The following is a 143,060-nucleotide window of genomic DNA, read 5'->3' as shown; positions in this document are numbered from 1 at the left end:
GCCCAAGAGCTTGAAAAATTTATCTCCACAGCATCTCCACCTGAGGAGTGAGGACATGAAACTTACCTTTAGGTAAGCTGCCACGGAGGATGAAGGGCTGATTGACGTGAAGTGTGCAGTGGTGATGCATTTTGTGTTTAGAACAGTAATCCTTGTGTTGGGCTTTGCACATGGAAACGTGCTTTCTGGGGAAATGCGCACAGGCTCCCAAAGACACTTTTGATCACTTTACATGAACTCTCTCCTCCACTTCCCAGCCGTGATGCACACCATCCTCTTCCATCTAAATGACGCCACTACTTCAGGGACTAGATTGAGATGGTCACAGTTCTTTACTAGATTCTTCACGTTGTTTACACCAACCTGTCCAAACCTCATGTCTGGCAGAAAGCTCAATCCAAAGTGGCTCTCCAGCAAAAGCGGAACAGTAAGTTCAACCTTTCTCAACAATGAAGATTTTTTTCTTAGAAAAAGAGTGCGTCCAGAATATGTACCTTTTTTGGGGGGACCTCCTAGTGACTGCATATAGAGAAAAGAAAACACTGAGTGTCAGACCGTGCTGTGTCCAGTGTGCACAGGTCTTTTGTTTACATGATGACATTAAAAACCCAGACAGGAAATAGTGCTTAAGGCAATGGCCCCAAAATAAAGCCTAAAGGACACTTGTGGAAAGACACAAGAGTTTTGTGTAAGATTTTCAAAATGATTTTGGATGCAAAGTCACCATCATTTTCAAGAATACATTTCCCATGAGGAAAATGCTCTGCCATGCTGTTTGTCACTAAAGCTGTCATCTGTGGGTGCCGTCTTGAATCAGTTCTTCGTTGGTAATGGACTCTTACTTACATTTGCCCACCAAGAAATTCTGCAATTCATCTATAATTTCCATGGTGAGATTTGCATATCATAATTGAAATGAAATGGAAAGACCAAGAGAAATAAAATTTCCATATCAGACAAAGATAAAGAATTTACCCTGTGAAGAAACTGGCTGGATTCTGGGGATGTCTCAATGGTCACCATTCCTGACAAATCTATGTTGAAATCTAGGAAACACAGAGTGACTGTCAGCCATGGGAGCTGCTGAAGGCCTTCTGGCAGCCCTGGGTGCTGAGGACACAGGGCTGATGTACGGAGGAGGTGGGGTAAGAGCAGGGGCTGAGCTGCCGCTGGGCCACCCTCCTTGGTGGTGAAGGAAGGCAAAGGACACCATCAGGAGAGCCCTGGGGGTCAGAGCCTCAGGTCTCTGGCTAAGCCACCCTCATCACTGTGACATAGGCAGTGTTCACAGAGGCAGCACACAAGTGCACGGCATGACTCCAGGACAGGGTCTCCGCACAGAAAAAGGCCTGGTAAATAGCCTATTTTGAAAAAAAGTTACAATGTTTAATGTTCCTGAATCTACATGTGTTCCTCCTGCACTTATCATCTATATTATTGGATTTTAAATCATTATTGTGGTGAAAAATACACAATATGCATTATTTTAATTATTAAATGGAACACTTCAGTTCCATTCAGAATGCTGTGTAGAAAACTAAAAACAGGCTGGGCGCAGTGGCTCATGCATGTAATCCTAGCACTTTGAGAGGCCGAGGTTGGTAAATCACCTGAGGTCAGGAGATTGAAGCCAACCTGACCAACATGGTGAAACTCCATCTCTACTAAAAACACAAAAATTAGCCAGGTGTGTTGGTGGTCACCTGTAATCCCAGATTCTCAGGAGGCTGAGAGAGGAGAATTGCTTGAACCCAGGAGGCAGAGGTTACAGTGAGCCGAGATCATGCCACTGCACTCCACTCTTGGAGACACAGCAAGACTCAGTCAAAAGAAAGAAAGAAAGAGAGAAAGAGAGAGAGAGAGAGAGAAAGAAAGAAAGAAAGAAAGAAAGAAAGAAAGAAAGAAAGAAAGAGAAAGAAAGGAAAGGAAAGGGAAAAGAAAAGAAAAGAAACAAACTAAAAACCTTAATTCAGTTTTCTTACCTTCCACCTTAGGAAACTAGAGAAAAGTATGGTGTAATGTAAACCAGCTATAAAAATAGAACCAATAAAATTTCAGAAATCATTATAATAGAAATAATTAAATAAACAAAGCCAAGAGCTGCTTCATAGGAAAAATTAATAGAATTGAAAATCCTCCAGCCAGGCTAATCACAAAAGCTAGAAAACACAATTTACAAATGATATAAATAAAAAGAGGAATTATTTCTGTTGATCCCATTAATATCAAGCAGATAATAGAATACTCAGAATAAATCTATGCTGGCAAATTTGATGGCTTAGATGAAAATGACAAATTTCTCCAAAGGCAGAAACTATATCATAACTACCCAAAGGAGATTCAGATAATCTGAGTAGGCTTATATCTATTACAGAAATTGAATCAATAACAACTTTTAACAAGATACCCATGTGACTTTACTGAATCCTACCTAATTCTTAACAAAGAAAAACATAGTCTTATTATATGAACAACTGATTAAAATTCTAAACATTTGCCCAGTTAAATTATGCCCATTACAAAATCCACCCAAGAATGAGGGCACATGTATTTATAATTGTCTGAACTGGAAGCAGCTGAGATGCTCTTCAGGAGGTGCGTGCACCAACCCACACCGTTACATGGACCCAAGGGAATATGACACACTGGTAAAAATGAGTAAGCCATTAAGCTACTAAAAGACATGAAAAATCTTCCATGTATATTGTGAAGTAAAATCAGTTAGTCCTAAGTGGCTGCATGCTTTATGATTCCAATTCTATAAAATTTGGGGGAAAATGTATAGAGGCAGTAAAATAAATGATCTATAGCAGTCAGGGGTCCTGAGAAAAGAGGAAAGGGATTAAGAGGTACAGCACAGGTCATGTTTTGGGTGCAAAACTCTTCTGTCTGGGTGATGAATCACATGAGTCTGTCAAAATCCACAGGCTGCACAACACAGGGTGAGCCTTAATGTGAACTCCAGACTTTCACTAATAAGAAGATATCACTATCGGTTCAGCCACTGTAACAAATGCACCACATTCGTGTAAGCTGTGATCACAAAAAGGGTACTGAGTGGGGAGGGCGTCTGGGAACTTTCTGTAGTACTTCAAATTTATGTTCATTTACAAGTTTCACGTGATGTCCATTTGTTTGAAAATGGGCCCACACTATCTCAGGAAGAGTTCCATTTTAGCTACTGTCTAACAATCAGCTAAATATCTAAACCTTGCATTGAGATGTTCTTTACTATTAAAAGTGAACCAAGCTGGAAGTGGAAATACATCTTCACTTCTGCATTTGTATCACTAGCGATTGACTTGATACATTTCAATTTGAACACCTGAAATAAAGAGGAATAAAGTGCAGCAGTTGTAGAGTTGTCTGCAGTGTGGGACACGGAAGAATCTGGAATCCTTATGCTTGCAAGAGTGAGAAACTGAGTTTCCACAGTACCTCCAGGTGGCAGACTGGCAGTGTGAGGACGAACATATGGTATGGGATGGTACATTCGCTGTGGCCATTTTTGCTGCTGAAATCTTGGAGGACTCTCTTCTGCCTCTTAGGGGCAACATTCTGGGAACTGTATTAAAATAAAGACAGCTGTTGGCATCTTGCTGCAGAAGACCATAGAGAAATGAGTAATCATTTGTTCACAGTTTAACCCATTTCCTGTGTCCCCAAGAACACCGTGCTGCCAGCAAGCTGCACTTTTATTTTCTAAATGGGAAATAGGTTAAATCAGGGGTCCCCGACCTCTGGGCCACAGATAGTTGTGGCCTGTTAGGAACCGGGCTGTATAGCAGGAGGTGAGCATCTGGCTAGAGCAAAGCTGCATATGTGTTTACAGCCACTCCTCATCACTCCCGTCACCGCCTGAGCTCCGCCTCCTGTCACAGTAGCCATAACATTAGAGTCTCAGAGGCACGCAAACCCTACTGTGAGCTGCACAGAGATCTGGGCTGCATGCGCTGTGTGAAAATCTAACCGCTGATGATGTGTCACTGTCTCCCAGCACCCCCAGATGGGACTGTCTAGTTGCAGGACAATAAGCTCAGGGCTCCCACTGACTCTACATTATGGCAAGTTGCATAATTATTTCATTAACTAAAATGTAATAATAAAAATAAAGTGTCCAATAAATGTACTAGAATCATCCTGAAAGCATCCTTCCACCCCATCCCACCCAACTGAAAAATTGTCTTCCATGAAGCTGATCCCTCCTGGTGTCAAAAAGACTGGGGACCACTGGGCTCCATGTTTGATCCATGGCCCACTGTCCACCACCTGCAGGGATAAGCCTCCTGAATCTGAGTTGGGCATTAGAAAGAACTTGCACTGTGGGCTGCATTTAAAACTGTGCAGACTGACTGTGCAGGCAAACCCCTGTACTGAGATGAGACAACATAGAAAGGTGGCAGATGAAGTGACCAAGAGCATGGGGCTGGTGCACAAAGGTCTGGGCTCAAGTCCTTATTTGGAAAATACATGAACCTGAGGAGTTCTATAGATCTTTCTATGCCTCAGTTTCCTCTTCTGAGTGTGACGATGTTCATAATGGGCTATGTAATGTTCTAAGGCTAAAAGCAATTAAATGAGGTGAGGTCTGAAGGAACAAAGTGCCTCCTGAGTGCCATCCATGTTCAATCATTACGTGTCTGAAAGAGTAAGCCAGGCCCTTGGTGGTGGTTAATAAAAAAAGGTGCTGGGAGGCGGGCAGCGGGGGCTCCATGGCAGTAGAGGATAAAATTTTCTTTCTCCTTCACATGGCCTAAAGCTTTAGAGCTTATGGACAGTTTCAGTTATTTCCTGAGATGCCCACATCACCCGGATGGATGGGCAGGGCAGGGGCCACCACCCACAGTTGACAGCTCAGGAAATTGAAATGAGAGATTTGAAGCGACCTGCCCAGAATCGCAGCACTCAGGGGCAAAGGATCTGGGACAAGAATGTAGAAGGTTTTCTGGAGCAGAGGTGTCTGAATACCTGAGACCTCTAAATCCCGGCCTGGACCCTGAACCAGGAGTTCTTTTCACTCCCTTTCTCTTCAGGAAGGTGGATGCCAGGAGGTGGCTAAGTCCAGAGAAGAGCTCAAATCATTCAAACAAAACTTCTGTCTCTAGATTTTAATTCTTGACCTAAAATATGGCACCTTCCTGCAAACAAAGCCTCCCTGATGAATAAATTCAAATGTCTGGCCATCCTCCCCAGCAGCTTCACACTGCCAGCTGCCTGGCAGTGAACACCCCCATGACCAGTGACCACCCTGAGGGACCAGGGGTCTGCTTGGCCCCTGAGATGCCTAAAATGCAGGACATTCTAAGCCAACTGCCACCTGATGGCTGTGCCAAGAATCAGCTTCCCTTCAACTGACCAACCCTGCATGAGCAGTTAACTGAAAATATGTCCATCAGGGCTGGTGCTTAAGTGACTTAATGAATGAAATCTGTGACCCCCACTGTCTCACTGACTACCCATCTGAGCAACCCTCTGAGCAGGCTGAACTAAGGCCTGCCTAAGAGTGAACAGTGTTTAAATGAAGTCTACTGAATACCTTAGAAGTCACACCTGATGAGAAGGGCACTCACATTTAATGAGACACAGCATGTGTTCAGTCATGAGTGAATGCTGAATTACAGAGGAATGTAATCAGAAGAGCTAGTAACTTGAGCAGGGGAATATCTGGCTCTAACTAATAGCATGGGTGGTTTCCTGCTCACCTGAAACATTGAGACATATCAAAAGGCCAAGAGTACAAAATCATGTTACATCTGAGATCAACATTAATAATTTAGGCCTTTAAAAATAAGCAGTTTAGTATGATAGATGCAGAATTAGAACCTGGGAGCCAGGGGAAGTTAAAGAAGGTGATGGAAATTTAAAGAGTCATCCAAGCCAAGCATAAAGATGCACCTTTTCCAGGAGAAAAAAAACAGAAGGCAATGATGTGGGACCTGTATATTACATGTAAAGAGACACCGTAAAAGTCGAACCTCTGAGGTATAAATCTGAGAAGTTTAAAAAAAACAGATTTCAGAATGAAAATTATTACCTCTTATAATTTCATTGAGAACAAATTATCTATCTTAACAAAAGCTTAGTTTTTAAACCAAAATTTTAGTTTGATATTAGTATATTTTTAATATTGTAGCTAATTTTAATAAGACCTTATAAATAAATGTAACCCCAGTTTTGACTGCAAACTAAGATTTTCATCAAGCTTTTATAATCTCTAATAATTTTTTCTATTTTATAACTTTTTATATCCACTTGATCATATTTACTTTTAAAAATGTCTTTAGAACAATCCCTCAAAACCTCTTAACTAGGCTACTATGTTTCCCATCAGAAAATCTCAGTTTATTTTCTAAAAATCTCTGGATTCAAGCTGTTCCAATATATGATTTCAGGATTTTCACAACTCAATTTAGAAGACTTTGGCCTGTAATCTGCCTTTCATGGAATGGCTCCTACTGTATTTGGTATCGAGATCTCCTGACATGATTAAGGCAAGGTTGTCGTGTTTCTTCTGGATCTATTCTATGAATGTGTGAACTAAATTGGCCTGGGAAACAGTACAGTTTTCTAAACCAGAGAAAAATATTTAAGGTAAAAAGCTTGATAGCAGAATCAAAAATACAAATTAAGTCTTAAAACTCTAAAACAAATTTGTAAATCTGTAGACAAATGGGAGTTGGGGGGAAAAATAATTCAGGAAGACTTTTTAGTATAAGTGGCCTAAAATCTCAAGAAACTGCAGTGAGAAGATGAAAATCCATCTAAAACATGGACAAGGTGGTGGCCCAGAGATGTTTCTCCCACCTCATTTGGAGTTGACATGGCTCTTTGTGAGGCCAAGCTTCAGGGAGAGGGCTTGTTGGTCCATTGGGTCATCACAAGCTCTGCCCTCCCTCACTGATTGCCTGACTCTCAGGAGGGTTGGCTCCTCTGCACAGCAGGAATCACTGAGAGGGCATCTTCCTGTCCTCTGTCCCTTGGCCTCACTCTCACTATCAACCACCCCCTCCTCACACCATTTAGGTAAACAGAGCAAACATTCTGTTGTGTTTTTTTTTTTTTTTAATTTTTCAAACTTGTCAAGTCTCAGGAAGCCATGGATACCTTCTCAGCATCTATCTTTTGTACTTCAATCTCTCTTATTTTCTGATCCTTGATTATGTTAAGTTAGTTTCCCTTCTGTCATTCAAGAACTTGAAAAGACTCTATTTTTGGAGTCTAAACTCAAACAAACCCTTGGCACATCAGAAACTACCATGGCTGGCCCTGTCTGGTTTCTGACCTGTGCAGACCTCCTTTCACACAGACACACTCTATAGCCTCACACTTCCATTGCCTTCAGTCACCCCTGCTACCCACTGCCTCTGTGTACCACCCTTATTGTCCTTTCCAGAAATGCAGCCAAGGAACTCCCTATGTTCTCTCTTTTTTTATTTTTTAGACAGAGTCTCACTTTGTCACCCAAGCTGCAGTGCAATGGCATGATATCAGTTCACTGCAACCGCTGCCTCCTGGGTTTAGACAATTCTCCTGCCTCAGCTGCTCAGCCTCTCAAATAGCTGGGATTACAGGTGCCTGCCACCACACCTGGCTAATTTTGTATTTTTAGCAGAGACAGGGTTTCACTATGCTGGCCAGACTGGTCTCAAACTCCTGACCTCAGGTGGTCTGCCCTGGCTTACGAAAATGCTGGGATTACAGGCATGAGCCACTGTGCCCAGTCCCTAAGTTAATTTTTATATGAAAATATTGTTTTACCTTGAAATACTTGTTACATTTTACCAAAAAGAGAACAGTTTAATACTAAAATATCACAATTTCTTCTAAACTATTTTCCCTAAGCTTTAAGACTTAACATACAGGCTGGGTGCAGTGGCTCATGCCTGTAATCCCAGCACTTTGGGAGGCCAAGGTGGGTGGATCACAAACTCAGGAGTTCAAGACCAGCCTGGCCAAGCTGATGAAACCCTGTCTCTACGAAAAATACAAAAAACAAACAAAAAAAAACTTAACCAGGCATGCTGGTGGGTGGGTGCCTGTAATCCCAGCCACTCAGAAGTCTGAGGCATAGAATTGCTTGAACTCAGGCATTGGAGGTTGCAGTAAGCCAATATTGCACCTGGGGGACACAGTGAGACTCCGTCTCAAAAAAAAAAAAAAAAAAAAAAAAAGGCCGGGTGCCACGGTGGTTCACACCTGGAATCTCAGCACTGTAGGAGGCCGAGGTGAATGGATCACAAGGTCAGGAGTTCGACACCAGCCTGGCCAACATGGTGAAACCTGGTCTCTACTAAAAATGCAAAAAATTAGCCAGGCATGGAGGCAGAGGTTGTGGTAAATGGAGATCATGCTGTTGCACTCTAGCCTGGGTGACACAGCAAGACTCTGTCTCAAATTTTAAAAAAAAGTTTTAAAATACATATTTCCTTATCCTTAAAAGGACAAACAGCCTTGTAAATGTGTAAAAATTACTTCCTTTTAAATTCACGTGCCCTTTTTAAAAAATTTTCAAATATCAAGAAGGGCTCGATTGATCATGCCCTAGTTTTCTGCCCTAGGCCCCTGAGATTCTCCAGGAGCTTTCATTCTCTTGTCAGAAAGAAAGAGCTCCATGAACATTTGACCCTCTTCCAGTCTGCCTTCTCAGCCAGGACTGTGCATCAGAATCCAGGACCTTCTAAACCACGGATATTTGGGCCCCAACCTGGGTCATCAAAGTGGAGTCCCCAGGATGGGGTCCTCATCAGGATGATGTTTCTAATGTAGTTCTAATCTGCACTTGGATGTGACTTACACTCACTAAAGCCCCCACCTCCCAAGGACACAGTGAGGGGGGGAGACACCAAGGAGGCCACTGAACTCAGTGCAGTTGATAGCAAAGCTGATGATACTCCTCTAAGGCAGAAATCCAACCCAGGGTGTGTATAAGAAGACCCCAGGGAAATTCTTATGAACACAGAGTCTGAATCACTAGGATTGGCCTTTAATGAAAAATCTACAAAGTGATTCCATTGTAGAGTAAGGGCAGCAAGGGTGTTCAACACCTGAATCCACATAGACAAGATCCATGATTTCAGAGTTTATAGACCAGGAAAAAAGCTAGAATTGACCAGTGAAAAGCATTAGGTGGGTCGGGCGCGGTGGCTCACGCCTGTAATCCCAGAACTTTGGGATATCGAGGTGGGTGCATCACTTGAGGTTGGGAGTTTGAGACCCACCTGGCCAACAAGGTGAAACCCCGTCTCTACTAAAAATACAAAAATTAGCTGAGTGGGGCAGGGCATGATAGCTCATGCCTGTAAATCCCAGAACTTTGAAAGACTGAGGCAGGCAGATCACCTGACATCAGAAGTTCAAGAACAGCCTGATCAACATGGTAAAACCCTGTCTCTACTGAAAATACAGAAATTAGCTGGCCATGGTAACAGGCATCTCTAATCCCAGCTACTAGAGAAGCTGAGGCAGGAGAATCAGTTGAATCGGGAGGTGGAGGTTGCAGTGAGCCAAGATTGTGCCACTGTACTCCAGCCTGGGCAAAAAGAACAAAACTCTGTCTCAAACAAACAAACAAAAAATTAGCCAGGTGTGGTGGCACGCCTGTAGTCCCAGCTTCTTGGGATGCTGAGGGAGGAGAATTGCTGGAACTGGGGAGGTGAAGGTTGCAGTGTACTGAGATCATGCCATTGCACTCTAGCCTGGGCAACAGAAGTAAGACTCTGTCTCAAAGCAAGAAAGGGAGGAATAAAGGAAGGAAGAGAGGGAGGGAGGGGAAGGAAGGGAAGGGAAGGGAAGGGAAGGGAAGGGAAGGGAAGGGAAGGGAAGGGAAGGGAAGGGAAGGGAGAGAAATGCTTTAGGCGTTAGACAGGGACAGACCATGGGGAAGAGCTTGTGAGGAGTGCTACAGTGCACAGGGCCCTCATGCACAGGGTGACAGCGGCCTGCGGGAAGAGCAGGCCTGCTCCATGACTGGTGATGGGAGCAGAAGCAGCACCCAGTGCCCAGTGTGTTCAGGAAATGGAATAAGGCTGGAGCCTGACATCCAGAAAAAATCAACTGGATCTGAAGCTGTCCCATGGCCACAGAATGAAGAGTGTCTGCCCTGAAAAGTCACAGAAACAGGCTTGGGTGCATACCGAGGACAAGATAAGCAGGGTCCCCATTAGAATGCAACAGCTGTCATCCATGGAAGTAACCTTGATGCCAGGACTATTTTCATTCAAGTGTGGGGAACAAAAGTTTATTCCTTATGATACAGAAGTAGGATTTCAAGATTTTCCACTTAAATAGAAGCTGTTAATGAAGGAAAAAAAGAATTCAGTAATTGTTTTTGTATTTATGCTTTCCAAACAGCCTGGAAAGAGTTGTCATTCACAGGAAGGCAAAGCCCTGAAATGGAATTGAACCTGGGGTGATGCTGGGTGTGAATATGCTGAGTAGTACCTCCTGCTAGACATGGAGCCGAAAATGACTTAAGCTTCCATTTTCTTGCATGAAACAAACAACTGTCACACAGAGAGGAAGACTAGGCGTTTATTAGCATTTGGGGGGTGTGAGAGGGATAACATGGTCAGATCTTTGTCTTAGATGGTCCCTTATGTAGTCAGGGCTAGTATTAGATGTAGCTGATGTAAAGCTGGTTGCCTTGCCGGGAGTCAAACGGACACATTCATCACTCTCAACGCCTGATAACTGCATCATCACCCGAGCTCATTATCTGGCTTCCCCACATAGCTTCCCCACACCTGCCTCTGCATACCATGCCCAAGCCCACACTCAGCACTAAATTATGCATCCAACCTCCAGCCCACTGTTAAAAAAAACCCTGCAGAAAAATTTTTTAAAGAAGCCCCACTGTACCCTACCCAGCAACAGCCTGCCCTGTATGCCCCCGGCAGACCTGCATACCCAAAGTCCCGCCCACCTACTAATGGCAGCTAGTTTCAGGTACTTCCTACTTTAACTCCATGTACTTTCTGCTCCTCAGCAGCCAATAAACATGCCTTCTCTTTGTTTCCCCAGTAGTCAATCAAGGCCCACCTACCCAAGGACCCGCCTGCCTACCAATGGCAGCTAGTTTCATGTACTTCCTACTTTAACTCCATGTACTTCCTGCTCCTCAACAGCCAATAGAAATGCCTTCTCATTGTTTCACCAGTAGCCAATCAATTGCCTGCCCTCCCCATAAAACCCCACGCCCTGAACAGCAACTTCTCTGGCCCCCTCTTGGACCACTGAAGCTTGCCCGGGAGCAGAATAAATTAACTGCTCACTTTCTTAGACTTGCCTCAGTTTCCTCATTTAACCTCGGCAATAAATAAATCTTACAGCTGACATTACAGGCACACATCATCACATCTGGCTAATTTTTGTATTTTTAGCAGAGATGGGTTTTACCATGTTGGCCAGGCTGGTTACAAACTCCTGATCTCAAGTGATACCCCTGCCTTGGCCTCTTAAAGTTTTGGTATTACAGGAGTAAACCACCATGACCAGCCTGGATGATCTCTTTCTTTTCTTTTTTTTTTTTTTTTTTTGAGACAGAGTCTTGTTCTGTGGCATGATCACAACTGACTGCAACCTCCGATTCCCTGGTTCAAGCGATTCTCCTGCCTTAGCAGGAGTAGTTGAGGCAGGAGAATCACAGTTTACATGCCTGTTATCCCAGCTACCTCAGCCTCCTGAGTAGTTGGGATTACAGGCATGCACCACCATGCCCAGCTAATTTTTGTATTTTTAGTAGAGACGGGGTTTCACCATGTTGGCCAGGATGGTCTCTATCTCCTGACCTAGTGATCCATCTGCCTTGACCTCCCAAAGTGCTGGGATTACAGGTGTGAGCTACCTTGCCAACCCTGGATGATCTTAAGGTGGAAAGCTCAGACTGCATTTAGGGGGTTTCCTGGCCATAATAAACAAAAAAACAAATAGAAACAGTCAACCTAAATAACAAACAGAAACAGTCTCTCTAAAAGAAATGTTTATGGCCAGGTACAGTGGCTCATGCCTGCAATCCCAACACTTTGGCAGGCTGAGTGGGGTGGATCACAAGTTCAAGAGAATGAGAACATTCTGGCCAGCATGGTGAAACCCTGTCTCTACTATAAATATATATAACAATAAGCTGGATGTGGTGGCACATACCTATAATCCCAGCTACTAGAGAGGCTGAGGCAGGAGAATCACTTGAACCCAGAAGGTGGAGATTGCAGTGAACCAAGATTGCACCACTGCACTCCAGCCTGGGTGACTAGAGTGAAATGTGAAACTCTATCTCAAAAAAAAAAAAGTGTTTATTTGGGAATAGGACACTGCAACAGGAATATGCATACTGTAGTTATACTATAAGCATATTCAAGGAGGTAAAGGAAGACAAAGATTTTTAAGGGAAAGTAGGAGGATTAGATAATTATTTTTGAAATAATTATCCTTGGCAACAAAGATCAATGATAAGGGTGATACCAGGCTGCATTTGGACAGGCAATTGCTGGGCAGATGTCCTTGCAGAAGTGTTTTTCTGTGGCCAGGTGCTGTGGCTCACACCTGTAATCCCAACACTTTGGGAGGCTGAGGGCGGGCAGATCATGAGGTCAGGAGTTCGAGACCAGCCTGACCGACATGGTGAAACCCATCTCTACTAAAAATACAAAAATTAGTTGGGCATGGTGGCGAGTGCCTATAATCCCAGCTACTCAGGAAACTGAGGCAGGATAACATTTTGAACCTGGGAGGCGGAGTTTGCAGTGAGCCGAGATCACGCCATTGCACTCAAGCCTGGAGACAGAGTGAGACTCCATCTCAAAAAAAAAAAAAGTGTTTTTTTTGTGTAAGGTTGTGATGGCCTTTGTGCAAGGTTGTGGGTTTTGTAGAGTCTTTTTCATTCTCCGGCATAAAAATGTGAGAACTGTCTCTTCATCGCCTTGTCTGGCTTTGTCAGGATTTTCTTAACCTCAGTGACTCCATTTTGATTCTGACAATTTTCAAGGGTATTGGGAAAGCGGACTGAAATTTGACTATGGAAATGAAGAGAATGTGATCTTTTTAGGTGACATGAGAAGAATCAAGATTACACTTGGGCCATAACATCTAGTTTGAAGTGATTTAAGAAGGTACACAGCCCCTCACTGTCTCCTAACCTAGACTCCACCTTGACATGAAGGCATGATTTTGAAGGATTGGGTGGAGTGGAGTGGAGTGAATGGTGCCTGAGATTCCAGTTTCATTCTGAGTGGGGGCCATGAGGGCACCCTGGCCTGCATCTGAGATTCTGAAGCCACAAAACAATCTCAGCATTGCAGTCCCAGCATTCTTGACCACCCTGTGTACAGCGCTGTTCTGCTTTTTCCACCATCATTTATTCCATCTGTTAACCCAGCACTTTGGGAGGCTGAGGAAGGGGATCACATGAGGTTAAGAGTTTGAGACCAACATGGTGAAACCCCATCTCAACTAAAACTACAATAATTAGCTGGGTTTGGTGGTATGTGCCTATAATCCCAGCTACTTGGGATGCTGAACAGTCGAATCGATTGAACCCAGGAGGCAGTAACCCAAGATCAGGCCAGTGCACTCCAACCTGGGCAACAGAATGAGACTCTGTCTCAAAAGAAAAAAAAATCATAACACTCTGATTGAGAAGGTCTGTCTCCATCACATCCAAGGCTTTTGATAGCAGCAGGACCCTTGTGAGCTTCCAAGACTAGCAGAAGCAGAGAGGAGTAAATACGTTTCCACACTCAGGGACCCCCTGACTCACCACATTCCAGCAGCTCCGACTGAGTTCTTGCAGACACCTTTTCTATTTTCTGAAAGCTTTTGTGTTAATTTTGCTTTAAACACTTGATAGAATTCTCCACCAAAAGCATCTGGCCTATAATTTTTTTTTAAGTTTTAAAATTATGATTTCAATTTCTTTTCTTTTCTTTTTCTTTCTGTGTTGAGACAGCGCCTTGCTCTGTTGCCCAAGCTGGAGTGCAGTGGTGCCATCTCAGCTCACTGCAACCTCTACCTTCCAGGTTCACGAAATGTTCCTGCCTCAGCCTCCCAAGTAGCTGAGACTATAGGTGCCCGCCACCACGCATGGCTAATTTTTGTATTTTTAGTAGAGACAGGGTTTCTCCTGTTGGCCAGGCTGGTCTCAAACTCTTGACTGGTGATCCGCCCACCTCAGCCTCTCAAAGTACTGGGATTACAGGCATAAGCCACACCACGCCTGGTCGATTTCAATTTCTTTAATAGTATAGAACTATTCAAATTATTTATTTTATACAGGTGATTTGTGGCAGTCTGTATTTTTTTTTCTTGGGAACTGGCATATTTCATTGAAGTTGTCAAATTTTATGTTTATAGAGTATTCTCTTGTCTTTTTGATGTCTGCAGGATCTGATTTGTGTAATTGCCCTTGTTTCATTACTGATATTGACAAATTATGTTATGTTCCGCCCCCGCCTCCTGCCAGGTCTTGTTTCTCAGCAAAAATTCCTGTTGGGTTGATTCTTTCTCAGCCCTGCTTTAAAGCTGTGCCCACACATTTCGTTATGTTGTATTTTCATCCTCATTCCTTCCATGCATTTTGATTTCCCTTAAGACCTCCTATTGACCCAGGGATTATGTAGACATGTGATATTGAGTTTCCAAATGTAAAAGTTTTTATGTTGTCTTTCTGTTATTGTTTCTAGTTTGATTCCATCATGGCCAGAGAACACATTCTGTATGATAAAATTCTCTTAAATGTGTTGAAGTTTATTGTATGTTCTGGAAATTCGTCTATTGGGTGTATGTTCTTTGGGCACTTGAATGGAATGTATGCTGTTGTTGGTTGAAATGTTTGACAAATGTTTGTTCCATCTTTTGGTTGGTGGTTGAATCATTCTATTTCCTTGCAGATATCCTGCCTCATTGTGTCCTGTTGTTGAGGGAGGAATGTTGAAGCCTCCAACTACAATTGTGCACTTGTCTAATTGTCTATTTCTCTATTCACTTTCTTTCACGTTTTGTTTCACATATTTTTGTAGCTCTGTTTCTTAGTGTGTACTCATTTAGGATTGCTATGCCTTCTTGGTGGATTAAAGATTATATCATCATGTAATTTCCTTCTTTGTCTTTGTTTTTTTTTTTCCTTTGAGATGGAGTCTCATTCCGTTGCCCAGGCTGAGTGAGGTCCAGTAGCGTGATTTCGGCTCACTTCAACCTCTGCCTCCTGGGTTCAGGTAATTCTGTCTCAGCCTCCTGAGTAGCTGGGATTACAGATGCGCACCACCATGCCTGGCTAATTTTTGTATTTTAAGTAGAGACAGGGTTTCTCCATATAGGTCAGGCTGGCCTTGAGCTCCTGACCTCAGGTGATTTGCCCACCTCAGCCTCCCAAAGTGCTGGGATCACAGGCATGAGCCAACACACCCAGCCCCTTCTCTGTCTTAATATTTTTTCTTATTTCTCCAAGAATAGCTCTTTCTGTCTTAACTGTAGCATTTTTTCTGTTTTTTTCTTAGAATTTCAAAATTTATGCTTATATTGCTCATCTGTTATTGTGTATTAATCACGGTGCATTTTGTTGTTGTTGCTGTTGTTTTTGAGATGGACTTTTGCTCCTGATGACCAGGTTGGAGTGCAATGGCACGATCTCGGCTCACCACAACCTCTGCCTCCCAGGATTAAAGCAACTCTCCTGCCTCAGCCTTGTCAGTAGCTGGGATTACAGAAGTGTGCCACCATGCCTGGCTAATTTTGTATTTTTAGTAGAGATGAATCATAGTGTTTTTTCTTTTTTCTTTTCTTTCTTTGAGACAGAGTCTTGTTCTGTCACCAGGCTAAAGTGCAGTGGCACGATCTCAGCTCACTGCAAGCTCTGCCTCCCAGGTCAAGTGATTCCTCTGCCCCAGCCTCCTGAGTAGCTGGGAATACAGGTGCCCACCACCACAGTCAGCTAATTTTTTGTATTTTTAGTACAGATGGTGTTTCACCACATTGGCCAGGCTGGTCTCGAACTCCTGACCTCGTGATCTGCCTGCCTCAGCCTCTCTAAATGCTGGATTACAGGTGTGGGCCACTGTGCCCCACCCACAGTGGTTTTAAGTCCAAGGTCTGTCTGATAGTTCCAAAGTTCCTGCCATCTGAGTTTGGTTCTGATTCATGTTCTCTCTCTTTAAACTGTTTTTATTTACTTATTTATTTTGCCTTAGAATATGTCTTGTTATTCTGTTTCTGGAAAGCGGGACATGGTAATGCTTGGTAGGGGACTGCAGTACACAAGCCTGTAGTGGTGTGGTGATAAGGTGTGGGAGCAGGGGAGCATGCCACACCCTGTGATTAGACCTTAGCCTTGTGGTGAGCGTGTGTCTCCAGACTGAACTTCACAATGCCTCTCAGGTTGTCCTCCTCCCACAACACCCAACTACTTAGGTGGTAAAGGACAGGATGGCTGCAGGGGACTGAAGGTGGGTATTTCCCTTCACTGAAGTCAGTTAGGCTCTGAAAGGTTAAATTGTTTCAATTGTTTCTTTTGGTGGGGGAGGGCTGGGTCTCCCTCTGTTGCCCCATCTGGAGTGCAGTGGTGCCATCACAGCTTATTGCAGCCTTGAACTCCCAGGCTCAAGCCATCCTCCACCCTCAACCCCCAGAGCAGCTGGGACTACAGGCATGCACCACCACAGCCAGCTAACCGAACCAACAGGTTTTATAGAGATGGAATCTCAGTTTGTTGCCCAGGCTGGTCTCAAACTTCTGGTTTTAAGCAATCTGCCCACCTTGGCCTCCCAAAGTGCTGGGATACTGGCATGAACCTACTAGCTGCTCCTGAGGGAAGAACTGTTAAAAGCAGAATGCTTATACTTATTTCAAAAGGATACATTTCAAAATGTTTGTTTCCCTTCCCCCTGCCAGACACAAAAAAACCTGGGATTTTTTTTCTTCTCAGATATTTACTGTGAGAACCTGGCTGAGCACCAGCAGGTAAAATACACAAAAATTTAGGGACTCCCGGTAACCGGTGCCCCTGGAGTTTTCATCTCAGACTTGTCCACACTGAGCCTCCAGCAAGTCAATTACAGTTCGGGTTTCCCTGCCTGGCCCAGGTTCCCCAGAAGGTTTCAGTTCCTGTTTCTGTTCCGGTAAACTGTGGCTCCCTGTATTCACCCATCCTCTCTTCAATCTGGAGAGGGCAGTGAGTGGCCCTGCATCCTCACATCTCCTACAAATCTATTTTAGTAGAGTTGTTGATCTTGATCTATCTTTCAGGAATAGATATTTCTAAGCTTCTTACATACCAGAACAGAACCCAGAGTGTTATTTTTATTTTTATTTTTTTGAGATGGAGTTTTCTGTTACTCTTGTTTCCTTTTTGCTACCTTCCTGTGGGTTAGCTGAACATGTCTGGGAATTCCACTTTGATTCATTTACAGTGTTTTTGAGTCTGTGTCTTTCCATAGCTTCTTCAGTGGTTGGTCTAGGTATTATTACATTATACATACCGCTTACATAATGGTGTACTGGTGTCATCATTTTACCATGTTGAGCAAATTTGTAAAACCCACCTTCCTGTATGTAGGAAAGAAAATAGAACTCTTTTTTTAACTTTTCAAAATTCTTAGTTCAGACACTCTCCTGAAAACACAAGTCAGATTAACGAGAGAAAAGTCAGCAGTTTATTGATGCGTGTTGTACGCATCAGGTGGGAGAGGCCTCAGTTTCAGTGTCTCTCTCGGGGCAGTGGCTTAGGGACTTACTTAAACAGTATTTTAACAAATAGCCGTAAATCCTACAGTGACAAGACCAAGAAGAGAGCAGCTTCTGGCTTCCAAAAGGTGGGAAAATGTGGGAAAGTAAGTTAATAGAAGAGTAAAGTCTGCTCTTAAACCCTGTGGTGCTGCTGTCTCTGAGCTGACAAGCAAGTGTTGTAAAGGGGCCAGGAAGACCTTTGTCCTTGTAAATTGCTGTCTCTCGTCCAGCAAGCAGAGGGAAGCGCAGAGTGTCTCCCTGTGTTTTAAACTTCTGCAGCTCAACAATCCTCATTACTTTGGAAAGGGATATTTTAGATGTTTGGCCTTCCTTCAACGTGCATTTTGAGATGGAGTTCGGCTCTGTTGCCCAGGCTAGAGTGCAGTGCTGTGATCTCAGTTCACTGCAACCTCCAACTCCCTGGGTCAAGCAATTCTCCTGCCTCAGCCTCCTGAATAGCTGGGATTATAGTGCCCACCACCACACCTGGCTAATTTTTGTATTTTTAGTAGAAACAAAGTTTCACCATGTTGGTCAGGCTGGTCTTAAACTCCTAACCTCAAGTGATCTGTTTGCCTTGGCCTCCCAAAGTGCTGGGATTACAGACATGGGCCACTGTGCCTGGCTCCTCTATGTGTATTTAGAACCATATTGGACAATTATAATTTCTGCTTCAAGTATCAAACACAATTTAAAAAACTCAAGAGGAAAAGGGAAGCCATGCATTTGCCCTCATTTCTTCCTGGCAGAGATGAAAGTTTAGGGCCTTCTTCCATTTCTGTTGGCATAGTAGGGGTGTGAACACAGTTTTTCAGTGGTTCTGGCTGGAGTTCAGCAGTCACTGCATACTGTCATGATAAGCGGTGCCTTTTCTTGGTCTTTTGGCTAGAGAAAGGAGACTTTTGGTTGGGGGGGCAGTGTTTGTATGCCCATTTGCATTTCTGAGTTGCCAGTTTACTTGGTTCCAAGACTAGGATATATGAGGTAAACAGAGACACAGGGAACTCACCACAGTGTTGTCACTTGAGTCTGATTGAGTACCATAGCCAGTGGACTGGTATGTTGCCCAAGCTGGTCTCTAGCAGTTTTCCCACCTCAGCCTCCCAAAGTGCTGGGATTGTAGGCATGAGTCACCTTACCTGATTGACTTGAGTTTTATGACCTACTTTTTTTCTTTTCCTTTATTTATTTATTTATTTATTGCATTTTAGGTTTTGGGGTACATGTGAAGAACATGCAAGATAGTTGCATAGGTACACACATGGCAGTGTGATTTGCTGCCTTCCTCCCTTTCACGCTATATCTGGCATTTCTCACCATGCTCTCTGTCCCCAACTCCCCACCCCCTGCTGTCCTTCCCCTGTTCCCTCCAGCAGACCCGTGTGTAGTGCTCCCCTCCCTGTGTCCATGTGTTCTCATTGCTCAACACCCACCTATGAGTGAGAACATGTGGTATTTCATTTTCTGTTCTTGTGTCAGTTTGCTGAGAATGATGGTCTCAAGGTGAGATTTCCAAGATGGCACGGTAGGAACAACTCAGGATTTCAGCTCTCAGTGAAGGTGCAGAGGGTGAGTCCTAGCCACATTTCCAGACGGATCTTTGTTGCCCACAGAATGGGGAAATTCCCAGAAGGAGAGACACGGGACGCCAGCGCAGCCCTTTCGGCTTGCGTGGCTGTTTGGGCCGGCGCCGCAGTGCAGTGGCACCCCGCACAAAACGCACTGGTCTGGGTGCTCTGTTAAACCAGCAATCTAAGATTTGGGAGGGCAGATTAGCATATCCATCTGATTAAACGGGACTTGGACAGTGAGCCAGACCAGGAGATTCCCGGGAAGCGACATTTGAGCCAGTGCAGTGGGTCGCTGCATGGAAAATCACACAGATCCTGGTGCCTTATCAGCGGGCGACTGAAAAACCTGGGAGAGAGTCAACTGCTCAACTTGAAAAGGGGAAAAAAAGGGCTCTGAGGCAGGGAGCCAGGTGATCAGGCTCAGTGGGTCCCACCCCCACAGGGACAAACAAAACGGCGAATCAAAACGCTCGGGGTTGAGAGTTTCACTGCGGGCTCAGCTGAATGCAGGATAGTGCAGCTTGGTGGGGGAGGGGCGTCTGCCACTACCAAGGCATTCCACCCCTACTGATGAACACTCCCATTGCTGATGCAGCCTGCCATTGCCAAGGCAATCTGCCATAACAGAGAGACTATGCCAACAGGGCGGAGCCCATGACAGCAGGGCGGAGCCCATGACAGCAGGGCGGAGCCCACGGTAGCAGGGCGGAGCCTTGGCAGGCAAATAGTGACTGCACTGCCTCTTAACTGGGCAGGACAGTGCAATGGATACTCATAAAGAAAGCCCTAACTCCCCAAGACAGAGCATCTGAGGGAAAAAAAGGGGTTTTATAAGTTCTGTTGCAGCAGACCTAAATGCACCTGCCTAACAGCCCTGATTGAACAACGGAGCTCACGGATCAGCACTTGAGCTCCTATAAAGTACGGTCCATCTCCTCAAGCAGCTCCCTGACCCCTGTATACCCAAAGAGTCACCTCAAAAAGGACTAATCAGACTGACATTTGGCGGGCATCATTCTGGGACAAAGATAGCAGAAGAAGAAACGGGTGGCATCCCTCACTGTTCCGCAGCCACTACACATGTACCCCAGAGAAGCAGGGCCTGGAGTGGACCACAACAGTTGTACGGCAGAGGGGCTAGACTGTTAGAAGGAAAACTAAGTAACAGAAATACTTCATCATCAACAATCTGGGTGTCCACTCAGAGACCCAATCGAAAAGTCAGCAACTACTCGAACGACAGGTGGATAAATCCACAAAGATGGGAAGAAACCAGCGAAAAAAGGTGGAAAACACCAGAAACCAAAACACCTTGCCTCCTACAAAGGACCAAAATTCCCTACCAGCAAGGGAACAAAGCTGGACGGTAAATGAGTGTGACGAAATGACGAAATCAGACTTCAGATGGTGGATAATGAGAAACTTCCGTGAGCTAAAAGAACATGTTCTAAATCAATGCAAAGAAACTAAGAACCTTGAAAAAAGATTCAAGGAAATGATAACAAGAATGGACAACTTAGGAATATGAATGATTTGAAGGAGCTGAAAAACACAACACGAGAACTTCACGAAGCATGCACAAGTTTCAACAGCCGAATTGACCAAGCAGAAGAAAGAATATCAGAAGTCAAAGATCAACTCAATGAAATAAAATGAGAAACCAAGATTAGAGAAAAAAGTGCAAAAAGGAATGAACAAAGTCTCCAAGAAATGTGGGACTATGTGAAGAGACCTAACCTAAGTTTGATAGGTGTACCAGAATGTGATGAAGAGAATGAATCCAAGCTGGAAAATACTCTTCAGGATTTTATTGAGGAAAATTGCCCCAACCTAGCAAGGCAGGCCAATATTCAAGTGCAGGAAATACAGAGAACACCACAAAGATATTCCGCAAGAAGAGCAACCCCAAGGCACATAATCATCAGATTCACCAGGGTTGAAATGAAGGAGAAAATACTAAGGGCAGCCAGAGAGAAATGTTGGGTCACCCACAAAGGGAAGCCCATCAGACTCACAGCAGATCTCTCGACAGAAACTCTACAAGCCAGAAGAGAGTGGGGGCCAATATTCAACATCCTTAAAGAAAAAAACCTTCAACCCAGAATTTCATATGCAGCCAAACTGAGCTTCATAAGTGAAGGAAATATAAAATCCTTTGCAAACAAGCAAGTACTCAGAGATTTTGTCACCACCAGGCCAGCTTTACAAGAGCTCCTGAAAGAGGCACTATACATAGAAAAGAACAACCAGTACCAGCCATTCTAAAAGCATACCAGATGCTAAAGAGCATCAAGTAATGGTCAAAATAGCCAGCTAGCATCAAAATGGCAGTATCAAATTCACACATAACAATATTAACCCTAAATGTAAATGGGCTAAATGCCCCAATCAAAAGACACAGACTGGGAAATTGGATAAAAAAACCAAAACCCATTGGTGTGCTGTATCCAGGAAACCCACCTCACATGGAAGGATACAGAAAGGCTCAAAATAAAGGGATGGAGGAAGATTTACCAAGCAAATGGAGAGCAAAAAAAAGCAGGAGTTGCAATTCTCATCTCTGATAAAATAGACTTTAAAGCAACAAAGGTCAAAAGAGACAAAGAAGGTCATTACATAATGGTAAAAGGATCGATACAACAAGAAGAGCTAACGATCCTAAATATATATGGACCCAATACAGGAGCACCCAGATACATAAGGCAAGTTCTTAACGACTTACAAAGAGACTTAGACTCCCACACAATAATAGTGGGAGACTTTAACACTCCACTGTCAATATTAGACAAATCAACCAGACAGAAAATTAACAAGGATATCCAGTACTTGAACTCAGACCTGGAGCAAGCAAACCTGATAGACATTTACAGAACTCTCCACCCCAAATCCACAGAATATACATTCTTCTCAGTACCACATCACACCTTCTCTAAAACTGACCACATAATTGGAAGTAAAGCACTCCTCAGCAAATACAAAACAACTGAAATCATAACAAACAGTCTCTCAGACCATAGTGCAATCAAGTTAGAACTCAGAATTCAGAAACTAACTCAGAACCACACAGCTTCATGGAAACTGAACAACTGGCTCTTGAATGTTGATTGGATAAACAATGAAATGAAGGCAGAAATAAAGAAGTTTTCGAAAACAACGAGAACAAAGACACAACATACCAGACTCTCTGGGACACATTTAAAGCAGTCTCTAGAGGAAAATATATAGCAATAAGTGCCCACATGAGAAGAGTGGAGAGATAAAAATTGACACCCTATCGTCAAAATTGAAAGACCTAGAGGAGCAAGATCAAAAAAACTCAAAACCTAGCAGAAGAAAAGAAATAACTAAGATCAGAGCTGAACTGAAGGAGATAGAGACACAAAAAACCCTTCAAAAAATCAATAAATCCAAGAGCTGGTTTTTTGAAAAGATCAACAAAATATACAGACCACTAGCCAGACTGATAAAAAAGAAAAGAGAGAATAACCAAATCGATGCAATAAAAAACGATAAAAGGGAAATCACCACAGATTCCACAGAAATTCAAACCAGCATCAGAGAATACTACAAACAACTCTATGCACATCAAACTAGTAAACCTGGAAGAAATGGATAAATTCCTGGACACCTGTGTCCTCACAAGCCTACACCAGGAGGAAGCCAAAACTATGAATAGACCAATAACAAGGTCTGAAGTCGAGGCAGCAATTAAGAGCCTACCACACAAAAAAAGCCCAGGTTTGGATGGGTTCACAGCCGAATTCTACCAGACACACAAAGAGGAGCTGGTACCATTTCTTTTGAAGCTATTCCAAATAATCCAAAAAGAGGGAATCCTTCCCAAATCATTTTATGAGACCAACATCATCCTGATACCAAACCCGGCAGAGATTCAACAAGAAAAGAAAACTTCAGGCCAATATCCATGATGAACATAGATGCAAAAATCTTCAATAAAATACTGGCAAACCGACTGCAACAGCACATCAAAAAACTTATCCATCATGATCAAGTAGGATTCATCCCAGGGATGCAAGGCTGGTTCAACATACGCAAGTCTATAAATGTAATTCACCGCATAAACAGAACCAAAACCAAAAACCACATGATTATCTCAATTGACGCAGAGAAGGCATTTGACAAAATTCAACAGCCCTTTATGCTAAAAACCCTCAATAAACTCGGTATCGATGGAACGTATCTCAAAGTAATAACAGCTATTTGTGACAAAGCAACACCCAATATCATACTGAATGGGCAAAAACTGGAAGCATTCCCTTTGAAATCCGGCACTAGACAAGGATGCCCTCTTTCACCACTCCTATTCAATATAGTACTGGAAGTTCTAGCCAGAGCAATCAGGCAAGAAAAAGAATAAAGGGTATTCAAATAGGAAAGGTGGAAGCCAAATTGTCTCTATTTGCAGACGACATCATAGTATACCTATAAGACCCCATCGCCTCAGCCCAAAAACTCCTGAAACTGATAAGCAACTTCAGCAAAGTCTCAGGATATAAAATCAATGTACAAAAATCACAAGCATTTGTCTACACCAATAACAGACTTAAAGAAAGCCAAATCAAGAACAAACTGCCATTCACAATTGCTACAGAAAGAATAAAATACCTAGGAATACAACTTACAAGGAATGTAAGGGACCTCTTCAAGGAAAACTACAAACCACTGCTTAACGAAATAAGAGAGGACACAAACAGATGGAGAAACATTCCATGTTCATGGTTAGGAAGAATTAATATTATGAAAATGGCTATCCTGCCCAAAGTAATTTACAGAATCAACGCTATCCCCATCAAGCTACCACTGACTTTCTTCACAGAACTGGAAAAAAACCACCATGAACTTCATATGGAACCAAAAGAGAGCCTGCATAGCCAAGTCAATTCTAAGCAAAAAGAACACAGCGGTAGGCATCATCCTACTGGACTTCAAACTATACTACAAAGCTACAGTAATCAAAACAGCATGGTACTGGTACCAAAACAGAGATATAGACCAATGGAACAGAACAGACATCGGAGGCAACACAACGTATCTACAACCATACAATCTTTGATAAACCTGACAAAAACAAGCAATGGGGAAAGGATTCCCTGTTTAATCAATGGTGTTGGGAAAACTGGCTAGCCATGTGCAGAAAGCAGAAACTGGACCCCTTCCTGACACCTTACACTAAAATTAACTCCAGATGGATTAAAGACTTAAACATAAGACCTGGCACCATAAAAACCCTAGAAGAAAATCTAGGCAAAACCATCCAGGACATAGGAGTAGGTAAGAACTTCATGACTAAAACACCAAAAGCATTGGCAACAAAAGCCAAAATAGACAAATGGGACCTAATGAAACTCCACAGCTTCTGCACGGCAAAAGAAACAGTCACTAGAGTGAATTGGCAACCAATAGAATGGGAAAAAATTTTTGCAGTTTACCCATCTGACAAAGGGCTGATATCCATCCAGAATTTACAAAGAACTCAAAGAGATTTACAGGAAAAAAACAAACAAGCCCATTCAAAAATGGGCAAAGAATATGAACAGACACTTTACAAAAGAAGACATACATGAGGCCAACAAACATATGAAAAAATGCTCATCATCACTGGTCATTAGAGGGATGCAAATCAAAACCACATTGAGATACCATCTCACGCCAGTTAGAATGGCGATCATTAAAAAATCTGGAGACAACAGATACTGGAGAGGATGTGGAGAAATAGGAACACTTTTACACTGTTGATGGGAGTGTAAATTAGTTCAACCATTGTGGAAGACAGTGTGGCGATTCCTCAAGGCCTTAGAAATAGAAATTCCATTTGACCCAGCAATCCCATTACTGGGTATAGATCCAAAGGACTATAAATCATTCTACTTTAAGGACACATGCACACGAATGTGCATTGCAGCACTGTTTACAATAGCAAAGACCTGGAACCAACCCAAATGCCCATTGATAATAGACTGGACAGGAAAAAAGTGGCACATATACACCATGGAGTATTATGCAGCAATCAAAAATGATGAGTTCGTGTCCTTTGTAGGGACATGGATGAATCTGGAGAACATCATTCTCAGCAAACTGACACAAGAACAGAAAATGAAATACCACATATTCTCACTCATAGGCAGGTGAGGAAAAATGAGAACACATGGACACTGGAAAGGGGGTACTACACACTGGGGTCTATTAGGGGTAATAGGGGAGGGACAGCGGGGAGGGGCTGAGGGGGGATAGCCTGGGGAGAAATGCCAAATGTGGGTGAAGGGGAGGAAGACAGCAAAACACATTGCCATGTGTGTACCTATGCAACTATCTTGCACGTTCCACACATATACCCCAAACCTAAAATGCAATAAAAAAGAAAAGAAAAAAAAAAGAAAACCTAAAAAAAAAATAAAAAAGAATGATGGTCTCCAGGTTCATCCATGTCCCTAAAAAGGACAAGAACTCATCATTTTTGATTGCTGCATAATATTCCATGGTGTATATGTGCCACATTTTCCCTGTCCAGTCTATTATTGATGGGCATTTGGGTTGGTTCCAGATCTTTGCTATTGTAAACAGTGCTGCAATGAACATTCGTGTGCATGTGTCCTTATAGTAGAACGATTTATAGTGCTTTGGATATATACCCAGTAATGGGATTGCTGGCCCTTTTTTTTTTTTTTGAGACAGAGTCTGGCTGTGTCACCAGGCTGGAGTGCAGTGTCGCCATCTTGACTCACTACAACCTCTGCCTCCTGGGTTCAAGTGATTGTCCTGCCTCAGCCTCCCAAGTAGTTGAGATTACAGGCCTGTGTCATCACCCTGGATAATTTTTTTATTTTTACTTTTAGTACAGATAGGGTTTCACTATGTTGGCCAGGTTGGTCTGGAACTCCTGACCTCAGGTGATCCATCCACCTCGGCCTCCCGAGGTGGGAGGGGCTACAGGTGTAAGCCACTGTGCCCAGCCATATGTCCTACTTTTAAAAAGGGTATTCTTCAATCCAAGATTGTAAAAATAGTCCTTGAGGTTTTTCTTCATTTTTTGTCATTTTAATTATATATTCATATATATATATATATTCATTTTTAATTACCTTTGGTTTGTTTGGAAATCTGGCAAAAGTGAGAAGAAATCTACCCATTTTCCCAGATGGGTAATCATTTATGAGGATTTTTTTTTTTTAATTTGAGACAGAGTTTCACTTTTGTTGCCCAAGCTGGAGCGCAGTGGCGTGATCTCAGCTCAGTGCAACCTCTGCCTCCCGGGTTCAAGCAATTCTCCTGCCTCAACCTCCCAAGTAGCTGGGATTACAGGCATGCGCCACCACGCCTGGCTAATTTTGTATGTTTAGTAGAGATGGGGTTTCATCATGTTGGACAGGCTGGTCTTGAACGCCTGACCTCAGGTGATCCGCCCACTTGGTCTTGGTCTCCCAAAGTACTGGGAATATAGGCGTAGGCCACCGCACGTGGCCCAGGAGGGATTTATTTATTTATCTGAAACAGAGTCTTCCTCTGTGCCTAGGCTGGAATGCGGTGGCCCCATCTCGCTCACTGGGTTCAAGAGATTCTCCTGCCTCAGCCTTCCGAGTAGCTGGGATTACAGGTATGCACCACCACACCTGGCTAATTTTAGTAGTTTTAGTAGAGAGGGGTTTCATCATGTTGGCCAGGCTAGTCTTGAACCTGTAGCCTCAAGTCATCCACCTGCCTCATCTTCCCAAAGTGCTGGGATTACAGGCGTGAGCCACTGCACCCAATGGGAGGAAAGATTTTTATGGAAGATGGCAACACATTTATCTGTTTTCATGCTGAGAAGGAGAGTGCAATGGAAAAACAGTAGATATTGGAAAAGGAGTCAAAAGCCATGATTTAGGACTCACAACAAGGATTTGGGCTTTTACTCTACATGCAAAGAGAAGACAATAAAACATCTCATTTTTGTTAAAAAATATTTTTTTGTGCCAGGTGTGGTGGCTCACACCTGTAATCCCAGTACTCTGGCAGGCCAAGGCGGGAGGATCTATTGAGCCCAGGTGTTTGAGACCAGCCTGGGCAACATAGTGAGACCCCATCTCTCTAAAAAAAAGAAGCAGCCGCTTGTGGTAGTGTAGAGTGGTATAGAGCAGCCTGTGGTAGTGTAAAGAGAGATAGCAGGGACTTGCACTGGGCCAGCACTCATGGAAAGAAACCTGCATTTCATGGTAATAGGATAGGTGTGGCTGCGTAAGGAAATGATCACCGTGCATCCAGGCAGACAGTTGTGCCATGTGGCGTTGCCTATATAGGAAGGTTAGTATTTAACATACATGGAAATGACCATGCTACTTTCTTCTTCTTTGAGTTTGACTATTTTAGATTCCACATATAAGTGAAATCATGCAGCATTTGTATTTCTGTGTCTTATTTCACTTAGCCTAATGTCCTCCAGGTTCATCCATATTGTCGTGTGTGTCAGGATTTCCTTTTTTTTTTTTTCTTTTTGAGATTGGAGTCTCTCGCTCCATCACCCAGGCTGGAGTGCAATGGCGAAATCTTTGCCCACTGCAGCCTCTGCCTCCTGGGTTCAAGCAATTCTCCGCCTCTGCCTCCCGAGTTCAAGCAATTCTCCTGCCTCTGTCTCCCGAGTAACGAGGGCTACAGGTACACACCGCCACATCTGGCTGTTTTGTATTTTTAGTAGAGACAGGGTTTCACCGCATTGGTAAGGATGGTCTTGATCTCCTAACCTCATGATCCGCGCACTTCGGTTTCCCAATGTGCTAGAATCACAGGTGTGAGCCACTGTGCTTGGCCCTGGATTTCCTCGTTTTTTTTTTTTTTTTTTAAGACAGAATAATATTCCATTGTGTAATAAACACATTTGTTTTGTCATTCATCCATCAACAGACATTTAGTTGTTTCCGTATCTTGGCCGTGGGGAATAATGTTGCAGGGAACATGGGGGTGCAGCCTCCATGTTTGATGTAGTCCCATTTGTCTATTTTTGCTCTTGTTTATCTGTGCTTTTGGTGTCATATTCAAGAAATCATTGCCACGTCCTAAAGTTTTCCCCTTTTATTTTAATAGTTTATAAAAAATTTTGGTCTCACATTTAGGTTTTTAATCAATTTTGAGTTAATTTTTATGTATGGTATAAGGTCAGGGTCCATGTTCATCTCTTGCATGTGGAAATAAAGCTTCAGACACGGAATTGCCTTACTGTCCTCCGGGAACCTCCCCTTCTCTTCCGAAGAACCAGGAACCCGGGGCCCTCCAGCTCGCAGTGGCCCTCTCGTGACGTCTGGGGTCCTAACAGCTTAGCCACGACCCCGCCTCAAACGCGTGGAACTACCCTTCCCAGAATGCCAGCGTCCTCCCGTGGACTCCATTTCCCAGAGGCCTCAGCGGCCGCCCCGCCCCTCATGATCCCTGGCGAGCCGCGGAGCGCTTGCCGCAGATTGAGCGGCGCAGGGACTAAGGCAGCTCAGGGGCCTCCGGGTTGTGAGGCTGCGGCCCGGTTGGGCGATTTCGAAGCCTCAAGCCTGCGGAGCGCGGCTGGGGAGGTGCGTCCCAGGAACGCCCGAGTCTGGGGAGGTGAGCGACGGAGGCGGGCCGGGCCTGGAGGAGGTGGCGCCGGGCGTTGGGACGGCCTGCGGCCGCCGCGACTCCGAGAGCCTTTGTGGGCGGGCACCCCTTCGTCTTGTCACCGGCCCCCGCGTTGGGCCCTGGACTCTTGTCCCCCGCGGACCCCTCCCGCGCCGCCGCCGGTGACTCCGCGTCGGGCTCGCAGCTACCCTCCATGGACGTTGGGTCAGGCGTTTCCTCCCGGGTCCGTCCTGTGCGCGCCATGTGGGCCTCGCGGACTCGGGGTGCCGGGACTCCGAGCGCAGGGCGGACGCAGCCGGGCCCCGGTTTCCGTGTCCGTCCGCATGATGGCCGCCCCTTCCGCCTCGGGACACCTAACGCTTTCCTCTTCTAAGCCGTTTTCTGTGGAAGTCAGGAGATGATTGCTTGGCGGGAGGCAGAGGAACTGGGTGGGAAAAGGCTTGGGGGTGGAGGGAAGTCGTCCCCGGGGCGGTCGTGTTGGGAGTCTCGAGCCAGCCTCGCAGGGGCGTGAACGGGACAGGTACCCTGGCGCTGCCTCAGTTTCCTGAGCGGTGCAGTGGGTGGTGGCAGTGCCACCTGGCGCTGGGGGACTCAGCGGCTCGGGGCGGGCCCTGGCCCTAGTGGGCTCAGCGGGTTGTTGCTGCCGCCGCGGGTCCAGCGTCCGGTCCGGAAGCCCAGAGCCCACGAGACCTGGGCCTGGACGGGCGGCCCAGTGCTGCTCGTCTGCGAGCTCCTTGCGTCTCCCTCTGAGGACGCGCGGGGTTGGGTTTCAGAGCTGAGGATTCCAGGGCTGGCAAGCAGATGGGGCTTCCTTCTGGCGTCCTTTATCTTCTCAGATCCGCCTTCTGGAGGCTGCACCGCCCTCAAGGGAGAACCCAGAAAGAGGATATGGCTGCTGGGCAGCCGGAAGCGAGGCCCCAGGTGAGCTCATTGCCGTCCCAGATCTCAGTGAATGGATTTTCCCACTAAAAGTTTTTTGACCCAGGGCCATCTTCGGCCAGGACGGAGCCCAAGTCTTTTTCCCTTGGTGGAGCTGGTCCATCCTTAGGAGTGGTGGATTCTGTAAGGAGAACCACCCACCCTCCCCATCCATGTCGAGTGATTCTTTTTTCTTAATAAACGCACTTTGTTCATTAATCTCAATCCATTGTGTGACTAATTTGACAAGTAAGATGCTAGAAGTCTATATCAGTAGGGACAGAACAAACGAGCACCCCTTGGGAACAGCCCCTGCCTCCTTCACTCACCCACGTCTCCCTTCCTATTCTTTGCAAGAGTACTTTTTCTTTTCACCCCTGAGAATCCTCATAACACCACCCCTTCCCCAGGCTTCTCCAATGCTAGTTTTTAGTTTTTTTCTTCCCCTTTGTAAATCATATTATTTGCCTGTATCATTCTTGAAAACTGATGTAGACTATTTTCATTTTTGTGTAGTGGGAATGAGAAGGCCACCCTTTCTAGGTGAGAGAAGAATGAACAGAAATGGAGAGGTCACTTGACTCCCAAGGACAGAGACAAGATCCCTCAGGTAGCCTCAGGAAGTGTTTCATGGGATATCAGTAGTACAGAGGCAGCATACGTGGTGGTTAGGAAGTAGGGCTGTCAAGCCAGATGGCCCCGTTTTAATCTATCTCTTCTGTTGCTGTTTGTGGGCCTTGGGCTTCACCTCTCTGTGCCTCAGTTTTCTCCCATTTCTAAAATGGGAATAACAACTTTCTAGCGTAGACGAGGGGCTCACATGAGTTAGTGTATGAAAACGTTTAGATCCGGGAGGGCTAGGCACATAGTTACTGCTCAGTATGTGGTGGTTTTGGTCGCTGAATGACATTGTTAATACATTAATAATGTTGATATATAGAAACTGCTGTACAATGTGTTTAGGACCCAGATGATGTTATTCATGTTTTGTCTAACAATAATGACGTCCACTGAATGTCTAGCATACCAGGGATTGGGCTGAGGGGCTTTACCTTTGTTTTCTCACTCTCATAATAGCACAACAATTAAAATTTTTGTTTTACATGTAAGGAACCCGTTAAACCCAGAAAAGTTAAGAAACCTGAGCACATTTCAATTGTGTCGGGCTCTGAGTTCTCTCCGACCACCCAGTCATTTCTCTGGGGCGTCTTTCAGAGTCTGGGCACATCCAGCCATGTGATACCAGAGCTCTTCTGCTGGCATTATCTTTTAGACCAAGGGAACATAGTGGAGTTTGATCTGAGGGTGTGGACAGAATGAGCCATTATGCATTTGAGCTGCTCTTTGTCCTTCAAGGCATTCCTGTTCCCTTCCAGCAGAGCCAAGCTGCTCTCCTGACCAGAACCTGCTGCATCCCTGTGTTTGAGTGAATCTCTGTGACATCCTTCCTGTCTGCCCTTGCTGCCCATACATCAGTACTGTGTAGACATGAGTGTAAAATTCAGTGAAGGGAATTCTGAGACCAGAGAAAGTACAGAGTTCATTAGAGAACTAGAGTTAGGATCCTGCCACTGCCACTAGCAAAGCACATGACCTGGGTCCTTGGCTGCCTTGGACCTTGTGTTCTCATCTCAGGGCCCTTTCCAGCCACACAGTTTTTCATTGCTCAGATTATTTCATGCATTTTCTAGTCTGCCAGTCAGATCATGCATTCTTTCCTTAAAGAAACATTATTTCTTGTACTCTTACCCACTGTACAAATAATTTGATACTCTTGCTCACCATAAAAATATCACAGGGTCATGGTGTAAATTTTAGAGAATAAAATATTTGCACATATATATGTAGGTATCTGTATTTGTGTTTATGGATATGTGTGTATATACGTGCACATATGTGTATGTTTATATAGATGTGCATTGCGTAATGATGTTTTGGTCAATGAAAGACCATAAATGTGGCAGTAGTGGCTTAAGATTAAAACATAGCTGGGTGTGGTGGCTCATGCCTGTAGTCCCAGCACTTTGGGAGGCCAAGGTGGGTGGATCACCTGAGGTCAGGAATTTGAGACCAGCCTGACCAACATGGTGAAACCCTGTCTCTACTAAAAATACAAAAATTAGCTGGGTGTTGTGGCAGGTGCCTGTAATCCCAGCTACTCAGGAAGCTGAAGCAGGAGAATAGCTAGGACCCAGGAGGCAGAGGTTGCTATGAGCCAAGATCTTGCCATTCCACTTCAGCCTGGGCAACAGAGCAAGATGCTGTCTGAAAAATGTGTTTCTTATTGACTTAGTAGCCATTGTAACATTGTAGTGGAAGGCTTTGCTCCTATTTTGTGGTGATTTTGGTCTAAACAGGCCTACCGTGCAGCCTGTCAGTCCTATAAAGTATACAACATATACAATTATGTATAGTCATAAAACTTGATAATATCTGCCTATGTTGCTGGTTTATATATTTATTATACTATTCTTGATACTTTACGGTGTCTTCCTTTTGCATATTTTTTTAAACATTAACTGTAATAGCCTCAGGCAGGTTCTTGGGGGTGGGGGTGTAATCCAGAAGAAAGCTTTGTTCTCAAAGGAGATGACAGCTGTATGTGTATCATTGCCCCTTAAGACCTTCCAGTGGGACAGGACGTAGAGGTGTAAGACAGTGGTGTTGATGATGCTGGCTCTGTGTAGGCCTAGACTAATGTGCACATTTATGACCTAGTTTTTAACAAGTTTTTAAAAGTAAAAATAAAAGTTTTAAAATAGGAGAAAGTTTATAGAATAAAGATGTAAAGGAAGAAAATATTTATGTACAGCTATACAATGTGTTTATTTTAAGATAAGTGTTACTACAAAGAAGTCAGAGTTTGAAAAAACTAAAGAGTTTGTAAAGTAAAAGAGCTACAGTAAGCTAAGGATAATTTGTTGTTGAAGAAAGAAAACTTTTAAAAACTAAATGTAGCGTAGCGTAAGTGTACAAATGTTTAAAACGTCTACGGTCATGCACAGTAATGTCCTAAGTTTCCCATTCACTCACCACTCAGGCAACTTCCAGTCCTGCAAGCTCCGTTCATGGCAAGTACTCTGTACAGGTATACCATTTCTTATTTTTTATACTATATTTTACCGTGTCTTTTCTGTGTTTAAATATATTTGCATACACAGACACTTAGCATTGTTTTACAGTTCCCTATAGCATTCAGTATGGTAACATGCTGTACAGGTTTGTAGCCTAGGAGCAATAGGCTGTACCATATAGCCTGGGTATGTAGGTGGCTGTACCATCCAGGTTTGTCTCTTAGCTCCCATAATAAGGAAGTAGCTTAACAATGCATTTCTCAGAATGTACCTCCATCGTTAATGCAACACATGAATGTATACTTGTGTGTATTTCATATATACAATAGAAAATAAAACCACCCTTAACCCCACCATCTGGAGATAATCACTGTCATTCAGTTTATTGTATAGCTCAATAATTTTCTATATATATACAAATTTTTTTGAAGGGGGACAAACTAAATAGTGATATATAACCTACTTTTTGTGCTTAGCATTTTCATGGATGTCTTTTTATGTTAACAAATAGCAGTTTATACCATCAGCTCTAATGTTGATGTAGTATTTGTATTAATGTGATAATAGTTAACATTTGAACCTTTAATGTGAGCTTGTTATGGTTTTAAGTGCCTTGTTTGGATTATCTTATTTATTAACTATGAGGTAGATTTTGAGAGGCAGTTTTAGAGTACTTTCAAATGGAGCCTAGGACATCTGCCTGGATTGGAATCCCAGCTACACCACTGAACAGCTCTGTGACTTTAGACAAATTTCTTAGCCTCTCAATGACTTTATTTCTCTTAAAATGGTAACAGTAACTCTTCTTCATAGGGTAATTGTGAAGGTTACATGAAGTATATACTAATGATTAATATAAAGCTCTAAAAATAGTATCTGTCCCGTGTAAAGCATTCAGTAAAATAGATTTATTCTGATTTTCATCATTACTATCTTCAAGTTTGAATGAGCATACAGGTAGTGCCATAAGTTATTTAACCTAGCCTATATCAGTGAATATGTAGGTTATTTCCAGTTTTTTTGTTACTAACACCATGGTAGGTATCCTTGTGCTTATATTTTTTGTGCACTATTCCTAACAGTAATTGGTGAGCTAAAGATTATATACATTTCTAAGTTTTTAAATATGTATTATCAAATTGCCAATGAAAAAGTAATTAACACTCCTACTAATGGCCTTAATCCCTCTACCCATCTCTTATACTGGCTGGGTAAGGCCTGGCTCTCACTGTGTGCTGCTCAGTATATCTTTGTTACTGGCCTGATTTAATTTATTAAATTTATTAAATGACCTGGAACCTTCAGAAGCTTGAATAGTATCAGAAGCATTTCTTGAGTAGCCTGTCTTCCCCACTGCTGCCCTCTCCACTCTGAGGGTGGTCCTGGGTGAGCTGGAACGGCTTGTCCTTACAGGTGTCACTGACGTTCGAGGATGTGGCTGTGCTCTTTACCCGCGATGAGTGGAGGAAGCTGGCTCCTTCTCAGAGAAACTTGTACCGGGATGTAATGCTGGAGAACTATAGGAACCTGGTCTCGCTGGGTAAGGAAATTTCCCCTCTAGAAACGGAATTCAAAAATTGGGATATCCCGGGCCAGGCACCATGGCTCATGCCTGTAAGCGCAGCACTTTGGGAGGTTGAGGCGGGTGGATCATGAGGTCAGGTGTTTGAGACCAGCCTGACCAAAATAGTGAAACCCCATCGCTACTAAAAATACAAAAATTAGCTGGGCACAGTGGCAGGCGCCTGTAATCCCAGCTTCTTGGGAGGCTGAGGCAGGAGAATCGCTTGAACCCGAGAAGCAGATGTTGGAGTGAGCCGAGATCATGCCACTGCACTCCAGCCTGGGGGGCAGCGTGAGGCTCCGTCTTAAAACAAACAAACAAAAAAAAATTCGGATATCTCAGCACTTCCCTTCTTGAATAAAAGCTGTGGGTCACCAAAAAACTTGAGCTGAGTTTGAGAATTATACAAATCAGGTCTCTATAAATAAAAATTGAAAACGTTCTTCCTCCTAATAAGTGTGGAATTCCTTCACGTATTGACAGGTGGGTATTGATAAGTGGGTATTGATAATTATCCCCTTCCCACTACACAGTTTCACATTAGAAATTCTCTCATAGTTCAGGCAACATTTTTTCACTTTGGTTGTTCTGTGGTTTGTTTGCTTACCTCATCCTTCATCGACCTACCATTGCCTTTCCCACTTCTCTTTTCCAGCCAGGTGAATGTTGTAAAATCCACCTTCAAAAGGGAATCATACGATGTTTTCTCATTTTAAAAAAAGTTACTTGATACATCATTCTGTAGATTCCTGTTCATACATTTTAATTCATCCATACATACAACGTTCCTTCTGTAAAAAAATCATGGTACTCTAGTAATCAAGGCATACCTTGTTGTGTCAAAACAAGACCGAGACTTTTTTTTTTGTCTACGTGCAGGACTCCCGTTTACCAAACCAAAAGTGATCTCCCTATTGCAGCAAGGAGAAGATCCCTGGAAGGTGGAGAAAGACTGTTTTGGTGGCTCCTTTCTGGGTAAGTGGGTGGCTGCAGACAAGGGTCTGGTTAATGAGAGGAGGCACAGCCTGGAATATTTGTTGACAAGCTCCCTTGAGGATTCTCAGAACTCAAAAAGTGTTGGGGAAGGGGAAGCCCAGGCTTGTATACAGGAGCTTCTGCTTATTCCCTTGTAATCACTTCACCATGAATCTCTCAGAGTCTCTTTTCTTACTCTTTCCTTTTGTTTCAGGAGAGGGCTGTATTTTCATGTATTCATTAAGTAAACATAGTATATTTAAGGAATTTCAAATAATTCACTCTGGCTGAGCTCAGGGTATGTATTTGGGAAAAGGAGGAAGGAAGGAGGGAAATAACCCAGAAAGCTAGGAAAAGGCCATGTGGTGAGTGCTTTGGCACAGTTCTAAGAGGTGGAAACTGTCCCACAGAGCCCTGGAAATCATGGAGGGAGTTGGGCAGGGAATCATATGGTCCTTGGTATCTTAGAAAAATTGGTCTGAATTAGAAACAGTTGAGTCTTCATCAGTGTAAGAACCGCTAAGGGACCTGCGGTGTGTCCTTCCTCTGGCCAACATTGCCACCCTGAAAACAAGAGCCAATGGACATGGATAGAGCACCCAGCAAGTTACAGAGCATTGTTAGGATGTCACCATTATGGTTAATGAAAATTATGTGTATGTGTAATGCGCACGTAAGCCCAGAGAGAATGTTTAGGAGGATACACCTTAGCTGATGCTGACATTAGTTACGCTTGAATAAGATTGAGAATGGGTCCCCAAAAAGGGGACATTATTTACATGTAGTATTTTAATTTTTCACAAAGAGAATATATTCATGATGTTCTATGTGATTCGAGTTTAATACAGATGGTGACTTTGGGAACATTGTGATTGAAAGTGAGGCAAAACTGGAGGCGGGAAGCCTTGCAGAGCGATTGCAGTCATGGAGGGAGACAGACAGGCAGGAGGTGGAAGGGCCTGGATGAAGGCGCTTGCTGTGAGTTCATGAGGGAAGAGGAGGCGCCTGCGTGATCAGGGTACAGGAGAAGTTGGATGTGGGCTGGATTTCACTTGAGATGGAAGTGAAGTAGTCAGATGGAGATCGCTGGTGGGCAGGTGTGTAAGTGACAGGGCTGAGATTCAAGGGAGGTCAAGGAGCCGTCAGCACAACAGGGGCGTTGGAAGCCTGGACCTGGCTGGGTGAGGGGGCCAACCAGAGGCCTGAATCCAGGAAACAGCATTTGTGAGGCACTTAAGCAGGAGTAATCTGTGATAGAGCCTGAGGAACCGGGGAGGGGCCATTGTGGCAGTAGGGGACTGAGAGGTGTTGAACTGGGGGGCTCTGGGGGATCTAGGTTGAACCCTCAACCACAGCTTTGCTGTCCCTTGGTCAGTGATGAGCAAGCTGTGCTGAGTGCTGCTGGTATAGAATTGGGCGGAAAGAGACGCAGTTCTCTCACTTCTGGAGTACACGATCTAGTGAGGGAACAAGGTGAACACGCTCACGTGAGGACCACATGGGAAAGACACTTGGTGCTGTGAGAGTACAGAGCAGGCAGGGCGGTGTCAGCAAAGGCTTCCCTGAGGAAGGGCCTGGGATTCAAGGACTGAAGAATTTCTTCAGGCCTAAAGAATGGTATTCATGAAGGTCCAAAGAAGTAAAGCCAGTGAGGAGAAGGCAGAACAGGTAGCCGAGAGAGCCACGGGCCCTGTCACAGGGTTTGGTTGGTGCTTGAGAGCAAAGCACAGGCTCTGAGGAGCCATAAGTAGCCCAGGGCAGGCCCAGGCTGTGTTCTGCAGACCCCAGCCCATGTGGGGAGTCTGATGACCACAGTGCAGGGCTTGTCAGGTCCGGAGGGCTCAATGACAGCTCCTTGTGCCATGGGCCCAACGAGGAGCTGCAGGGCAGGCAGCCTTGGTCCCCATAGCCCCTGTTCCAGGGAGAGCTTTCTCATGATGGTAGCTTGAACTTTTCTTTTATAGGGGAATTACACCTGTGTTTTTACTCTCCTTTGAGAGAAATACACTAATTTTATATTAAATTAAAATTTAATAAACTGCCAGAGGCCACCACAAAGTAAGCAGAATGCAAGCAGCAGGGAACCAGGTAAGATTTAAGGGGGGGTGTCAGTCTGGCCATTATGTGTGGCCTGAATCTCCTGTGGAAGATTAGAGGAAAAGAAGAACTGTTATCTTTCCCCTCACCTGGGGAGCATCTGATGGCCAAGTAAGTCTCCCCTCCAGGGAGAAGTGAGTATTAACAGGCTGAAAATATGATTGGAGTCTAGAGCTGTCCTGAGGGTTGCTGGGCCCCCCCCGATAGTGTTGTCAGTCAGTTCCTTTTCAGATTTGGGAGGATATCCCTGCAGGAAAACTGAGCAGGTTGTTGAGCAAGTGAAGGATGTCAGAGCTGTTTCTTGGCTGGTTCCTCTTGATGGGATGACCTTCCTCCTCCTTTTGTCAGATGGAAGTCAGATGGCATTACTAAGGTGCTGACACGTGTTTGCATCTCTGCTGTACCCCTGGTGGGCCTCCTGTCTGCCTGGACTAAGATCGCCTCAGGACAGAGCTTCCTTTTACCATGAGAGTTCACTTCACTGAGAGCGTGGTTGAAGGACTGGGATGTTCCTGGAATTACTTCAGACTCCAGCTCGAACCAAAAACTCAACCTGTAGGCTGGGTATGGTGGCTCATGCCTGTAACTCCAGCGTTTTGAGAGGCCAAGGTGGGAGGATCACTTGAGCCCAGGAGTTCAAGACCAACCTGGGCAACATAGACCCTCTCTATGTTTATATAATTGTAAAATAAAAAACATTTTACACAAAAAGCTACCCCTTGAACAGCCAGTGACAGAAAAACTTGTTCTCCCAGGGATAGGACTCTCTAGAACCTCTGGTAGCCTCAAAATGTACAAAGTTATTTTCTTTTGAGATGGACTCTTGTTCTGTCACCCAGGCTGGAGTACAGTGGCATGATAATAGCTCACTGCAGTGTTCGCCTCCCAGGTTCAAGTGATTCTCATGCTTCAGCCTCTTGAGTAGCTGGGATTACAGGCACATGCCGTCATGTCCAGCTAATTTTTGGCATTTGTAATAGAGACCAGGTTTTGCCATGTTGGCCAGGCTGGTCTCGAACTCCTGACGTGAAGTGATTCACCTGCCTCAGAGATTACAGGTGTGAACCACCACACCCAGCCTGCTTTGTTTTCTTATTGCAAGAAGCCATCTTGGGCAGACTGAATTGTGCAGGGTGGTGAGCAGAGGAGTTGGTCAGTGAGGTTTACTGGAGCTGCCACTGCACACAATGAAGGCTGTCTTTTCCTGATTTGCACAGAATGCTCTGGAGCTTAGCAGCAGCCCTTATGAGATGGCCTGGAATGGTTTTAAAGTGACTGTGCTTTTAAGGTGGAAATGTAGCCACAATGCTCTATAGCCCTGTTTTATTTTACTTAATTTTGTAGAGATGGGGATCTTGCTATGCTGCCCAGGATGTTTTTGAACTCCTGCCCTCAAGTGATCCTCCCATGTCAGCCTCCCAAAATGCTGGGATTATATGCCCGAACCACCTCACCTCTCAGTCTAGTCCAGTTTAATTTGTATGAGTTAGTCTTTTTCTTGTCTGTCAACAAAGACTCCTACATAGGGCCTGCCCCTCCCCTCGTACCGGCAACATCTATTCTCTTTGTAACTTCCAGAATTAGCTATTTAAAGAGTAAATCAAGTTGTATTGCTTCCATGCTCAAAATCTCCAGTGGTTTCCATCTCATACAGCATAGCCCAAAGTCTCCATCATGACCTTCAGAGACCTACAAGGTCTTGCCCTAGCTACCTCTTTACCCTCATCTCCTTCCACTCTGCCCCTCATTTGAGGCCTCTAATCACCCTTGGCTGCCCTGTAGTTTGTCAGAGGGACCAAACAGGCCCCCACTCAGGCCTCTGCCCTTGCTTTTTTCTGTTTGGGACTGTTCTTTATGGTAGTCATGCACCCACATGGCTCACTTCCTTGTGCTGCACCGGCATCTGCTCACACGGGCACAGCTCATCTGAGTCTTCAGTGTGCTTTATTTTCCCTCCCTGTGCTTAGCACTGTGTAATAGTACCTAGTTCTCCATGATCTGTCTCTTCCTCTGCATTGTTAGCTGCTGTAGGAGGTGTTGCCTCTTTCATTTACTCCTGTTTTCCAAGAACCTAAAACAGTCCCTGGCTAGGGTAGGCTTCCAGTTATACAGTGAATGCACGATTGACTTGGACTAGGTTAGTGGTATTGAAGACAGAAAGAAGTGAACCAGTTCCATAGATGTCCAGGAGATAAAGCCAGCAGGACTTGTATTTGATGTGGAAGATACACGAGATAGGGTTGTCAGGGATAATTGCTTTGTTTCTGCTTTGTTCTGGGATGCCTGGTGTCATTCAATGAGATAGTAACACTGGAACGAGATTAGATTTGGAGAATGGTATGAGTTTGATTTTCTTTTCGGGGCAATTTTTTTTAGAAAATTTTTGAGATAATAGTAGATTTATATGCAGTTGTGATAAGTAGTATAGAAAGATTCCACCTTATACTCATTCCCAAAATCATAGTGTAATATCACAACCAAAATATTGACATTGATACAGTGAAGATACAGAAAAATCCCTTCAGTCAGCACAGAGATCCCTCCTGGTATCCGTTTGTAGACACACCCCTTTCCTTCTTGTTCACTGCCCCTATTCCCTGCCTCCTCTTTTCCTTAAGTCCTGAAAATCACTATTGTGTTCTCTCTTCTATAATTTTATCATTTGAAGAATGTCACACACATGAAGTAATAAAATGTATATAACGTTTTGGGATTTTTTTTTTTTTTTGTCCCAGTTAACATCATTCTCTGGAAATTCATCTGTGTAGTTCTGTACGTCAGTACTTCATTCCTTTTAGTTGCTGAGTAGTGAGTTCCATAGAGTATACCATAGTTTGTAAAATCATTGCCTTGTTGAAGGACATCTGGATTATTTAGTTTTTGACATTTAAGTATAATGCTGTTATAAACATTCATGTGCAGGTTTTTGTGAAAAATTAGTTTTTATTTCTATGTGATAAATGCCCAGTAGTGGAATTGCTGAGTCATGTGGAAGTTGTATGTTTAGTTTTTGAAGAGGTAGCCACATTTTTTTCCAGAGTGGCTATGCCATTTTACATTCCACCAGCAGCATTTGAATGATCCAGTGTTGTTGCATCTTTGCCTATGTTTTGCCTTGGTACAACTATTTATTTTAACTGTGCTGGTAGGTATATGGTGAAATACATTGTGATTTTAGTTTGTGTGTTCCTATCATCTGTTGATGTTGAACATAGTAGTTCACGTGCTTAATTGCTATTTGCATTTCCTTTTTTTGGAGAGAGTCTTACTTTGTCACCCAGGCTGGAGTACAGTGGTGTGGTCTTCACTCACTGCAATGTCCGCCTCCCAGGTTCAAGCAATTCCCATGTCTCAGCCTCCTGAGTAGCTGGGATTACAGGTGTATGCCACCATGCCTGGCTAATTTTTGGCATTTTTAGTGGAGATGGGGTTTCACCTTATTGGCCAAGCTGGTCTCAAACTCCTGACTTTAAGTGATCCACCTATCTTGGCCTCCCAGAGTGCTGGGATTACAGGCATGAGTCACCACACCTGGCCTGTGTTTCTTATTTGATAAAGTGTCTGGGTATTTTGTTCATTTTCTGTTGAGTTATTAGGAGTTTTTACGGTTGAGTTTTGAAAGATCTTTATATATGCTGGATAGTAGTTGTCAGATATGTGGTTTGCAAATATTTTCTCCTATTCTGTAGTTTGTCTTTTTATCCTCTTAACTGGTTCTTTTGCAGAACAAAAATTTTACTTTTGCTGAGGTCCAAATGATCAGTGTTTCCTTTTATGGATTGTGCTTTTGGTGTCAAATATAAGAATTTTGCTGGCCGGGCGTGGTGGCTCAAGCCTGTAATCCCAGCACTTTGGGAGGCTGAGGCGGGTGGATCATGAGATCAAGAGATCGAGACCATCCTGGTCAACATGGTGAAACCCCGTCTCTACTAAAGATACAAAAAATTAGCTGGGCGTGGTGGCGCGTGCTTGTAATCCCAGCTACTCAGGAGGCTGAGGCAGGAGAATTGCCTGAACCCAGGAGGCGGAGGTTGCGGTGAGCCGAGATCGCGCCATTGCACTCCAGCCTGGGTAACAAGAGCAAAACTCCGTCTCAAAAAAAAAAAGAAGAGAATTTTGCCTATACTTAGAACATGAAGATTTTCTGCCATGTACTTCTAAAAGTGCTATATTGTACATTTTTCATTTATGTTCATGACCTTTTTTGAGCTAATTTTTGTATTAGATGTGAGGTTCATTTTTTTTTTTCATATGAATGTTTAGTTGTTCCACCATTATTTGTCGAAGCCATCTTTCCTCTACTGAATTCTTTGGTACCATTGTCAAAAGTCACTTGGCCACATTTTTTGGGTTGTTTTGGGTTTTCTTTTTCATTCCATTGATCTGTGTTTCTCTTTCTCTCCCAATACCACACAGTGTTGTATATATATATATATATGTAGATATATATATATATATATGTAGATATATATATGCACATATACATATTTTATAGGCTTTAATGTTGGGTAGAGTGATTATTTCTTGTTTTTTTTTTAATTTATCTATTTTGTTTGTATGAATTTTAGAATAATCTTATCTATATCTACAAAAAGAATCTTGCTGAGATTTTGATAGGAATTGCAGTAAACCTGTATATCAATTTTCTGCGCTTAGTCTTCCAATCTGTGATACGATATGTCTTTCTATTTATTTAGCTCTTTTTTATTTGCTTCCATCAGTGTTTGTAGTTTTCATCATGTGAGACCTCTACTTTTTTTTTTTTTTTTTTTGAGATGGAGTCTTACACACTCTGTCTTCCAGTAGGTTGGAGTTCAGTGGCGTAATCTTGGCTCACTGCAACCTCTGTTTCCTGGGCTTAAGCTATTTTCCTGCCTCAGCCTCCCAGGTATCTGGGATTACAGGTGTGTGCCACTATGTCCAGCTAATTTTTGTAGTTTTAGCAGAAACAGGGTTTCAGCATTTTGGCCAGGGTGGTCTCGAACTCCTGGCCTCAAGTGGATCACCCACCTCAGCCTCCCAAAGTACTGGGATTATAGGCATGAGCCACCACACCTGGCCCATTTCCTGAGTTTGAATACTGGCTTGTCTAGCAAGGTTGGAGAGGTTTTCATGGGCAATATCCTGAAATGTGCTTTCCAAGTTACTTGCCTTCTCCCCACCTCTTTCAGTGATGCCAGTGAGTCGTAGATTTTGTCTCTCTACATAATCCCACGTTTCTCAGGTTTTGTTCATTCATTTTTATTCTTTTTTCTTTATTTTTATCTGACTGAGTTCAGAGAGCCAGTCTTTAGGCTCTGAGATTTTTTTCTTCAGCGTGGTCTGTTCTGTATTTCAATTGCATTATGAAATTCTTGTAGTATGTTTTTCAGCTTTATCAGTTTAGTTTCTTTCTTTCTAAAATGGCCATTTTGTCTATCAGCTCCTCCGTCATTGTACTGTAATCCTTGGATTTTACTAGATTCCTTGGATTGGGTTTCAACTTTCTGAATCTTGATGATCTTTGTTCCTATCCATGTTCTGAGTTCTATTTCTGACATTTCAGCCTGCTTAGGAGCCCTTGCTGGGAAACTAGTGCAGTCTTTTGGAGGAAGGAAGACACCCTGGGTTTTTGATTTGCCAGAGTTCTTGTGATGGTTCTTTCTCATCTGTGAGCTTATGTTTCATTAACTGTGGTGTAATTTGAGTACAATCAGTTGACTTTTCTCGATGTTTTCAGAGGGTCAAGGGCTTTTTGCAGGGTCTTTATTTGTATCTGAATTCTGATCCTAGTTTCACAGAGGGGTATATTAGTATAAAGTGTTTTTGGTGTTGAAGTTTGGGCTGTGGTTTGGTAGATGGCGCTTAAGTGTAATGGCCATTAGGTATACTCTTACGTAGCTATGTTGCTCCTCTGTATTTCCTCAAGATTGCAGCTGTGCCCCTCAGTGCTCTGAAAATGTGGGCTCCTCTCCCACTTGAGTGCTGGCTTCACATCTCTGTTTGGCACTGCCGGGTTGCCCACCACAGCTCTGGGGTGATCCCGTTTTATGTTTCCTTCCTAGCTTGGAGGCAACAGGGGAAGGGACTTTGGTGGTGGTTGTGGCAGAGAGCCTTTCACTTGTCTACAGGGCTCTACCCTAAAGAGATGCAGAACCACTATCAATCAGTGCAGTTGGCCCAGGGTGGGGTGGCTGCCCTGTGGCCAAAATGGGGAGGGAGGCCCTGCCTGGTGAGGAGCAGGAGGAGCTGGCAGGGGGAAGGGAGGTCACTATGGAGACAAACGGCTGCTGCTTATGGCAACTGCAGCTTGCTGGAGGTACAGCTAAAGTACTCAGGGTCTTTGGTCCTTCCCCAGTCCAAGTGTAGCAAGGACAGTACCACTATAGTAGCAGTGACAGAGGGACTTTGGATTGCCTTTGTCTGCTCCACCTCAGAAACAGAGCCACTGCTACTGGGAATATTCAGCCAAGGGGTGAAGTGGCTACACTGCTGGTCTGAGGCAGGGGATCTGCTTGGTGAAGAGTGGGAGTTTGGTGCTCACAGGGAAAAGGGACTGGGCTTCTGTCCACATGGTGACTGTGGCATGCTGGAAGCGCAAGTGAAGGCTTCACTGTTTCTTCCTCAGACTGAGAGCAGCAGGTGCAGGACTGCTGCTGTGGCAGTGGCATAGGAGCTGTCAGTTGCCTCTGGGAGCCCTTCCTCAGGGAAGCACAGAGCCACTACCAGTAGGAATGCTCAGCTAGGGGTGGGACAGCTCTTCACAGGGGTTCCTGCCTTGTGAAGAGTTGGAGATGGAGGTTCACAAGGTAGAGAGACTGGGCTTGTCTCCATGTAGTATCTGTGGTGTACTAGAGGTTCCAGTGTAGCAACTGGACCCTGTGTTCCTTCCCAAGCCCAAGGGTGGGTAGTGTGGTACCATTTTAGCTATAATGGTGGAGGGGCTATGGGTTCTCTCTCAGATTTCCTCCTCAGAGAAATGTGCCACCTTCATCTGAAGTGTTCAGGTAGGCTTGATGGTTGTGCTGGAGTCCTAGGTCAGGAGGCTCTGGCCAGTAAGGAGAAGTAGAAATGGGGACCCATGTGGGAAATAGTCTGGCCGCTTTTGGTGGGACAGCTGTGCTCTGATGGGATTCTGCTCCAGTTGCTAATCACTGTGCACCCTCTGGAGCCTGAGGGTAACAGCAATGAGGGCTGTGGCACAGCAAAAATGACAGCTTGCCTCTCCCTTTGGGAGCTCTGTCCTAGGGAAGTACAGAGCTGCTACTGGCCTGAGAGCCTAGGCAGGGCTCGTGTGGCCATGCCAGGGTCCCAGGATGATGCATATTTTGGCCTACTTTTTGGCATCCTGCATGTCCCTTAAGTTCTGTTCACTTTTTAAATATTTTCTTCTTTTCCTTCCTGAGACTCAAGTAATTTTAATTGTCTTATCTTAAAAAAGTTTGCTGATTTTTTTCCTGTGGCCTGCTTAAACCTTTTGAATTTCACTGGTGAAATTTTCATTTCAGTTATTATACTTTCAAATCCTAGAATTTCTTCTTGGTTTCATTTTGTTTTCTTTTTATCAATACTTCCATTTGTTCGTCATTTTCATGACTCATTCATATTTTCTTTTAGCTCTCTGTGCATCTTTATGTTAGTTGTCTTTGTGTAGTATGCCACCATCTGGTCTTATTCATAGATGTTTTCTATTTATTTTGTTCCACTGACTGAACCATACTTCCCTTTTTTTATTTTTTTGGAGACAGAGTCTCACACTGTCACCCAGGCTGGAGTGCCAGTGGCACGATCTTGGCTTACTGCAACCTCTGCCTCTTGGGTTCAAGTGATTCTTCCATCTCAGCCTCCCGAGTAGCTGAGACTATAGGTGTGTGCCACCACGCCCAGCTAATTTTAGAGACAGGGTTTCACCATATTGGCCAGGCCGGTCTCAAACTCCTGATCTCATGATCCACCCGCCTTGGTCTCCCAAAGTGCTGGGATTACAGGTGTGAGCCACCGTACCTGGCCTACTTTTTTTTTTTATTCCTTGTTGTTGTTGTTATTATTATTGTTGTTGTTTTACAGTGTTATAACTCTGAGGATCAGATTCTCCCACTTCTGTATGATTTGTTGGTTGTTGTTTTGGTTTTGTTTTCTTATTGTTGTAGGGTGTCACTAGTCCAGGAATTAGCCTAAGGTATATATAAACTGAAGAGCTTCTCATATTTTTTTCTGAGCCCATGTCTTCCCTGGCCTTGTGTAGTGACTTTCTAAATTCCCCATGTGTGCATTTGCTTCACTTTTATTTTGTTTTGTTTTTGAGATGGAGTCTCACTGTCACCCAGGCTGGAGTGCAGTGGCATCATCTCGGCTCACTGCAACCTCCTCCCAGGTTTGAGTAATTCTTCTGTCTCAGCCTCCCAAGTAGCTGGGATTATGGGTGCCTGCCACCACACATGGCTAATTTTTGCATTTTTAATAGAGGTGGGGCTTCCCCATGTTGGCCAGGCTTGGTCTTGAACTGCCGACCTCAAGTGATCTGCCTACCTCAGCCCCCTAAAGTGCTGGGATTACAGGCGTGAGCCACTGCGCCAAATATCCTTGTCCCTTAAATGTCTGATTCCCCAAAGCAGGAAAAGGAAGAAACAGAAGGGGAAATAGTAGGCACTGTTTCTTAAATCCTCTGGAAGCATATCAGGTCAGTGGGGATTGCAAAAATGCCAGCCTGCATTTGTGTGTGCAACTCTGTGATTCACAACAATAATTTGCAGTCTGAACCCAAGATCTCCATTATTTAGAGAGCAAGGTCTTTATTGCCACTTTGGCCACCAAAGGCCACTCTAGGGAGGCTACTACAGCTGCAAGCCTTGAGTTTAAAGGATTAGACATGGGTAGCTGCTGCCAACTGAAATTAATTTCACTTTACTGGCCAGGCCTTCCCCTAGAAGCTGCAAGCCTTCAAATAGTTTCCAAAGTTTTAAAATAGTTGTATCAGACAGATTCTGACAGCTCACTTGTCTAGGTGGATAGATAGAACCTTGCTGCTTCCTACTCTACCATCTTCCCTGACATCCACTTTTTCTTTTACCTCACATTTATTTCACACTTTTGGCATTCTCTGTCTTCAAGTATGTATGTAGTATGTAGTATGCCACCATCTGGAGTTTTAAGGGGGAGGTGCTACTGATGTCTGTTGGTTGAGGTATGCTGAAGGTGAGGTCTTGCATAAAAGTCACAGTTACGAAGTACTCTGAAAATAAATAAATAAACATATATTTTGTCATCTGATAAATGTTTAAATTTTCCACTTAGAAAGTATTTTTTTTTTGAAACAGAGTTTTGCTCTTGTCACCCAGGCTGGAGTGCAATAATGCAGTCTTGGATCACTGCAGCCTCTGCCTCCCAGGTTCAAGTGATTCTCCTGCCTCAGCCTCCCAAGTAGTTGGTGGAATTACAGGCATGCACCACCACACTCGCTAATTTTGTATTTTTAGTATAAATAGGGTTTCACCATGTTGGTCAGACTGGTCTCGAACTGCTGACCTCAAGTGATCACCTGCCTCAGCCTCCCAAAGTGCTGGTGTGAACCACCACTCTGGCTGAAAGTTTGTTTTTAAAGGAAATATATTTTTAGGACCTTGTCCTCTGTGTGCTGACTTCTTTTTTTTTTTTTTTTTTTTTTGACGGAGCCTCGCTCTGTTGCCTAGGCTGGAATGCAGTGCAGTGGCACCATCTCAACTCACTTCAGCCTCCGTCTCCCAGGTTCAAACTATTCTTCTGTTTCAGCCTCCTGAGTAGCTGGGTTTACAGGCATGCACCACCACTCCTGGCTAATTTTTGTTTTTAGTAGAGATGGGGTTTCACCATGTTGACCAAGCTGGTCTCAAACTCCTGACCTCAGGTGATCCACCTGCCACGGCCTCCCAAAGTGCTAGGATTACAGGCAGGAGCCACTGCGCCCAGCCTGTGTGCTGATTTCTTTGCAGAAACCAGAGTTTTAAAATTGCAACGCTCTTAGTTGGTATGGTCTATAAGAGGAAAAAGGTTAACCCATTCACTCCTGTTGCAAGGAAAGACAGAAGGTAGAAGAAACCTTCATTTTTAGTTTTGTTGTGGAAAAGTTTGAGCATATATAAAAATAGAATAATATAATGATTTCCCATTTATCGTCCAATTTCTTTTCTGTTTTGTCTCGTCTTGTCCCTCCCCTCCCCTACCTTCCTCCCTTCCTTTCTCTCGCTTTCTCTTTCTCTCTTAATCCTTCCTTCTTTTCTTTTCCCTCAGTCCCTCACTCTTTCCCTCCCTCCCTTCCTCCCTCCCTCTCCTTCCTTTCATCCTTCCGTCCTTCTTTCTGTCTTTTTTTCTGTCTTGACAGGATCTCTCACTGTCACCCAGGCTGGATTGCAATTACATAATCATGGCTCATTGTAGCCTCCTTGGCTCAAGTGATCCTCCTGCCTCAGCCTTTCGTGTAGTTAGGACTTCAGAGGAGTGCCACTGTGCCCAGCTAAGTTACTTAGTTAGTTTGTTTTAGAGACAGGATCTCACTGTATTGCCCAGGCTGATCTCAAACTCCTGGGCTCAAGGGATCCTGTTGTCTTGGCCTCCCAAATTGCTGGGATTACCCAGCCCATCATCCAGTTTCAGCAGCTGTGAATTCATGATCATTTTTGTATTCATCTAATCCAATGATTATCTACCAGGAGTGATTCTGTCATTTGTCAGTGTCTTGAAACATTTTTGCTTGTCTCATTCTGGAGGGAGGAGTTGTGAGGGGGAGGTGCTACTGATATCTATTGGGTAGAGATATCAAGTATGCTGCTCAACATTCCACAATACACAGGGAAGCCCACACTATCTACACAACTAAATTATCTAGCCCAAAATGTAATCTGAGGTTGAGAAATCCTATCTATATCCTGTCTTAATGCAGTGACATTTTTATAATGTTAAGTTGTTACATCCAGGAATAGGAGAGGTGATTATTTCTTCAGATATACTTTTAATGTCATCCATCAGATATACTTTAATGTCATTTAAGACTGATAAAAAATTTCCCTCATATAGGCTTTTTATATGACTTGTATATTTACTACTCTGATCCTTTGTGTAAACGAATTTTTGTGATTTTAATGTGTCAATTTTATATCCAGTTACTTCACTGAATGATTTTTATCATTCATTCTCTACACTTTTTAATATTATATTGTCAGCAAATAGAGGTAGTTTTACTTTCTCTTAACTCGTCTCTAATTGATTTATGGTATCTGATTGCATTGGTTAATATGTCTAATATACTGTTAAATTGTAGGGAAAGTAATGGACGTCTTTGTCTTGTTCTTGAGCATAGTAGAAATACCTCTAGTATATTTAATAAGATAGTAGCTTTACGACAAAGGTCTATGTATTTTATCATGTTGAGGAAGTATCCCTCAGTTCATTTTTGCTTGAGTGTTTTTATTGTCAATGGTGCTAAATTTTGTTGAAGATTTTCTCAGCATCTCTAGTTGTATATTATTTCTTACTTATATGCATTTAATATTCTATAGTAAGTGCTATAATAAGGGGAATGAGTTGTTAGGAAAAGGTACACATTGAATCTGAAGGATACAAAGGAGTTTGGAATGTAGGAAAAGGAGGAAAGACATTCAGGAGTATACATAATCATAGGAATGGGGTAATTTATGAGCCCATGATAGGCTTTGGGTACCAAACTGTTTCCTAAATTCATATGCCTCTTCCTCCTCTAATCCCGTCACTCCATTTTCTTGGTCACTCTTACACACTCACCCACCTAAAAATGAGTTTGCTTTATTTTTTTGTTCACTTACCAGTTCAGCTGTCATCCATTATTTTATGTAGTGTTTTTAAAAATTTTGTCTTCTTACTGTCTTTTAGTCAAAAGCAAACCCTTCTTGAGATATCATTAATCTTCCTTCTACACATTTAGTCTCAGCCAGTCACATGAATCATTGGCAATTGCTTTCTTTTTTTGTTTTTCAGGATGTAAGAGCAATCCTAAAATGACAAAGACAACTCAAACTCAGGATTCATTTCAGGAGCTGATGAGGAAAAGACTGAAAAGGGATGAACCCTGGAACTTCATATCAGAAAGACCCTGCATATATGAAGAGAAATTAAAGAAACAGCAAGACAAAAATGAAAATGTACAAATAATTTCAATTACCCATACAAAAATCCTCACTGTAGACAGAAGCCATAAAAATGTTGAATTTGGTCAAAACCTCTACATAAAATCAGTGTTCATCAAGCAACAGAGATTTGCTAGAGAGAAAACTCTGTCAAAATGTGAAATACAAAGAAATAGTTTCAAGCAGAATTCAAATTTACTTAACCAATCAAAAATCAAGACAGCAGAAAAACGCTATAAATGCAGTACATGTGAAAAAGCCTTCATTCACAATTCATCTCTTCGTAAACATCAGAAAAACCACACTGGAGAAAAATTATTTAAATGTAAAGAATGTTTAAAAGCCTTCAGCCAAAGTTCTGCTCTTATTCAGCATCAAAGAACTCATACAGGAGAGAAACCCTACTTATGTAAAGAATGTGGGAAAGCCTTCAGCCATAGTGCATCCCTTTGTAAGCATCTAAGAACCCATACTGTGGAGAAATGCTATAGATGTAAAGAATGTGGCAAATCCTTCAGTCGAAGGTCTGGCCTTTTTATACATCAAAAAATCCATGCTCGAGAAAATCCCCATAGATATAATCCAGGTAGGAAGCCATCCAGTCACAGCACATCCCTTTCTGGATGTCAGAAAGTTTATCTCAGAAAGAAGTCCTACTTATGTAATGAATGTGGCAACACCTTTAAGTCTAGCTCATCCCTTCGTTATCATCAGAGAATTCACACTGGAGAGAAACCTTTTAAATGTAGTGAATGTGGGAGAGCCTTCAGTCAGAGTGCATCTCTTATTCAACATGAAAGAATTCACACTGGAGAAAAGCCCTATAGATGCAATGAATGTGGGAAAGGCTTCACTTCTATTTCACGACTTAATAGACACCGAATAATTCATACTGGAGAGAAATTGTATAATTGTAATGAATGTGGTAAAGCCTTAAGTTCCCACTCAACGCTTATTATTCATGAACGAATTCATACTGGAGAGAAACCATGTAAATGTAAAGTATGTGGAAAAGCCTTCAGACAGAGTTCAGCTCTCATTCAACATCAGAGAATGCATACTGGAGAAAGACCCTATAAGTGTAACGAATGTGACAAAACATTCAGGTGTAACTCATCCCTTAGTAATCACCAGAGAATTCATACTGGAGAGAAACCATATCAATGTTTAGAATGTGGGATGTCTTTTGGCCAAAGTGCAGCTCTTATACAACATCAGAGGATTCATACAGGAGAAAAACCTTTTAAATGTAATACATGTGGGAAAAGTTTTAGACAAAGCTCATCACTTATTGCACATCAAAGAATTCACACTGGAGAGAAACCCTATGAATGTAATTCATGTGGAAAACTCTTTAGCCAGAGGTCATCCCTCACTAATCATTATAAAATTCACATTGAAGAGGACTCCTTAAAAGCTGATTTGCATGTGTAAAAGCCTTAAACCAAAACTCATCAGAGAATACATGCTTGAGAATGAAATAGAGAAAACTTTTAGTTCTCATCAGATATCAAGTTTTAAGAATAAACTTTAGCTATGTAATACATATGGGGAAACCTTTCATACTTTTCACCTACTTTAAAAAATATACCAAGACAATTCACTGTTGCAGACATTGAAGTTGGCCATTTGTAAGATAAAAAAGGTATGTTTTAAAAATCTCTTTATTAGCATTATATGCTATCTATGATATGCAAGAATGAGAAAACTCGGTGCTGAGGTGCTGGAGTTTTCATTAGAAAAACAACTGTATAAGCTACTATTGTATAAAAATAAGCATATTTATTACAGCAAACATTTTAATAGCAAACAAAATAATTGATCTTAAAAATATATGCAATTAGGCCAGGCACGGTGGCTCATGCCCATCATCCCATCACTTTGGGAGGCCGAGGTGGGCAGATCATCTGAGGGTAGGAGTTCAAGACCAGCCCGGCCAACATGGTAAAAACCCCATCTCCATTAAAAATAAAAAATTAGTTGGGTGTGATGGCACATGCCTGTAATCTTAGCTACTCAGGAGGCTGAGACAGAATTGCTTGAACCCAGGAGGCAGAGGTTTCAGTGAGCTGTGATTGCGCCCCTGCACTCCAGCTTGGGCAAGAGAGCAAAACTCTTGTCTCAAAAAATAAAAAATTACACACACACACACACACACACACACACGTGCATGCAACATACGCTTACCTGGCAGGGGAGATACCATGATCACAAAGGTGGTTTTCCCAAAGCAAGCTTATCCATTGTACTGCAGATGTGTTGACCCCTGTGATTTCCCCAAATGTGGGAAACTCAACTGCATAATCTATGATAGTGGGGGACTGTGCTCATGCTTTCCCCTGGGGGAAAAATAATATTGTAAAATATTTCTCAGTCACCATGTGCAACTATTGCAAATACTGCAATAATTCATAAACATTTTTTGAATATTGCGCGCGCGCGTGTGTGTGTGTTTGCTGATTGTTAGAGCAAAGGACCAAATAAGAGATAAAAACTAACTGAACTACCTCTCAGTGTCTGGAATTTACCTTTTCCTGACCTAGTGTCAAACTTTGTGCATGGCTTTTATTAAAAAAGAGAAAAAAATCTGTTCTCGTTCTATTTATTTCCAAACAACATCTAAATAGCCTCCCATATTTTATACACATTTCCTAGTTTTTTCAGAAATTTTTCTTTATTGTCTTGAGGTCGTCATATGAAACCATACTTGCTAGGCTCTGAACAGTAATATTAGATAATTTAGGTTGAAGCATTTTGGTTGTTTAGACAATCACTTCAAGGCTAAAGCTATTAATATTTTTTAGTTGGCTGCAGATGAAATCCTACCTGTTTAAAGAACTTATCACCTGTGACAGTCTTCAAAAGGTACCAGTTTATGAAATAAAAGATTGTTTTCCTCATGGGGTTTTCTAGTTTTTAAAAGTTTCAGAGTGCAAAGGAAATTTTTAAAAAATAATTGTAAATTTCAAAACTGGTTTACTCAGTAATGTTTATTTGAGCCTGAGTTTGGGCCAGATACTATCCTGAGCTCTAGAAATTACATAGACGAAAGAAACAGAACTTAACGTTAAGTCATGAATTGTGTGGGTGGAGAAGAGATTAAAGGGAGTAAACAAATTATAATGTGTTAAAGGGGTTTTCATGGATAAATAGGTAAGCTATGATGCTGTGTTGCAGATTACAAATGGAGAGATGTGCATGGGAGGCAGAAATAAGGAAGGGAGATTAACCAAGTGAACCAGGAGAGACCAGCAATAGTGTCCCAGAGACCACAATGCCTGAGCCCAGTTTTGAAAGAATAATAGGTATTCTTCATAAAGTGAGATTCTAAATAGAGGGAACCACGTAGACAAAGGTGTAGGTGGGTGGGTGACAGCATGTTACATTTTTAGAGAATCTATAGAAAGTAAGAAAAAGATACCGAAGCTTGAGAAGGCAGTCGCTTAGGTAACAAAAGGTCTTACTTGCCAAACTACGGAATTTGACTTTTATTCTGAAATTTAGGGTACCAAGTAACGATTTTAAGTGATGGAAACTGTATTGCATCAATGTATGGAGGATGAAGTTAGGAGATTGAAGACACCTGAACAGACTGAAGCCTAGAATTCAACCTCCAATGATTGGTGAAGGAGGCTCTAAGCTCAAGCAAGGGTAGTCAGTGAAGAACATGTTGCAAATACTAATGTTGTAAGAATAGATAGGGCATCGTTTTTGCAGTCAAATAAATGGGGAAGGTGATTGACACACGGTAGATTAACTGCTAGGTTTCTTAGTTACCTTGATGGATGGTGGTGTGATACGCCTTGTAGGCAGTGTAGGGGTAAACAGTTTGATTTTATACGTGTCAAATTAGTCATCCAGGCCAGGCACGGTGGTTCATGCCTATAATCCCAGCACTTTGGGAGGCCAAGGCAGGTGGGTCACCTGAGGTCGAGTTCGAGATCAGCCTCATCAATATGGTGAAACCCTGTCTTTACTAAAAATACAAAAATTAGCCAGGTGTGGGTGCATGTAGTCCCAACTACTCAGGAGGCTGAGACAGGAGAATTGCTTGAAGCTGGGCGGCAGAGGTTGCAGTGAGCTGAGATCATGCCACTGCACTTCAGCCTGGGCGACAGAGCAAGACTGTCTCAAAAAAAAAATAAAATTAGCCAAATCTAAAAGGGCAGTGTGAGCTGGATGGCTTAGGAGTAATTAAGATATAGTTAGTAGTGAAAAGCATGGCACATATAAATTGGCCATGAGAATGTATAGATTAGAATGAGAAAGGGATCATGGATACAACCCAGGAAAATATCAGTATACAAGAAGTTGATGAAGCAATTGTGCAAAGATGAAAAGGAATGGCCCTTTATGTAGGAGAAAAGGCAGAAGAGTGACGTCACTGAGCCCAAGGGATAAATGAATCTCAGATGGCAGTAGTGTCAGGTGCTATAAATCAAGTCTAAGAGTAAATTGATAAATAAGGAGATTTTGGAGACTGGCAAGAGAAATTTCACTGAAGTAGAGTGCACAAGTAGGCTGTTACAGCCAGTATTTCAAGTGTAACTGAAGGGAAGAATGACTTAGGGAGCATTTCTATTTTAATGATTATACACATGTTGAGAGTGGATTAAAGATGACATCGCTGGGAGGAACAAATTTTCTGAAAGACATTCGAGTCATAGCACAGGTGAAGGAATTAACCTAACTTCAGGTGGGGGAAAAGCCCACATAAAGATGGGAATACAGATAAGTTTGATTTGGAGGTGAAGGAATTTCTGCCTGCTGACTCATTTTCTGTAAGATAGGAGAAATACTTCATTTTTTAAGTTGTTGCTAAGAATAGCAATTTGGATATTTGGGTGCTTAATAATAATAATATGGCTGGATGTAGTGGCTTGCGCCTGTAATCCTAGCACTTGGGGAGGCCAAGGCAGGCAGATTGCCTGAGCTCAGGAGTTCAAGACCAGCCTGGGCAACACAATGAAACCCCTTCTCTGCTGAAATACAAAAAATTAGCTGGGCATGGTGGCACACACCTGTAGTCCCAGCTACTAGGGAGGCTGAGACAGGAGAATCGCTTGAACCCAGGAGGCAGAGGTTGCAGTGAGCCAAGATCACACCACTATACTACAGCCTAGGCAACAGAGCAGGAGTTACTCTCCAAAAATAATAATAATAGTCAAATTAATGCATTTCAGTCTTTCCCCGGAGATTTTTTGGGAAGTCAAGGCTCTTATTTCCTTTCAATAAGAAAGCTCCATGTTTATTACTTTTATATATTTGATCGTTACTATTTTTTTGTAATTATAAGAAAAAAATTTGCTGGTGAATTAAAGTTTGAAAAGTACTCAGGGAGGGAGAGAAAATGTTTTTTAAAAATTGGCAAATCTGAAGAGACTGGAAATGTCAGAGTTCAACAGGCATGTGGAGGTAGATGGAAAGGCATTCCAAATTGGGGAAAAGCTTGTGCAGTGGCAAGGTGGCATGATGTGTATTATTGCAGATATACAGGCATGACTATATTATTGCAAATTGTATATTAAAACTTCATTCCTGTTTGTTGCTGGTATATTAGTACAATTGGTTTTTGTATATTGACTTTGTGTCCAGCAACCTAACTAAATTCTCTTATTTCTAATAGCTCATTTGTAGATTCTTTTGAATATTCTGCATACACAATCATCTAAATAATTTCCATGCTATTTCTCTTTTCAAATCATAATACATTTTATTTATTTTTCTTACATTATAGCACTATATAGTATAGGCCAGTACAGTGTTGAATAGAAATGATAAGTATTTCTCTATTTAGTATTATGTTAGCTTTAATCTATTTGCAGGCTGGTCATGGTGGCTCACACCTGTAATCCTAGCACTTTGGGAGGCCAAAGCAAGAGACTTGCTTGAGCCCGGGAATTCAAGACCAGCCTGAGCAACAACAACAAAAACAAAATTAGCCAGGCATAGTGGTGCACATCTATAGTCCTAGCTACTTCGGAGGCTGAGGTAAGAGAATTGCTTGAGCTTCAGGAGGTTAAGGCTGCAGTGAGCTGTGATCCCACCACTGCACTCCAGCTTGGGCAACAGAGCCAGATTCTGTCCCCACTCACCCCACTGCCAAAAAAATTGTTTGTGGATCCCTGTTATCAGAATAAGGACATTCCCTCATATTCCTAGTGTAATGTGAGTTTTCATCACAAAAGGAAATAGTATATTGTCATATCCATTTTCTGCTTTGGTTGAAATGATCATTTTGTTTTTCTCTTCATTCTTTTAATAGATAATTAAATTGTCTGAATTTTGGTGTTACCTAGTGTTTCATTCCTGAAATTCTGCTTGGTCATGATATGTCATCATAAGTGTATGTGTGTGTATATGATGAGATTTCTTCCTTCATAAATAGAAGCCCGATGAAGTACCTGACGTTGTATTCTAAGAACTTAGCGCAAAAAGAAATTATCCAACTCTTAAAGATAGATGTAATAATACCTGGAAATGAAGGACTCTCGGAAGGCAAGGCCAAGAGTAATGGAGGAGCAAAAGGCTCAGAGGAAGAGTGAATCTAGCATCTGTAGGGACCTGTAGAGAGACTGGCCTTGCTGGTGTAGAGGGCTCCTGGTAGGATAAAATAAAAATATTTGAAATGAAAGCTACAGTCAAAGACTTTGAGTGGTTTCTAAGACTATAGGAGTTTGGATATGATGCTGGACATATTCACTGTATATTTCTGAGGAGCAAATGACCAATTTGAAGACTATTTTAGGAAGAATTATCTGATAGAGGAGATGACCCCGATCATTTCTGGATTGAGACTCTGAAGGACTGATTCTTGAGAGTAGCTTTGGGTGAGTCTGTGAGAAGAGTTCTTAGTGAGAACTAAAAAAGTTATTTCTGTTCTTAGTGTCTGAAACTGTTCTGGTATTTTGCCAAATACTACAGATGGTAAAATTCTTTATTTATTTATTATTATTTTTTTCATATAGAGTCTTGCTCTGTTGCCAGGCTAGAGTGCAGTGGTGCAGTCTTGGCTCACTGCAACCTCTGCCTCCCGGGTTCAAGCAATTCTCCTGCCTCAGCCTCCTGAGTAGCTGGGACTACAGGTAGGTGCCATCACGCCCAGCTAATTTTTGTGTTTTTAGTAGAGACAGTGTTTCACCTTGTTAGCTAGGATCATCTTGATCTCTTGATCTTGTGACCTGCCCACCTCGGGCTCCCAAAGTGCTGGGATTATAGGAATGAGCCACCACATCTGGCCAAAATTCTTCATTAAAGCTGACATAGTTATATTTTTCAAAATTAAGGTACAATTAGTCTTTCAAAGTCAGAAGATATTTAGTATCATAGTTCAGTCTGTCCCAGACTGTAAAGTCAGTTATTTCAGTAATAAATTTCTAAGATCTATTCAAAAAATGAAAAATTTCTTATTTTTAGATATAACCTTTTTTTTTTTTTTTGAAACGGAATCTTGCTCTGTCACCCAGGCTGGAGTGCAGTGGCATGATCTTGGCTCGCTGCAACTTCCACCTCCCAGGTTCAAGCCATTCTCCTGCCTCAGCCTCCTGAGTAGCTGTGATTATAGGCGCCTGCCACTGCATCTGGCTAATTTTATATTTTAGTAGATACAGGGTTTCTCCGTGTTGGTCAGGCTGGTCTCAAACTTTTGACCTCAGGTGATCTGCCCGCCTCAGCCTGCCAAAGTGCTGGGATTACAGGTGTGAACTACCACACCCAGCCTTATTTTCAGATATAACTTTCTGTGAGGTCACTGAATAGTCAGGAAACCTGTATGTTTTCCAGCCCCCATTCTGCTTCAGGTTACATAGTTTCTAGCCTTTTTAACTCTAGAAATTCCACAGTATTATTTAATATCCTGCTTTATGGTTTTTAGTGGTATATGGTATAGAGCAATTCAAAATTTTAAATGTTCATCATATGAATTTTTGTTTAGAGATTTCAAGATGAGTTGACCTGAGGATAAAAAAACTATAAATAAATTTTACTATTTTCTTGTTGGCACATATTGTTCACTAAAATATTGGTATACATTGTTCAATAAATTAATTGTGCATTACGAATTAAATTTTCAGCATAAAAACCAGCTTGTTCCTGGAAGATGGACTAGATGGATGTACCTTTCCTTATTTATCCCATACATCTGAAACCTTGTATATTATAAACAAACATAAGACTCTTGGTGATTTTTTTTTTCTCCCTTCAAGACAAGGTCTTGTTCTCTTGCCCAGGCTGGAATGCAGTGATGTAATCATGGCTCACTGCAGTCTTGACCTCCAAGGCCCAACTGATCCTCCCATTCCAGCCTCCAGAATAGCTGGGACCACAGTCCTGTACATGCATCACCATGCCTGGCTTTTTTTTTTTTTTTTTTTTTTTCTTGTAGGGATGGCTCTCCCTATGTTTCCCAGGCTCAAACTCCTGGGCTTAGGTGATCCTTCCACCTTGACCTTCCAAAGTGCTGGGATGCAGATAGGAACCACCATGCCTGACCTGTGGTGATTCTTTTTGCCTCATATATCCCAGACTTGGAGCTGAAGAAGATGGAAACCCAGAAACACCAACAGAGACCCACCATAAAAGGAAGCCCTAAGAAAAGCCTACTGTCTACCCAAAGGACCAGCAATTGGGCAGTCTAGCAAGACAGAAAACTTGAGATGGCCACTCTAGTCACACAACCAGATAAAGCTGGTACTATGACTGTGCACATCCGCAAAGCCAAGTGGGGACTCTAGACTTATACCCTTAAAAGGATGTAAAAAAGCTTCATAAAACCCTGCTGGATGGTGTCAGAGAATGCCAAGAGTTAGGTTGTTCATCCACACTGGCTGGTAATGAGCACCTACCCTATCCCAGCAATAATAGTGGGAACCATGTACAGAAAGCTTCTTCCCCACACAGTAGGAAGAAAGCATCCTTCCCCATTTCTGCTAGGTTGGTGTAAGTGGAGGCCTAGTGCAGAGTAAGACCATTTCCCACTGCCCAGTGGTAATCAGACCACATTCCAACCCCACAGTGTTATCAGAAGGTAAATAGGGAGCTGGAACAAGGCACACTTACAGCTCCCAGCCACAGTTGTATCAGTGTAGGCCTAGTGAGCTGCCAGAAATTTCACCCACACAAGTAAAATGGAGACCCTTATATTGTGTGGTGTCTAGAGATGGCAAGTGAGGAACCTGAACTTCTAGTTCACCTGGTCAATTAAGAATCAGAGTTTCATAACATAATACCAAAATTGTTCAAGTTTCAAAACAAAGTCATGTCAAGAGCCAGGAAGAGGCCAGATGTGGTGGCTCACGCCTGTAATCCCGACACTTTGGGAGGCCGAAGCGGGAGGATCACCAGGTCAGGAGATCAACATGGTGAAATCTCATCAAAAAAAAAAAAAAGCCAGGAAGATCACTTGAATGAAAAAAAGACAATCAGTACACACTAGCAAGTTAATGATAGACATGTTACAATTATCTGACAAAGATTTTAAAGTACCGTCATAAGCATGTTTCAATGAACAATTAGAAAACGTTTGAAATAAAGACTCAGCCAAGAAATGGAATGTTTCGGTGAAAAAGTGGAAATTTTAGAACTAAAATACAGTAACCAAAAATTTAAAGACTCACTGTATAGGCACAAAAGCAGAACTGAGAGGACAGAGGAAAGTATCAGTGAACTTGAAGATATAATAGAATTTACTCAGTCTGTATTTTACAGAGAGAAAACAGACTGGAAAAAAATAAGAGACTCAGGAAATCTGTAGAACTATAATAACAAATCTAACAGTATAATCAGAGTTCAGGAGAGAGAGAGAAGAAAGAGAGGGCCTGGAAAGTCTTTGAAGTATTAATGGCCAAAAAATCCCAAGTTTAATAAAAGATAAGAACCTATAGATACACAAAGCTGAGCAAACCCCCTAAAGCATGAAACGAAAGAATCCACACCAAAACACATCACAGTTAAACTTTGGAAAACTAAAAGTCAAAATCTGGAGGCTAGAGAGAAAAATCACACCTATAGGGATAAAAATCAAATGAACACAGATTTTTCATCAGAAACCATGGAGGCACATTTTCAAGTACTGAAATAAAAGAATTTTTAACCCAGGGAAGTGACTTCGGCAGAATAGGAAGCCTTAGGCCCTTGTTCTCCCACGGAGCCATCAATTAACACCAAAATACAAAGCAAATTGCTTCTATAAGAATGCCAAACACCATTTAAGAGGAGGTAGCACACCAGGTGAGTGCAAAGATGAGACACATCAACATGGTAGAAAAATTTTGACATTTTACCCACCCTAGCCACTTCCACTGCATAGCATGCCAAGGTGTGATCAGGGAAAAAATCACTCAGCTCTCAGCTTCTCCCTCAGGAAGGAAGAAGAGTGGGCTGTGCATCCAATGTTGTGACTTTTCATGGGGCTTTCTAAGGATGTGGTTTCTGTCTCATGAGACTCAGAAAACTGGAATGAGTAGCTTGGATGCTAGATTGGGGGCTGCTGAGAACAAAGGTGAACACTGCAGTTTGTTACATCACCAGAGAGACTGTAATACTGCAAACAGCAAGGGGAGCAAAGGTTACAATCTAAAGAAGCAGCAGGCAAAGACCTCATTATATGCACAAGCTCAGGGAAGTAGCATCCCCAGAAAAAGTTTGAGACAATTCCAAAATCTCTAGTGCTAAATGATGATGGTCTTTTATACAAAGCCAATTCTTCAAGAATGCTGGAGGGGACTTTTTTCAAAGGGCCAATCTTAACAAAATATCACAAGGCTATAAAGAAAGAGTGAAACGCATCCCATTAAAAAAAAAAAAAATTAACCTCCAGAAACCAACCCTAAAGAAATGGAGATCTGACCAGGCATGGTGGCTCATGCCTATAATCTCAGCACTTTGGGAGGTCAAGGCGGGCAGATCACATGAGACCAGGAGTTTGAGGCCAGCCTGGCCAACATGGTGAAACACCATCTCTACTAAAAATGCATAAATTAGCCAGGTGCAGTGACAGACACCTGTAGTACCAGCTACGTGGGAGACTGAGGCAAGAGAATCCCTTGAACTTGGGAGGTGGAGGTTGCATTGATCTAAGATCATGCCACTGCACTGCAGTTTAGATGACAGAGAGACTCTTGTCTCAAAAAATGCCAAAGGGGATTCTTTAAAAGGTAATAATATGAAACTGTATGAAAATATGAAGAGCTCTGGTAAAGGTAAATAGATACAGAATCCCTTAGTATTGTAATGTTGGAATGTAAACCATTTTTAATCCTGAGGTAGAATTTAAAAGAAAAAAGCAAAGCTAGGCCGGACACGATGGCTGATGCTTGTAATCCCAACACTTTGGGAAGCTGAAGCAAGTGGATCACTTGAGGTCAGGAGTTCGAGACCAGTCTGAACAACATGGTGAAACCCCGTTTCTACTAAAAATGCAAAAATTAGCTGGGCATGGTGGTGGGTGCCTGTAATCCCAGCTACTTGGGTGAGGCAGGAAAATCACTTGAACCTGGAAGGTGGAGGTTGAAAAGGTTCTTGGTTGAGGCAGGAGAATCACTTGAACCTGGGAGGTGGAGGTTGCAGTGAGCCAAGATTGCACCACTGCACTGCACTCCATCCTGTATAACAGAAAGACTCCATCTCTTAATGAAAAAAAAAAAGAAAAGAAAAGAAAGCTGGGCATGGTGGCATGTGCCTGTAATCCTAGCACTTTGGGAGGCTGAGATGGGAGGATCAGTTGAGGCCAGGAGTTCGATACCAGTCTGGGCAATATTAGATAGATCTTGTCTCTAAAAAACATTAAAAAAAAAAAAGAGAGAGAAAACTGATTGCTATACTTTTTTGGTAGATTAGCCCTTTTGTCATTATGTAATTTTCCTTTCTGTCTCAATTTTCTTTGTCTATAAAGTCCACAGTATCCAATATTAATACAATAGACCACTTCAGTGCCTTGGCATTGAACTCATGGGATTCTGGGTGACCAGGGGCATTTTGCAATATCAGAAGAACATTCATGGGCAGTCCCTTACTGGCAGGGTACTTCCTGATTTTGTGGACAAAGACATCAGGGGAACCAGTCCAGAAAAAGTTTCTCATTGTTCAGGCCTTTGGTTGTATGCTCAAGGATAGAAAGTTCATACTTCCTTTTCCCTTCAAGGCTTGGAGGTTAGCAGCATTACAGATAACAGCAGTTCTGATCATAAACCTGACTACATTTTCACAAAACAGTAGAGATATATACCCTTTCCTGCCTTTATTTATTTATTTTTTGCGAAGACAGCATCTCACCACGTTGCCCAGGCTCTCCTGGAACTTGGGGTCTCAAGTGATTACCCCTAACCTCGGCCTCCCAAGGTACTGGGATTACAGGCTCCAGCCACTGTACCCAGCCTGGCTTTTAGCTTTCTTACAGCTGTCTGGGATTTGGCATTCTTTCAGGTTTGCCAAGAAAATAACATCCCTCTGTTTCCAAGATTTAAAATGTAGTTGCTGGTGTATCCTTACTTGTTTTTCCTGACCTTGTGAATTAACAACTTAACAAACAATTCCTTAAATTTGCTTTTAGCGGTACAGAGGAGGCAAAATATATTTTCCTTGCCCATCCTGTGTTCATGGCTGAGGCCCCTAAGACAAAAGACAGATTAACAAGAGAAAAACATTTAAGTTTCTTTAATATAAGTTTACATGACACAGGAGCCTACATAAAGAAGTCCCAAAGAAACAGTTAAAGTTGTGTATTTTTATACTAAATATGGTGAAGAGTCATGGAGAAATATAAATGGACAAAGGATATGATCTAATGGTAACACAGTAGGGGAACTTAAAAAGGCCTGTTTGTTCAGAGTTTTTTCTGTGACTATGTGTCTTCAGCAATAAAGATGCTACTTTCCTCCAGGTAGAGGTAGGGCAGATCTCACAGGAGAATCTTATGACCTGCTTCAGGGGAAGGTCAGGAAATTCTTCCTAGGTACAACCTGCTTTGTGGGAGATGTGTGGAAAAGTCCTTCTTGTTTTTGCTGTTTTCTCAAATGCTGAGGTGCCATATTTTGGCGGTGTGTCCTGAACTACATAAATACGTATTGGGAGGGGAAAAAATTAGATGCGTTCTACCCAATCTGCCTTCTTTTCTTCTTTACTGTATGCTTTAAAGGCTGCAAAATTTTCTCTAAATATTCCCTTTACCTACATCTTTTCTAAAAGCTTTCTAGTTTTTTACAAAATGTCTAGCTTTATTGCATTGTCAAAGAATACGGTCTGTGTGATACCAATTCTTTGAAATTTGAGGCTATTTAACAGACTAGTATGAGGTCATTTTTTAAATAAATACATGCTCTTACATGTGTTTTCTTCAGTTTTGGGATGGAGTAGTCTACATGTCTATTCATTAACATAAAACTAATTTTGATCTTCATATATTTCATATCTTTAGGGACCTTTTTGTCAGCTTTTCTATCAATTACTGAGAAAGTAGATTATAAATAACTCTGAGGCCTGGATGGTGACTCATGCCTATAATCCCAACATTTTGGGAGGCCAAGGCAGGAGGATTGCTTGAGCCCAAAAGTTAGAGACCAGCCTGGGCAACAGAGTAAGATCCCATCTGTATAAAAAAGGAAACAAAACTAAAAATAACTTCCTGTTATGGTGAATTTGTCAGAACTCTTTGTGGTTCTGCCCATGTTTGCTTTATGTATTAAATATTTTCTTTCCTGGTATATTAATGGGTTTTTTTTTTTTTTTTTTTTTTGAGACAGACTTTTGCTCTTGTTGCCCAGGCTGGAGTGCAATGGCATGATCTTGGCTCAATGCAACCTCCGCCTCCCGGGTTCAAGCAATTCTTCTGCCTCAGCCTCTTGAGTAGCTAGGATTACAGGCATGCACCACCACACCCGGCTAATTTTTTTTTTTTTTAAGTCAGAGTCTCTCGTTGCCCAGGCTGGAGTGCAGTGGCATCTCAGCTCACTCCAACTTCCACCTCCCAGGTTCAAGTGATATTCCTGCCTCAGCCTCCTAAGTGGGACTACAAGCACCCGCTACCATGCCTGGCTAATTTTTTGCATTTTTTAGTACAGATGGGGTTTCACCATATTGGCCAGGCTGTTCTTCAATTTGTGACCTCAGGTGATCCACCCTCCTCAGCCTCCCAAAGTGCTGAAATTACAGCGTGAGCAACTGCCCAGCCTAAATTAATTCTTTTATCATTATGTAATTACCTTCTCTACCTGTAGCAATATTTTTTGCCTTGAAGTTTGTTTGATCTAAGTGTAGGTACATAAACTTTCTATGTTTAATATTTGCTGGTTATATCTTTTTTTTTCTTTGACTTTCAAGCTTTGTGTATCCTCATGTTTTATTAGAGAGCTAGACTTTTACAAATCTATTCTTAGAGTATTTTTAATTCAAAAGCTCATTCTATGTGTCTGTCTAGTGATTACTGATAGATTTGGATTTATTGCTATCACATTCTTGTGTACTATTTGTCCCAGCATTTCTGATTTTCTCTCTTCCACCCCAAACTCTCTCCTTACTTTTTGGAAATTGCACACTCCACTCTTAGATTGTGGAGTTTTATGAAGGACCATTTCTCTACCAGAACAACTGTGATGAATATGCTCATGTTTTACATGTTACAGTTCTCTTGTGATCCTGGAGATAACTGGTTCAAGTTATCTGTCTTAGCGCAGCAATAGATTTTTGCTTAGTTAATGATGTGTAGGGCTAGCTGGGTTACCTTAGATTGACTATATGAATAGTTAAGTTTTTCATATTTTTCAGCATTTTGAAATAATTCAGACAGTTGTGAGAGAGAAAGCGCCAGATATCAAAGGCAGTAAAAACATTTTATTAAGTGGTACTGCAGTGGAGGAAAGCAGCTTCATTAAAGCTGAGCTCAACTCAATACAGCAAAACCAGCCTGGGATTTATAAAGCCAACAAGCACAGTGGGTGGAAAATGTCTAAGAGCAGACATCAGAAGTAGGGGGTTTCTCGCTAACAGCAGCCAAGAACTTAAGACTTAAAGGTGGCAGATGAGAAATTTGGTCAGCTATTGAGGGTGGGATCGCTAGCAGGATTGTAGGGCCTTGCAGGCCCAGGACAAGGCCTACTTAAAAACAGGGCTTAGGGGCCTAAAGTTTGGTTAAGGAGAGCGTACAGTGAAAGTAAGAGGCAGAGAAAATTTGCAGCTACCTTTAGAAAACTAAGTATTACCATCTAAGCTGCTATATTGATCTGCACATCTCCAAGTTCTGAAGTGGTAGATCCATTTGAAATTACTGGAACATAGGCCACACATTTAACTGATGGAGAATTTGTCCACATTCTGAAGGGTGATAATTCTCAAACACTTCGAGCAGCACCTGACAGTGAGTGAGCTGGGGGACGGGGTGTGGTGGCGATTCCTGAGGGGCCGGCAACGAGCCGCACTGTGCAACCTCATGTCTTCCTTACCCCTTGGCGAGGGGGACCTCTGGGTGCTGTCCTTTCAGAGGACAGAGGCTTACCCAAGGCCGTCCCTTCTTCCCATGGGGTGGACGTCGACATGCTCCAAAGGGGGACATCTAGCCCGGGTAAGGCGGCCGCCTGGGAACCCCGCGTCCCGCCTGGAAACCGACGGCCTGCGCAGCGGCCACACGGTGGACCACTGCCGCTGGTCACTGCCACAGCCTCGCCCTGTGGGGGCCCCTGCGCTTGCGCACTCCGACGGCCGAACCGTTCTGCGGCCCGCAGCCTTGTGGGAAATGTAGTCTTGGTGCTCCGGGCTGCAGGCGCCGGGCGCGCTGCGTCGGTCGCCGGCTGCTCCCGCTCCTGCTGGGAGAGGGTGAGTGCGGGGCCCGCGACGGGGGCGCGCCAGCCTTGAGTCTCGTAGGCCACAGCTGAAGGAACTTAGGACTGCGGGGCGAGGCTGGCCGCGCAGGGCCGAGGGGCCGGCCCGGCAGCGGATGGGCCAGGGGCGCGGCCTCACTGTACCTGTGGAGTGCCGGGTCCCCCTCAGCTCCCAGTGCGCTCCCTCTTCCCCAGGACCTGACGGCTGGAGCACTTCGGGAGCTATGTTTCCTCCGGTGCGCTCCCGGGACAGGCGCGGAGGTGGAATCACAGCCCGGGAGCGACGGGGACGGGGGTTCGAACAAGGGCTACACCGGCCACCACGGGTCAGGGAGGGGCCCAAGGTTCCAGGAGTCGCTCGGACCCGAATTCCTCCCTGGCTTTCCCCGGCCAGCGCAGCCTCTTCCCGGGACACGCCGCGAAAGTGGAGCGAACCTGCCCCGCGGACATCCCGGGAATTCTGGGCCAGAGACCGGGGTCTCTATGCGGCACCTGCTCTTTGTGTAAACCGCGTCTGGGGACCCGCCCTCTGGTTCTCATTCCTAGGGCACTGGCAGGGGCTCCCTTCCCATCTCTCCGTTAAGAATGGGGAGGCCAACCAACCGGATACAGGTTTCTACCTCAGGGAATCTTTTTTTGGGGGGAAGCCGTTTCACTGTAACACAACTAGAAAATTCAGATTAAAACAATCATTTAACATCTGTCTAAATCTGCATGGCAGCATGGATATGTGTATAAGCATAGAAACACTTTGCACTTTGTTTTTAAACAGAAATATTAGTAGCGTTTTCCTCTATCTTTTAAAATTGAGTCATGAGATGCGTTTCGTAAGGTGTTTGAAGTGCACAAATCTTAAGCCTCATATTTTTTACTGGCCTGAACACCACCCAATGAAGATAGGGAATACACCTGGAAAAAAAAATTTAATGTGTTGACACCATCTACTTATTATCAGATTTTAAATACAGCCACATCGTCATTTTAATGAGTGTGAGGGAAAGTATGGATGTGAATCCTTTCCTTAGGTTTTTGTGTTAAGGTTTTTTTTTTTTTCAATATTATAAACAATATAGGTCATCTGGCTACATACATCTTTGCATTTTGTCTTATTCTATAAATCTCTTAAAGTGGAACTTCTAGGTCAAGGGTACAGTAAGGCTTTTGATACCTCCTGCCTTATTCCCTCCAGAAAAGTGGCAGATTATATAAACACTTGCAGTGTAAGAGTGCCAGATTTACCCACACCAACTTTCAATGTTAGTATTCTCTTGAATTTCTGAATGGTGAAAAAGTTGCATTTAGTGTGCATTTTGAACACTAAATATTTTCATGCAGTTTGTATTTTGTATTTTAATTTTGTATCTGATACATAAGCATGTTTTCTGACTATGCAGAGATGTCGCAGGTTCATATGGACATGAAAACCTTTTCTTCACATTTGAGTGTTTGATATCATTGTCAGCGAAGCCTTCTGTCCCACAAGATCACAAAAATGTTTGTAGTTTCTCTTAGTACTTTTATTTTTTGTGTACATTTTAATTCTTTTCCAAATGATAAGCCTTTGTTACAAGTTACTTTTTTCTTTGCTGATATGTCACTTTTTTCATATCTTGAATTCATATATGTGTGTATGTATACATATATATGTGTATAGACACATGCGTATATATGACCATTTAGATTGGTAGAATTTTAATTTGTTTCATTGATCCTTTTCCCTGTTTGGCTATAACATCCATGAGCTCGGAGAATTTATCTGTTTTATTTACAGCTGTATCCACCCCCATCCCCATGCAATGGTGCCTGGTACAAAGTAGGCGGTCAACAATGTCTCTGGTAAATAAGTCAGTAATACTGTGTTCCAATTCTTGTAGCTTTATAAATATTGGTGGGCAAGTTGTCTCTCATCAGTATTCTTTTTAAACAAAGATCCTAGCTGTTGTACCACACAACTTAAACATTTTTTCAATAATTAATTAACTTTTTTAAAAAATTGAGATGGAGTCTTGCTCCGTCACCCAGGCTAGAGTGCAGTGGTGTGATCTTGGCTCACTGCAACCTCCACTTCCCCGGTTCAAGCAATTATCCTGCCTCAGCCTCTCAAGTAGCTGGGATTATAGGTGCCGACCACCACTCCCTAATTTTTGTATTTTTAGTAGAGATGGGGTTTTGCCATTTTGGCCAGGCTGGTGTCAAACTCCTTAAGTGATCCACCTGCCTTGGCCTCCCAAAGTGCTGGGATTATAGGTGTATGCCACCATGCCTGGCCCACGTTAACTTTCACATATTGTTACTTAGGTGTAACTTGGTTGGGAATGTGTTAAGTTTATAAATTAAAGAAATTATATCCTAGGATATTAAGACATCTTGTGCAAGAATATGTCATGTCTCTCTGTCATTCATCTTTATATAGCTAAATAAACATAATAAAGTAAACTTAATACATGTTTTCTTTATGTAGACACTATTCAGGTCTTACTTAGTTTATTTATTGTATTTTTGTTGTTGCTGTTTCGGGAGTCTTGTTTCTCATGGCTTCTTTCCCTTCCCTCAGCTCTGCCTCCTCTGACTTCTGTCCCTCCCTAAGGAAGAACCCCACAGGAAGAAAGGAGAAGGCAATGGCTGCTTGGTCTCTGCCACTGGGAGCTCAGGTGAGCTCATTTTTCCTCTCTCAAACCTCCCCCTTACTCCTATACTGCATGTGGGTTCACTGCCAAGGACGGGGTTATTGAAATAGCAGAATGCTGGATATTTTTCACAAAGCCCCCTCAGTGTTCCTGACCTCCATTCCCAGCTGCCACTTACTCATTAGGCTGGATACCCTGGCCTGCTGTGTACTTGGTGTTGTTCAAGGGTCAGAAAGGGAACAAAAATTATGTGAGTTGGTCCTGGTGCTTATAGGGCTTACGGGCTCTTAGGGATCATAAAAGAGGGCACATCTGCATGGGATACAATCATAATTGTACCTGAATATGGTAATAAGAACCAGTGTGGGCTGGATGCAGTGGCTCACACCTGTAATCCCAGCACTTTGGGAGGCCGAGGTGGGTAGATCATAAGGTCAGAAGTTCAAGACCAGCTTGCCCAATATGGTGAAACCCTGTGTCTACTAAAAAATACAAAAATTAGCCGGGCATGGTGGCATGTGCCTGTAGTCCCAGCTACTTGTGAGACTGAAGCAGGAGAATCGCTTGAATCTGGGAGGCAGAGGTTGCAGTGAGCTGAGATTGCACCACTATGCTCTAGCCTGGGTGACAAAGTGGGACTCTCTCAGAAAAAAAAAAAAAATAATAAAGAACAAGTGTGGTTAGGAATTCAGGTTATCAGTAATCCAAGCCTGTGTGAAGGGGAGAATCAGGGGCATGGCCAGGAGAAGTAGGGAGTGTTTGTCCATCTCAAGGGTTGGGAAAGTATAACTGGAGAGGATTTGGTATACTTGAGTCAGGGTGTCCAGAGTTTAAATCCTGACTATACCATTTAATAGCTACATTGTCTTGGCAAGAGGCTTGACTTTCCTAAAGCATTATTCCTCATGGTCATAATAGGAATTACAGCATTAACTAAGTGTCTGCCATATAGGTGGCATTGTTAAGAATTTCACATGGCTCATTTCATTTAATAATACCTACTTCATAGGTCTATTGAAAGTTCAAATAAAATAAGTAAAAACTGCCTGGCATGGTTCCTGGAATGTTGAAAGTATTCAGTAAGTGGTAGGCATTCTTAGTATCATCCCAGCCAAGAGCCTGGTGTTTAGACTTCTAGAGGTGGAATGAAGGGAGCAGTGACTGATAGATATGCTTGACTGGAGTAGAAGAAATCAGATAAGAATTGTAGGACCAAATGTCAGGAAGAAGGAGTTTGTGTGTTTGTCCAGGTGGTGGCCATGGGGGTGGAGGTCAGTCTAAGGAATTTTGATAAGGGAGCTGGCACGATCAAAGCATTTCTAGGAAAAAGTAGTATCCATGAGATAGAGGGAAGCATGGAGCTAGGATAGTAGGTGAGGATTCCAGGTTTCTCTGAAAAAGAAAATAAGGCATCAGAAGACTTGGCCCTAAGTTCTTTTTTTTTTCCTTAAATGTTAAACTTACTTAGCCTTGTTGTCTGGAATACTAAAGACTTATGTTTTCTCTTTTCATAAAATTATTTATTTGGGGGTCCTTGATTTATTAGGATCACTTGTTTATTTATTAGAGACCAGTTTAAAAAAGGGTTAGTGGAGGCAAGTATAAACTTGCGATTTCCATTTGTACTACTTTCTTCAGTATCAAACTCAGCTGTAAAAGACAAAATAACTTTTTCAAAATGGGGGTGTTAGAGAAAGGGAATTTTTGGAAGAGGGAAAGGTTGAAAGGGGAAGCATTCCGAAGATTTTGGTTGATGACAGTTGTGGTTTGGTTGTCAGTAATCTAAATTTTAATTTATTTAGTCAAAATAGTGTTAATTTTTAAATCAGTTTTTTTCTGAGGCACAGTTTAATAAAATCACCCATTTTAAATACAGAATTTATTGAGTTTTTACAAATTTATGCACCAACATAGCCACCAGTTCAGTCAAGGTATAGAACATTTGCATCACCCCAGTCAGTGTCCTCATGCCACTTCTAGTCCATGTTCCCTACCCCTGGCAATCACTGGTTTGATTTCTGTCAGTTTAGTCTTGCCCTTTTCTAGAACTTCTTGTAAATGAAATCAAACAGTATGTATACTTTTGTGCCTGGCTCTTTTTGCTCAACATAATGTTTTGCAGATCTATCTATGATATTGTATGTAGTAATAGTTTGTTCCTTTTTATGTTTAAGTAGTATTCAGTTGAATATACCACCTTTTGTTCATTCAGTTGTGACAGATATTTCAAGTTGTTTCCTGTTTTTAGCTATTGTGAATAAAACTGCTCTGAACATTCACATATGAGTCTTTGTGTGGATATACAGTTTCATTTCTCTTGGGTAAATACCAAGGAGTAAAATTGCTGGGTCAAGTTGTACATTTGAATTTGTAACAAACAGCTAAACTGTTTTCCAAAGTATATGTATCATTGTACATTCCCTCCAACAGTATTTGAGAATTCCTGTTGCCCTATGTCCTCTTTCATGTTTGATATATCCGTTTCCAAGAGCTGCTGTAATAAAGTGCCACAAATTGAGTGGCACAAAACAATAAAACTGTATCGTCTCACAGTTTTGGAGGCAAGAAGTCTGAAATTAAGGCATTTGCAGGGCCATGCTCTCTGAAACTTGTCGGTGAATCCTTTCTTGCATCTTCCTAGCTTCTAGCTTCTGGTGGTTTGCTAGAACTCTGGTGTTCCTTGGTTCATGGCTCTATGATTCTAATCCCTACCTCCTTTGTCACTTGATGTTCTCCTTATGTGCTGATGTCTTCAAATAGCCATTTTTCTTATAAGGATGCCAGTCATATTAGAGTGTGGGCCTACCCTACTTCATTATGACCTCATCTTAATTAGTTAAATTTGAGACAACCCTATTTTCAGATAAGGTCATATTGCAAGGTACTAGAAGTTGGGACTTCAACATATCTTTCTTGGGGGACACAGTTCATAACACTAGGTATTATAAGCCTTTTAAATTTGAGTTATTTTCAAGGGTGAAAAATGGAATCTCATGGTTCTTAAAAAAATTCTTATTATGCAATAATTTCAGACTTTAAAAGCTGCTGTAAGGCTGGGCACGGTGGCTCACGCCTGTAATCCCAGCACTTTGGGAGGCCAAGGCGGGTGAATCATGAGGTCAGGAGTTCAAGACCATTCGGCCAACATGGTGAAACCCCATCTCTACTAAAAATACAAAAAATCAGCTGGGCATGGTAGCACACACCTGTAATCCCAGCTACTTGGGAGGCTGAGGCGGGAGAATCACTGGAACACAGGAGGCAGAGGTTGCAGTGAGTTGAGATCATGCCTCTCCCCTCCAGCCTGGGCAACAGAGTGAGACTCCATCTAAAAAAGAAAAAACTGCTACAAAAAATAAAACAATTTCTGGATAGCCTTCATCTAGATTAACATTTTGCCATTTTCCTCTCCCTGTATACACACACACACACACACACACACACACATAAATATATAAACATAAATATGTATGTGTATATATATTTCCAAACCATTTGAGAATAAGTTACCCATTTAACACTGTGTCAGTGTATGTTTTCTATTATCATATATAACAAAAATATAGTTATCAAAATGAGAAAACTTACATGGATACAATACTGTTAGCCAATCTACAAACCTTACTTGGATTTTGTCACTTGTCCCACAGGTGTCCTTTATCTGGTGCAGGATCCTATCCAGATCACACATTGTATTTATCTGTTGTATCTCCTTGGTCTACTTTCATCTGGAATAGTTCTTTAGTATTGATCTTCAGTGACTTGGATAATTTGAAGAGTGCAGGCCAATTTATTTCATAGAATGCTCCTCAATTTGGGTTTGTTTGATATTTGCTCATAATTTGATTCAGATTTTCATTAATTAAAATTTGAGGTTGGGCTTGGTGGCTCACACCTGTAATCCCAGCACTTTGAGAGGCTGAGGCAGGCGATCACAGGGTCAAGAGATCGAGACCAGCCTGTCCAACATGGTAAAACCCCATCCCTACTAAAAATACAAAAATTAGCTGGGCATGGTGGTGCACGCCTGTAGTCCCAGCTACTTAAGAGGCTGAAGCAGGAGAATCACTTGAACCTGGAAGGCGGAGGTTGCAGTGAGCTGAGATTGTGCCACTGGACTCCAGCCTGGTGACAGAGCAAGACTCTGCTTCAAAAAAAAAAAAAAAACAATTGAATGGCTGATATATTCATGGTATTCAAAATTCAAAAAATATAAATAAGCATTCACTTAAAATAAGTCTTCTTCCTATCCTTGTCTCTAAGCTCCTTGTTCTCCAGCCACATAAAAAGGTAATGATGCTCATGTTTTGTGTAGCCTTCCAGAGATAACTCCAAAAGCCCATAAATATACATATTTTCCCCAATTTTTTATCCAATTGGTAAGAGATAATATTTATTCAGGATTATGCACTTGTTGTATTTTCAGCTATTTTGCATTTCACAATATATCTTGGAGACCTGTCCATATCAGTACAGTACATCAGGGGCTTCTTTCTTTGATTATGTGGGTATATCATAGTTTAGTTAACCAGTCTGTCTTTTTATTTTTATTATTATTTTTTTGAGATGGAATTTTGCTCTGTCACCCAGGCTGGAGTGCAGTGGCACGATCTCAGCTCACTGTAACCTCTGCCTCCTGGGTTCAAACGATTCTCCTGTCTCAGCCTCCTGAGTAGCTGGGATTACAGGTGCATGCCACCATGCCCAGCTAATTTTTGTATTTTTAGTACAGATGGGGTTTCACCATGTTGGTCAAGCTGGTCCCGAACTCCTGACCTCAAGTGACCCACCCGCCTCGGCCTCCCAAAGTGCTGGAGTTACAGGCATGAGCCACCATGCCTGGCCTAACCAGTTTGTCTTAACGGACATTAGTCTAGACATTTGATAGCAGCTGACTACAGGCATTTCTTCACTTTTGTTGCTGCTTCTCTGCATTGCTGTTCAATCACTTGGAACTATACAGTAGATAATGAGAAATGAGTGACTCAGATGTTGAGAAATAAAGTGTAATTGTCAACTAGATGTGCAGTTATGAAGTATAGTAAGATTTGGGACATACCAGTGCAATATTAGAGTTGTTTTCCTTTTTTCATCTTTCTCCATAGTGTTATCTTTCACATATGGGCCAGTGACGTGAGTATGAATTGTCCAGGTATTACTGTTATTTGCCTTTAATCTTTTTTTCTGAATATAAATATTGGGCATCTAAACTAATATCTACTAGCCCTTTTTAAAAATTTAAAGGCTATGAGAGAGATTTCCAGGTATCCAGCCCTCAAAAACAACTATGATATACATTCTTCCAGCCTTTTAAAATACCTATCTACAGCGTTTGCCCATTTTTATATTGGGTGATTTACATATAAAAGAGGTATTTTCTATAAAGTGGATAGTATTCCTTTGCCATAGTTGCCAATATTCTCCATAATTTTTCTTTTAAATATGTTTATAATAAAATTTCCTTTCTCTTTGCTTGGCTTTGGGGTCATGCTATGAAAAATTTTCTGTAACCACAAGATAATATAAATTTTTTGTGTTTTCTATTAGTTTTTAATTTTAAATTTACATCCTTGAGCTATCTGGGATGTACTGTCTGTGATGTGAAGTAGGGGTCTAGCTTCATTTAACATGATGTCGTGAAGCATTTCATCAATCCATCCACTTGTTAAACATTTAGCGCCTCTCCACCATGTGCTACGCCATGTTCTGGATCCTGGGAATATAGCAGTGAATAAGAGATGCAAGGTTTCCTTCTCTTAGATCTTATTTTCTATAGGGGATGCAGACAATAAAAAGGGAATATTATTGAGGATAGTGTTAAGTGCTGTGATGAGGACACAGCAGGACAATATGGTAGAGTATCACTCAAGGCTGTTTTAGCTTGGCAGAGGAGTGGCCCCTCTCAGGAGATGGCATTGGAGCTGATATTACTGAAATAACCTGCTCACTCTCCGTAGACTTGAAATGAAACCTTTAAAATAGGCCAGACTGTCACATATATATAAAAATACATGAGTTTATTTATTTATTTATATATCGTTTACATATATTTATATTTGAGTTTATTTATTTATTTATTTGAGACAGAGTCTCACTTGTCACCCATGCTGGAGTGCAATGATGTGATCTTGGCTCACTGCAACCTCTGCCTGCCAGGTTCAAGCAATTCTGCTTCAGCCTCTCGAGTAGCTGGGACTACAGGTGTATACCATCATGCCCAGCTAATTTTTTCTATTTTTAGTAGAGATGGGTTTCACCATGCTAGCCAGGCTGGTCTAGAACTGACCTCATGAACCACCTGCCTCAGCCTCCCAAGTGCTGGGATTACAGGCATGAGCCACTGCGCCCAGCCCATTTTGCTATTTCATAAAGCGACTCTCCCCTCACTTTTCTTTTCAAAAGTTTGGTTACTGTTCTCATATATTTATCCTTCTAGTTGAACTATATTATCAAGTTCCAACAGTAATAGTAAAAAAGTAAAAATATGCAGTTCTGATTTGAATTTCAAAGTCTGTAAGTCAATTTGAGGAAGATTGCTATCTTTACAATGTTTATTCTTCTTATTAAGTAAAAAAAAATGATGCTTCATTCTATTCAGATCTTTCATTATGGCCTTTGTTAACTTTTTATAGACTGATCATAAAGATCTTGCATATTTCTCTTAACTGTATCCTCATGTGTTTCATTTTTTGTTGCTGTTGTGATTGGGGTTTAGTGATTGTGATTTTGTAAAGAAAAAAAATTGGATTGATAAGTATTTGTTTGTTTGCTTCTTGTTTTTTTTTTTTTTTTTTTTGAGATGGAGTTTTGCTTTTGTTGCCCAGGCTGGAATACAATGGTGTGATCTCAGCACACCGCAACCTCCACCTCCTGGATTCAAGCAGTTCTCCTGCCTCAGCCTCCCAAGTAGCCGGGATTACACCTGGTTAATTTTGTATTTGCAGTAGAGACAGGGCTTCTCCATGTTGGTCAGGCTGGACTTGAACTCCCGACCCAGGTGATCCACCCACCTCGGACTTCAAAAGTGCTGGGATTACAGGCGTGAGCCACCACACCCAGCCGGATTGCTAAGTATTATATCTGAAAATAGTTTGCTGCTGCGGTGCCTAAAACTTCATCATTATCATATTTTCTTTATCAATTATATTTTAATCATTTATAATATCCTTACTTATTCTATTTGATATGCAGTCTCTTTTCAAAGAATAACAATATCAAAAAGTGTTTGTTTTTAGGTTTAAGAAAACTTCTGTGTAAGATAAACCCATGAATCTCCTTACATTCTGTACTGAATGTAGTGCTGGGGGGGAAATGACCCATACTAAATGGAAAGGAGGAAAGGAACAAAACATCATAAGGGATTGATGACAAATGTATGATATTACTAAGTTTCATGTTCATTTTTTTTTGGAGACAAGGTCTGACTCTATTGCCCAGACTGGACTACAGCAGTGCAATCTCAGCTCACTGCAACCTCCGCCTCCCAGACTCAAGCCATGCTCCCACCTCAGCCTCCTGAGTACCTGGGACCACAGATGCACACTACCACACCCAGCTAATTTTTGTCTTTTTTGTAGAGACAGGGTTTCGTCATGTTACTCAGGCTGGTCTCGAACTTCTGAGCTCAAGCCATCTGCCTGCCTTGACCACCCAAAGTGCTGGTATTATAGGCGTGAGCCACCACGTCCTACCATGCTCACCTTTTAAGATGCCTTTTCTAGTTGCCTAAATCAGCACTTTACCAGTCCACAGCTGGCACAGGGATCTGCAGGGCATTTCACAATAGAAGCTCTGGATGCTGGGCACAGAGGCAGCACTTAAGGTGGTGACAGTTTAGGGAAGCAAGGCAGACCAGCACACAGCAACCTGGATTTGGACTTTTATTTTGCCTACTATATTCAGCAAACAAGGTAATTTATTGAAAAAAGTGGATTATTTTTGGAAGGGGAACCTTGTATTTCTGATTTGATGCCATCTTTCACCAAAAAGAGGCTTATTTTGTTTTCACATATTCTACCTTATCTGTGTTATTCTCGATGCTTTCTTTTTATTTGCATCTGCCTGCCATATCCTGTCTCTGCCTTCTTCTTTTGAAATTTTAAGCTTGTTGGTTTCTGTTTTAGGTATATCTTTTGTAGGTACCATACAGCTGGATTTTAAATCAATTTTAGAGTTTTTGTCTTTTAATAGGCAAAGTGAACCATTGATGTTTGTCACTATATATGCTTAGGTATTTTTCTGGTTATTTATTTTATTTATTTATTTTTGAGACAGAGTCTCACTCTTTTGCCCAGGCTGGAGTGCAGTGGTGTGATCTCAGCTCATTGCAACCTTTACCTTCTAGGTTCAAGCAATTCCCCTACTTCAGCCTCCGAGTAGCTCGGACTACAGATGTATGCCACCATACCCAGCTAATTTTCATAGAGATGGGGTTTTGTCATGTTGGCCAGGCTCGTCTCAAGCTCCTGACTTCAGGTGATCCACCCACCATACCCTCCCAAAGTGCTGGGATTACAGGTGTGAGCCATTGCGCCCAGCCCCTGGTTATTTATTTATGGTTATCATGCTGGTTATTTCCTTTTTTCTTCTTTCTTTATGTTTGTTGAACATCTGATGATTTTTTTAGTTCCCTTTCTCCTTGGATAAAGTGGAAATCTGCACTTTTCCTGAAAATAATTTGTCAGTAATTTTAAATATATTTTTGGTCCTTTGAAATATTGATTAAGTAAAATTAGAGAGAAATGAGGTAGAAAGAAACACAGTGAACTCTGATTCTGTGTTGACACTTTTTCTGGAGTCTTAGATACAAAGTACACACATTTCTTGGAAATGGATTTTGCTCTCTTTTGTGTTGTTCTCCTCTTTCCACTACAGTTGGCCCTTAAATAACACAAGTTTGAATTACACAGGCCCACTCTGATGCAGATTTTATAAAAGTGGCCCAATAAAAGTTACACTGAGTGTGCCTGCCTCTCCTGCCACTTACTCCACCTCTGCTACCCCTGAGACAGCAAGACCAACCCCTCCTCTCCTTCCTCCTCCTCTGCCGTCTCTAGGTGAAGACGAGGATGAAGACCTTTATAATGATCCACTTCCATTTAATGAGTATATGTGAAATAACTGTTTATGTTATTAGTAAGTCTTCAAGTTAGCAGTAGGCTATTAGGAATAAAGTTCTGGGGGAGTCAAAAGTTATACGTGGATTTTAGACTGTGAGAGGGGTTGGTGTCCCTAACCCCGACGTATTCAAGGGTCAGTTGTGCTTTCGCCCTTTGCTTATTTACATATCAAAATGCTCTCTGTCCTTAAATGATGAAAACCTTTTCTGTTGCTTTATTTCTGTTACGTATTCTTATTTTCATAGTCTTACTCTCAGCTTTAAAAAATTTTTTTTTTGAGACAGAGTCTTTCTCTGTCGCCAGGCTAGAATGCAGTGGCGTGATCTCAACTCACTACAACCTCCACCTCCTGGGTTCAAGCAAATCTCCTGCTTCAGCCTCCCAAGTATCTAGGACTACAGGCACATGCCACCATGCCCAGCTATATTTTGTTTTTTTAGTAGAGACGGGGTTTCATCATGTTGGCCAGAATGGTCTCCATCTCTTGACCTCATGATCCACCCACCTCGTCCTCCCAAAGTGCTGGGATTACAGGCGTGAGTCACCGTGCCCGGCTACCCTCAGCTTCTTTACAAAAAGCTTTAAGTAATTTATCTGTCTGTACACAGTGGCTCACACCTGTCATCCCAGTTCTTTGGGAGGCTAAGACGGGCAGATCACTTGAGGTCAGGCGTTTGAAACCAGCTTGGCCAACATGGCGAAACCTCATTTCTACTAAAAATACAAAAATTAGCTGGGGGTGGTAGTGGGCACCTGTAATCCCAGCTACTTGGGAGGCTGAAGCAGGAGAATTGCTTGAACCCAGGAAAAGGATGTGCAATGAGCCAAGATTGCACCACTGCATTTCAGCCTGGGCGACAGAGCAAGACTGTATCTCAAAAAAAGCATAAAAGAAAAAAAAAAAGAAAAAGTAATTTATCTGGCTTTTTTTTTTTTCTTTTTTGATATGCAGTTTTGCTCTTGTCATCCAGCATCCAAGCTGGAGTGCAATAGCGTGATCTTGGCTCACAGCAACCTCTGCCTCCCGAGTTAAAGTGATTCTCCTGCTTCAGCCTCCTGAGTAGCTGGGATTACAAGCACCCACCACCACACCTGGCTAATTTGTATAGTTTTAGTAGAGACAGGGTTTTACCATGTTGGCCAGGCTGGTCACAGACTCCTGACCTCAGGTGATCTGCCTGCCTCAGCCTCCCAAAGTGCTGGGATTACAGGCGTGGGTCATAATGTCAGCCTGTTTTTGATTCTTTATGTCTTATTTATGCTTCTGTCCACTATAAACTCACTTCCACCTCCACCACACTGCTAAAATTGCAAATTTTTACATCAGGAGCTCTTTTTTCCATTAGCATTCTATTTGTCTGACTCTATGACCTCTTTCTTGAAACTCTCTTTCCCCCATGACCTCTTTCTTGAAACTCTCTTTCCCCTGACCTTCCAGGTGAATCTCCTTCTATCTTTCTGATTCTGTTGTTTGCCACAGTTCTTTTCTTGGCCATCTTCTCATCTCACAACATAGGGAGTTAGATGCCCATAGGGAGTTGGGTTCAGGTTCCAGCTGTGTGATCTTGGATAAGTTATCTAATGTCTTTAATCCTCAGATTCCTCATCTATAAAATGATTACTGCTATCAATCTAGCAGGTTCTTCTATAGGTTAAATGAGGTGAGACGTGAATCTCCTATTAGTAAAAACTGAGTACAAATGTTAGTTACCATTTATAGTAGCCACCACTCAGTTGGATTTTCCCTCATGAAATGGATATTAAATGTTTATAGTATTTTAGTTCCTATACTAAGGGCTAGAGAACAAGACTACAGTGGACTTACACATTTGAAATGCCAATTTCAAGTATAGCTGAATTTGTTATTGGTTCTTTCATAGAACAACCACATTCTAGATTTTCTCTGTTTATACATGCTTTCCTCCATTAACTGGAATTCCCACTTGTCTTATTCCCACTTGTGCTCCTTTGACATCCTGGAGCCTCTAGGGCAGTGAGTCAGGCTGTGAGACCTGGCTATGAATTCCCCTATTCTTGTCAGATGTGCCTCTTCCCACCAGGAAAAGCTCTCTGACCCACTGGCTCCCCCATCAGCTGGGCCAGATACTGCCTACCCTGTCCTCAACCTAATGGTCTCACCTCTCTACCAGCCTGTGAAATTATTCAAACAAGCAAGTCACATCCTTCCATGGTAGCCAAAGGTCACCCCAATCCCCTGTCACTACAGAGCCTGCTCCCATAGTCCCTGCTGGTTCACCAGGTTCCTGAATGTTAAACCCTTTATGACCCTGAATGACATGTGGTGCCCTCCTCCCCTGGGTGACTGTATGTGGCTGATAAATTGTTGTTGTCCTCATCTGTTCAGTGTCAGGTGTCCTATGTTGGTCATCATGTACCATTTAGGGAAGGGATTTCCTCCTTCACCAATGGGGTGAATAGGAGGTGATCACAACACCACCCCCTCCCCTTCCAGGGGAATCTAGAGCAACCTGTAGTGCCCTTCCCTATTTCTCACTTACACCTACACTTCCTGAACTTAACTCCCAAAGCACTTTTTAAATTATATCTCTGGTTATTTTGTGATTCGTTGCAGGCATTTTCTTCCATTTGGAAGGCAGCATGTTTTCTCATACAAATCTTTGTGCCCTGTCCTTCTAGTGCTGCTGGCTTTTCACTTCCCTCAGGGGTTTTGTTGGCATAATCCCTTATTGAGCAATTTTTACTTTCAGGAGTCAGTGACCTTCAAGGATGTGTCTCTAGATTTCTCTTGGGAAGAGTGGATTCAACCAGATTGTGCTCAGAGGATGACAGTGTATGGGAACGTAATGTTGAAGAACTATAGGAACCTGGTTTCATGGGGTAAGGACTTCTTGTAACTCAAAACCTACCTCTTGACACCTTTCCCCGCTCAATTGCAAATTTTCCCCTATGATACCTTCTGTGTGACCTGAAATTTATGGATTTGGACTAAAAGTCTCTGATCATAAGGCATTGTTTTAGGGTGTTTGCTTGGTGTCCTCTCTTTCAAGGTAGAAGATCTTTTCTGTATAGAATGGAAAATGGGGGACTTCATTAGCCACACCTTCCTTATTTCAGAAGCCCTGAAGGAGAACCGATCAGAACTGTGCTAGGATTGGTATTTAGACTCAGTTCAGAACCCACATTTAATATCTTTCCTCTCAAGCAGGAAATTACCTTTCCAAACCCAATGTGACTTCCCAGCTGGAACGAGAAGAACTGAGCCTGATGAAAAAAGAACTGCCTGAGGGTGGCTTTCCAGGTAAGTGGCAGGCTGCACAGACTTGCTACATGAATGTGTCTCTTTGGGGAAGATCACTTCAGAGATCCTTGGGTCTCTGCAGAGACTAGGGCCACTGGATGTGTATTCTCAGATGATACGTACACATTACTGATGGGCCTCATTTCCCTAGGGCTCACTTAGGTCATCTTGGAGGGAGGTGGTGGTACCTCCTTTATTATGAGAAGTAAATACCAGGAGAATAAATGAATAAAGGAAGAAAGAAGGGAGGAAGGGACAGAATGGAAAGGAAAGGAGGCAGGAAGGGAGGAAATGCATATAACACAGTGATGCGTGTGATGTGGAAAAATAAAGCAGCATAAGGGAACTACAATAGTTAACGATTTCACAGGATAGTCAGGGAAGGCCTCTCCTTTAATGTGACTTTTGAACAAATACTCAAAGTGATGGGCTACGTGGGAGAACACTGGGGGACATAGGAAACAGCAGGTGAGAAAGCCCTGAAGTAGGGGATTATGTGGCATTGTTTGAAGGGGAGAGTGCGAGGAGATGTGAAGATTTCTGTAAACCTTACCTTTCAGTTCTTTTGTGAAAAGATCTATTTGTACTTTTTTTTTTTAATTTCTGTAAGCCACTTTCTCATTCTCTGAGTATTCTTAAATAGCAGTCTTTCTAATGCATGCATTAAGTTCACTCATCTGTTTGAGAATATTTCATTTTTTTGTTTCTTGTTTTCTGGTATGTATGTGCAGCAGTTTTTTCCTTGCTCCTTAGATTTATTTTATTTATGCCATTTTCATAGCTTATTGTCATTCTGGTGGGTTTTCTGGAGGCAGCAGAAGCAAACACATATATTTTAATAATGTGTTTTCATCTCCCATTTCTTTACCCCCTTCATGCTTCCTCACTGGGTTGGAACTTAAAGCTTTTTCATTTGTTTTATTTTAAATTGCATTTCACACTGTATTTTACTCATCATTTTGAATGTCATCTACCCACTAACATGTAGGCTCATTGAATTGTTTTGAACATGTTTTTGTTTACATTCCCTGCCTACAACATTTTCTGCTGGAGTAAGTAGTTAAATATTTGTTGAGTGAATATTGAATGATATCAAGTAGAATTTTCAGAAATCAGGTGAAAATATAAATTTGATTTTGTGAAATTCATATCAATACAGATTGGATAATTATTTAGATGAGCAAATGAGTGGGCAGGGCAAAACAGCAAGGATGGGACCCTCAGGACAATAACATATTGAGGGGGCCAAGGATGCTCTGGTGAAGTTGAGTGGTCCAAGGAGGAGGAGAGGACCCAGCAGAGAACAGGGTCAAAGAGAGAGAAGAGAGCCGAGGTGGAGTAGTATGACAGTGCCAAGTAGGAAATGAAAATGCCTGCTGGGCTTGGTGATTTGGGAGTGACCTGGGACCCAGGGAAGAGCCCATTTAGTGCTGAGAGAAAGATGCTGTGTGCAGAAAAGTGAAGGAGAAGCAATCAAGACTTTTAAGTACAGACTGTCGTTTCAACAAGGTCATCTTTGAAGGAAAAGGAAGAAAGAGTAAGAACTCAGAAGAAGTCTGTGGTTTGTTTTTTAACAAGGAAAATACTTGAATGTATCTAAAAGAGCAGAGAGGTGTACATTGCAGTGGGAGAAACTAAAGATAGGCGAAAGTTGAGGAATGAAAAGGAGCCCATAGAACCTGATGATTTGCAAACTCCAGATCTTGTTCTTTCTAGATTTTCTTGGATGTTGCTGCCAGATTAATCTACCATTTAGTCCTCTCATTATCCTGTCCAAGCCAAGAGGAGAAAGTATTGACTGAGTGCTGTGCTGGGCTCTTCCCCAGCCAGCATCTCACTTACTTGACACACACATCCATGGGTAAGTACTGCTACACCTCTTATGGTGGAAGAAATTGGCTCCAAAAGGTGAAATAACATGCCAAAATTTGAACACAGATGTTTTGTTTTGTTGGCTTTTTGCTTCGAGTTTAATGTGAATTCTCACTTACTTCCCTTGACCTGCTGCGACTTCTTATATCCTAGTATATTTAGTAAAACTAGAAACTTCTGTATCCTGGCCTAATTTTCTTTTCAGCATCACTTCTTTTTTCTGTACTAAAGCTTGGTACAGTTGAAAGCTTTGTTAGATTTTTTGCTCCTGTTTTATAAAAGATGAATAGAAACTGCAAATCCAGAAGTGCTGTCTCTGGTGCCAGCATTATCATTGTAAACTGGCTAATGTTAAGAAAAGATAGAAATTATTAGTAATGTGGGAAGCAGTGACTTTTAGTCTCTCATCATTGGTAATTAAATTTAAATCATTTGATGATGTTCAGTTATGAAGGAAACAAAAATTAAAAACATGCATAAAGTATTAGAAACCCACTAACAAATATTATGTGTAAAAATACAGTTGGGGATTCTATAATCTTTTTAGGTCTCCAGGAAGCCACCCTAACCATCTCTAAACATGGGAGCCCACTGTCTGTGTTTCATACGTGATTTTTAAAAAATTTCAACTGGGAGTGGTGGCTCACTCCTGTAATCCCAGCACTTTGGGAGGCTGAGGCAGGTGAAGGTCAGGAGTTCGAGACCTGCCTGGCCAACACGGTGAAATCCCATCTCTACTAAAAATACAAAAATTAGCTGGGCATGGTAGCATGCACCTATAATCCCAGGTACTTGGGAGGCTGAGGTGTGTGAATCACTTGAACCTGGGAGGCAGAGGTTGCTGTGAGCCAAGATTGCACCACCACACTGCAGCCTGGGCAGCACAGTGAGATTCTGTCTCAAAAAAAAAAAAAATTCAGAGATGTACTAGGTAACTACCTCTGTGTATATGTATGTGTGTCCATGTAAATATATGTGTACATATGTATAGAAACACACATGGAGAATTTATATACTGTTAGTCTTTATCTACCTGCATGCTCACATAAGCCTTACTGATATTTAATACATGCATATATCTTTGCTTCCATTACTAGGAAAATTGATCTAAAACACTATAATAAATGTAGAAGTATTCAAAAAGTTCATTCTTCCTTAAATAAGACAGACCCACTGCTGCCACAGGGCCTTAGCACTGGCTGTTACACTGTGTCTGGGAAGGTCTCCCTTAGATAGTCCTATGACTTTCTCTCTTAGTCCCTTAAAGTCTTGGTTTAAATGTCACCTTTTCAGTGAGGCCTTTCCTTATGACCCAGTTTAAAATTGCAGACCTTTTCTCTCACCCATCATGTTCCCTATATGCATGTAAATGCTTTTACTGTTCTCCTATAAGGAATACCACTAAATACTAAGTATTTTAATTATTGTCTTCCTTTCTCTTGCTGAAATATGTTTCATAAGGGCAGAAATTTTTTCTGTTCATTGCTATATCCTGAGCACCTAGAACAGTACCTGGCTTGATAAGTATTTATTGAATGAATGATTTATTATGTTCATAAAACCAGTCTGACTGCTATATAGAGAATGCATTGTAGGGTACAGCAAGAGTTTAAATAGAAAATCCAGGCAGATGGGTTTAGAAATAGTCTAGTTGGGTGTTAGGAGAAACTTAACTGTTACACAGGAGATGGAAGAAATATAAAATGAGAAAAGAAATAAATCAACTTACCCTTTCCATCCCACACACCAATACTGTGCAAGCTCCCAGCCTCTGCTATGGCCAGTCATATGTACTAAGGGGTCTGTGACAGACAGGACACCTTGGTCTGGAGACTCTTGTTCATGTCCTGATGAGGATCAACGTTATATACATCCTATAGGTTAATGAGGGAAGGCAGAAAAAGCATTCCAAACCATTAAGGGAGTATTGAATGTTTCCAGTATTATCACTCAAACGTCTTGCTTAGGAAAAAAGGAAAAGCAGAGAAAACTGTATGTTGCTTGTTATAAAATAGTAATAATGGTAATGGTAATAGCTAATAATTATTGGATCCTTATTATTTCCAAGCATAATGCTTTGTGCTTTATAAAGTCCTTATTTAATGGGATAGTAAAATTGCAAGGATATGAAACATTGTCTAATCCTGGAAGAGCTACAGTTTCTGATCTATAATGCTCAGGTTCCAAGCCCACAATACTTCATCAATTCTGAGTAAAGCCACCCTAACCATTTTTCATTTTGTAGGTAGACAGTTATATCATCTGGTATTGGCGAGACCAGCTCCCAATACATCAACATGGGTTTAAGATCTCTCAAAGTGATTGAGTGGTCAGTGAAAAAGAGAGACAAGGAAAAAGTTTTCCTGAAAGCCGGGCCCAGGGGAGACACCACATAAAGCCACTCCGTGGATGTCTGACATTCCCCTGAAAACCGGTTTTTTATTGTGCTCTTTCAATAGGGGAGAGGGAGTGAAGTTACGCAGAGTTTCAGTGATAATTATACAAAAAGTATTCATTTGCAAAAACTGATGCACAAAAATCACAACCTGGTATTATAAAAGCAGAACAATGTAGATAACTTTCTGTGTGTCAGCACAGAAACCGTACACCTTAGCAAGACTGTAGGTTAAACATAAACTTATGATTATCAGCAAGAACATATTGGGCTCACAGCTAAAGGGGGAACAGGATCTGACTCAGAACAGCCAGCCTGACCACAAAAACTGCAAGAGGAGGGGGCCTCCATGCAGGCCTGGAGGAGCAGTGGGAGAAGAAAGACTTAAATCTTTAATTCAACCACAGAGACAGATGTCCCTCATGCGTCTGTCTATAGGCTCTCCATAAGGGTCGCCTTCCCTTTCCAGGGTCCTAATAAATATGTCTTTCCTGGGAAAGGAATCTAGGTAATAAGCCTCTCCATTACACGTCCATTTATAGGCTCTCTGTAATGAGAAGCCCATTACATGCTGTCATCTCTCTTCAGCACTGAAGCTACCTGGTTAGTCCCTTTCAGAGTTCCTGTTTTTACCAGAACAGTTCGGTAGAGCCAAAGTTACAAGCTGCAGCTCAGCAGAGCCAAAGTTATAAGTTGCAGCTTTGCAGAGCCAACATTATAAGTTTCATCTCAGCATTTCATATTATCCTTCATTTTCTCAAATATAATCGATACAGCAAGTAACAAGCATCACAAAGTAAATAACTCATTTCAGGGAAACCAAATTCAACAACAATTTCTTCTTCTTATTTCAGGTAACTTGGGTTTTGCCAATTCTTCCAGAAGCTTGGGGTTGCTCAGTCACCACAGAGGGGTTCAGAGTATTCCCAGCAATCTGGGAAAAATTAAAATTTCCCCCCATTTCACTTGTGACATTGGTTACACTTTTGAAATAACATTAAATAGAAGTAGTAATAGTAAGCACCTTTTCCTTGGTTCTGTTTTTTTTTTTTTTTTTTTAATTTTTTATTGGATGATAGGTTTTGGGGTACATGAGCAGAGCATGCAAGACAGTTGCGTAGGTACACACATGGCAGTGTGCTTTGCTTTTCTTCTCCCCTTCACCCACATTTGGCATTTCTCCCCAGGCTATCCCTCCCCACCACCCCCTCCCACTGGCCCTCCCCTTTTCCCCCCAATAGACCCCAGTGTTTAGTACTCCCCTCCCTGTGTCCATGTGTTCTCATTTTTCATCACCCACCTGTGAGTGAGAATATGCGGTGTTTCATTTTCTGTTCTTGTGTCAGTTTGCTGAGGATGATGTTTTCCAGATTCATCCATGTCCCTACAAATGACACGAACTCATCATTTCTGATTGCTGCATAATATTCCATGGTGTATATGTGCCACATTTTTCCAATCCAGTCTATTATCAATGGGCATTTGGGTTGATTCCAGGTCTTTGCTATTGTAAACAGTGCTGCAATGAACATTCGTGTACATGTGTCCTTATAGTAGAACGATTTATAGTCTTTTGGATATATACCCAGTAATGGGATTGCTGGGTCAAATGGAATTTCTATTTCTAAGGCCTTGAGGAATCGCCACACTGTCTTCCACAATGGTTGAACTAATTTACACTCCCACCAACAGTGTAAAAGTGTTCCTTTTTCTCCACATCCTCTCCAGCATCTGTTGTCTCCAGATTTTTTAATGATCGCCATTCTAACTGGCGTGAGATGGTATCTCAATGTGGTTTTGATTTGCATCTCTCTGATGACCAGTGACGATGAGCATTTTTTCATATGATTGTTGGCCTCATATATGTCTTCTTTCGTAAAGTATCTGTTCATATCCTTTGCCCACTTTTGAATGGGCTTGTTTGTTTTTTTCCTGTAAATCTGCTTGAGTTGTTTGTAAATTCTGGATATCAGCCCTTTGTCAGATGGGTAGACTGCAAAAATTTTTTCCCATTCTGTTGGTTGCCGATCCACTCTAGTGACTGTTTCTTTTGCCGTGCAGAAGCTGTGGAGTTTCATTAGGTCCCATTTGTCTATTTTGGCTTTTGTTGCCAATGCTCTTGGTGTTTTGTTCATGAAGTCCTTGCCTACTCCTATGTCCTGGATAGTTTTGCCTAGATTTCCTTCTAGGGTTTTTATGGTGCCAGGTCTTATGTTTAAGTCTTTAATCCATCTGGAGTTAATTTTAGTGTAAGGTGTCAGGAAGGGGTCCAGTTTCTGCTTTCTGCACATGGCTAGCCAGTTTTCCCAACACCATTTGTTAAACATGGAATCCTTGCCCCATTGCTTGTTTTTGTCAGGTTTATCAAAGATTGTATAGTTGTATGTATGTTGTGTTGCCTCCGGTGCCTCTGTTTTGTTCCATTGGTCTATATCTCTGTTTTGGTACCAGTACCATGCTGTTTTGATTACTGTAGCCTTGTAGTATAGTTTGAAATCCGGTAGTGTGATGCCCCCCGCTGTGTTCTTTTTGCTTAGAATTGACTTGGCTATGCGGGCTCTCTTTTGGTTCCATATGAAGTTCATGGTGGTTTTTTCCAGTTCTGTGAAGAAAGTCAATGGTAGCTTGATGGGGATAGCGTTGATTCTGTAAATTACTTTGGGCAGTATAGCCATTTTCACGATATTTATTCTTCCTAACCATGAACATGGAATGTTTCTCCATCTGTTTGTGTCCTCTCTGATTTCGTTGAGCAGTGGTTTGTAGTTCTCCTTGAAGAGGTCCCTTACGTTCCTTGTGAGTTGTATTCCAAGGTATTTTATTCTTTTTGTAGCAATTGCGAATGGCAGTTCGCTCTTGATTTGGCTTTCTTTAAGTCTGTTATTGGTGTAGACGAATGCTTGTGATTTTTGCACATTGATTTTATATCCTGAGACTTTGCTGAAGTTGTTTATCAGTTTCAGGAGTTTTTGGGCTGAGGCGATGGGGTCTTCTAGGTATACTATCATGTCGTCTGCAAATAGAGACAATTTGGCTTCCACCTTTCCTATTTGAATACCCTTTATTTCTTTTTCTTGCCTGATTGCTCTCGCTAGAACTTCCAGTACTATATTGAATAGGAGTGGTGAGAGTGGGCATCCTTGTCTAGTACCAGATTTCAAAGGGAATGCTTCCAGTTTTTGCCCATTCAGTATGATATTGGCTGTTGGTTTGTCATAAATAGCTTTTATTACTTTGAGATACGTTCCATCGATACCGAGTTTATTGAGGGTTTTTAGCATAAAGGGCTGTTGAATTTTGTCAAATGCCTTCTCTGCGTCAATTGAGATAATCATGTGGTATTTGTTTTTGGTTCTGTTTATGTGGTGAATTACGTTGATAGACTTGCGTATGTTGAACCAGCCTTGCATCCCTGGGATGAATCCTACTTGATCATGATGAATAAGTTTTTTGATTTGCTGTTGCAATCGGCTTGCCAATATTTTATTGAAGACTTTTGCATCTATGTTCATCATGGATATTGGCCTGAAGTTTTCTTTTCTCGTTGGGTCTCTGCCGGGTTTTGGTATCAGGATGATGTTGGTCTCATAAAATGATTTGGGAAGGATTCCCTCTTTTTGGATTGTTTGAAATAGTTTTAGAAGGAATGGTACCAGCTCCTCCTTGTGTGTCTGGTAGAATTCGGCTGTGAACCCATCTGGACCTGGGCTTTTTTTGTGAGGTAGGCTCTTAATTGCTGCCTCAACTTCAGACCTTGTTATTGGTCTATTCATAGTTTCAGCTTCCTCCTGGTTTAGGCTTGGGAGGACACAGGAGTCCAGGAATTTATCCATTTCTTCCAGGTTTACTGGTTTATGTGCATAGAGTTGTTTGTAATATTCTCTGATGATGGTTTGAATTTCTGTGGAATCTGTGGTGATTGCCCCTTTATCATTTTTTATTGCATCTATTTGGTTGTTCTCTCTTTTATTTTTAATCAATCTGGCTAGTGGTCTATTTTGTTGATCTTTTCAAAAAACCAGCTCTTGGATTTATTGATTTTTTTGAAGGGTTTTTCGTGTCTCAATCTCCTTCAGCTCAGCTCTGATCTTAGTAATTTCTTGTCTTCTGCTAGATTTTGAGTTTTTTTGATCTTGCTCCTCTAGCTCTTTCAATTTTGACGATAGGGTGTCAATTTTGGATCTCTCCATTCTCCTCATATGGGCACTTATTGCTATATACTTTCCTCTAGAGACTGCTTTAAATGTGTCCCAGAGGTTCTGGCACGTTGTGTCTTCATTCTCATTGGTTTCGAAGAACTTCTTTATTTCTGCCTTCATTTCGTTGTTTACCCAGTCAACATTCAAGAGCCAGTTGTTCAGTTTCCATGAAGCTGTGCGGTTCTGGGTCGGTTTCTGAATTCTGAGTTCTAACTTGATTGCACTATGGTCTGAGAGGCTGTTTGTTATGATTTCAGTTGTTTTGCATTTGTTGAGCAGTGCTTTACTTCCAATTATGAGGTCAATTTTAGAGTAGGTGTGATGTGGTGCTGAGAAGAATGTGTATTCTGTGGATTTGGGGTGGAGAGTTCTGTAAATGTACACCAGGTTTGCTTGCTCCAGGTCTGAGTTCAAGCCCTGGGTATCCTTGTTGATTTTCTGTCTGGTTGATCTGTCTAGTATTGACAGTGGAGTGTTAAAGTCTCCCACTATTATTGTGTGGGAGTCTAAGTTCTTCTGTAAGTCATTAAGAACTTGCCTTATGTATCTGGGTGCTCCTGTGTTGGGTCCATATATGTTTAGGATCGTTAGCTCTTCTTGTTGTATCCTTTTACCATTATGTAATGGCCTTCTTTGTCTCTTTTGATCTTTGTTGCTTTAAAGTCTATTTTATCAGAGATGAGAATTGCAACTCCTGCTTTTTTTTGCTTTCCATTAGCTTGGTAAATCTTCCTCCATCCCTTTATTTTGAGCCTTTGTGTATCCTTGCATGTGAGATGGGTTTCCTGGATACAGCACACTGATGGGTTTTGGATTTTTATCCAATTTGCCAGTCTGTGTCTTTTGATTGGTGCATTTAGTCCATTTACATTTAGGGTTAATATTGTTATGTGTGAATTTGATACTGCCATTTTGATTCTAAGTGGCTGTTTTGCCTGTTAGTTGTTGTAGATTCTTCATTATGTTGAAGCTCTTTAGCATTCAGTGTGATTTTGGAATGGCTGGTACTGATTGATCCTTTCTATGTGTAGTGCCTCTTTTAGGAGCTCTTGTAAAGCAGGCCTGGTGGTGACAAAATCTCTGAGTACTTGCTTGTTCGCAAAGGATTTTATTCTTCCTTCACTTCTGAAGCTCAGTTTGGCTGGATATGAAATTCTGGGTTGAAAGTTCTTTTCTTTAAGAATGTTGAATATTGGTCCCCACTCTCTTCTGGCTTGTAGTGTTTCTGCCGAGAGATCTGCTGTGAGTCTGATGGGCTTCCCTTTGTGGGTGACCCGACCTTTCTCTCTGGCTGCCCTTAGTATTCTCTCCTTTATTTCAACCCTGTTGAATCTGACGATTATGTGCCTTGGGGTTGCTCTTCTTGCGGAATATCTTTGTGGTGTTCTCTGTATTTCCTGCAATTGAGTGTTGGCTTGTCTTGCTAGGTGGGGGAAATTTTCCTGGATGATGTCCTGAAGAGTATTTTCCAGCTGGGATTCATTCTCTTCGTCCCCTTCTGGTACACCTATCAAACGTAGGTTAGGTCTTTTCACATAGTCCCACATTTCTTGGAGACTTTGTTCATTCCTTTTTGCGCTTTTTTCTCTGATCTTGGTTTCTCGTTTTATTTCATTGAGTTGGTCTTCGACTTCAGATATTCTTTCTTCTGCTTGGTCAATTCGGCTATTGAAACTTGCGTTTGCTTCGCGAAGTTCTCGTATTGTGTTTTTCAGCTCCTTTAATTCATTCATATTCCTCTCTAAGGTATCCATTCTTGTTATCATTTCCTCGAATCTTTTTTCAAATCTTTTTTCAAGGTTCTTAGTTTCTTTGCATTGATTTAATACATGATCTTTTAGCTCACAAAAGTTTCTCATTATCCATCTTCTGAAGTCTAATTCCGTCATTTCGTCACAGTCATTCTCCGTCCAGCTTTGTTCCCTTGCTGGTGAGGAGTTTTGGTCCTTTCTAGGAGGCGATGTGTTCTGGTTTCGGGTGTTTTCCTCCTTTTTGCGCTGGTTTCTTCCCATCTTTGTGGATTTGTCCGCTGGTCGTCTGCGTAGTTGCTGACTTTTCGTTTGGGTCTCTGAGTGGACACCCAGAATGTTGATGATGAAGTATTTCTGTTGCTTGGTTTTCCTTCTACCAGTCTAGCCCCTTCGCTGTACGACTGTTGAGGTCTGCTCCAGACCCTGCTTGTCTGGGGTGCACCTCTAGTAGCCGTGGCACAGCGAGGGATGCTACCAGTTTCTTTTTCTGCTCTCTTTGTCCCAGGATGATGCCTGCCTAATGACAGTCTTTTGGATATAGAGGGGTCAGGGAGCTGCTTGAGGAGACAGTTTGTACTTTATAGGGGTTTAATTGCTGAGCTGTGCACTCTGTTGTTCATTCAGGGCTGTTAGGCTGCTATGTTTGATTCTGCTGCAACACAGCTCATTAAACAACCCTTTTTTTTTTTCTCAAATGCTCTGTGTTGAGGGGTTTGGGCTTTATTTTTGGATGTCCGATCAGGTGTCCTGCCCAGCTCGAAGGCAGACTAGCCACTGTTTGGCTACCGAGGCTCCGCCCTGCTGTTGTGTGATTCGCGCTGTTCCTGCCGGCTCTGCTGTGGTCTCCGCCACGCCCTGCAGCGGAGTCTCTTCGTTGTAGCGTGTTGCCTCAGCAACGGCAGGCTGCGTCAGCAGTGGGCGTGTATCTCAGTAGGGACGGGTTGCCTTGGCAACGGCTGGCTGCGTCAGCAGTGGGCGTGTATCTCAGTTGGGGCAGGTTGCCTCCGTAGTGGTGGACGCCCCTCCCCCACAGAGCGTCTCGGACCGTCTGCCCGGGATAGTTTGAAATCGCGGTTTTGTTCGTCCCACTGGGTATCCCAAACGATCTGTCCCTGCAATCCCCTGGGCTGGGCTACTGTGCAAGTCTCGTTCAGTCTCAAGTCCAGCCCTCTCAAGTCTCAGGTTGCCGGTTCAACAAGGCACCCGGACAAGCGCGCCCTGTGGGGATTGCTGGGTAGGGCCGGCCGCCGCCGCCCCGGCTGCCGGCTTCGCCAGGCAGACCTACTGCCTGGCGTCCGGTGTCTTTTTATACTTGGGAGTTTCCCCGTTCTGTGGGCAACAAAGATCAGTCTGGAAATGCAGCACTGACTCACCGTTTGCGAATTCAACGCGGGCTCCAATCCTGGGTTGTTCTCACAGCGCCATCTTGAGTCCCCCCTCCGGTTCTGTTTTTAGAGAGAATTCTTCTAGAGAGAATCCATTACATTGGTGCAATGCTAATATTTTTGTTTTTGAATTGGGAATGGATGAAGGATATCAGTTGAATACTTTGAAGCATCTATCAGGTTGATCATATGACCTATCACCTATTAATATGATAGTAATTCTTAATAGTGAACCATTCTTTATTTCCTGGATCAGTCCTTCTTTGTCCTAGTTATACTCTTGATATCTAAGCAATCAGCATCGTTTAAAAACATTGAGAGTTCTGGCTCTGAGATTACATTGACGTAACAAGGTGGTTCTGCTGGTGATAGATCCTCTTAGTTTTCTTTCATTTGAGAATGTCTTTATTTCACCTTCATTCCTGAAAGAGTTTTGCTAATATAGAACTTTAGGTTTATAGTTATTTTCTTTTAGCACTTTGAAATATTTAGTCTACTTCTTTCTGGCATCCATGGTTTGTGATGAGAAATTCAGTTAATTCAGATTTTTGCCCCACCACCAATTAGTGTATTAATTTTCCCTGGCTGCTTTCAAGAATTTGATTATGGCTGGGCATGGTGGCTCACACCCGTAATCTCAGCACTTTGGGAAGCGAAGGCAGGCGGATTACTTGAGGCCAGGAATTTGAGACTGGCCTGGGCAACATGGCAAAACCCTGTCACTGCAAAAAATACAAAAATTAGCTGGGTGTGGTAGCGCACGCCTGTAGTCCCAGTTACTTGGGAGGCTGAGGCATGGGAATTGCATGAACACAGGAGGTGGAGTGTTGGAGTGAGCCAAGGTTGCACCCTGCACTTTAGCCTGGGTAACAGAGTGGACTCTGTCTCAAAAATAAAGAAAAACATCATAATCAGATGTTTCTGGGTGTGGATTTCTTTGGGTTGACCCTGTACCTATAAGTTGAAGTCTTTTGTCAAATATACGTTTTTAGCAATGATTTCTTCAAATACTTTTTCAGTACCAAACATTTTCTCCTTCCCTGGGACTCCAGTGAGACAAATATTAGATCTTTAGGTGTTGCCCCATACATTCCTGAGGCGCTCTCCATCTTTATTTTTTCTTAATCCTTTTTCTCTGTGTTGTTCAGCTTGAAGCATAATTTCTTTCTTTTTTTTTTAGAATGAAAGAAAGACGGAGGAAGAGAAAGAGGGAGAGAGAACAGGAGTATTGCTTTATTGCCCAGGCTAGAATGTAGTCTAAAAATGGGTATTGAAAACCTCTTTTATGCCAATAATTGTGCTTAATAATGGAGACAGGAAGAAATAAGGGAGGAAAATAACAAACAAGCAGCCAACCAATATTTTATTTAAACCTGTGAAGTCCTATGCAATTGCTGAGGAGTGATTTACTTCCAGTTATGTAGTCACATTTAGAGTAGGTGTGATGTGGTACTGATAAGAATGTATGTTTTGTGTATGTGGGGTGGAGAGTTCTATAAATGTTTATTAAGTTTACTTGTTCTGGGTCTGGGTTCAAGTCCTGGATATCCTTGTTAATTTTCTGTCTCATTGATCTGTCTAATATTGACAATATGATGTTAAAGTCTCCCACTATTATTGTGTGGGAGTCTAAGTCTCTTTATAAGTCGTTAAGAACTTGTCTTATGTATCTGGGTGCTCTCCTATATTGGGTGCATATATATTTAGGATCGTTAGCTCTTCTTGTTGCATTGATCCTTTTACCATTATGTAATGTCCTTCATTGCCTCTTTTGATCTTTGTTGCTTTAAAGTCTATTTTATCAGAAGCGAGAATTGCAACTCCTGCTTTTTATTTATTTATTTATTTATTTATTTATGCTCCCCATTTTGTTGGTGAATCTTCCTCCATCCCTTTGTTTTGAGTCTTTGTGTATCCTTGCATGTGAGATGGGTCTGGATGCAGCATACTGATGGGTTTTGGCTTTTTATCCAATTTGCCTGTCTGTGTCTTTTGATTGGGGGATTTAGTCGATTTAAATTTAGGATTAATAATAATATATGTGAGTTTAATACTGCCATTTGATGCTAGCTGGCTGTTTTGCCCATTCATTGATATAAATTCTTCATTATGTTGATGCTGTTTACTTTTTTATATATTTTTGGAAAGGCTGATACTGGTTGTTCCTTTTTATGTGTAATGCTTCTTTCAGAAGCTCTTGTAAAGCAGGCCTGGTGGTGATGAAATCTCTAAGTACTTGATTGTTCACAAAATATTTTATTTTTCCTTCGCTTGTGAAGCCTAGTTTGGCTGGATATGAAATTCTGGGTTGAAAGTTCTTTTCTTTAAGGATGTTGAATATTGGCCCCCACTCTCTTCTGGCTTGTAGGGTTTCTGCTGAGAGATCTGCTGTGAGTCTGATAGGTTTCCCTTTGTGGGTAACCTGACCTTTCTCTCTGGCTGTCCTTAGCATTTTCTCCTTCATTTCAACCCTGGTGAATCTGACAATTATGTACCTCGGGGTTGCTCTTCTTGAGGAATGAATGTCTTTGTGGTGTTCTCTGTATTACCTGGAGTTGAATATTGTCCTGCCTTGCTAGGTTGGGAAAGTTTTCCTGAATAATATCCTGAAGAGTATTTTCCAGCTTGGATTCATTCTCTTTGTCACGTTCAGGTACACCTACCAAATGTAGATTAGGTCTTTTCACGTAGTCCCATATTTCTTGCCTTCATAATTTCTTTTAATCTGTCTTCAAGTTAATTCTTTCCTGTTTACACCCTTCTGCTGTTGGACCTATTTAGCAAGATTTACACATACACACACATTTATTTATTTATTTATTTATTTATTCGTTTATTCATTCATTTATTTTGATAAAGTTTCACTCTTGTTGCCCAGGCTGGAGTGCAATGGCACTGTCTTGACTCACTGCCTCCTCCCCTTCCTGGGTTCAAGAGATTCTCCTGCCTCAGCCTCCCGAGTAGTTGAGATTACAGGCTCCTCCAACCACGCTGGGCTAATTTTTGTATATTTAGTAGAGATGGGGTTTCCCCATGCTGACCAGGCTGGTCTTGAACTCTTGACCTCAGGTGATCCACCTGCCTCAGCCTCCCAAAGTGTTGGGATTACAGGCATGAGCCACCACATCCAGCCCTAAGATTTCTGTTTTCTAGATTAATAAATAAATGTTTGTATATTAAAAATACTGCATATTTTTCACTTCCAGAATTTCTACTTAGTTCTTTTTTATATGTTCATTTTCTTTACTAAGATTTTATTTCCATTTCTTTAGAGTGTATTCACTCTTACTTGTTGGAACAAGTAAGTCAGCTGCCTTAAAGTCCTTGCAAGATAATTGTTTCATCTCACTTGATGTCTGTTGGTTATCTTTTCCCATGTAAGTTGAAATGTTCCTGGTTCTTTGTATTCTCAGTGACTTCAAAAGGTATCATGGACATTTAGAATACTATGTTATAAAATTCTATGTCTTCTTTAAATTCAACAGAAAATGTTGATATTTCTGTTTTAGCAGGCAGTCAACCTGGCTGAGGTCAGACTACAAAGTCCAGCTTCCTTTCTGGGGGTTGTGCTTTTGGTGTCAGTTTAGTTGTCAGATATTTCACATTGTTGCTTGAATCTTGCTCACATGTGTGTCACTCTGTGGCCAATATGGAATTTAAGCAGTGGTCCCTCTTATTCTCAAAGTCTGTGTATGCTGCTTAGGGGGTCAGATTCATGCATACGTATCTCACATGTGAGCTCAGGAGTTCTTAAATAACTTCCAGGGTCATTTTCTCAAATTCTTCCCTGTCTGCATCCTCAGTAGTTTCACGTTCCTGTGGCTCTCCTTTTTATTATTCTGGCTACAATGCAGGGGCTTGTAGTTGCCCCACTCTGCTCTGACTTCCAGTAACTGTCCTTATGTAGAACTAAGCAGCAGGAGGACAAAGAAAGAGAAGATGAAATGGGGCTTCTCACTATCCTCCTTGGGACCACAGATTCCTTGCTTGGGGAGAAAGGACTCTCTCCTCTTGGTTTTGGGCTCCTATCAGCTCGCAGTGCCACTGCTATCACAGCAGCCGCCAGGGGATTGCTTAGGTGCTGGAGTGCAATAAAATGAAGAAAAAGAAAAAAAATAGGCAATTCCACCTATTCTCTTTAAGCATTAGAAATCCTTTTTCTGCTCCATGAACCAGCCCTAAAGCTTCTCCTGGAGAACTTCCTCTGCCTTCTCTTGCCTTGGTGCCTGTTTTCAGGTTACTGTATAAGTTTAGTACAGATGATAGCTGAGGGAAAATAGGTAAGCTCACCACTGGTTCAGTGGTACTCTGAATTTTGGTCTTCCTCCCCAGTTCACCTGCTACTGTTTACTTTTCAGGGCCCTCAAATAATTGCTTCATGTTTCCTGTTCAGGTTTATTAGTGGAAGAGATATGGTGGAATAGGCCTACTCTACCTTATCAGGAAGAGGATCCTCTTCTTAGGATTTAATGTGATCTTCTTTGTCTAACTTCTTAAGGTAGAAACATAGGTCACAGATTATGGGCCATTCTTATTTACTGTAAAAACATTTAAAGCTATAGATTTTCCTCTAAGCATCACTTTGGCTATAACATGTAAAATATTTTCTTAATTCCACTGTGATTTCTTCTTTGACCTCTTCGAATTTACAAGTTCACCACTTAATTTTCAAACATGAGGTTTTACCAAATAGTTGAAATGAAATTCTTTTTTTTTTTTGAGATGGAGTCTCACTCTGTCATCCAAGCTGGAGTGCAATGGTGTGGTTTCAGCTCAGTTCAACCTCCACTTCCCGGGTTCAAGTGATTCTCCAACCTCAGCCTCCCGGGTTCAAGCAATTCTCCTGCCTCAGCCTCCCAAGTAGCTGGGACTGCAGGTATGCACTGCCACATCCAGCTAATTTTTGTATTTTTAGTAGAGACAGGGTTTCACTCTGTTGGCCAGGCTGGTCTTGAACTCCTCAACTCATGATCTGCCTACCTCGGCTTCTCAAAGTGCAGGGATTACAGGTGTGAGCCACTAGGCCTGGCCTGGAATGTAATTCTTTAGGTGCCTTTCTTTTTAATTGTAATGTTTTGTGTTTGTGTGTGTACATACACAATATACATAAAATTAGCCATTTTAGCCATTTTTAGTGTATAATTTGGAGGCTTTTAAGTACATTCACATTTTTGTGCAACCAGCACCACCATCCATCTCCAGAACTCTTTCATCTTTCCTAATGAAAACTCTATACCCATTAAACAGTAGCATCCCATTCCCCACTTCCTCCAATCCCTAGTAACCTTTAATTTGCTTTCTGCCTCTATGATTTTGACTACTCTAGATACCTCGTATAAGTGGATTCATGCAATATTTATCTTTTTGTGACTGGCTTATTTCATTTAGCATAATGTCTTCAAGGTTCATCCTTGAAGTGGATTCACCATTTCATTGCCAGTCTTTTTATACCTAAACTAACTTTCTCATTCATGTTTATTTTTTGTTTGAATTGAATATTTAAATAATAGTTCAGAAATGGTTTAGGAGTACCGTTATCACCGAGTCTTTCATATTTAAGAGTGTGTTTTGCTTTTCTGTACACATGTATGGAGTGCTGAACATGTGGAGTTCTTGAGTCATATCAGTCTTCCGTCAGTTCTGGCAGTCATCCTCTTAGGCCAGTTTTTAAAAAATCTGTAAGTAATCTCTTATTTTTCATAAACATCAACTCCTCAGAACTAACCTTTAAGTCTAAATTCCATGAAGATATACTGAATCCTATTAAGTTTTCTGTAGTACAAAAGGATTTTTCAGCTTAAAATGCTTAATATTTTCCAGAATAGCAAAATACTAGAAAATATTAAAATATTAAAACTGTTAAAAAGAACAAAATACTTCCTTCTTTTTCTAATTTGATTTTTGAAATACATACAAGGAAGAGTGTGTAAAATATGTACTATTTAACCAAAACCTATATACTCTTCTAAGCCCTTTATAAATGTCAACTAACTTTTGTGCTTATATCAACACTATGAGATAGGTACCATTTAACAAATTTGGACACTAGAGCACAGAGAGGTTAAGAAACCTGCCTAAGGTCACACAGCTAATAGCAGTGGAGCTCCAGAGTTCGTTTCAAGTTCGTTAATGCCAAAGTCCAAAGTCTCATCTTAGTGTTATCATAACCACTGTGCCCTACTGCTTCTCTTTTTAGTTAATAATGACAAAGACAAATTAAAAAAAAAAGAAAACAGGCCAGGTGCGGTGGCTCATGCCTATAATCCCAGCACTTTGGGAAGCCAAGGCGGGTGGATCACCTGAGGTCAGGAGTTCGAGACCAGCCTGGCCAACATGGTGAAACCCCATCTCTACTAAAAAGACAAAATTAGCCGGGCATGGTGGTGCATGCCTGTGGTCCCTGTAATCCCAGCTATTTAGGAGGCTGAGGCAGGAGAATTGCCTGAACCTGAGATGTGGAGGTTGCAGTCAGCCTTGATTGCACCACTGTGCTCCAGCCTGGGCGACAAGAGCGAAACTCCATCTCAAAAAAAAAAGCAGATATCCAGTTACCAGAATCCAGATCAAGAAATAGAACATTGCTTTGTGTGCATCTCCTTATTCACATCCTCTTACCTCTATCCATGATGTAACCATTATTCTGACTTTTGTGATACTTCCTTTCCCTCTCTTTATAGTATTGCCATTTGTCATTGAATCTCTAAACAATATATTTAGTTTTGGTCTGTTTTAAAACTTTATCTAAATTGAATGTTACTATACACACACACACACACACACACACACACACACTTATGTGCCTTTGCTTATTTATGTTGATATGTGTAGCTTTAGTTTATTAATGTTCATTGTTGTCAAGTATTCCATTATATAAATACTTGACAATTTTGTTACCCATTTTTTGACAACAGGCATTTGTGATGTTTCCAATTTTTACTCTTATACACAATGCTATGTAAAGAATCATGAATTCTCATACTGTTGCAAGGTAGAGCCACCTAAGTATATGTACCTAGTAGTGGACTTGCTAAATCAGCCAGTGTGCTTGTTCTAGGTTGTACTAAACTATTTTTAAAATGCTTGAACCAAATTGCATTTCCACCAGCAAGACGTAGAAGTTTCCATTACTGAATCTTTCCAAAAGCTGTCAGTTTGAATTTTTACCATTTTGTTATTTGGGTGGATGTAGTCATGGTATCTTGTTGCAGCTTTAATCTGCTTTCCCTTGGTTACTGTTGAGATTGGGCATCTTTGCTTATGTTTGCAGACGATTCAGGCTTCTTTTTCTTAAGTGCTCATTCAAGTCTCTTGCCCATTTTTCCTAGTGGCCTTGGGGTTTCATAAACATTATTTTCCAAGTTTCCATTCTTGTTTATTGTGGGTCATGTGTTACAAGTATCTTCTCCCAGTAGGTAGTTTCTATTTTTTTAGCTTTTATTTTTAGAGACAGGATCTTGCTCTGTCTCCCAGGCTAGAGTGCAGTGGCATGATCATGGCTCACTGCAGACTTGAACTCCTGGGCTCAAGCAATCCTCCTACCGCAGCCTCTGAGTACCTGAGACTACAGATGTCTACCACTATGACCTGCTAATTTTTAAGTTATTTGTAGAGATGGGCTTTCACTGTGTTGCCCTGGGTGATCCAGAATTCCTAGTCTCAAGAAATCCTCACACATTAACCTCCTAAAGTGCTGAGATTATAGGCATGAGCCACTGAACTCAGTTTTTTATCTTTACGATGTTTTTTGGTGACTAGAAGCACTTAATTATTCTCCCAACATTTTTTTCTTTCTTTTGGTCTTTATATTTCTTTTTTCGTCTCACACTCCTGTTTTTATTATTTTTAAAATTTATTTCCTGAACCTCTACATAGTTTCCAAACTTAGTATTTTCTGTGTATCATCTATCTTTGAATAGAAGCAGTTCTATCTGAATTTTGTATCCATCTAATAGTGTGAATAGATTCTCCTTTGCTTGTTATGTTGTTTAATAACATCTTAAATGTTCCCAAAGAACCTGAGGTGACTGGCTGACCCCCATGCAGAGGTGGGGCAACAGGCAGCTGCAAACTCACACATCACCTGCTGGTATTTTGATACTCAGTTTGACAGGTCCTCTGTTTGGGGTTACTTGGTGGTATGTGTTCTGGAGGTGGAGCCTGCTTGACTTCCCACTTTTTCTCTTTTCATGTAAGCAGGTCAGGTCAGAAGAAAGAGGCCTGGTAAATGCGTATTTCTTGCTTCACAGGAAAGCCTGTGCACATAGGCCTTTGTTTTATTTTTTCAGTGTTTATCTCTACTCTGTTGACTTTGATCAGCACTCAAAAAGCTGATTCTCAGGTTGCAGTTCCCGTCCTCTATCCCTTATTTGTCTGGGTTAAGAAATAGGATCTGAGAAAACAGAAGTCTGAGTAGCTACAAAGTCCTTTTCCAGCCTCCTCTCAGACAGTGGAAATTTAGGAAATGGTAGGATCCTTTAGGACTGTCTTACCCCCGTGAATAAATTACAGCCTGCTTAAAGTTTAAGGGAAAGAAACATCTAGATTGTCATCCTCCCTTAAGAGTTTAAGTTTCATGTATGTTCTGGTACTTTATGTTCCAGAGGAGTGTATTCCCAAAGGGTAGTTTACATACTGTATTAGTCTGTTCTCACATTACTATAAAAAATACTCAAGACTAGGTTATTTATTTATTTATTTAGAGATGGAGTTTCACTCTTGTCGCCCAGGCTGGAGTGCACTCTCAGCTCACTGCAACCTCCGCCTCCTGGATTCAAGTGATTCTCCTGCCTTAGCCTCCATTTAGCTGGGAATAATACCACCATGCCTGGCTAATTTTTTTTGGTATTTTTTTTAGTAGAGATGGGATTTCGCCATGTTGGCCAGGCTGGTCTCGAACTGACCTCAGGTAATCCACCTACCTCAGCCTCCCAAAGAGCTGGAATTACAGGTGTGAGCCACCACGTGCAGCCAAGACTGGGTAATTTATTAAAAAAAGAGGTTTAATTAGCTTATGGTTCTACAGGCTGTACAGGAAGCATTAGTGCCAGCATCTGCTTCTGGGGAAGCCTCAGGAGGCTTACAATCATAGTGGAGGGCAAAAGGGGAGCAGACACATCAAATGGCAAAACCAGGAGCAAGAAGGAGTGGCGGGGGAAGGTGCTACACACTTTTAAATGGCCAGATCTCATGAGAACTCATGCATGATTGGGAGGACAGTACCAAGAGGGATGGTGCTAAAACTGTTCATTAGAAACTGCTCCCATGAGCCAATCACCTCCTGCCAGGCCCCATCTCCAACACTGGGGATTATATTCCAATGTGAGATTTGGGTGGGGACACACATCCAAATGATATTATTTCACCCCTGGCCCCTTCCAAATCTTATATCTTTCTCACATTTCAAAATACTATCTTGCCTTTCCAATAATCCCTAAAGTCTTAACTTGTTTCAGCACTAATTCAAAAGTCCAAAGTCTCATCTTAGACAAGGCAAGTCCCTTCTACCTATGAGCTTATAAAATAAAAAACAAGTTAGTTACCTCTAAGATATACTGGGGGTATAGGCATTGGGTAAACTTTCCTGTTCTAAAAGGGAGAAATTTGCCAAAAGAAAGGAGCTGTAGGCCCCATGAAAGTCCAAAAACTATCAGAGCAGTCATTAATTTTTAAAGCTTCAAAATTATTTTCTTTGACTCTGTATCTCATATCCAGGGCACTCTGCTGCAAGGGGTGGATTCCCAAGGCCTTGGGCAGATCTGCTCCCATGGCTTTGCAGGGTTAAGTCCTGGCAGTGCTCTCATGGGTTGTATTTGAATGTCTTTGGCTTTTCCACATGCAGGGTGCAAGCTGCCAGTGAATCTTACATTCTGGAATCTGGAGGGCGTTGGCCCTCTTCTCACAGGTCTACTAGGCAATGCCTCAGCGGGGATTCTGCATGGGGCTCCAACCCCACATTTCTCTTCTGCACTGCCCTACTATAGGTTCTCTGTGTGTCCTCTGCCCCTGCAGCAGGATTCTACCTGGACACCTAGGCTTTTCTGTACATCCTTTGGAATCTAGATAGAGGTTTCCAAGCCTTAACTCTTGTACTGTGTATACCCACAGGCTTTAACACCATATCAAAGCTGCCAAGGCTTACATCTTGCACCCTCTGAAATAGCAGCTTGAGCTGTAACCTGGCCCTTTTCAGCCATGGCTGGATCTGGAGTGGCTGGGATGCAGAGAGCAGTGTCTCAAGGCTGTGCAGGGTAGCTGGGCCCTGGACCTGTCCTAGGAAACCATTCATTCCTCCTAGGCTTCTGAGGGAAGGGCTTCTGTGAAGGTCTCTGAAATGCCTTTTGAGGCCTTTCCCCATTATCTTGGCTTATTAGTACTTGGCTCCTTTTTACTTATGCAAATTTCTGCAGCCTGCTTGAATTCCTTCCCTGAAAATTGGTTTTTCTTTTCTACCATGTGGCCAGGCTGCAAATTTTCCAAAGTTACTCCCTTTTAAATGTCAGTTCCAGTTTTAAGCCATTCCTTTGTTCTCACATCTGAGCATAGGTTGTTAGAAGCAGCCAACCCATCTCTTGCATGCTTTGCTGCTTAGAAATTTTGTCCACGAGATACCCTAAATCACTACTCTCAAAGTTCAAAGTTCCACAGATTTCTAGGGCAGGGGCACAATGCAGCCAAGTTCTTTAATAAGGCATAGGTAAACTGACCTTTGCTCCAATTCCCAGTAAGTTCCTCATTTCCATCTGAGACCTTCATTGAGACTTAACTGTCCATATCACTATCAGCATTTTGGTCACAAACATTTAGCCAGTCTCTAAGATGTTCCAAACTGTCCCTTGTCTTCCTATCTTCTGAGTATTCCAAACTCTTCCAACCTCTGCCTGTTACCCAGTTATTCCAAAGTCACCTCCACATTTTCAGGTATCTTTATAGAAATTTCCCACTTCCTGGGACCAATTTTCTGTATTAGTCAATTCTCATATTGCTATAAGGAAATATCTCAGACTGAGTAACTTATAAGAAAAGAGGTTTAATTGGCTCACAGTTCCTATACAAGAAGCATAGTCCCAGCATTTGCTTCTGGGGAGGCCTAATGAGGCTTACAATCATGGCACTAGATGAGGGGGGAACAGACACATCAAATGGCAAAAGCAAGAGCAAGAAAGAGTGAGGAGAGAGGTGTTACACATTTGTAAACAACCAGATCTCACAGGAACTCACTTATGATAGGGAGGACAGTACCAAGGGAGATAGTGCTAAACCATTCATAAGAAACCACTCTCATGATCTAATCGCCTCCCATAAGGCCCCACTTCCAACATTGGGGATTTAATTTCAGTATGAAATTTGGGTGGGGACACACATCCAAACTATACCATATACATTATCTTATTTACTTCCTATCATTTTTTTTTTAACAGAGTGTCACTCTGTTGCCCAGGCTGGAGTGCATTGCCACTATCTCAGCTCACTGCAACCTCTGCCTCCTGGGTTCAAGTCATCTTCCCACCTCAGCCTCCCAAGTAGCTAACACTATAAGTACCCACCACCATGCCCAGCAAATTTTTATATTTTTAGCAGAGATGGGGTTCCACTATGTTGGCCAGGCTGGTCTTGAACTCCTGACCTCAAGTGATCTGACTGCCTTGGCCTCCAAAAATGCTGGGATCATGGGCATAAGCCACCATGCCCAGACCCGACCATATTTCTTAAGCCTCATTTTATATCTGTGAGACTAGGACCCAGCAAGACAAGTAACTAGTTACGATGGTGTTAAGGCAGGGTTTGAATCCAAGTTTGTCTGACTTTGGGTCAGCAATTTTTACAGTGTGTCACACTGTAATGTTTTAGGAAGATTAATCAGGTGTAGAATTCTAGGTGGCCTTGTAGGAGAGAAGAAACTGCTGGTAGGAATACTAGGTACAGTGTGCAGAGTTTCCTGATCTGCCTCTCCCAAACCCAGCTCTTCTGCATATCTTCCATTAGTTCCACCTTCATTATGTAGCCTACTCCAGTGGTCAGTGCCTTCACTGTCCATCCCCCCTAAATAGGCTCACTCTTTTTTCTGCTTACCCAGTACATCTTCCATCCCCTGCTTTCAGTTCCCCTATTTTCTATGGACCAGTTCACTGTTCTTTCTCTCCCTTCCTATTTTTCTACCTAATTTGGGGTACATCATTGAAGGCTCTCAAATGTGCTCAAGTTATTTTAGTTTGATAGTTTAATTCTCATTCCCACCTTATACAGTCTCCTAGCATAGAAACCAATGTGCATTTGAATTTTTGTTTTTTTTCAGACTGGGAGACAAGATTTGAAACCAAAGAGCCAACTCCAAAACCCAACATTACTGAAGATTTATGCCATAGGGTAGTAATGGAAAGGGAAAGTATCTGGCCTTCTACTGTAGGGGAAACCTGGGAACCTGATAATTGGTTAGAGGGACAACAGGATAGTCATCTGAGCAAAGTGGCAGTTACCCATAAGGAAACCTTCACTGAGAAGAGAGTATGTGGAGGTAATGAATTTGAAAGATGTTCCAATCAGGGTTCAATCCTTGATACACAACAAGGCATTCCTATGGTTAAATGGCCCCATAATTGTAATTCACATGGAGAAGATGCCAAACAAAATTCGGAGTTAATTAAAACGCAAAGAATGTTTGTAGGAAAGAAAATCTATGAATGTAATGAGTGCAGCAAAACCTTCAGCCAGAGCTCATCCCTTCTTAAGCACCAGAGGATTCATACTGGAGAGAAACCCTATAAGTGTAATGTATGTGGGAAACACTTCATTGATCGCTCCTCCCTTACTGTTCATCAAAGAATTCATACTGGAGAGAAACCCTATAAATGTAATGACTGTGGAAAAGCCTTTAGTCAGAGCATGAATCTTACTGTCCATCAGCGAACTCACACTGGAGAGAAACCCTATCAGTGTAAAGAGTGTGGCAAAGCCTTCCGTAAGAATTCATCTCTTATTCAACATGAAAGAATTCATACTGGAGAGAAACCCTACAAATGTAATGAGTGTGGGAAAGCTTTTACCCAAAGCATGAATTTGACAGTCCATCAGAGAACTCATACAGGAGAAAAACCCTATGAATGTAATGAATGTGGAAAAGCCTTCAGTCAAAGCATGCATCTTATTGTACATCAGAGAAGCCATACTGGAGAAAAACCCTATGAGTGTAGTCAATGTGGAAAAGCCTTTAGTAAGAGCTCAACTCTTACCCTACACCAGCGAAACCACACTGGAGAAAAACCCTACAAATGTAACAAATGTGGGAAATCCTTTAGCCAAAGTACGTACCTTATAGAACATCAGAGACTTCATTCTGGAGTAAAACCCTTTGAGTGTAATCAGTGTGGAAAAGCTTTCAGTAAGAATTCATCTCTTACTCAACATCGGAGAATTCACACTGGAGAGAAACCTTATGAGTGTATGGTATGTGGAAAACATTTCACTGGACGATCATCCCTTACCGTGCATCAGGTTATTCACACTGGAGAGAAACCTTATGAGTGCAATGAATGTGGAAAGGCATTCAGCCAGAGTGCTTACCTTATTGAACATCAAAGAATTCATACTGGTGAGAAACCCTATGAATGTGATCAGTGTGGAAAAGCCTTCATTAAGAATTCATCCCTTACAGTGCATCAGAGAACTCATACAGGAGAGAAACCCTATCAGTGTAATGAATGTGGAAAAGCTTTCAGCCGGAGTACAAACCTTACACGACATCAAAGAACTCATACATGAGGAATGTTTTCACTGGCCTTTACATCATGATTAACTCTTCAATAATAAGCATGTAAGACATACAATGTAGAAACCTAATAAATATAATGACTGTGGGAATCTTTCAGTTGAAATATAACATACCATATCAGATAATACAGAGCACTGCAGAGAAATCATCTAAAAGTAGAGAAGTCTTGATTCAGAAAGTATAACTTACTTTAATATCAGAAGTTTTAAGTAGCTAATATAAGCAGTGAAGACTCATGCTGAAGATAGGTTGCTCTATCATACTGCAGATTCTCCTTTGGCCATCAAAGACTTCATACTGGAAAGAAAAATCTGAGTGTTTAACTGGACAGCCCAGAGACCTGGGATGTAGTCCTAATCTGCCATTGTCTTGGACAAAACACCTACTTCCACCAGGTGATGGTTCTCTATTTGGTATATGAATGATGTTGGAGATAGAATTCTGTCTTGTAGGATCTCTGTTAGCTCTAAAATTCTACAAACCCATAAATATAATGAATGCTAGGAAATCTTTTTTCTCTTATGATTTCAAGCTATCTGTACGCTGTCTAGATGCTCCTGTTCCATGGTCTGGTTTCCTTGGATGTTTTAGTCAATATTCCTTTACCAATTCCTGGCACCCTTCCATGCTCCTAGTCTTTCCCTGCACTGTTCTTTTATCCCTTAACTACAAGCTGGTTTCCATAAATTAATGAAATAAGTATGCACATCTTAGTGCAATAGCATGCTGTTTAGAGTTTTCAATTAATAGTTATTAAACTGTTGTTAAATGTTCACTTAGAAAATAACATAGTCCTATAATTACAAAAGAATCACATACATATCTTTGTGTCATATTTTGGCTATCAACACAGAAAGGAAAAGACAGAAGGACTGAACATGAATAGACATAGCCATCTGACCTATTAACAAAATGTTGAGGCTAAGCATTGTGGCTCATGCCTGAAATCCCAGCACTTTGGGAGGCTGAGGCAGGAGGACTGCTTGAGTTCAGGAGTTGAAGACCAGCCTGGGCAACATAGCAAGACCTTGTCTCTACAAAAATTTTTGTAAAAATTAGCCAGGCATGGTGGCACATTATCTGTAGTCCCAGCTACCGGAAGGCTGAGGTGAGAGAACAGCTTGAACCCAGGAGCATGAGGCTGCAGTGAGCGGTGATTGTACCACTGCACTCCAGTCTGGGCATCAGAACAAGATGGTGTCTCAAAACAAAAACACTGCAACTCAAAAACATATTCAGAATGGGAGATTTTATAGATCTATGGTTATTATGGTAGTTAAGATAGTTTTGTTTATTTCACATACTTTACCAAGTCCTAAATATGTGTTAGACATGATTAGAAAATCAAAATCAGTAAAATATATTATTTGGTTTATAAGGGTTAAACTAAGAAAGTGGCAGTATGAGGCTGGGTGTGGTGGCTCATGCCTGTAATCCCAGCATTTTGGGAGGCCAAGGTGAGTGGATCATGAGGTCAAGAGATCGAGACCATCTTGGCCAACATGGTGAAACCCTGTTTGTACAAAAAATGCAAAAATTAGCTGAGCATGGTGGTGCTTGCCTGTAGTCCCAGCTTACTTAGGAGGCTGAGGCAGGAGAATCACTTGAATCTGGGAGGCCGAGGTTGCAGTGAGCCAAGTGCAGCCACTGCACTCCAGCCTGGTGACAGAGTGAGACTGTCTCAAAAAAAGAAAGAAAGAAAGAAAGAAAGTGGCAGTTGGCAGTATGAGGAGAGGGAAGAATATAAGCAATAACAAAGCAGAATCTAGGAAATTTGGTAACTGATTAAATGTGCCAATTGAATGAGAAGGAAGAGTCTAGGATTACTTGGATTTCTTATTTTGGTAGATAAAGTTGCTGTAGTTAAAAAACATAGCTGCCCAATTTTGTGGGGCAATGGAGTTCACTTTGGGAACATTTCCATGAGTCTGTGAAATATCCAAGGGAAGAGTCCTGGTAGGCAGCAGAGTAAACGATAAAGGAGATACTGGGAAGACTGTCATTGATGGGGTAGCTGGTGAAAAGAGGAATTAATAGAAGCTAAGTGGAATAAACAGCCAAAAGAAAATAGAAATGTCAGAAGTTGGTACCACAAAAGTAAAAAGATGCTTTACCACGGGGATAGTAATAGTTAATACTGTCAAATGCTATGGAGGGTAAAGTAAGATAAAAATAGAATTATGTCCTTTTGTTTTAGCTATCAATTTAAGATAGCTTAAAATCTCTCTTTTAGTAGGTTGAAGAGTGAGTTAAATGTTAAAAAGAACTTAGCAGCCTTACTGAAGTGGGAGAGACTCAGAAAGATAACTAGAGGGAGGCTGGGGCTTGGAGCATATCAGAAGAGCTGTGGGCTACAAACAATGGAAAGCCCAGTCCACGATGGTGTAAGCAAATAGAGATTTTCTCACATAAATCTGGAGGTGGCTGTCACTGGCTCACATGTAAAACAATTCAGTGTCTTGAGTTTAATGGGGTTTCCATCATGGTTACATCATGATGGCCATAGCATCAAATAAATTATCTGCATTCAAGGCAGGAGGGAAGGAGGAGGGGAGTACCTCCCTGATCAACATCAGTGCCTTTGATCAGTTTTTCCCAGAAGCCACTCGGTAGACTCCTGCTTACATCTCATTGACCACAGCTATATTGAATGGCCACCCCTAGCACAAGGAAGGCTGGGGAAAGAAGTATTTAACCTACCAGCCTCTATAGAGGAGGCAGGTACAAAAAAGATGGGGTTGAGGATGGTGTTGATTTAGCCAGCCAACAACCTGCCAGGAAGTGTTTGTATGATTTAAGGTAGGATTGAGCATGTTCATAACTAAGAAGAGATGTGGAAGAGTGAAGGTACAGAAAGGAGGGAATATGCAGCTCAAAGTGGGAAAATAAGATCTGGAACATGGGTAGAGGCTGTAGGGATCTCTTTCAACAGGAGGAAGGAAGTTTTCCACTGGGAGAGATGAGAATCCAAAAACGATGGGTACAGAAGATGTCTGTAGATGGGAATGAAGTGTCTGTGAACTCTTAACTGTTTGAACCTTCAGCAATCCAGTGTCTCTGAACTATGTGACCTCTTAGGGTTAATGTTTTACCAATTTTGAGACATTGCATCCATCCTAGGCTTCATTTCTCCGTTTCTCTCTTGTCCTGTGCTTGCCTTTTGAGCCTTTATTTTGCTGCTGTCTTTATCATTTCCATCAATTTCTACCCATTTCTTTGTCTGCCTCCTTTCTTCCCCTCTAGCTGTATCTCTTGAGCTGATGTGGGGAACAAGAAAAAAAATCTGAAGGGAAAGGAGGAGATTGTGTAGAGAGATTATTAAAAATCTAAGTTCCTGAGGATAAGGCTAGTTTGATGTTTTATTCCCCTTTCTTTTCCTTTTCTAACTCCAGTGGTTTGTGTTTGAGTACAGGCAAGGAGACCCAGGATCTGCATGCTGAGTTGAGAATTGTGTATATGGAAGGAGGCGGGGGCAGGAGAGTGGAGAAGCTTAGTGTCAATGATTTGCCCCATCCTTTTCAAGCCTCCTGACTTAGGGGAAGGGTGCTGTTTATTTGTGAAACAATAATAATCTGGACCAAATGAGTTTCTTTTGTGGAATCTTAAAATTAGGACAGAGGCACTTGGATGTTAGAAGATGAAAGCACTAGATATGAGAGATGATGCTGACATCTTGGGTCATGTGCAAATATTGTAAGCAAAGGAATCCAACCAACTGGGAGAAATACTAGGAGTATATGGGTCTAGGAGAGAGGACCTTTGTTACCATTTCCTGAGTTAAACCCAAGCCCTTCACTTCAGTGTCCATTCTCAGGTAGAACTTAAGTTTCAGTAATATATGAGGATTTGTTGGTAATTAAAGCAATACAGCCAGACTTTGCAGCGACTGGGAATCACCAGCAACCAAGGATGTGTGTATGCTCTCTCCCTGTCTCTGTTCCCCCACCCCTCACCACTGCTTCCACCCCACATGGACTCTGTTACTGCTTTGTCCATCCCCTCACTGGTGGTTGGATTCCTTGGCTTACAATTAAATTTGCACATGACCCAAGATGTCAGCATCAGCTCTCATATCTAGTGACCTTTCACCTTCTTTCTAACACCCAAGTGTCTCTGTCCTAATTGTAAAATTCCATGAAAGAAACCCATTGGTCCAGATCATCTGTTTAAGACAAGCCTCACAAGTCACCTTTTCTGGCTATGTATCCATCCAGTCAGCTGGTGGGAGGAGGACTGCCATGTGATCACTGTCCATGCAGGCAGGCCTGTGTGTAGCAAACTATGACAGATATGACCAATATGTTAGGAGATATTTACAGAGCACCTACTCAGTAGTTGCTGGTGATTTAGAGCTCAGGAGTTCACAAGGAGCTCACGGTAGGGAAATCTGAAATAAACCAGGAGTTAGGATGCACTAGGGTGACTGTGAAGGTAGTAGTAAGAAACACAGCACCCTCTGGAACTATAGAGAATTGGGTGAACAAGGTATTTTCTCTATGGCTGGATCATCATTCAGAAGACTCAAATAGGGCCATTACCTCCACTTGAGCTCTGTGAAATGGGCCTCTGGGCATTTAAAGAGGTTACCAATCAGGGTTCTCTGACTAATAGAGGTGGTGCTGCAGAATATGGTGCCAGTACCCCCTTCTAGATTGTGCATAGCTTTGAACTGCTTCTGGCTCCTGAAAAATATCACAACAGATCTCGAGGAGAAGGGCCTCTGAAAAATTTATGAATGCTTAGAACTTAATCGAGGTAGGTTACTTCCCTGCCTATATACACATTGGTATTATCTGATTCCTGCCTGTGGTCAAGAGACTTAAAAGTGATTGGCCTGTACTGATTGTTATTGTGACAAGGATGAGTAAGACCTTATTCCTACTTAGTGTAGTTCATTCATGCAACTAACATTTATTGAGCCCCTAACATAAGTCAGCTTCTATGAATTCCAGGGTAAATGATGCCTCATCTCTGCTGTCAAGTAGCTCCTAGCACATAGTGCCATGGGAGTGAACTAGCTGGGTGAATAGAAGACAGGGGAGGAAATGAAAACGTGTAGGAAAAATAAGAATAATGGCAAGAGAGGCTAAGAGAGGACAGTGTATAGGAAATTCTCAGAGGTGTATGACTTGAGCACGGAGTAGAAGTCAAGAAGCAGGAAGAAATGAAGTTAAAAAAAGATTGTATTACATCATGCTGCAAGGGTCCCAACAGGGCTCAGCAAATGAATACCAGGAATTACTAGCAAGTAGCCACTGTCCTGGGGAAGAGTAAACAGACTGGTGATGCAGGGCTTGGTCAAATATAAGTGTTCATTTGCATATCCATAGTTAATAGAGCAGAAGGGAAAGGGATTCTCCAGACCACATTTTAACCTTTCTCTGAGGAGACTGGATCCTAATGAGAATCCTTCACAGAAGAGGGGGCTTCCTTAGTGAATGCTCAGAACAATATAGTGGGTGAGTTCTGGCTAAAGCCAAAGGGTGTGTCAGGCTTCATGTTAGAGGTTTCACTGCTTCTTTTCAGCTTGAATAGTTTTGTTGTTTTTTACTTGCCTGTGGAAGGGCACCTGTAGATACTCCTAATAAACTACAGCATCTCCAGGACAAATGGGTCAGATAAATGGTTTCATTACTTTTTTCAGTTCTGGAAGACTTGGGCCTTTGTATATCAGTTCTTTGCCATCCAGGTGACAAGTAATAAGAGCACTTTTGAACCTTTCCTCCATCAACAGGAGAAGGACTCCTGGTTCCAAGGACATGGGTCTTTGAGCAAGGCACTAAATAGATCAGTGCCTTGGTTTTCTCATTTATTAATAGGGCAAACCTCACTTTTTGGTTGCATTAAATAATGTAAAGTAAAATAATGTAAAATAAAAGTGCCCAACATGTAGTTAGTGCTCAATACATATTATCATTCTCACATTCCTCAAACAATAACATCCAAACTCCTTAGCATGGCACCCAGAACCCTTCATTACCTTAAAATCATTAGGCTCTCAAAGAAATTGCCTTGTAGAAAAGTTACATAATTGTGAGAGGCTACTTGTAATTGTGGACTGCTGTCATTGCCTCCTCACTGGTTTCCCTGTATCCCCTCTAGCCCCACCACTATCTGCCCTCCTTGAAGGTGACCAGTGATTCTATCGAAATGTGCCCAGCCATGTCACTCTTTTGAATCTAATCATTTCCAGGCACACAGAATAAATCCAAATTTCCTTCAAGGCCTGTAGTTACCCCTGCAACAGCATCTCCCCCTCTTCCTTGTTCACTAGGGCCTCGCCAGTCATACGGACCTTGCTGAGCCTGGACTTCACCAAGAACACTTCTCTCTGGACAGCATTTCTGTTCCCTCCCTTTAGGAGGTACGTTATCCATACATTCACTTCGTTTCTTCCCTCACTGTGTTCAAATCTCTGCTCAGATGTTACCTCCTCAAAGAGAACTTCCAAAAATGCTACTTGAAATCATTTCCCCGCCCCATCACACCCTAACCCCTAACAGCAGTGTTATCGATACCTGATAAATATTTTCTACTTGTTCGACCCTTCCTCTAGTACAATTAAAACTCCATGCGTGCAGGGTTTTCACAGCTATTTCTCCAGCCCTTCAGCTCGGGGTTCTCACTCTCTAGGGCCCAGTTTGACAGACCTGGAGTCACGGGTGGGCCAGAAGTGGTGTTTGTATGCCTAAGGGCTTGGGAGGGGAGAGAGAAGGGTTACCAGCGATATTCACCAACCATCCTCCCCATCCCCCGCCGCTTTCCCAGGTCCCCCAGAACTGCTATAGAGGCTGCGCAGCGGCTGCCCCTGGCCTTATCGAACACTTGACACAAAGTGTCTATAGAATGAAATCTTCAAAAATACTCCAAACAGAATGCTGTAGTCAGTGACACTGCTTCCTAAAAGGGGGCCAACAATTCCATATGTGACAAACCTCAGGTCACATTCTTGATTTTTTTTTTCACCAACAAAGTTAAAACCCTCTCATCTTTCTTACCTGAGCTCCATGCAAATCACCTATTCAAAAGCAACTAAGTATCTCCAGTTAGATATTCTTAGGCATCATCTCACCTTCACCAGTCTCAACAAAAATAAATACCACCGTCTAAATACCAACCAGCTGTCCAGGATGGAGACTGCCTGGCATCCAGGCTCCTTCCTTTCCCTCGTCCCCACCTCTGAAAGACCCCAAGCACGAAGTGTTCTGCCTCCCGAAAATTGCAGGGGCCGCCAGCCGGGTTCCAGCCACCATGGGCTCTGTCCTGAAGCGCCGCGCAGGACATCCCTGTCCGACATCCTTGTCCTCCCCGCACAGTGCACTAGTTAACGGCTGTGGCGTCTCCACCCCAGCACGCACTGGCCCGCCCGCAGGGCCAGGCTGGATTCCAGTGTCGGGCGCTTGCCCGGCCCAGGCGCAATCCTGCTGCCTTCCAGGCCATGGCGCGGTCCCCGTCAGGAACGCGCCAGGTCGCCTCCTACTCGGTCTTCTAGACCTTCCTGATCCTCTCTCGTCAGTGATCGGGCGTCACTCTCCTGGACTAACCTCCCTTGTCCCATCGTCAGCTTTTCGCTGGTCTGCATCTTCCTGGGCCTTACTGCAAGGCAGAGACCTAGTTCTAAAGCCAACAGAATGGGAACCGATTCCGTACGTGGTAAGCGCGCGGGCGTCGACGTGGAAGGGCCTCTGGGAAAGGTAGTTTCCGAGCCCAGAGCGCCGGGGGGGGGGGGGGGGGGGGCGGGGGGCGGGGCCCTGTTCGCGCAGGCGCACGGTGGCACTGTCTCCGCCGATTCTCCCTGTGGCAGGCCCAACTGCCGCAGCTCTGAGACTTGTGGGAATTCGGCCCAACGGTTCCCAGGGCAACGCGCAAGCGCAGTTCAGTTCCCAGCTGTAGCCTCCAGTTCATTGTGTTCTGACTGCGATGTGGCGCTTGCGATCTTTCGCCGCGGGCAGAGGCTCCTGGAAGAGCGACACGGGGGTGACCAGGCACGGTGGTCAAAGACGCAGAGGGAGAGCGGTAGTGGTCCTGAGGTGGTCTGGGGAGAAGGGCGGAGGGAAAGCCGAGGAGGTGCGGGTCGTGGTCCATTCTGGAGGACGCTGATGGAATGCCCCAAACTTCCTGGAATGTATGTTTGAGATTTGATCCCAAACAGGAGGAGGGAGGACAGCCAGGGGTGGTCATCCTGGGCTTAGGGTCGAGTCTGTGAGTGCCTGTGGAGGAGATGGGGCCAGGGCCTCTGGCTTGTGTCTTGGAGCGGACTCCGAGAAGCCCAAGGATTCCGCTCAGGTGATAGATACACGCCTGGCGTGGTTCCGAGTCCTGCTCCAGGAACTTGCCAAGGCCGGAGGCAGCCGCTGCGCGGCCCCTGCAGCAGCCCCGGGGGGACCTGGTGAAGCGGCAAGGGCTGAAGGGAGTTGCGTGAATAGGGTTCCTACCCTTCCCTGTCCTTACCCCGGCAAGGCACACAAACGCAGCTTCTGTCCACCTGTGACTCCAGGCCACCCAAACTGGGCCCCAGAGAGTGAGAACCCTGAAGCCAGAGAAGGGCTTGGCTGAAAGGCTTCGACAGTGAAGAGCCAGCCTTCTTAGCCTCCTTAGCCTCCTTTTTGAGGAGAGAGAAGATTACCTTCCTTTCCCTCTTCTCCCATCACTCCCAGATTAGGCAGCTGTTCCAAAGCTGCAGAGGGAGAGGGAGAAGGAGAGCGGGAGCCATCTTCCAGTCCAATCCAATTCAGACATCGCCCTCAGTTGCCTCTCCCCAGCGCCCCCACCTTTTCTGGTACATCCTGGTGAGTTCTGGAGCTGAATCTTGTTAAAGAGACAATTCTCGGCCGGGCGCGGTGGCTCACACCTGTAATCTCAGCACTTTGGAAGCTGAGGAGGACGGAACACCTGAGGTAAGGAGTTCGAGACCATCCTGGCCAACATGGTGAAATCCCAGTCTCTTCTAAAACAAAAATTAGCTGGGTGTGGTGGCAGGAGCCTGTAATCCCAGCTGCTTGGAAGACAGGGGCAGGAGAATCGCTTGAACCCAGGAGGCAGAGGTTGCAGTGAGCTAAGATCGTGCCACTGCACTCCAGCCCCAGGGTGACAGAGTGACCCTCTGTCTCAAAAAAAAAAAATTATCTTGAGATTGCTCAGTGAGGCTGAAGGGAAAGACCAGAGGGTGGGTAGAAGGTGTGAGGACTGGGCCTGGAGCAGGCTTTCTGCAAGGAGAAGTCAAGGTACATCCTCTGAAGCAGGAGAGAGAATGGGGAGCAAACAGGGACTAAAGCCCTCACTGCTTGGGGTACTGGAGGCCTCCCAGGATGTGAATACCTGCTGCCTTGCTCTGTACTGCTATATGAGAGCTTTTGACCCAGTCCTCTCTTAATTGCAGGTGTATAGACCCTTCTAGCCTGAGGAGTCCTAAGAGTGCAAAGCTCCACACCTGCCTCCATAGCACTTTGCCTGTCCCTAAGAGGGCTCATCAGAGAAGAAAGAATGGCCCTCAGCCACCTGCCAACCATGGTCCAGGTGAGTTGGGGTTTCTTCCCCCTAAATTGCTTTCTGGATTTGAAGAGTGTGGTATGTTTCCTTCCTCAGACCGAGAGCTTTTCTCCCAATCCAGTCCCACCCAGACACTGACCTCAGTTGCTTCTCTCCAACCATCCTCCCCCCACCCATATCTGGCTCATCCTGGTGGATGTTGATGTATCATTTGCTAAAGGTCACATAAATGTCACAACTGGGACTGGAACACAAGTTCCTATGAAATCAAAACCTGTACTCTTTTCATTAGCAAGTAAGGTTAGGGATCTGAGGTGGTAAAGGCATGTATTAGTCCTTTTTCACATTGCTCTAAAGAAATATCTGATCCTTGGCAATTGATAAGAAAAGAAGTGTAATTGACCCACAATTCTATAGGCTGTGCATGGTGTCAGCCTCATCTACTTTTAATGAGGCCTTAAAAAGCTTCTGATCATGGCAGTAGGTGAAGGGGGATGCAGGCACAACACACAGTGAGAGAGGGAGTAAGAGAGAGAAGTAGGAGATCCTAGACTCTTAAACAACTGGATCTCAGGTGAACCAACTGAGTGAGAATTCACTCATTACCAGGAGGATGGCACCAAGCCATTCATGAGGGATCTATCCCCATGATCCAACACCTCGAACCAGGCCTCACCTCCAACATTGGAGGTCACATTTCAACAAGAGAGTTGAAGGGGACACACATCCAAACCATATCAGGGTGGTACCCCACACAGAGCTCAGAGAAGGGCAGAGTGGGAACACTTTTTTGGGGAGGTGGGATTTACTAGGCTTTTTTTTTTTTAATGACACTTGCCTTTTTTTAACCAATGAAATGATTGAAAAAGACTATGCTTCCAAAAAGTTCAGTAAATTCCTAGACCGCTTTGAGCAGGCCTAGCATCTTTAGAGTAAGAATATGGACTGTACTTTGAAGGAGACAGTATTCATTTGGGCATATACATTCTGATACATTAGGTCAAATTGTTCTAATTCCTTCACATTTAAACCTCCCCAAGGACTGGAATGTGTGGCAGGAATCACTGGAAAGGATGACCAGCTAGGTTAGAGTGCCATGTTCAACATAGCCCAGCTTACTGTCTGCTCCCCTCCTCCTCCTGGCTTCTGACTTGTCACTTAGGACCCATCTCATTCACCGGGTTTTCTGTGAAACCTGTCTCCACCCACGGTTCCAGTCTGCTGTGATATTTTCCTTCCCTAGCCTTTTCCTCAAAGTCATTGTCGGTGTCACACAATTTATCTCATGTTTAGAGGCTGCCTTAATTTGGTTGGCGTTTAACAGACATATGTTAGGGTTGTACAATGTGCCAAGAATTATGATCTGGGCTAGAAATACAAAGTGAACAATAAATAGTCCCTGACAAATTGGTTCATGGCCTCAATTCAAGTGTTTCTTGACTGCCTGCCATGTACCAAGGCTTTGGATGCAGGTAACAGAAACCTAATTCAGACTGTCTTAGGCAGAAGCAGCACTTATGCAGGTGTTTCCCCAAATGCAAAGGCAAAAACACAGCTGGATGTTGGCTATGGAAGTGGGGTCTAGAATAACCTGAGAGTCCTTTCTCATGGACCTTTTGTTTCTTCCTGGGTTTCTGCTTACCTCTTCCTTCTCAGTGAACACCAGCTCACTTAGCTTCTCAACCAGCTAGGAAGACCAGAGCTGTAATAGTTACTGGATTTTACATATTAGGTTAGGTTTCAGGTACACGTGTGTGTCAGGACAGAGAGACTTTCCTCTGTGACCCCATCTCAGAGTTTCTAAGAAAGGGACTAGTTCTAATCAGAAGGAACAAGGTGCTATTGTATAGATTGGTTCCATGGGACCCATAAGTGTATGCACATGTGCCTGTGTGTGTGTGTGTGTGTGTCACAGTGTGTGTGTGTGTGTGTGTTTGGGTATGTGCTTGCATATGTGTGTTGAGGGTGTGTGGGGGGATGTGCAGGGCTGTGTCTTTGTGAGTTTGTGTGTATGTGTCTCTGTGTTTGTATTTCTGTGTGTGTATATGTGGGGGTATGGGTGTGTTTGTGTATATGTGCATGTGCACATTTGGTGTATGTTTGAATGTGGGTGTATGGATATGGGTGTGTGTGTGTGTTTTTGTATGTGAGGGGTGTCAATAGGGTGTGTGTGTGTGCTTGTGTATGTGTGTCTGTGTGGGGCGTGGGTATGGGTGTGTGTGTGTAGGTATATGTGTGTGTATAGGTGCATGTGTGTGTGATGTGGGGGAGTAGGTATGGTGTGTGTGTGTAGGTGTGTGTGTGTGTCTCTGGGGGAGTGAGTTTGGGTGTGTGTGTGTAGGTGTATGTGTGTGTCTGTGTGGGGGGTGGGTATGGGTTGTGTGTCTGTGTGCAGGTATATATGGGTGTGTGTCTACGGGGCTGTGGTTATGGGTGTGTGTTGTGTGTGTGTGTAAGTGGAGGGGTATGGGTCTGTATGCTTGTGTGTGTGCTTGTGCGTGTCTGTGTTTGTGGGGTGTGGGTATGGGTGTGTGTTGTGTCTGGGTGTCTGTGTATGTGTAGGTGTATGTCTGTGTGTAGGTGTGTATGTAGGAGTGTGTGTGTATTGAAGGGGGGAAGGTACACCCTGAAGAAAAGCAGGAGTGGCTGAGTAGCCACAGATGGGTGCCAAGTGCATGGGTTATGTTCCAGATGTGGGGAAGGCCAAGAGATGTAGAGACAGGCAGTCCCCATCTTGGAGTTAACAGTCCAGTGGGGGAAACTGAAAGTAAACCAAACATCACAATAAAATGGGACAGTGCCTTGATGGCCCTCATAGGCGACTGTGGGAGCTGTCAGGGAAGGCTGCGCTCAGCGAGTGGTGTCTATGCTGAGACCTGAGTAGGATTTGGTCCCCTGGGGTGAGAGGAAGGGCAAGCAAGGCTGGGCGGTTTGAGGGAGATAGAGAAAATGTTCTAGGTTAGGCCAGGCACAGTGGCTCATGCCTGTAATCCCAGCACTTTGGGAGTTTGAGGTGGGTGATCACAAGGTTAGGAGTTCAAGGCCAGCCTGGCCAACATAGTGAAACCCCGTCTTTAACAAAACTACAAAAATTAGCCAGGCATGATGGTGCACAACTGTAGTCCCAGCTACTCAGGAGGTTGAGGCAGGAGAATCACTTGAACCTGGGAGGTGGAGGTTGCAGTGAGCCGAGATGCTGCTACTGCATTCCAGCCTGGGTGACAGAGTGAGACTCCATCTTGACAAAAAAAAAAAAAAAAGAAAGAAAGAAAAAGAAAATGTTCTGGGCTACATGAATGGCAAGTTGGAAGTCTCAGTGTTGAGGAAGCCTATCTTCACCACCATGTGTGCTTCTTTAGAGTGGGTAGCAATGTCTAGTCCAAGGCTCAGCCCCTAGGAAACCCTGAAGAGGGCTTAACTGGCCACAGAACATCAGCTCCCTGTGTGCCAGCAGTCCTGTAAATCTCCAGAAGCTTCTAGGGGCTGCCAGTCTCTTTTTTAGATAACCATGTGCAGGGGTTGCCCCTGGTCAAGGAGAATTAATTTGTTGTTACAGGAATCGGTGACCTTCAAGGATGTGGCTGTGCTCTTCACTCAGGAAGAGTGGGGGCAGCTGAGCCCAGCCCAGAGGGCCTTGTACAGGGACGTGATGCTGGAGAACTACAGCAACCTGGTCTCACTGGGTAAGTGGGACCCCTGCAAGGTTTCTCTTCACTTTCAGGGATCTCCTAGGGACTCTTACATTGACACCATTTAGAAGGTTCGGTTGGACCAATTGAGGATGCTGTCTTCAAGAGTGTTATTAATACTTGGCTGTCCTTAGTGTCCTGGGCACAGGCCTTTCTTGGAGTCCTCTCAGATGCCTCAAAAGTGACTAGGGGTCAAATTCTTCCTTTCTGGCAGAGGGAGGAATGTGTGAACAGATTGTTTTAGGTTTGAGTCATCTTTTCCTTCTACTGGAAATGCACCTGGCCCTGGGCTTTCCTATCACATCCCCTTTTCCAGGAAGTTCTGAGGGCCAGGCTTTGTCTTTACGATAATTTTTATCTCTTGTATAAACAGATGTGGTTCATTTTTGTCTCCCCTCAAAAACAGGACTCTTAGGACCCAAATCAGATATATTTTCCCAGCTGGAAAAAAGGGAAGAGTGGATGCCAGAGGACCCCTCTGGAGGCTTCTGTCTTGGTAAGAATCATGTGTGTGGGAGATAGGGAGGAGCCCTGCTGGGTAGGGAAGGCAGGGAGGCTTGCAAATGCACCAGCCTATGGATTAAGAAAGTGCCTCTTTCACCTTTGTTCACTGTCATACCTTGTTGCTTCATTTGTCCTGGCCTGCACTGCCAAAATGTAATAGGCCTGGACCCTTCCCGCAATGATTTTTCTTCTCTCCCTGTTTGGCATAGATTAGTAGAGTCTGTGGTCTAGAAAAGACTCAACTTCATCTGGGCAGTTCTCCCCACACCCCTGTGCATGGGTGTCCTGTTCAGCATCTGACAGTGCAGTCTCTGCCTGCCCTTCTTCATGAGGAGCCGCAGCATGGCAACTTTTGGTCTTTAGAGCCAGTTATTGTGTGTCTACTAGGCATCTCCTCTAGTAAACATTGCACATTTCCTCAACTACCTCCATATTGTTTGGCCACATAGATTACCTTCTACATTTGCCAGCTATTGTCTTAGACTGCAGGTGCCATGGAGACCAGCTTTATTGCATATTTTGCTGTGTTGCTCACACCTAGCACAGTGCTTAGCACCTAGTAAGTGGCACAGACCTGTTGCCTGGGGATACAAAAGACATGGCAGTTTGGTGACTGTTACTTGTCTTGAGGAGCTCGTTGTATCTGGTGGCTTAAGGGCAGTGGTGTGTTTTCCCCCCATAACCCCCAGTGTTCTAGAGCACTTAGTGCCTTACCCAAGCACTGTAGTGTTTCACTTTCAGCTAGCATTTTGTAGGCTGTCAGTGTTTTTACAAACCTTTCATTATAGATTTTTCAGTGACCCAGTATAGAAGGCAGGAATTTATATCCTACAATAAATAACTGTGTACCTGGACTATCTAGGACCCAATCTGTTATGGAAATTCAGTATCTTTTTATTTTTTTGAGATGGAGTCTCACTCTGTCTCCTAGGCTAGAGTGCAGTGACGCAATCTCAGCTCACTGCAGCCTCTACCTCCTGGGTTCGAGTGATTCTTCTGCCTTAACTTCCCAAGTAGCTGGGACCACAGGTGTGCACCACCACGCCTGGCTAATTTTTGTATTTTTAGTAGAGACAGGGTATCACCATGTTGGCCAGGCTGGCCTCGAACTCCTGATCTCAAGTGGTCCACCTGCCTTGGCCTCCCAGAGTGCTGGGATTACAGGCCTGAGCTATCTTGCCCAGCCGGAAATTAAACATCTTAACTCTAAAACTCAGTTGTCAACAAAAAATGTTTAATATATCCAATAGCATTCTGAATAATCTATGAATATGTATGTTCCATTACCAAACTAAGGCATTTTAAATATTTTATTCTGTGTTGTACAAAGAGTCTTATAACAAAAATTGAGGAAATTAAAACAAATTCATTCACACTTCCATCACCTTGGCACAACTGTTTCTACTTAAATCATACTATCATCCATTCATTCATGATTCATGAAGTCTAATTCTTCATTGCACCCTTGAGAGAGGAGTATGGAGATGAAGAGGACTTTTTTGCCTACAGAGATTTCATAGTCAGGTGTAGGTGATGACATGAAAGTACAGCCAGCTGCAATTCACTGCATCCAGGCCCCTCCCTGCACTCTGTTCCTGCAGGCCTGATTTCTGAGTTGCCTGGTGATGTGGCACTGGGGCTGGTTTGTGAAGGATGATTAGCAGTTAGCTAGTCTGACATCAAAGAAGACTTAACTTATGTCTCAAGAAAGTTTTATAGCTTTTCCATTTCCTATTAAAGTTTTATATGTATATGTAATTTATTAAATTTTTATATATTTACATAAATTATGAATTTTATAAATTTATATTAATAAGTAAATCTACATAACGTATAATTTATGTAAATTATGTGTGTGTGTGTGTGTGTGTGTGTGTGTGTGTGTGTGTGTTTTTTTGAGGCACAGTCTCCTTATGTTACCCAGGCTGGAGTGCAGTGGTGTAATCATGGCACACTGCATCCTTGAACCTCCTGGGTTCAAGTGATTCTCCTGCCTCAGGCTCCTGAATAGCTGAGACTACAGGTGCTTGCCACTGCCTGGCTAATTTTTATTTATTTATTATTGTTTTTGAGATAGAGTCTCTCTCTGTCACCCAGGCTGGAGTGCGGTGACTCATTCTTGGCTCACTGCAACCTCTGCCCCCTGGGTTCAAGTGATTCTCCTGCCTTAGCCTCTCGAGTAGCTGGGATTACAGGCGCCCACTGCCTTGCCTGGCTAATTTTTTGTATTTTAACTGGAGACAGCTTTTCTCCATGTTGGCCAAGGTGGTCTCAAACTCGTCACCTTAGGTGATCTGCCCCTGTCAGCCTCACAAAGTGCTGAAATTACAGACATCAGCCACTGCACCTGGCCTTTCTTTTTTAGTATTTTGTCCAGGCTGATCTCAAACTCTGGACTTCAAGCAATCTTCCTGCCTCAGCCTCCTAATAAAATTATATTTTAAAAAAATAGATCTCCTATTTTGTTTTTTGTTTACTGAGAATTTCTGCTGTAAAAAAGTGCTAGTCATTCTCAATTGACTAGTATTTTCCCTTTCTAGTTCATATTCATTCTTGAATTCATTTTTAGCTTTTTTCCTCTTATTTCTGTATTTCTGTTCCATTTCTTAATGACTGGCTAAGACATCAGAGACCATAGAGAGCAATGATAATAGGTTTTCAAGGTATTGGATCTAGAAATTTTCCATTGTTACACTAATTAGCCATGGTTTATAATATACACTTTTTTTGTGTGTGGAGATGGTCTCTCTATGTTGCCTAGGCTGGTCTCATACTCCTGGGCTCAAGTGATCCACCAGCCTCAGCCTCCCAAAGTTCTGGGATTACAGGTGTGAGACACCGTGCCTGGCTGACGCTTACTTTTAATCATAATAAGAAAAAAGTCTTTGGTAAATAGCTTTCCTTTTTAGTTTTTCTATTCGCTGTGCTATGAGCCAGAGGAGCGGAAGAAAGCTGACATTTGAGCACCTGTGGATCAGCACTGGGCTGAGAGGTTTGGGAGGATTTGTGTTAGCTGCCCCTTTTAATTCTTACAACTTGTGAGGCGAGGATGACTGACTCCACTACGGAGAAAATGGAGCCTCAGCTGCTGAACTAATTTGGACTGATGTAATGCTGCTATAAAGAGGCAAGTCAGGGATGAAGCCAGCAGGAGATGCATCCAATCCTTCAAGTGTTACAGTTTCTTCCCCTCTTCAAAAGAGCTTAAATTACATAAAAATTGTTCACTCACTAAATGTAAAGAAAACTGATCCCTTAATTGAGTAGTTGTTAGTATCTTTTATAATTTCTTCCTTATTTATTAATCTGTTGAGGTTTCTTTTTGTTACATCAATTGTACATTTTATTATTTAGTTTTATCATATCTTTTTGTTATAAAATATATTAGATTACAACTATGTATCATCTATTACTTTAACATTGTATATTATATTCTTTTATTTCCAAATTTATAATCTGAATTTTTTTCTCTTAAATTTGCTTGGAATTTCTTTTAGAGAACCATTTCTTATTTATTGCTCTTATGTGTAATTTCTACACACTCCATTATCATTTCTTTTTTCACCATAAAATAAATTTGTTTTGAATATTGTACATCATGTATACAAAAAATAATATTGAGTATTTTTGAACAGTTTAAAGAACGTTAAGGAAGCGATGCCCATGTCTCACCATCCAGCTTGGGAAATGGAATGCTGCAGCACTTTTGAAGTCCACCGTGCCTCTCTGTGTTTTCTTTGTCTTATAACAAAGAGAGCTACTAGCTTGGATTTTATACCAGCATCTCCTGTGCTTCTCTTCATGGGTTTGCCACAGACATCTACAGATCTAGGCAATATTTGCTTGACTTTGCATGCTTTAAAACTTAATATGTATGTACTTTACTGTAGAAACCTTTCTACAACTGGCTTTTTTCAGATCCCTGTTGAGGCATGTAACTCTAGGTCATTTCTGAAATTGTGTTTTTCCTTCAATGACTATACCTTAATTTATCCATTCTTCTGCTGCCAGTTGTGTAAGTTGCTTCTAGACTTTTTACTGTTATGGATAACGCTGACCTGAATATTCTTGTACATGTTTCCTTATATACATGGACCTTGTTTGGGAGTTTCTTTGTGTATATTCATCGATGTAGAGGTACTGGACTTAAGGGTATATGCTCCTTCAACTTTACTAGATATTCCCAAATTGATCATCAAATTAGTTGTTCCAAATTATACTTAATAGTTGATACAAATTGCTGTTATTTAATATCCCTGCCTAAATTTGGAACTGTCAGAGTTTTAAGGAATTCTTAGTCTTATACCTGAGAAATGGTATCTTGTGGTTTTTGTTTACATCTCCTTAGTTACTAGTGAGGTTGAACATCTTTTCATATATTTATTGATTATTTACATTCTATGACTTACACATTCCTATTCTTCGCTGATTCTTCGATTACAGTTTCTTTTTCTATTAATTCATAGGAACTCTCTCTGTATTTAGGAATCTATACTTTATCAGTTGGTACGTATGTCTATTATCTTCTCCAGTCTATAGCTTACCATGTCTCTTTCTTTATGAACAGTTCTTATTGGATGAAGTAAAATATATCACTCTTTGTCGTTCTGATCTTTATTCTTAATGCTTTCTGTGTCCTGTTTAAATGATCTTTTCTAACCTTTGATCCATGAGGAAAGAATTTTGTCTTGTTTGGTCTTGTATCTTGGGCATACTAGGTCTCAGTAAGTATTTGTTGAGTAAATACATTTCTAATAATATTTACCTTTTTGTTTTCTGTGTGTTGTCAAAAGTTTGTCCTTTTTTAGAACTTTTAAAGGAATAAACATTTGACTTTACTGATCCTTTCTATTTGTGTTTATTTTATTTTTGCTATTCACTATTTCCTTCCACTTTTTTGGAGTTTATTCTGTTTTACCCCCCTTTTTCTTTCTTTTAAGCATTTATTTTTAATCAAAGTAATACAGGCATTTAATGAAACTCTACGATGTTTGTAGTGAACAATGATGGCTCTCTCCCCCCACTTCCCCATTTTCCCCTCTCTAGAAGTAACCACTCTCTCTTCTTTTAGCTGATTATTTGATGTATTTGCTTCCGTTTCTCCAAGTGACATGTTTGTATTGCTACCTCTTGACTTCTGAGTTTTAGGCATTATGTATTGAATTCTTTCTATAAAAAGTGAGACTTAAACTCACCCCCTGCCCCTTCAACTACTCCTGCTTACTGCACTTTCCATTTCCTGTCCACCCGGTTATAGTGTAGCTTTCATTTCATCAATAGTCAGCGTTTTTACACTCTTAAACACTAAGCAATGTATTCCTAGAGTTCATTGGTTCTTAGTTTAGTTTATATCATCATTAATTTGATCTTAGTCCTTCTCTCATTATCTTTATCTTTTCTGGAGCCTTCTGACCTCCATTCTAGGAGGCTTGGCCTTCTGCATCTGGTGCCCAGCTGGCATCCTGAGAATCCCCTTTTCTCCTGTGTAGTTCACTATGCTGTTCACTGTGTCCCGTGTCTTCTTTCATGGTTTGCTCTCTCCTTTTGGTGGCACACATCTTGTAGCTTCTTCAGGAAGGATGCAAGGAAATAAATATTTTGTAGCTTAGCTTGTCTGTAGATGTCTTTTTTCCTCTCTGACACATATTTGACTGGATGCAATTCAGGACTGGGATTCATTTTCCTTCAGAAACTGGACTTTACTCCATTGTTTTCTGGACCTCAGGCTGTTGTTAAGAAATCTAAAATCACTCTGTTTCTTAATCATTTATAACCTGTTTTTCCTCTCTGAAAACTTTCAAGATCTTCTCATTTACTCCAGTGACCTTAAGTTTCCCAGTGATGTTCCTTGTTGTGGTTCTGTTTTTATCCACAGAGCATCAATGAGCCTTTGCCTGAGCATTTAGTGAGCCTTTCCGTCTAAAATTCCTGCCCAGCCAGGCATGTTGACTTACACCTGTAATCCTAGCACTTTGGGAGGCTGAGACAGGTGAATCACTTGAGGTCAAGAGATCAATACCAACGTGGCCAACATGGCAAAACCCCATTTCTACTAAAAATACAAAAATTAGTTGGATATGGTGGCAGGAGCGTGTAATCCCAGCTACTCAGGAGGCTGAGGCACATTGCTTGAACCTACCTGGGAGGTGGTAGTTGCAGTGACCTGAGATTGCACCACTGCACTCCAGCCTGGGCAGCAGTGAAACTGTGTCTCAAAAAATAAAAATAAATAAATAAAATTCCTGCCTGTTGGCTGGAGGACATTTTCTCTATTATTGTTTTATTTCCAGCTTCAATTTTTTTCTGTTTCTCTTTGTGGAATGCTTGACACTAATATTGGACACCATAGACCGTTCTAATTTTCTCCTCTGATTATTGAAACTCCCATCTTTTATGCTATTTTGTGTATGTGGTTTTTGACAGGTTTCCACAACTTTATCTTTCAACTCTTCTACTGAGGTTTTTTAACATAATTCTTAACTCGGCTTCATCAAAATACAATTACATGGAATAAAATTCACCAATTTGAAGTGTAAAATTTGATCAGTTTTGACAAGTGTCTACAGTTTGTAGCCATCAGAAAATCAAGGAAAAAAAATTTTTCTTATACCCCAAAGTTCTCTCTTATCCCTTGGCTGTTAATTCCCTCCCCTTCTCACAGTCCCTGGCTGCGACTGACCTACTTGCTCCCACTGCAAGCGTGCCTCTCCAGTATTTCATATGAATGGAGTTGCACGGTGCATGTTCTGTCTGGTCTCTTCATTGGCATCATGTCTTTGACGTTCCTCCCTGTTGTTTTGAATGTCAGTAGTAGTTCCTTGCCATTGCTAAATAGCCTTCTGCTGTTTGCTCATCCAAATCCCACTGTTTGCTCATCCTTTCATCACTAGTGAGCATTTCAGTTTACAGTTTTGGGCTAAAGCCACTATGAACATTCTTGTGTAAGTTTTTGTGGGTAGTTTACATGTTTTGTTTTTGTGGGCATATGTTCCCACTAGGGTAATTGCCTAGGAGGAGGATTGCTGGTTGTATACCAAGTATGTGTTTAACTCTGTAATAAACTGTGAAACTATTTTCAAAGTGACCATTCCATTTTGTATTCCCACAACCATGTAGGTGAGCTCTGGTTTCTTCCTATCTCACTGGTTAGGACCTCCTTCACAAAGCTGGGTAGCAGCTGTAGCGGGGCAGCCTTGCCTTCTTCCCTATCTCAGCGGGAAAGCATTTAGTCTTTCACCATTGAGTATGATGTTAGCTGTAGGCTTTTTGTAAATACTCTATTAGATTGAGGAAGTTTATACCCATTTCTGGTTTGATGTGAGAGTTTTATCACAAATTTGTACTAAATATTTGTCTAATGTTTTTCTCAATCCTTAAGATGATGCTGTGGGTAATATAATGAATTATGTTGGTTTTTAAGGACCAAGTGAAAGTTGTATTTCTGGGATAAACGTAACTTAGTTTTCACTTACTGTCTTTTTAAAGTATTGCTGAATTGGATTTGTGAACATTTTGTTGAAGACTTTGCATTGATTTTCATGAACGATATGAGTCTATAGTTTCCTTTCCTTATGACTCTCTGTCTCTGGTCTCAGAGTAACATTGGTCTCAGAAAATGAATTGGGAAATTTCTCCTTCTGTTTTCTGGGAAATTTTGTGTCAAAATACTGTTATTTCTCCATTAGATATTTGGCAGAACCAGTGACATATTCTGGGCCAGGAGGAGAAGATTTGTGGGACAGTTTTAAACTATAAATTCAGTTTCTGCGGCTTTCTTCTCATTGATGGTTTGCAGATTACAGCCACGGCCTTCCCGAACCCTGATCTCTGTCCCCTTAATTTATTGCAACCCTGGGCTCTGTTTTGGTCCTGTGCCATGACCTGGAGTGTACTTCCAGGAACTACACTGGGGCATCCATAGGTCTTACCTGGCTTGTTTTCCTTCTCTCAGGGACCACCATCCTCGACCACCATTTGTCATTTACCTAAAAACAGTCACTTCATACTTTTTTCTGGTTTTCTAATTGTTTACAGAAGTAACTATTTCATTTTTGAATTCTTTAATCATTTTTAACTTCCAAGAACTCTTGTTTCTCCAAATATTGCCTTTTAAAAAGATAAACTCTTATTCCTGTTTTACAGTTAAAATATCTTACATTTGAAGATAATGATTTTCAAAAACATTTTCTTTTCCCATCATTGGGTCCATTTTCTCTAGTTTTCTGTTTGATGATTTGGTATTTCTTTCCTGTTAGAGGCTTTCCTCAGCTACCTAGTAATCTCTCATTGCCTACCAAAGTAAACTGTGGGAAGACGAACGTCCTTTTGGAAACTCTGCATGGGTAAGTGGGGCTTCAGTCTTGACATAGTTCTCTGGCTCCAGGTGTCTTCAGTCTAGACCAGCTTTCTTTTGCTCTCTCCTGAAAAAAAAAAATTGCCACCGTGAGAAAGGGCAAATCCCCTAGTTCCCTTGAGTTGGGAAGAGGATCTCGACACCTAAGGGCAGGGTAAACTGACCTTAAACCAGTCTTCCTTATTTTATCCATCCTAACTTCCACTTCCAGATGAAATTGATAGGACCAATTCTTGAAACTTTCAGTGATTGAAGAGTTAATTGGTCTAGTGTTGGTAGACCTCTTAACTACATTGTATAGGAGGCTTGGAACATCTTACCTGCATGCCACTTCAAACTCTACATTAAGTACATTAAGTATTTAAAAAAATTTTTTTTTGAGATGGAGTCTCGCTCTGTCACCCAGGCTGGAATGCAATGCCGCGATCTCGGCTCACTGCACCTCCACCTCCCAGGTTGAAGCGATTCTCCTGCCTCAGCCTCCAGAGTAGCTGGGATTACAGGTGCGTACTACCACACCCAACTAATTTTTGTATTTTTAGTAGAGACTGGGTTTCACCATGTTGATCAGGCTGGTCTCAAACTCCTGACCCTATGTGATCCACCTGCCTTGGCCTCCCAAAGTGCTGGGATTACAGGCATGAGCCACCGCACCTGGTCTTTTTTTTAATATGGACCAACGCAGGTAGGGATATTGTTGGAAACCAGCCCAACCCTGTACTTGGGTGCCCCATGTCCCTGCAGTGACAAGGGAGTGAGAAAAGAAATAAAGACAAAGACATAAGAATAGAATTTTACAGCATGGGTCCAGGGGTCCAACACACTCTCAGTGTGTGATCCAAGTGCGGGCTGATCCAAGCTGGCCTTGAGCTCTAGGCTTCATGTGCTTTTATTGGATACATTATCTTGTTAATCTTGCAGGCTGTCAGGGGAGGGGGGTTGAGGAGGAAAATAGCCTGAGGAAGAGCATGTGTTTGTAGCATTCAACAGCAAACCTGGTTCTCCTAAGAAATGCTAACTAAGGACACAGATTTTACCACCCATTGTCTCTCCAGGTGTTTTGGCAAGAGAGGCACAGTGGATAAGGCCTATAAGGTCTGAACCACATAAAGTGCATCAAGGAGCTTTTCTCTCCCGAGCATTGTAGGCACAGAGCAATCAGAATTGCTCCATATTCTGAGAACACAAGCAGAGCCCGTGGCGATCCGGTGATCTCTGCCTTTTAAGGCATTCCAGTCTTACCAGCTCCCATCTGCAAAGACCCTCCTGAGTCTTGTGAGCAGAGGTTGCATTATTTCCCAGAGTCTTTTGCATAAGCTCCCTTTACGAGATCCTCACACAAACTGTGTTGGGAAGAGTTGTGGGAGCAGAGCAGTTTCTTTTCTGCTTTGCCACCACACTGCAGTGTTCCGTGGTTACAGGGCACTCTAAGACGGTCCTCACCATAGACCTCCTGTTACGCTTGGTCTCTGCTTTTATTTTACTGCACCATAGTTTGGTTATGATCCGTGGCACAAATCTCGGTATACGAAAAGCAAAGCAAGCTTGTAATCATTTAACTATAAGTAACACAGATCTGCCCCTGGCCATCTCTTCCCATAGGATAAAGCTCCTTAATTCAGCCTACCCTAAAGTGACTTGGTACCCAGTGAGTGACTAAGTTGCTCACACCAGAGTATGCTCTTTCATACTGCAGGCTAAATCAGTGCCAGTAAGTCCAGTCTTACTGAACTGGCTTAATTCACACCTCATTAATTTTCAGTGCGGTCAAACTAAGATACATTTGACTCCCGTCGTGATAAAATCTTTTTGAAGATAAGTGTTATCATGTAATAAAAAATATTTTAAAAGTCAAATAATTACCCTCAAAAAATATTTTAACTGATATGTTCTCTGATATATAGATGATCTGGTTTTTTTTTTTTTTTTTTTTTGAGACGGAGTTTCGCTCTTGTTACCCAGGCTGGAGTGCAATGGCACGATCTCGGCTCACGACAACCTCCGCCTCCTGGGTTCAGGCTTCTCCTGCCTCAGCCTCCTGAGTAGCTGGGATTACAGGCATGCACCACCATGCCCAGCTAATTTTTTGTATTTTTTAATAGAGATGGGGTTTCATCATGTTGACGAGGATGATCTCGATCTCTTGACCTCGTGATCCACCGCCTCGGCCTCCCAAAGTGCTGGGATTACAGGCGTGAGCCACCACGCCTGGCCTAGATGGTGTGTTTTTAATCACAATCAAGAAAAGGTTTTAATAGACATCAGTATCCAATAGCTAATAGAAAAGATAGACAGAAATTGGTATTTTTATTTATTATTTTTGAAAGCCATATCCCAGATTTTTAAAAGCAAACTTTTTGAACTTTACACAGAAACTGTTTTCTGTATACATTATACAGAAAAGTACATAGATCATAAATGTCTGATTCAATGAATTTTTACTGTTTAAATATACCTGTGTAGTCATCACTCATATCAAGAAATACAGCATTACCACCACCAGGCCCCTCTCAGTTTCTTTTGTCCTAAAGGTAGCAACTACCCTGGCGATTGATTTGTTTTGCCTGTTTTTAAGCTTTAAATCATACAGTATGTATCTGGCTTCTTTCTTTTTCTTTTTTTTTTTTTCTGAGATGGAGTCTTGCTGTGTTGCCCTGGCTGGTGTGCAGTGGTGTCATCTCAGCTCACTGCAACCTCCACCTTCTGGGTTCCAGCGATTCTCCTGCCTCAGCCTCCCGAGTAGCTGGGACTACAGCTGCGCCCCACCATGCCTGGCCAATTTTTGTATTTTTTAGTAGAGACAGGGTTTCACCATATTGGCCAGGCTGGTCTCGAACTCCTGACCTCGTGATCCACTCACCTTGGCTTCCCAAAGTGCTGGGATTACAGGCGTGAGCCACCGCACCTGGCCTGGCCTCTTGCTTTCAACAGTATGTTTGAGATTCATCCTTGTTGTCACTTGGAGCAATAGTTGGTTCATTCTATTGCTGTATAATGTTTTGCCATGTAATCCTGTTATTATTTGTACATTTTACTGTTGCTAGATGTTTGGTTTATTTCTACTTAGAGCTGTTATAAGTAGTACCATTATGAACATTTCTTGTGCAACTTTTAGAGAACAGTACACATTTTTCTTGATTAAATAACTAGGAGTGTTATGATTGTGCATATGCAAACTTTAATGGACATAGCCAAATACTTTTCCAAAGTTGCTATACAAATTTATACTTCTACCAAAGTAATGCGAGGTTTCCATAGCATCTCTTATACACTTAGTATTATCATTAAAATTTTTTTCTACCATTCTAGAGGATGTATAGTTATAACTGAAGTTGATCTTTTAATTTTTAGTATTTCAATATCCTCTTTTATAAAATATCTGTAAATCTTCCCCCCACTTTCTATTTTGTTGTCCGATCTTTTGTTATTGGCTTATAGGGCTGTATACTTGAAATGTAGAATCCTCTGTCATATATATGCATTGCAAATATTGTTTCCCACTCTGGATAACGATGTCATCTGATAGATAGAAATTCTGAATTTTGTGATACCTGAATTCATCAGAAGTCTTTTTTTTTTTCTGCCTATTGTGAATGCTTGTTGTGTTCTATTTAGAACATCTTAAGGCCATGAAGATCTGTGTTTTCCTATAGTAGCTCTAGTATTTTGTCTTAAATACTTAGGTCTACAGTCCATATGGAAGATTTATTACTCATTATTTTCTATATGGGTATCCAGTTGACTCAGAATCATTTACTGAAAAGACCATCTTTTCCCCATTGTACTGCACTGTCACCTTTGTCATACATGAGGAGACTACATGAGGTACTTGAGTCTGATTCTGGGTTCTGTAATTTGTTCCATTGGTCTGTTTGTGTACAGATTTGTTTCTACTCTGTGTACAGACTCTGTCCTTTTTCATTCTATCTAATCTTGTGCCAACAAAACATTGCTTTAATTACTCTAGCATTATAATGAGCCTTACACTTGCTGATGTAAATTCTCTAGTTTCGTTCTTTTCTTTTCTTTTAGAATTTTAGAATTGGCTATTCAATTTTCACAAAATTCCTGCTGGAATTTTGATAGGAATTGGCCTGAAAGTGTAGCTTAATGGGGGAGAATTGAGAATTTGAAGTCAAATCTGTTTATTGGGTTGTTGAGATCATTTCTTTTTCTTTTTCTTTCTTCTTTCTTCTTTTTTTTTCCGAGACAAGTTCTTGCTCTGTTGCCCAGGCTGGAGTGCAGTGGTGTGATCGTAGTTCACTGCAACCTTGAACTCCTGGGCTCATGGCAATCCTCCTGCCTCAGGCTCCTGAGTAGCTGGGACTGCAGGACCATGTCACCATGCCTGGCTGCTTTTTAAAATTTTTTGTAGAGATGAGATTTTACCATATGCCCAGGCAGTGTCTTGGACTCCTAGACTCAAGCAGTTCTCCTGCCTTGGCCCCCCAAAGTACTGGGATTACAAGAATGAGCCACTATGCCCAGCCAATTCCTCCATTCCTTTTTTTTCTTGAGACGGAGTTTTGCTCTTACTGCCCAGGCTGAAGTGCAGTGGTGCAATCTTGGCTCACTGCACCTCTGCCTCCAGGGTTCAAGCGATTCTCCTGCCTCAGCCTCCCAAGTAGCTGGGATTGCAGGTATGTACCACCACACCAAGCTAATTTTATATTTTTAGTTTCACCATGTTGGTCAGGCTGGTCTCGAACTTCCAACCTCAGGTGATTTGCCTGCCTCGGCCTCCCAAAGTGCTAGGATTATAGGCAGGAGCCACCATGCCCAGCCAGCCCCCTTCCATTATTAGTGGTTTGATTTCTGAGTCATTGAGGGTGCCGAATGAACATTTCTCACTGTGATTATTGATTTGTCTATTTTTCCTTTTTTTTTCCCTATTTTTACTTTATACATTTTTAAAGTTACGTTGTGTGCATACAAATGAAAATTTGTTGTATGTTCCTGGGTATTAACCCCTTTGTCTATATAAAATACCTTAAAGTCTATTTTCTCAAATATTGTGTGATTGCTCTTATATTACTGTGGATATAGCACCTTTCTTTTGTATGATATATCCTTTTAAATTCTTTTATTATTTTAGTATCTACATTTTTGGTATTTCTTTTCTAAGTGATATTCAGTTATGTTTTACTGTTTATCCAGTCTCACAATCTTAGTTTTTAAAAATAACTTAGTTAAGTTACTATGTATGAGATTTTATATCTACTATCCTATTATTTATTTTATATTTTATTTACTTGCTTTGAATCACTTGTCTTTTTTCCTGCCTTCTATTGTATTAAATATTTTTATTGTGCCATTTCCACTCTCTATTAGCTTGTTAATTTACCTTCTTTACCTAGTCTTTTATTGTTGATGCTAAAAGTAAAACCAGCTTATTACTGTCCAAAATAAAATTTTATTTTTAATATTTCTCAGACATTGGTACTACCTTAATAATTAACAGCATTTTCATCCTTCTATTTTTATTTTTATTTTTGCTACACATTTTAATTCCACATATATTTTCAATTCATTAAGATATTATAATTATTGTCATATATAATCAATAATATTTTTATCCACATATTTACCTTTTCCATTGCTTTTCATGCCTTCTTACATTTTCATATTTCTATCTGGAATTATTTTTCTTCTGCCTGGAACACATCTGTGTTTCTTTTAATGTAGATCTGCTGGTGACACAATCTGTTTTCATTTTTATGGAAATACCTACTTCATGTTTACTTTCTAGAGATATTTTCTCTGTGTGTTGAATTCTAGTTTGGCAGTTAGGTTCTTTCACTTCACATGTTACGTCATTGCCTTCTGGGTGCAATTGTTTTCATTAAGATACTGCCAGTCTTTTTCAAAGGTAATGTATCACTTTTTTTCAAGTAACTTTCAAGGTAATCTTTGGTTTTCAGTATGCCTAGATGAGGTACCTACGTGAATTTTCTTTGTAGTTATCCTTGGAGCTTATAGTGCTTCTCGGAGTTCATTTTTCAACCTTTCTCTATTTAAAATGTTTATTTTTTTAGCCATGTTTTACTGTGGATATTTTCTGCTTATGTATTTTTGTAGCTCACTATTCCTCTCTTCTGCTGTGTTAGATGTCTTGTTAAAAATCTATTGAATTCATAATTTCAGTTTTTGTATTTCTCAGTTCTAGGATTTCAATTTGATTTTTCTATTCCAATTGTTTCTTGTAATTCTCATTCCTCTTTCTTTGAACATATTAATCCCAGTTGTTTTAATGTTCACATCTGATAACTCTGTTATTTGTGTTCTGCAGTTCTTTTCCTATTGTCTGTTTTTCCCCCTTCATTCAATTTCTTAGCACAGCTGACTTTTATTGAGTCCCTGACTCCATGTAAAGGAGAGCCAAGGCTCTAGATGTTGTTCCTCCAAGGAAGATTTAAATTCCCTGCTAGCAGCTAGAGTATAAGCAAACCATCTTCATCCAACCAAAGAGCTATAATAGCTGGAAGTTGGTCACAATATTTATAAAGCTTTGTCAACTTCTCGTTTGCCCCTACTACTAGGTTGTAGCCCTGCAGGAGTCCCAGCTGAGAGCTTCACATGTCTACTATGACCTCTCCTTGGAAGGTCTTGCTTCCATAGCACCAAAAGACTATAGAAAATTCTGGATATCTGCTTAACTTTAGTCTTTTGCCCTGTAAAGCTTAAGAATTCAGTAAATGATTTGAGTAACAAGCCACTGAGTATTGGGATCACCTCTCTATATTTTCATTCCCTCCCAAATAGTAGATTATAAAGTCTGTCTGGGTAACATCTCATGCCTTCAGACAGATAACTTTTTTCAGTTCAGATTTTCTAGTTGTTTTCTGCAGAAATGTTAGTCTGCCACAGGCTACTCTATTTGGGCCAGAAGTGAAAGTAGTGCTGAACATTTTGACATTTGGCAATGCTGATGTTTACCTTTGACCATTCTTTGTTTTGAACAAGGATATATTAATTCCGAGCTCAACAGGATTTAGTCTTGAAATGTACCTGTTTACCTTTCTTTTCTTGATAAGTAAACAGGTTTGTTTCTTTGATTCTAAAATAATACCAGAAGTGCCTTTTAAAGATTTCCTGGAGCAAGTGGAAAAAGGAGGTAATAAGGATGGCTTTTCTAGAATTTCTCATGAATTTTGCATCATCTGTGTTTAGAATCTAGTCCTTAGTATTACATTTTAGCCCCTTTCCTGTTTTCCCTGAGAAAGTCTACTATGACCTTGCCGGCAGTGCTTACAGCTGCAGTGTTTATCCTGAGATAACTTTGCCGCAAAATATCTCATGGCTCATTTTCCTCCTGTAGGTGTCACATTATTCATATGGGTTTGGAGACATTGCTTCCTCACAAGCAATCGGAGGTCCTTATTTCTTTTTTTTTTTTTTAGTAGATATGAGCATTTCACACAGCCTGTACAGCTGCCTACCTTTTTATTATTCATCTGAATGCTCAAATGTGCCTATATCTTGATTTTAGTAATTGCTCTGGAGTCAAGGTTTTTTTCCTACCAAGTGTTGACTGCTATTTTTAGTAGCTTCTTAAGGCCACACCTGGGTTGTTTTAAAAACCATCTCTTTGAATAGACAGGGTACTTTTTTTCTTGTCTGTTAGCGTTATGTGGTCTTTTATCAGTTTTTTTTCTTTCTTTTTTTTTTTTGAGGCTTAGGAAATCAGATAACTTCTCTATTATCACAAAGAAAATATGTGTTGTACTCAGTTCTAACTGAGGCCTGTGACTTCTAAGATCATGCTTCCAAGCTCTCCTGCCTCATGTATTACACATTAAATCAACCCCTTCCATCATCCCCTCTTTACTACTCTTTTCTGTCCTTTCTGTCCTTTCAGGAAATCTGAAGATTTTCTGAAGTAACAGTAAGAAAGGACAGAAAAGAGGTTAAAAGAAGGGACTAACAGAAAAGCTTACAGCTCTCTGTTAGCATTATGAACAGGCTTATCATCTTGTCCCATCCACATGTTTTACTATGGACATTTTTATTTTTCATGTCTTTCAGACTGGATGACTATGCCTGTCTGTAAGAAGTCTACTCTCAAGGCAGAGATTCCTGAAGAAGAATTGGACCAATGGACAATAAAGGAAAGATTGGGTAGCAGTAGTTACTGGAAATGTGCTAGTCTGTTGGAGTGGCAATGTGGAGGCCAGGGGATCAGTCTGCAGCGAGCAGCACTCCCTCACCTGAACACCCCATCTGGGATTGGTGAACAGGAATGTGATGATTCTGGGAGCACTGTGAGCTCATCTCTTCATAGTGCTCGAAGCCAGGGACTTCAACCCAGCAAAAAAGCCTTTGAGTGTAGTGAGTGTGGAAAAGGCTTCTCTAAGAGTTCAACTCTTAATAAACATCAGAAAATTCATACTGCAAAAACAAGTCAGAAAATTCATATTAAAGAGAAAAGATATGAATGTAGAGAATGTGGGAAAGCCTTTCACCAGAGTACGCACCTTATCCATCACCAAAGAATTCACACTGGTGAGAAACCCTATGAATGTAAGGAATGTGGCAAGGCCTTCTCAGTGAGCTCCTCACTTACCTACCATCAGAAAATTCATACCGGAGAGAAGCCTTTTGAATGCAACTTATGTGGAAAAGCTTTTATCCGAAATATACACCTTGCCCATCATCATAGAATACATACTGGAGAGAAGCCTTTTAAATGTAACATTTGTGAAAAAGCCTTTGTGTGCAGGGCACATCTTACCAAACACCAGAATATCCACAGTGGAGAGAAACCCTATAAATGTAATGAATGTGGGAAAGCCTTTAATCAGAGTACAAGTTTTCTTCAGCATCAGAGAATTCACACTGGAGAGAAACCCTTTGAATGTAACCAATGTGGGAAGGCCTTCAGGGTGAACTCTTCCCTTACTGAACATCAGAGAATTCACACTGGAGAGAAACCTTATAAATGTAATGAATGTGGAAAAGCTTTCAGGGATAATTCATCCTTTGCGCGACATCGGAAAATTCACACTGGAGAGAAACCTTACAGATGTGGTTTGTGTGAGAAAGCCTTCAGGGACCAATCAGCACTTGCCCAACATCAGAGAATTCATACTGGGGAAAAACCTTATACATGTAATATATGTGAAAAAGCCTTCAGTGACCATTCAGCCCTTACCCAACATAAGAGAATTCATACTAGAGAAAAACCTTACAAATGTAAAATCTGTGGGAAAGCCTTTATCCGAAGCACCCACCTTACTCAGCATCAGAGGATTCACACAGGAGAGAAACCCTATAAATGTAATAAATGTGGGAAAGCTTTTAACCAGACTGCAAACCTCATTCAGCATCAGAGACATCATATTGGAGAAAAGTGATATGAATGTTGAATGTAGTTTGTATGGAAGACCTTTGAGACTGAGTAAATTAATTATTGAATATAAGAAAATCCATTCTAGAGAATAACTATGAAAGCTTGCATCAAGATAGTCACTTTATTTACTAAGGGTCAAGGTTCATAGTGTCACGGGGTTTGGGCATTTAAGAATGGCAAACACTCCTCATTCTTAAATACTGCCTCAAGTAGCAGTACTGTTTCATTAGTCTGAATTGCCAACTATCAGAACCAAAATGGAGCTTCATTAACAATTAACAGCATTAAAATTGGTTTATCAAATTACATCTTGACTATTAGAGAAACTGTGAAATTATAAAAATTTGAGAAGCAAAAGAACAAAAAGTCAAAATGGGCTACAAGGGTTTCACTCTACTAGATTATCTTACATAAGAGAGTTGAGTTGCCACCTTTAATGGAACCCTTAGTCCTCTTCACCCAAACCACTGACACCCAATATAAAGAAAGTGCAGTCACCATGTGTCACCCATAATTGTTTACATTATGCTTCCTACCTTCTGCTTCAAACCATCCATTTTCAGATACCTCTGGTCTGCCTGTCCACTGGCTTCATCCCTGTAGAATCCCTGTGAGATTATTTTCCCCAAATGACCCTCTTCTTAGCAACTCCTAACTGTCTGCGTGGTGTCACCTATCACTGCCCCATATGGGGAGTATGGTGATCTGGTCTCAGACACAGTCCATGATTCTGAATATCACACCCAAATATAGCTTTCAGAACTTAGAATCTCTGTCTGGAAGGCAAAACTTGATCAAAATTCTTGAGTTACGGATTTCCACTGGGCCTCAGCTTGACTGACCCTGGGATGGTACCTGAAGTAGGGGCTTTGCCTGTGCCACATTTACCCTCCAGTTGTTCTGTAGTATACTTAGTGACTCTACACATCAGTCAGGGACTTGCTCAGCTTCTGGTGCAATGATTCCACCCACTTAAGTTGTAGTATTCCCAACCACCTCCATTTGTCATTTCCCATTTCCCTGTGTGCAATCGATATAAGAGGCGAAAGCCCCAAGGCCAGTTCTCAGAATGCTCTGACCCACTCTTTTCTCCCTCATTGAACAGTCCACTGTATCTACTGCATTAGAGTACATTTACTACTCTCAGCATAAACTGCTGCATCCTAGTCCTTTCCCTGTTTTTTTTCTAGGTTTCTGGAGGTATTAATTCTATATTCATAGGAAAGCAGACAGCTTTGAATTTCAGCTTTTGCATTTGGAAGTGGTCATTTCCTCTCCTCCATCTAGGGCTTTCACTATTTAAGGACTCATGCTGACAGTGGTGAGAAAAATGTTGAGTAATCCCATGAGTCAAGAAGTGGTCAGTAGCACCATTGACATTCCCTGGCAAGGGCCATGTACTTGTTCAAAAGTCTGGTACAGTAGTCCGGGAGGTAGGGTTCCTTCACCATCTTTAATCCTTCATTGCTTTCAGTAGAAATAACACAGATAAAATAACATCTGTGCTCCTTCACACACACAGCCTCTGGGGCCCTCACCCTTTCCCTACCACAAGGAATGGAGGAGCCTGTACTACCGCAAGGTGGAACATACCATGCAATGAAGATGGGAGGCCAAGCAAATTACTCTGCAAAGTGAAGTGGCAAGTTCCTGGTTTGTGGAAGTGCTGTCTGTCAAGTCGAGCAATGTGGACCCCTCAGAATGCAGCACCTCACCCCATGTTACAGAAGAGGATATTTTATATCATGGTAGAACTCAGTGGGCTCTGGGTTGCAACATAGACTTGGAAGCTTCCAGCAGCTTCAAAGTCCAGATAATCTAAATTCAGTCTTCATCTAATAAAGGCCACCTTTGTGAGCCAGCATCTCCTGTTAGGTGATCAGCAACTCAGACTTTCTCCCATATTAAGCTGCATGTGAAGCACTGTTTCAAGAGGTTTCTTGGGATTGTCTGTGTCCCATATCCACAGAAGTTCATCTGCAGCTTCACATGGCTGACACCCTGAGATTCCAGAGTAAATCTGAAAAAATCATGTTCACTGCCACAGATGTCTGCCTTCATCCCTATCCATGTGATGTGCTAGGTCTTAACTACCATCCCCTTACCTTGAATCCCTGAGAAGCACGTTTCTAAGCTGAGTTGGTTGGTTTTTTTATTTGTAATCAATGCATGAGAACTACCACTACTTGGAATGTGCCTACAGTTAAGCCAGGGCCAAGGCCTGCACCCAGCTCAAGAGTCTCATTCATCTCAACCACAGCTCCAGGAACTGTGCCTCTAGTGTGTAAGTGCAGCCTGAAGCCCCTCCATCTGAGATGACGGTGCACTCTCCCTGAGTTCATCTTTTGTCAGGCTTGGGTTCTCATGGATTTAGTCCTCCGAGGTGCCTGTTCACTTATCCCAGTCTGGGAAGGCAAAAAGTAAGTCACTGGCTTATGAGATATGCCCAGGCTGACTTGAATATATTTATGGTACTAGTATTTGGCCAGGCAGTGGCTTTACTCTATTTTACTGTAGGAGTACAAGCTTGCTACATGGCCTTCTTAATTAGGAGAGTGTGCATTGCTTGGGTCTTAGTCCTTTTTCTCATGTGGATTATATGGCTCTCTACCTGGGCATTTTAACCTGCCCCAGCTGAACCCCTAAAAGTAAATTTCTGAGGACCCTGCAGTAAGACTTCTTCAGCCACAATCTTTTCTGCCAGCTGATCTGTGCAGTATTTGACATCTCAGCAGTTACCGAGAGGAAGTTTTCTGTACCCCACCTTCAGCTGGGTTAATCCCCAAACACCCAGTGTTTCCTAGAAAGAGCAGTTCATTCTGTACCTTGCTTTTCTAGTCCTAATGGCCATATAGACATAAACAACTGTGACAAGATGAAGGACCACGATTTGGGACTCTTCAGGGACAGATTTGGCCACCCGGTAATGTGCCGCCTTCAGCAGCTCCGTCTTTACACATCCAGCCTGCCTTTGCTTCATGTAGTGCACAAAACTGCTCTGGCATACCACGACCATGAACTTCACGTGAAGCCAGTCTCCCCGCCCCTCACTTGGGCCATAGCAAAAGGTAAGAGCCAGAGAAGCCACTCCTGGCCTCTCCTCCCATCTCAGAGCCTTCTGAGACCCATCCCGGTGCCAGTTCCACTCAGCCCAGGGGGAAGGTTTGAGAAGGGAATTAGCATCTAGACTTTGATAGGTTCTTCATTTCTATGAGCTTCTGGGAACAGCCACTGAAACTGCCTCCTCTTTAAAGAAAAAGAAAATTGCTTTATATTTCCTCTTTCAGATTCCTCTGCCCGTCTCCTGCCGGGTGCCCCTCATCTCCAGCTGACTGATTTGTCATCTGGGTTCTTTCTTCCTGCCTGCCTGTTTGTCCAGCTTTGACAGTAGCCTCTAAGACGTTACCTTTGTCCATATTCATATTCACTGACTGCTTCCAGGACAGCACTTTGTCCCTGCAACAGACTCAGGCTTCCAGGTTACTGTGCCTGAGCCTCAGAGTCGTGGAACAAAGTTGCTTTGAACTGAATGCTTTTTGTGGAGAAAACAATGTAATTCAGAATTAATCCAAGAACACCATAGCTTCTCCCTGTCTGATTCCTCTCCTTTTCTTCCTGTTCCTTTGCACTTTGCCCCACCCTTCCCCTATAGCCTGGCTCAGTTGGCAGTACACCATGGAGACACCAGTCTCTCACCCTCTTCTGTCTTGCAGCTGGAGGGCTCCCCACTTTTTGGCCCACCTCAACTCCTGCTAAATATATCTTTGGCAATTTAAATATTTTTATAACAGTTTGTGAAAGGAAAAGAATTCAAGGCTTGGTTGATTCTGATCACTCAAGGACCTCTTGGTGGTGCTGACAGTCATCCTCTGCAGGTGCCAGCACTGGGTGGCACTGACACTTCCTTTGTGTTCCATGTGCCACCCTCTGTACCCACGTCACTATCCTTAAAAAAATGTTGACAGTAATTCTTCATCGGTGTGTCTTTCTGAAAATAAAGTAAGTCCCCAGTTTTCTAAGATGTATAAGTTGCATTTTTGTCACCTGGTTATCTAATTAGATGGTGCTAAGATATGGCCAGAATCATTCCAAGTGTTTTTCTCTCTGTAGCCAGCCTGGCCCAAGCCCCTGGCAATGACCATTGAAACCCTATGTGGTCCTCAAAAGCAGAGTGTTGACACTGTGGAATATAAAAAACTGTACCCCCATCACTGGGGCTCACAGTTCACATTTGAGGGCATGCCTAGTACCAGATGCTATTGTAAGAACTTTGCATATATTAATTCATTTAATCATCACAAAATTGCATGAAACCATTACTTCCATCTTGTTTTGTATTCTATTATGAGGTGGTCAATGAGATGCTGCCAAAAGAGGCCGAGGAGAGGCTCAGGAAAACGAAAGTGTACTCACTATTCCTGGAGACAGGCGGCAGGGCAGGCCACACAGGGCCATGTGGGCGAGGCACCAGGGTGGTCAGGAGGAAGACAGGAGTCAGGGGGTATGGGCGGATGCATGAAGCCAGACCCTTTCTTTGGGTTTCTGAGGGAAAGTCAGGGCAGGGTGAATAGTTTAGACTGACTAGTTTGAGTAATTTCAGTGGGCTCTAATCTATAAGGAGAGGGAGTGTACCTAGGTGCCTGGTCTCCAACTCGGGGATAATGAAGGCAGTGGAGTGGTGCTCCTGGGGTGTGCGAGCCTGAGAGAGGAGGCCTGGCTCTGGGTGGTTAGTGCATATTGAAAGCATGCCCAGCTCAGTCTTTGCTGTCTCTTAAGAACTGGCCAGCCCCAGGAAGGGCAGGCTCTGTCTGTCCCCAACCAAAAGGTTTGTTTCTTTTCTTTTCTTTCTTTTTTTTGACAGAGTCTTGTTCTGTCACCCAGTCTGGAGTGCAATGGTATGTGCTATCTTGGCTCACTACAAATTCTGCCTTCTGAGTTCAAGTGATTCTCCTACCTCAGCCTCCCCAGTAGTTGAGATTACAGGCATGCACCACCATGCCCAGCTAATTTTTTGTATTTTTAATAGAGATGGGCTTTCACCATGTTGGCCAGGCTGGTCTTGAACTTGAGACCTCAAGTGATCTGCCCACCTTGGCCTCTCAAAGTGCTGGGATTACAGGTGTGAGCCACCACACCTGGCTAAAACAAAATATACAGGAAAAATTTCAAATATATACACTATATTTCATAACTATTTTATGACTATGTAACATTTTACAATCTGTTTTACAACTGCATTGGTATTTGACCCTAAAAGATCATTTTTTTTCCCTTCCAATTTAAGGAGAACTGAAAACATTTCCCTAAAAGCAATCTGAGCCATAGGCACTGTGTCTACTCCACCTAATGGAAAAATCTGTGCTGCCTGGGGTTGGTGGGTGGAGAGGGCTGGGGCCACATGCTCACCTGGAACCTAAGGAGGTGGGGTTCACCCAAACCACATGAGCGAAGAGTGGGAGAGAGGGGTCCACAAGAACAACACAGGGTCTTTCTCCAAAGAAAGGAGGATGTGGAAAGGTCCCATGCAGGCAAACTGCAGACGACTCCAGGCCTGACACCACTGAGGCTGAGGCTGTGGCCCTTGGTGACTCACCCCCTTCTCAGATCCACACTTTCTGGGCCAGGCCTGAGGCTGAGCCTCATGGGGGTGAGAAAACCGGAAGCCTGGGTGAAGATGTGGGGGTAGGGCAGGTGGAGCGCTGACCCCAAGGACCTCTTTCCCTGGAGAGGCAGCAGTTTGAGAATAAAACCCAGAGGCCTTTCTGATAGTGGTGACTGGCAACAGACCTGCTGAAGTCCTTTCTTCCTTCCCCCCTCCCCTTCCCCCATCCCCTTCCCGCTCCCCTCCCTTCCTCCTTC

General features: G+C 42.2%; 4 protein-coding genes and 1 non-coding gene across 40 annotated transcripts; 4 read left to right on the top strand and 1 right to left on the bottom strand.

The window, feature by feature from the left end:
* The first annotated feature begins 28,724 nt into the window (after nt 1–28,724).
* On the top strand, nt 28,725–52,518 carry ZNF354B (zinc finger protein 354B). Of its 16 annotated transcripts, XR_013532064.1 has the most exons (8): nt 28,725–28,865; nt 29,714–29,798; nt 30,312–30,405; nt 32,836–32,883; nt 34,283–34,409; nt 35,313–35,408; nt 49,470–51,263; nt 52,423–52,518. XR_013532064.1 is itself a non-coding variant. In XM_035290806.3 (7 exons), the coding sequence occupies exons 5-7, from the start codon at nt 34,376–34,378 to the stop codon at nt 51,050–51,052; spliced, it is 1,713 nt and encodes a 570-aa protein (XP_035146697.1). In that variant the 5' UTR covers nt 28,725–28,834; nt 29,714–29,798; nt 30,312–30,405; nt 32,836–32,883; nt 34,283–34,375; the 3' UTR covers nt 51,053–52,051. The 16 variants fall into 16 exon arrangements, 14 of the variants coding, with proteins under 14 accessions (XP_035146697.1, XP_035146694.1, XP_078220929.1 ...); XM_035290806.3 differs by lacking the exon at nt 52,423–52,518 and having other exon boundaries at nt 28,725–28,834; nt 49,470–52,051; XM_035290803.3 differs by lacking the exon at nt 52,423–52,518 and having other exon boundaries at nt 49,470–52,051.
* Nucleotides 51,798–51,960, top strand: LOC118151697 (U1 spliceosomal RNA). The gene has a single exon (XR_004740134.1). It is a non-coding gene; the product is annotated as a U1 spliceosomal RNA (small nuclear RNA).
* Nucleotides 51,824–65,996, bottom strand: LOC108590406 (uncharacterized). Its single transcript, XM_078365978.1, has 3 exons — nt 65,976–65,996; nt 65,103–65,884; nt 51,824–51,957 (listed from the first exon to the last, which is right to left on the bottom strand). Exons 1-3 carry the CDS (start codon nt 65,994–65,996, stop codon nt 51,924–51,926), a joined length of 837 nt encoding a protein of 278 aa, XP_078222104.1. The 3' UTR covers nt 51,824–51,923.
* Nucleotides 65,342–106,637, top strand: ZFP2 (ZFP2 zinc finger protein). 7 transcript variants are annotated; one of them, XM_078364814.1, is made up of 8 exons: nt 65,342–65,419; nt 67,979–68,075; nt 76,396–76,526; nt 79,900–80,029; nt 80,358–80,450; nt 82,167–82,311; nt 96,775–96,928; nt 104,345–106,637. In XM_078364814.1, exon 8 carries the CDS (start codon nt 104,422–104,424, stop codon nt 105,805–105,807), a length of 1,386 nt encoding a protein of 461 aa, XP_078220940.1. In that variant the 5' UTR covers nt 65,342–65,419; nt 67,979–68,075; nt 76,396–76,526; nt 79,900–80,029; nt 80,358–80,450; nt 82,167–82,311; nt 96,775–96,928; nt 104,345–104,421; the 3' UTR covers nt 105,808–106,637. The 7 variants fall into 7 exon arrangements, with proteins under 7 accessions (XP_078220940.1, XP_078220938.1, XP_078220939.1 ...); XM_078364812.1 differs by lacking the exon at nt 76,396–76,526; XM_078364813.1 differs by lacking the exon at nt 76,396–76,526 and having other exon boundaries at nt 80,355–80,450.
* On the top strand, nt 82,228–141,217 carry ZNF454 (zinc finger protein 454). 15 transcript variants are annotated; one of them, XM_078364808.1, is made up of 8 exons: nt 113,696–113,942; nt 114,475–114,714; nt 115,197–115,333; nt 118,863–118,989; nt 119,402–119,491; nt 127,755–127,841; nt 128,259–128,355; nt 135,878–141,217. In XM_078364808.1, exon 8 carries the CDS (start codon nt 135,883–135,885, stop codon nt 137,203–137,205), a length of 1,323 nt encoding a protein of 440 aa, XP_078220934.1. In that variant the 5' UTR covers nt 113,696–113,942; nt 114,475–114,714; nt 115,197–115,333; nt 118,863–118,989; nt 119,402–119,491; nt 127,755–127,841; nt 128,259–128,355; nt 135,878–135,882; the 3' UTR covers nt 137,206–141,217. The 15 variants fall into 15 exon arrangements, 12 of the variants coding, with proteins under 12 accessions (XP_078220933.1, XP_035146699.1, XP_035146700.1 ...); XM_035290808.3 differs by lacking the exons at nt 113,696–113,942; nt 127,755–127,841; nt 128,259–128,355 and adding exons at nt 106,002–106,212; nt 112,092–112,181; XR_013532068.1 differs by lacking the exons at nt 127,755–127,841; nt 128,259–128,355 and having other exon boundaries at nt 113,696–113,802; nt 135,878–140,269; nt 140,489–141,217.
* Nucleotides 141,218–143,060: the final 1,843 nt, after the last annotated feature.

This window comes from Callithrix jacchus, chromosome 2, assembly GCF_049354715.1.
Source record: "Callithrix jacchus isolate 240 chromosome 2, calJac240_pri, whole genome shotgun sequence".
In the NCBI taxonomy this organism is placed as follows: domain Eukaryota; kingdom Metazoa; phylum Chordata; class Mammalia; order Primates; family Cebidae; genus Callithrix; species Callithrix jacchus.
The sequence above is the reverse complement of the archived record's forward strand: the minus strand, read 5'-3'. Positions and strand labels throughout refer to the sequence as shown.

Coding starts and splice junctions, on each gene's coding strand:
- ZNF354B (XM_078364800.1), top strand. CDS start 29,679: ATGGGGCTTCCTTCTGGCGTCCTTTATCTTCTCAGATCCGCCTTCTGG. Junction 32,884..34,282: donor ATGGCAAGTACTCTGTACAG/GTATACCATTTC, acceptor TTGTCCTTACAG/GTGTCACTGACGTTCGAGGA. Junction 34,410..35,312: donor TAGGAACCTGGTCTCGCTGG/GTAAGGAAATTT, acceptor GTCTACGTGCAG/GACTCCCGTTTACCAAACCA.
- ZNF454 (XM_078364807.1), top strand. CDS start 115,301: ATGGCCCTCAGCCACCTGCCAACCATGGTCCAG. Junction 118,990..119,401: donor CAGCAACCTGGTCTCACTGG/GTAAGTGGGACC, acceptor CCTCAAAAACAG/GACTCTTAGGACCCAAATCA. Junction 119,492..135,877: donor CTCTGGAGGCTTCTGTCTTG/GTAAGAATCATG, acceptor CATGTCTTTCAG/ACTGGATGACTATGCCTGTC.
- LOC108590406 (XM_078365978.1), bottom strand. CDS start 65,996: ATGGGAAGGGAGCCCCTGCCA. Junction 65,885..65,975: donor TGGGAAGGGAGCCCCTGCCA/GTGCCCTAGGAA, acceptor TCTCTGGCCCAG/AATTCCCGGGATGTCCGCGG. Junction 51,958..65,102: donor GGAAGAAGGGACGGCCTTGG/GTAAGCCTCTGT, acceptor TTTTTCCCCCAG/GGGAAAGCATGAGCACAGTC.